General features: G+C 41.9%; 1 protein-coding gene across 3 annotated transcripts; it reads right to left on the reverse strand.

Moving 5' to 3' along the window:
• Positions 1 to 28,286: 28,286 nt before the first annotated feature.
• On the reverse strand, positions 28,287 to 92,980 carry LOC148038104 (appr-1-p processing enzyme family protein). Of its 3 annotated transcripts, XM_087669006.1 has the most exons (15): positions 92,432 to 92,661; positions 71,784 to 71,853; positions 32,829 to 32,906; positions 32,686 to 32,741; positions 32,471 to 32,590; positions 32,325 to 32,395; positions 32,152 to 32,245; positions 31,847 to 32,071; positions 31,523 to 31,771; positions 30,471 to 30,579; positions 29,846 to 29,913; positions 29,595 to 29,664; positions 28,986 to 29,060; positions 28,799 to 28,890; positions 28,287 to 28,715 (listed from the first exon to the last, which is right to left on the reverse strand). In XM_087669006.1, the coding sequence occupies exons 1-15, from the start codon at positions 92,512 to 92,514 to the stop codon at positions 28,625 to 28,627; spliced, it is 1,551 nt and encodes a 516-aa protein (XP_087525132.1). In that variant the 5' UTR covers positions 92,515 to 92,661; the 3' UTR covers positions 28,287 to 28,624. The 3 variants fall into 3 exon arrangements, with proteins under 3 accessions (XP_087525132.1, XP_087525115.1, XP_087525124.1); XM_087668989.1 differs by lacking the exon at positions 71,784 to 71,853 and having other exon boundaries at positions 92,432 to 92,980; XM_087668998.1 differs by lacking the exon at positions 71,784 to 71,853 and having other exon boundaries at positions 28,795 to 28,890; positions 92,432 to 92,980.
• Positions 92,981 to 144,179: the final 51,199 nt, after the last annotated feature.

Here is a 144,179-nt window from a genome sequence, read left to right on the forward strand (position 1 = left end):
GAAGATTGGTAGAAACTGCTAGGCGGGCGGGAGTGAGGTCGAGTCCCATCTGGAAATCTAGGTAACAGATGGTCTGCCCTCTGCTCACCCATCTAAATCCCAGGTCGACACCCCACTCCGTGCTAGAGTCCAGGTCTGTGAGGAAACCAACTGACTTTTGCTAGTTGATTTTTGCACCTACTCAGAATAAAACACCTCAAGAGCTAGCCTCACTCTCTCCAACATCAACTCATCATCCTCTATGTAGAGTGTTGTATCATCTGTATACTTTGAGTCTAATAACTCACTCTTCTCTCTCACTGGAAGTCGGAGGCCGTGTAATCTGCTCACATCTGACACCTGAGGAAGTGAGACATCACCTCTACAAAGAGTAGGAATAGGTACGAGGCCAGGGAGCAGCCCTGCCATACCAATCTCTCCAGCCAAAACTCCTCCCCTTGCCTACCACCTATAAGAACCCTGTTGGTGGCTGATCTATAAAGTGTGGAGACCCCGTGAATCCAAGCCTAGGGGAAACCCAACCTCACCATGGTGCCTTCTAGGAAATCCCAGTCCACCCTATCATAAGCCTTCTCGAAAATCCAAGAGTAGTATGGCCAATCTCTGCCCGCTATGCTGAGCCCACTCTGTTGCCTCAAAGAAGGTGAATACATTGTCTAGGATGCTCCTATCCTAGACAAAGCCTATCTATGTGTCACATGAATGATGTCAGGAATCATGGGGCATAGTCGCTTACCAATCATCTTTTCTAGTGCCTTATAGGCTATTGACAATAAGGTGATCGGTCTCCACTGGGAAAGCTCCAACTGGTCTTCCTCTTTGGGGAGAAGACTGATAAGGCCTGCAGAAAGACTCCCTAGCATCTATCCTAAAGTGAAAATCTCCTGGAAGGCCATCAGTAGTAAGCGGTCCTTCACCACCTCCCAGTAGGTAGTGAATAAGGCCTTAGAGAGGCCATCCTCTCCCAAGCATTTCTATCCATCATGTGTATGAAAAGCCTCCTCTAGTTCCTTCTCTCTGAAAGGGGCTAGGAGGGAGCGTCCCATCTCCTCTATGATGAGGGATGGGATGTGATCCCAGATCTGTTTTCTACATCGTTGTTCTCTAGCTGAGGCTGTCTCTCCTGCTGGAAAAGGCGTCTGTAGTAGTCATTGCAATCTCCATCACCTCATCTGGGCTAGAACGAGTCCTCCCATACTGATCTCGAAGGCTGCATATCTTCTCTCTTGAGGTGCGAGGCTGGTGCACCTGGAAAAACTCATCGCACATTGTGTCCCCCTTCTGCACCCAAAAGGATGCTAAAGTGTGGAAAGAGAACTCCGAGCACCTGTCCTCTATAGGCTAGCGATGGCTGCTCACACACCTCCTCAGCGTGGAGGGTGGGATCCCCTGGTGCCTCTTGTAATAATCTATGCATGGCTACAAGGTCCCGCCGGAGTGCTCTCTCCTCCTCCTAGCTCCACTACTGCTTGGCTTGTATGGCTATCTCTTAACAGATAGTGCTTGACTCAACTAGGACCTCAGCAACCTCCTTTGCGATCCGGTCCCTCCTGCCCCACTCCCTGGTCCAAATCTACTCAATCTGTCTTGTCACCTCCTCCCTCTTATAGATTGAGCCAGGGATCCAACAGGATCATGTGTCTAGGGTAGATGCTAGGGGATCGTGTCAGGAGAACCCATCAATGATCAGAAAACATAGTGCCCACCAACCTGGCCTCCACGAGAGCCTCCCCACTCTCCCACATAGAACCTTTCCAACTGCTCTAGCAGGACTCCACCTAGCTGCCTGTATCCCCAAGAGAAGTCTAGCAACCTCTCCCATGCCTCCTACTCCTCCCTATCCATGCCCTCATAGTTTCTACCTCTGCCTTGCTGGTCCTCTAAAGCCTCCAGGTTGTTGAAGTCTCCTCCAACAATCCAGGAGTCCACCTCTCTGGGAGTCCATCTGTGATCTCCAATGAGAACCTGTTGCATGCCCTAATCTCCGTGGGGGCATAGACATTGAGAACTCCAAGACATGAGTTCCCAATATTGAATCTAATCCATAGAACCCTCTTGCCACTATTGTCCCATCGTCTCACACACAGGCAGTGAGACTCGGGTGAATAGAGGTACATACATCTCCACTCCTACCATGGGCACCTATGGCGTGCTCCCAGTAAGTGTGTGAGCTGCCAGGGAGTACCTTCCCTACCCGTCGGGCATGGGTGGGAGTGAGCTTATGCTCCTGTAGAAGTAAGATGTCAATCCGCCCGGGCTGCAGCTTCTACCGAACAATCAACTTCCTGGAACCACATGCCCCACTATAGTGGAGGCTATTCACATTCCATAATGCAAGGTGTAAACTCATAGGGAGACCTATGGCTAACCGAACAAGCATCTGTTCGGTGTGAAAGCTACTGTGACGAAGAAGAGGAACTATGAGGTATACATATATGCTTTGTTGTTGGCCTAGAGGGTGAATTCCATTCCCCCATGGTAGCTCGGGTGGACCATGGGGGTGATGGATGCTCCAGGTGGTACCACCAAAGCATCAATCAACCAGCCTGAGAGGCAAGACTCCGTACACTAGTAGAAATGGGTTGCATGTGCTAGGGGCCACTCAATCACATCCATCAGTGGTCTCCACTGCAAAGGGGCTTGAAAGATAATGCTCAGATGAGGGACATCGGCCCCAGCACACCAATTGATGTCCATCATGCAACCCGGCCACTACTGGGAGAAAAGTGTCAATCCACCTTCTCCCATCCACTGGGAGTTGTGGTCTGCCACCTGGCTCTTCACCTCCTCCTCTATCTGAGTCATCATCCAGTCTCCTATGTGAGAGGTCTAAAGAAAGAAGGCATAGTTTGGTCCATCTTGTGGTGCTAGTAGATGGACCTTGCCACTCCTAGACTTGCGTACCACGAAGATTCCCACCTCCAAGGGTAGTGGGAACACATTGCGCTCCGCAACTCTCAAGTAAGACAACATCCCACTATGAAAGAACTCTTGTGGTAGCAACTGTGCCTGTCTTGGGAGAGTGTGATGGGCAGCATGGACGGAGGAACTGGTGGTTGTGTGAGGGGGGAGGGGGGCTAGAATTCCGGTGGGTGGAGGATGTCGGTGTCTGGGGGTCCTCAACTCCTATGGAAGGGGGGATGGGTGGAGAAATGGTCACCTGTACTGGGTGGGGATCAAGGAGGGGAGGGCTAATCAACGGGGCTGATGGTGGGGAGGGGGAGGATCGAGGGACGATAGGGTGGTCGGAGGCACCAAGCGGGTGTCGAGGGGTCAGTAGCTCTGGGTGAAGGGGGTGTAGACTGGGGTCGGGGGGGAGGATGGGGGTGGGGGTGGGGGTGGGGGTGGGGGTGGGGGCGGGGGCTGTGGGCCCTCAAGTGATACGGCCTATGACACCTCTGTGGGGGGTGGATGTGTAGACATGTGGGCCTGTCGAGTAGGACAAGGAGGGGGGGCCGCATGGTGCTCTATCGGGGGGAACACTTACCCTCCTACTCCCTGCCCTGGTTGTGTCTGAGGAGCTGCCTGCTCCCCCTTGTCATCTCCCTATCTGTCATCTCTGTACTCATGTGAAACCATCTGTATCCACTTGTGGGCCTGTCAGCGAAGCCGCCCTAGCTCCAAAGTACATGCACTCTGCTACCTAGTGCCCAAAGTCATGGTATCACAGGCACTACCTTGGCTACCCAGTCACAATGACCCGCTGCTTGAAGGAGTGTCCACCTGCCTCAATCTTTAGGAATTGTGGAATACTCTTGGTCTCTTTCACTGCCACCTGTACCTTTGGGACTCCTGCTGCTATCATTGCATCCGCGAAAGAGGCGGGAAGGATAGTGCCGAAGAGCCATCCAAAACCTTCCACCAACTAGCGATACTCTATCGCCAGTCCAGGGAAGAGAAGGGTAACTAGGTGTCTAAGGAACTTCTTGTAGAGCGCAAATGCCTCTATTGTGAAGCCACTGTACCAAGGGACCATGTGGATGACCCCCTTCGTGGAAGCATAGGGAGAACTGGCCAATAACTCATGGACTGTGTCAGTCGAGGTGAGTCAAACCATGAAGATCCCTTGACCCATTAGAACTGCCTCCACCATCTACGCTGTGCCGATGCGCAATGTGGAGTGAAGTCAATCCTAAAGCTGGGCCCTAGATGGGGAGTGACCAACTACTTGACCAAAGATTATTATTTCCTTTAGCTCCAACTCCTTGACACGAACGGCTAAGAGTTGTTCCTCAGATAGGATAACGCGCAAGGTATTTGACTGGCGGGCACTCATAGAATGCACCAACATCTAACCAGAGGTTTCCATTGCGCAACCTTGCTGAGAACCTACCAAACACTCTGCTATGATGCTGGCAGGGGGTGTTGCTAGAGATGGAGGGCGCAACAAAAAGGGAGGGGTTTTTTTTTTTGCGGTGGAGGGGTGTTGAACTCCACATATGGAAGGCTCCCTACCGGGACACGCGAGTGGCCTATCAAGCAAAGCTGCCATGCGAGGAAGGCTGGGATAGCGTGGCGGAGGAGCTGTGCGGGACGTCATGCTGGAGGAGCACAAGGGAGGAGCTGTGGTGGGATGTCAAGTTGGAGGAGCGTGGCGAAGGAGCTATTATGGAGGAGCGCGATGTATGGCAAGTTGGAGGTGGAGGACGTGACGTCAGACGGCTTGAGGAAGGGCCGTGAAAGCAGACAGGCAGGGGGGAGGGGGGAGACGTTAAGATGGATGGGGTAGGATGTGTGATGGCGTATCGGGCGGGGGAGAGTATGGCGTGAAAGGCAGGCAGGAACGCTGGGGGAGGGGGTGCGACTGGCAGACAGAGGCGTTGAGGGAAGGGGCATGATGGTCTAGGTGGGTAGCAGTGTGTTGGTAGGGAGCATTACTTTTCTTGCTGTGCACGGCACTATAAGGCTCCCTGGCCTTCCTTCTTACACCGTATGTCAACACATAGGGAGATGCACAGTGCACCATCAATTGTGCACAAGGCATACACCCTCTACACAAGTGACGGTGAGGATTACATCAAGGGGTTTCAAGAATGGGCTGCCCTCTATATTCATCAATAGAGCATGAGACAAAGGGGGGTTGAGTGTGATTGATGTTTCCTCAAATACTTATTGAGAGGTGTGGCTTGAGGAATGTTACAACACTTGGAATCAGGTACATTCCAATTTCCCTATACACACACAGGATGTGTCCTTGCCATCACCACAGGACACGACACCCTATTTGATCCACTGCACTATAAGGCTCCCTGGTCTTTTTGCTTGCACTTATGCCTAACAAGGTTGGACGCACTAATGCATCATCAATTGTACACCTCAGCATACTCTCCTTCTGCACCATCTCCCTTGTTGATTTCTAAATCGGATGTGAGACGAGGTTTCCATCATTATTCACATCGAGTGATGTCCGTAATGGGGCGAGTGACTGTTCTTTCATTTCATTTGGATGACTATGAGCTCAATGCAATATCCTTCGCCATCGATGATTTTGCGTGATTCCCTCAGCAAATTTGCCTCCTTGGGTGCTTCCGTGCGGTCCTTGCCCCGTTGGACGTGTGCTGTGAAGACAACTTGGTACCTCCTGCAATCGATAATGCCACAGGACGCGACATCAACAATCGACTTCACTTCTCGGCAAGATGGGACAAGTTTTTCTAGCCCTAGACCTTCTCTTTATTCATGATGGTCATGTTTTAAGTGTGGGGATGTCAGCAGTTGGTCTAATGTGGGGTCCTAGGTCCCTATTGCTCGGTTCACCCTTCCCATTAAGGTCTTAAGTGTGGAGATGTGTCCCTGCATGTCGACGAGGCATACCCTCATGCATATCCTGATTCTGATCATGCATCTATGCCATGACATGATTTTACCTTGATGGGGTCCCTTCCCCACCTACCTGTCCTCTTTTCTCCTATTCCCGCGGACATTCATTCTCTGTTTCTCTTTATCCCTTCATTTGATATTTTTTTCATGTGAACATACCCTACATTTACCAAAATCCACATCCAGTCTTATAAGCTTGTTCATCCCTTTGAATAGTACACTTTTTCTTTTTATAGTCCCCTATTCCGATCAATGGTTCCAAAGTTATTAATTTTTGAAGAATTTTATGTAACCTTGCTCTGTTCCCATGTGAACGTGCCTTTTTTGCTTCGGAACAACCAATGGATGTGATAGCCCTGACCTATACCTTCCACTTGACATTTTTCCTTTTTACACCAATCATTCCACAATACAATTTGTCCATTATTAATTTTTGTGGGTTTTCGTGTCTTTTTCATGCATATTTTCATCCTTTTTCCATACGAACATGCCCTAATCTCCTCGCCCCTTTATTATAATTTGATTGACTTGTCTGACCCACCTTCCTGCCCATTATTCCTTTTTACTCTACCCTATTTTGACCTCCATATTTTTCGTTATTAATTTTTATATGTGTTTTCGGGCTCCGTTTTATTGTTTTTCCATATGAACGCCTCCTCATGTCCCTAGAAATGTGTTCTAACTTGATCACCCTATCATGCACACTTGTCCTGACATTTTTTCTTTTTATTGTCTTCTAGTCCGATGCAGGGATCTTCCACAATTAATTTCTGTGTCATGTTGTGTGTGTGTTTTTATCGTTTTTTCCATACGAAAATGCTTTACCTCCCCTGAAACCATGTTTTCCCTTATCCAACCAATTTGACACCTCAATGTGAACCTTTTTCCTTTTCATCTCATCGGGTTTTAGCCTACATTCATATTAATTTTTTTGTCGTGTTTCAGGTACATTTTGGTGGTTTTTATTCCATGTGCATAGATTCTATCCCTGTTGGAACCATGCTTTGATGTGATAGGCAGGTCTAACACGTCATCTCGCACAATTTTTCTTTTTTTTTTACACTTTGTTTCGATGGACAGATTTTTTGGATTTAATTTTTGTTTAATATTGTGTGTCCCGATGTCACGCGGGTTCGTGCGCAAACGCCCCCTTTTTTGTTTTTCAACGCGCATGCACCGTCCGTTCTACTGTCCTCCATCCCTACGCATGACTGCACCCTCTTCTATTCTCGGCTTTGCAAAAGTTTTTTACCCCCCGTCAGCACCAACGCACGGGACGAGGGGCACTTGTCTTTTCTTCTTTGGTTGAAAAACAAAAACAATAATACTAATAGTACAAAATCAAAACCAAACTAATTTTTTAAAAAAACTTTTCATCCTTTAAATTAATAAATATTTTTTAAAAAATAAAAATACCCCCTAACCACTTGTGTCCCCCCACCCCCCATTTCCCTCTTCTCTCTCCTCTCTCTTCTTCTTTTCTTTCTTTCTCTCTCTCTTTCTTCTCCCTCCCTGCTTCTTCTCTCTCCCTCTCTCTCTCCTCCTCCTCCGCCTCCTCCTCCTCTTTCTTCTTCTTCTTCGCATGCGTCTTCTTCTTCTCGTCCCACCACCCAGCGTACTCCCGTCGCCACCCTGGTGTTGTAGCCCACCACTGCCCAACATGTCCATATCCCCCCAGGTTGGACACTCGTTGCCCACTTGCATTTGCTGTCGACATGCCTCTTACTCTTGCCACCGCCACTAGGCTATTGCCGCTCATCCCCCGTCGCCCTGGTGCCGTCTTTCGCCGCCCCCGCCATTCCACCGCTACCCCACAACTCCCCCCACCAACCCCCCTTACCTGCGTGCCTGCAAAGCCCTCCCAACACCCCCCCCCCCCCCCCCCATAGCCCCCGTTCTTGCATAACCCTCCTAGCCCCCCACATTACCCCCTTTCCCACCCAACACCCCCCCCCCCCCCCCACATTACCCCACCCCCCCCCCCCCCCCCCATAGCCCCCGTTCGTGCAGAACCCTCCTAGCCCCCCACATTACCCCTCCTAAACCCCCTTTCCCACCCAACACCCCCCCCCCCCACCTGTGGAAAAACAAAATAAAATAATATCCAAAAACCCACCCCTTGCCAGCCTCCACTCCTTCTTGTGGTCCCACCCTCGCCTCGAGCCCCATGGTTGGCCCTTGTTCACACACAGGGCATCCGCTCATCAAGAAAACTCGACATTTGCTAAGAGTTGCAGACCCTAGCCTCGGAGAGAAGTGGTATCAGTAAGTTGCTACCTCTTTGTACCTACTATCTATATATGCTCATACTACATTGGTCCAAAGTAACAATGTTTTTGTCAATGTAGAACTGTCTCATGCCTGGAGTGGGGCTCCAAGAGGGTGTATTGAACGAGGAGAGAGTATACACATTAGCATCCTCAAGGCTAAACGAGGCAGATCGTGCAAGGATATTAAAGGCCATGGAGAGTTCTGGCAAGAAAATTCGAATGTTGATGGGCATGCTCGAACATAGGTTATTCTTGTTCATCTAAATTATGTGCATCATCGGTTTAATGAATTGGTATTAAATGGCATATCTTTAATTCGAGCAGATGGAAATGCCCCATTTTGAAGTTGGATAAGACAAGAGACCTTTTGGACCATGTTGCAAAATGGTGGAAAGAGATTGCTTTTGAGTTGGGAGGACTACTATAACATTCAAGTGGAATGCTATTTGTTCTTCCAATACACCCAGGAGATAAAGAGAAAACATAGAGAGCAAATGTTTCGCACTATCTTCCATGATTTCAAGCTAGACAAAGATATAGAGTCACAAAAGTCAACGAATTTGGCAGCATGGAGGCTTCTCTGTATAGGTAGTTGTCTTGGATTTGAGGTCACATCAGGCTTGGCGCATGCACAGAGAGGTAAAGAAACGATACTCATGAATTCCACACATGTCATGATTGGATGATGTCAGAGCTTTAAAATATTCTATCATTATATGATGTTAATAGTGGTATGTGTCCTTGTGTAGGGAAGGAAAGAATATCATGCAGAGGGCCATACTAAAAGTCACGTGCAAGTCCACTTGCAAGACATCGTTTCCCACGAAGCCACAATGGTGCAAGATGTTCCAACCACACATGTAGGTAAACAAATATGTAAGAAGAATATTATCTATCATTAAATTCAGTAAGAAGAATATGTTACTAATCGAGGAGTCAATGTATAGAGGTCCAAAAAATTGAAAGCCCCATGGAAGTCCCCTTGCAAGTTGTTGTCTCCCATGTCGCTATGATGGCGAAGGTGAAGTGGCATACTGTTCTCTGCGACCCATTCGGACATGCATTGCGAAATGATCAACCAAGTGAGGCATTCTCTCGATTGGTAGAGGCATTGGAGGAGATCAACCAAAACAAGATGATCGAGATTGGCGAAGAAACCACACACACACAACATGCAATATCATGGTGGTTTGTCTCCCTAAAGATAATGTCGTGCATGGATTAGGGGATGGAAAACTGTCATGGAACTCCCATACTGAGGCAGAGTCAGACGATGCCATGTATCTAATTGTTCATGTTCTCAAGGACACATGGATGTTACTTTTCCTTGCCACAACACACTCCATGGGAGAGCTTGTCGAGCAAGTTGTAGAGGATGGACATTGACAGATGGAGTCAGGGCAGAAGTGTTGGGCCTTATGCATGGCACAAGTTATTCATTGCGATACGCATGTATGTGTCATTGGAGGTAGAGAGGTGAGAGTTTTAAAGTCATGATATGCTCATGTTGGATATTGTTTATGTATCACAATTGTTGGCTCCATTTAGTGAGTATAATTACTAAAATTAGTATTTCAATCTTTAAATGTAGGTACATGTGCTATATATTCTAGCATACATACGTTCAGATATCACTTACAATGGAATCATCCCTTCGGAGTTCACAAAAGATGACATTACTACGAATGAGTGGGTGCGTCGGGATCCCCAATGAGAGGTCAATATGAGATGCAATGTTATTAAACTATTGTAGATATTTTTTGTAAACATTCAGTAGATTTCTAATCCATTATATGACTACCAAATATTGTAGGTGGCATACAATGTGATAGGGCTTTTTGGAGCTTGTTCTTCCAAACGTACACAAAAGAAGGGGACATCATTTTAGATTGCAATGCGGGATGTGGTGACTTTGCATTGGTAGTGCTAAATTCCAATAGACTGATTGCATGTATGTATCGCTTCACTGAAGATGGAAGATATCTAAGAGCAAAGGTAACATGTTTACATAAACTTGTACAATATCTGATTCTAATGTAGTGTTCTTTTTTGTCATACCAATACATGGTGCTCACCCTTCCACGTGTGCATGTACAACTACCTCCCACAATCCAAAAATTAATTGTGTTCGATATGAATGGGGTGCTTCTACATAAGCTGCCAAAGCAAAAGGGATCATTACCAATGAAGCCCTTAGAAGTGGGCAGGTATTGGGTGATTTTGTGGCTAGGGCTTGCCATGTTTTTGAAGAAATATCTACATTATTTGACATTGCCATCTAGAGCTCCATGAAGGAAGACAACTTAAGTGAACTGTTTCAATTGGTTAGAAGTGAATGTGTGAATTCATCAAAGCAAGCACCAAGCTTTGTATTCCAATATGGACAAGGAAAGTGCAGAGCAACTCCCACAACAACTTCTTCTGGAAGGAGTTACACAAAGCCCCTTTTCATGAAATGTTTTAACGACATTGATTGGCCGCCGCACTTCAACCCAACAACAACACTATTTGTGGATGATAGCATGGAGAAGATGCAGATGAGTCCACCCAACACCTTTATATGTCCATCCCCATTTGAGAGAAACCCCATGGACACTATCCTTCTAGAGCACATGCTTCCCTACTTGACCAAGCTAGCATGCTTCCGTGGTTCAATCCTAGACTTTGTTAGGGATCACCAATTCCACCCCCCAGCAATGGAACTCGATTGATATTTGATGTGCATGATGAATATGTACTTTCAAAATTATTAGATTCTTTTTATTTACAAGTGCAATAAAATGAGTATGAGAGGGAAGAGGAGAAAGAGAGAGAAATGTGCAAGTGAAGGAGATTCTGTATAATTGCAATACTACAAGATATGTAAACACGGCACGTGCAAAATATCTAAGGAAGGTTGGAGTGTAGAAACATTCATGTATGTGAATGTTTATGTCACAGTGGATTGAGTAATAATGAGGTAATATTGTTGTCTCGATATTAACTATTTGAACAAAGTGAAAAACAATAGATATCGCACGTTACTTCAGTGAGTGTAACAAACTATTTGATACCCTATCCTCTTGTAGTAAGTCCACACAATAATGCTTGATTGAAAGTAGCAAAAACATGTGCAATGTAGTTTTGCTTATGTGTGCACAACAATGGAAGTGATATATCAAGATATAATATCAAATCATGCACATAAAAGTGAGAGGTACGTGAATGTATATATGCATGTGGGATAACAATGTGATATTCTTTTCATCCTATTAATAGCTAAAAGTGTTTAAGATATTTTACCTCATGCAAACCCTTAACCCTTGTAATACTAAAAGGGTTGTGAAAAATGGATGGATGACCTTGCAAAATTAAGAGGGGGAGAGAGAGAGAAGTTGCTAATTTAGAGAGAGAGAGAGAGAGAGAGAGAGAGAGAGAGTGTGTGTGTGTGTGTGTGTGTGTGTGTGTGTGTGTGTGTGTGTAAGAGAGTGAGAGATGGGAAGGAGAGAAAATAGAGAGAGAATAATTGGTGGAAGATGGGAGATAGAGAGAGAGAGAGAGAGAGAGAGATTAGTTAACATGGGGGGAGAAACATGGGAGGGGACGGTAGTGATGGAAGCAATGGACGTGGTAATGTCAACGACAGTGGAGGCGGTGGTAGAGGTGGTGGTGGTGGTGGCAATGGTGGTGATGGTGGTGGTAGTGGTGGAGATGGTGGTGGTAGTAGGGGTGGTAGTGGTGCTTGATACTCTCTCTTTTTTCTAATCTAATGTTCTTATGGTGGTGGTAGTAGGGGTGGTAGTGGTGCTTGATACTCTCTCTTTTTTCTAATCTAATGTTCTTATGTCTTTGAGTTTTCCTAATATTCCTCTCTTGTTAACACTTCTTTTTACCTCCACACTTATAAACCCTTATTACTAATGGATGTTTTAGAGCGTGTAAGCAGTGAATGTAAATGGTTGATCCTGTGACTAATTCAATCCACCCCCCAACATCAAGCATCCTAGTCTCTCTCATGACAAGAGAGTGAGAGCCTTGGTAGTTTCATCATTTATGCATCGTTTATATCCCAACATAACGAAACCAAAATGTTGGGATAAATGCATACCAACTTGGACACTGGATGGACTTCTATTATTTCAAAAGCTTCAACTCACCTTGGCTAACTATCTCTCACATAGTCATCTCAACATTGCACTCTAACTAACAATTCATCTTTTCTGCCCTAGAAAGCAAGAATACAAGACTAGCTTTGACATATAGTGAACTAACTAACTTACCTTCTCGCATTGTAGTCCAAAATCTTGAAGGCTAATTGCCACATACAATTGAATTTTAAGTATAATGGATCCTCAAATGACAATAAAGTATCTAAATAGAATGATTTGCAAGTGAAGCTTTGGAGAAGCAATGATTCAATTTGTGAGTTAAATGTGTTAACATTTACTTTGTTAATATAAACTTGAGAGATAGGTAAGGACAAGTGCTTGATCCATATGCATGTTTTCCCTCATTACAACTTTATTATACACTAGCTACTTAGTTCATTGCTAACTAAAAATAAATGCATTTTTTAAATTATGTTTCTACTAAAAGAAGGTTACAAAGACCAATGCTACTTGAATCAATAACGATGTTATTTCATACAAAAAACATGAGATAGCATCTCCAATAAACATGATCATTAATGCACCCATGATAAAGTGCATGTCCATGACTTCAACTTGCTTTTCCATTATAGATCTTTAGTTTTAACATTTCACCACTAATGATTACAATATAATCATCTCTCTTAAAGTTACATCATGAATCCTTGGAAGGTATGTTCCTTTGCTATGAATTCAACTTTCTAAAAGTAAAGCTATTTGGTACTTGTAGTTGTTAGGGTTTTGCATATCATTATATATGAATCATGTTGTTTGTTATGTGTGAAACACACCATCCATTGTGTTTGTTTTCCTTTTCTCAAAAAAATACAAAGTGAGCGAGGTAAATCATGGGTTAGCTACTCTACATTACAATGTTTTTGTTCTATCATTTAACTTTAAATCATTGCAACTCATTTACGGTATACAATTCTTTAATATTATTCGCATGTGATTCATTGAAAGGTGTGCAATTGTTGCATCAAAAACGGATTATCTTTTAATCATCAATTTGATTATTGAAATGCAAGGTTGATCACCTTTTATGATGTCTGGTGTTGTACACATCTTTGCATGTGTGTCATATGTATATTTCCTTATATTTCATTGTGAATCCTAAGAAGATGAGGTCAAAAACAACATGGTTGATGCATTCAATAACATAATTTTGAAGCAAAGAAGCTACTAAGGTGGAATCAAGCTCATAATCATGCATTTCCACACAAAGCATGATTAACAATGAGTGGTTAGTACTATAACACTAAGGAATGCATTGTATAAAGCCTTATGATATTGAAGATAAAATGTGCATTCAATATGTAAGATTTTGTATTGTACTTTCAAATAGCTTAAAAAGATACATCATTAACTACAAGGCATGCTGTTTGTTGCATGTGAAGTGTGTTTTTTATTGGTTTTTTGTGAGCAAAGGAAAGCACATGGTTGCTTCCCTTTGCTCACAAATATTCAAGGCAAAATGTAGCCTCACAAGCTTCACAATAATACCAACCATGCAAAGTGCAATCAAAGCTAGCTTCAACCCTACATGGCAAGAGCTTGGCACTCTCATACTTGAAACTTGTTTTTGTCTTCCTCTCTCCCCTGTTTTTTTGTAATCAAGTGGCTACACTTGTTTGTGATTGAGCTATTAATCCCTTTTAAGACACAACAAACCGTTGCTTAGTTAATCATACTTTTCTAGTTTTTTTCTGGCACTCAAATTAGTATTAAAAAGGACCAAGAATAAACCAACTACTTTCTTTCATGTTTTGTGCTTCAAGCATTTGCCATAACTTATCCTTTCTAGACCTGCCACATAGGATATTCCTATTCACCTACATTACTACCAAAGTGGTCTTCATTAGTTTTTTGCATTGACATTAATGGTTTGCTAAACTCAAATCCATTCAAAAAGGACAACATGACAACATTACTCTCATGTGAGATAATGGATGTTGAACGGCCTCTACTCCTTGAGCACATAGTATCTTTAACTCATTCATTCATTATGCATTCAACATTCAAAAGTATTTCATCTTCTTCTTCTTTCTTAGCATTCTTGCATCTATTCCTTGCGTTAGTCATGTTTATACACTCCCTACGTTGTCAACATAGTGTAGGGATGTAGTTATGTGATGGTCCCCAATATTGGCACACACCCTCAATACAATTGAGAGTGCTCTTGTCTACATTGTTATCTAATAGTGAAACATTATGTGGGAGCTAATGTAACAACTTTTCCTTTTGCATAATGATGTTCCATTATACTATTACTTCCATTGGAGCTCATGTAGCAACTTTCCTATTTTCCTAATGGTGTATTTGCCTATACTATGACATTTTCATACTTTTGCATATGTGAAGCTTTTGACCCCCATTTTTTAAAACACTTGGCTACTTTATGGCCTTAATCTCTATCAACAAGGAGGCATAAGCTCCATATGAGGTTTCTTGCCTTACCATTTTCAACGCAAAGAAATTTATGTCCTTTAGTCAAAATCAAATATCACCATTTAAGAATCCCAAATGTATGTTGTTATTTGTTCCTCTACTAGGCCTCCTACCCTAGTGTATCCTCACACCTGCATACTAGGGTTCAAACCTTCATTTTTGAAATATTGTTTCTAGAGACCATTCAAACATAGAAATTTAACTCAAGTCCTCTTAGTCACTATTGTACTCAAAGATCTCAATCAAATTGTAGCTGCTAACACAGTAGGCATACTATAGTCTAGAGTTGCTTCACCAACTCTTGCAATCAATTGGAAAATAACACTTTGTACACCTTAGGAACCATCTAACACTATTTTGGCTGTTGAGTGATCACTATCTTGTGAAAGATTGAAAAGAAAACTAAGGGGTTAAAATTTCTTGGTTGATTGAAAGAAAAAAATGAGGACTGAAGTTGCTTAATAAATCATCACAAATTATTTTGGAAAAAAAAAAGTGTATTTGAGAATAAACATACATTGATTCACATTAATAGTCTTAAACTCACATTGTTTGGAAGAGAGAAATCTTGCTTGAGCAAGAAGCATAGATAAGTATTAACCTAAGATACTGATTTAATTTTGATTGAGATTGTTGCTAGTAAAAGAAACCCACCATTCAAAGACCAAAAACCCAAAACCATTAAGGGCAGACCTCAAAAACTTAAAAGAAACAACAAACTAACTATTAGATAGATCAACTTCACCTAAATTTGAGGGCCATGCTTTCATAATTTCAAACTCATATCAAACCACTATGTTAGCGTATGCAACTACTTGTATAAGTTGAGGGCCACACTTGTGTAAGTTCAACTCTTATCAAACCACTACATTAGAGTATGCAACAATGGAGAAAGAATTACTATTGAGGGATGTGCTAGATGACTCGAGCACATTACTAAATAGCTTCTAAGCTATTATTGAAAAAGGCATTAGTGAGCTATCATTGATAGGGATAAAGGATCGGTATCATATTTTGGTTGGGAAAAGAAAGGAAACACTAGATAAATTGATGAACTTGACCATAGCTATTCAACATGAGAAGGAGAACATGCAACAAGAGATTGACAATATTAGGATGGTGCTACATAATGCAGGTATTGTAGAATCTTGAAGTGACTCAATCATTGATTTGATATAATAGAGATTACTAGACAACTCATATGCCTTACACATTGGAACATACGTAGCCCATTCTTTGCTAACAAGACTTGGTGTTGTGCATGGTGCCAAGGACTCAAGTGAAGATTCCCTTAGTCATGCCAAGTAAATAGAAATGTACAAAGAAGGAGATGACCCATGCAACTTTGTAGAGCAAGTTGAGAAGATATGTGAGGCACAGAACCTCGCCATCAATGCAAAGAAGGCTCAAGCCTTCAAAATTTGCTTAAGCAACATAGGAAGAATGTGGTTCATAGGCCTATATGCTAATGAAAAAGCTCTCTTCTCTACCCTTAAGGGTTTGTTCATCATGCGGTTCATTGAAATTGGATATGGGGACAACCTCATTGTATAATTCATGAATCTACCACTACAAGAGGGAGAGAATATGCAAGATTAGATCTCTAAGGTCTGGAGCCTATACAAGTAAATCCCTCTTGCAAAGCATCCCAATGCCAAAGCCATCACAAAAGCATTTTTAAAAGGAATTTAAGATGAGTGCATTTATGAAGTCATGGCTAGCAAGTCAATGCTAGATACGCCTAATTTGAACACAATCTTAAACAAGGCCACATGCAGTGATGACTTACACAGAGAAAGAAATCGAGATAGGAAGGATAGGTCGAGAAGCAATGTTGCATCCACAAGAAGCGGTTTGGAGCTTAGCATAGTGCAAGACCTCCTCATCGCATACAAACACCATCAAGCTGAATTAGCTAAAATCACTAATACCTTGAAACAACCCCAACCATATTGGCAAAGCATTCAACGTGTGCACTATGTGGGTGATTGCCTCTTGTCAAAGTGTTCGAGATCTCCTTGAGTTTGTTCAAAGTGTGGATGACTTGGAAATTAAGCAACATAGGGTGTGATACTATCCTCAACCTCTACAGTTTGTCCTAGTAGCTCCCATAAAATAAAAACTAGCCACACAAAGAGCAAAGATTAATCCTTCAAACATACCTTAACCCCTAGCCCTCATTATTACTCATCCTCTGAGTGATGCTTTAGTCCATTGTATGGAAGAGCTAATCCATGTTTAGGAGTATACCAGTCCACACGTTGCATATGACAAGGATGATACTAAAATCCTTATGGATCATAGACCCACACCCATGATCACTATATGATTATCTAGCATCGTACCATTTTCTTATCCAGGACATGAGCGTGATATAGAGAAGATAGATTCAAACCTAGCTGATTATAGAACGATCCAAAGCTTAAAAACAGTAGCCAAATGAATCATTCGTTCCAATGCAATGAAGTGGAGCTTGGCTTTGTTACTGCACTCACCTCCACCAATGTAATAATACCACTAAGATGTGTTTAAACAATGGATAAAGGAGGGGTAGAACCACAGGAATCACCACTTTACATAGTGTAAAGAAACAACACAAGTGTCAAAGTGACCACCCCTTCTCCAAGAGCTCTTCCAGTCAACACATTCTAGGGGGGAGCCAATGATTATGTTGTCCTTCCTATGAGGCTCTAGGTGACTTGCTAAGAAGAGGCATCATTAACACAAGCACAAGAGTCAGTATATTTAATCAATTGGTGCTAGAAGCATGTGAAAATCTACCCATTAAGAGTTTGCACTCCAACCTTACATTTGCCAACGGCTACAAGGTAACCACTATGAGCATTAAAGGATTGTTCCATCAAAATCATAGAGATTAACTTCATCGCAAATTTTGTGGTCATGAAGGAAGTGGATTACAACCTATTGTTAGGCCACCCCTAGATGCAAAATGCCCAACTCGTAGAGGATTAGGGTAATAGATACGTGGGAGGCAGTTAGGGTGGAAATGGAAAGTTGGAAAATCACATTGATAGACCTAGCACCATATCTAGTATGCTTTAAGGAACACAAATTGTGCAACCATTACTAACTCCCTAAATAAATGCATTCCCTACCTAGATGGTGAATAAGACTAGATGCACATCCTTGCTACACTTGACTTACGATTTGCAAAAGAGAAAGAATACAAAAAGGGCGTGTGAATTGATGAATCAATTCCACTCCTTCACAAGTTGCTCTCTCTAAAGATGAACTCCACATCGCTTGTTGCTTCAATGGATCATCACTCCTGGATGACCTTATCTCATACCTTCGCGAGCTTCTTGTTTGACCAACTGACCTGGACTCTCTTGTTGAATTCGAGTACAACCCAGATTTCTACAACTAGTGAATTTTGGAACCCTCTCCTTTTGTACAAAAATAAATTGAACCATTATTTTGTAAATACCACTAATGTGATAATACCATAAAACTTAATTAAGAAAATTTACAGCACTCACTTGACTCCTTCTCCCAAGCTGGGAAGCTTGACTCACTTTTGTAGGAGGGAGGGAGAACAATAATTGCTCATGACCATCGCTAAAGATCGATGCCAATGACCATGATGAGAAATGGACAACAAGAAACTGACAATGATCAACCGATCAAGGTTGTCAAAATAAGTAACACTTATTATAATAAGATGGTAAGAGCTTGGTTGGTTGCCAAAACAAGTAACAATTATTATAATAGGATGGTAAGAGGGGGTAAGTTGTGAATATTTTTGCATAATAATGTCCACATGCCAAAGCATAGGTACAAATTTCTTTGGCATATAAATTAGAGAGCACGCATTGAAACTTAATGAGAAAAAAAAAAACTCATGAACACTTGTGTGTGGCTTTACAAGGAACAAAACAAGCTAGCAAAGGGAACAAGCCTATCCTTGTCAAGAACACCCTAAATGAAGATAAAACCATCTTCATAGCTCAAGAGCAAGCTGATTTTGTCATAATAGTAAGCATGTACGAAGTGGGATACCTCCACTTCCACACACCCAACAGCATCGAGAATCTAGTGGCTCATTATCCCCTACTCCAATAGTTAATAAACAGAGTGCAGACTAATAGGCTGCCTGAGAACCACTCCCTACCCATTATGTTATGTAGCATGTGAGTCTGATAACTACTATTATCAACTAGAAAGGAAAGCTCTCTCAATTAAGTATGATCTCAAAGATAGGGACTAATGGGTAAGGAAGAAGGCTCTCATCGAGCTCACCCCCAGCATCTAATCGCAACCATGATGTCTCGCGTGTCGAATTCTACTCCCCTAGACAGCCTCTCCCACGGGAATAGCAACAAGGGCTTGCCTTCGAGCAGCACTGCAAGCAGGTGAATCCAGAAGGTTATCTCAGGGAATCTGGGTATTGGTTGCGTAGGGCTTTCTCTCTCTGACACAGCACGGAGAGAGAGCTCAACGAGCCATTTCTGAGAGCATCGCGATCGCCAGGAGGAAGAGAGAGAGAGAGGAGATAAGATCGCGCAGGCAGGAAAGTATCAGGATTGGGGCGACGGGCAATGTGTGTGTGTGTGTGTGTGTGTGTGTGTGTGTGTGTGTGTGAGAGAGAGAGAGAGAGAGAGAGAGAGAGCATACCACATGGAGGTTTGGGGAGATTTACCTGTGAGCCATGTGGCCTCTCCCTAAAACCTTTCATTTTAATAATAGTAAAAGATTCACATACCCAAACTCATGGACATGGGATGAAGAGCTTTACTTCATGTCCCTCACACTCTCACTCAGTAGTCGGTAGAGTAGCAAGAGCATATAATACACGCTTAAGCGTACACATGAATAGCTTGCTCTATTCTTTTTTATCATTTTTACACATGGTTTTTAGGACTTTCAACCTTTTTGGGCATCCAAACCCACTTTTGTGGCCTTTTGAGCGGTCATTATAATGCATATATGCATTTTAGAGACTTAATTTGCGCTCTACTTTGGCTAAAATAATTATAATTTATTTGATAGTGAGCCCAACTCTTGATTTTACAATTGAATATAATATCTTTGAGAAAATGATTACAAGTATTTTTATTGGATGAAATTCCTACACTTGTATATCTGAAAATTTTATTTATTATTTTATTGTGCTTATATTGTTCTTTTGTTTTGCTCCAAAGTGGGGTTAATGTACTCTACCATAATACCCTTATCCTTCATTTATATGTGACTATACATGTATACTTTAGGGTGCCTACATGGGCTTTGGCTATTGGCCTTTACCCCAACATGCTTTGGCTTGAGCAATGAAGCCTACAATGTCCGTGAGGAATTAGGCCACTTAAGTTGTAGTTACTTGGTATGTCGTAGCTAGCTAAGGCATTATTTTCTCATAAGTATATAGATTTTACATAGATACTGTTAGATATTATATAAACTGTATTTGGTGTGCCTACAAGAATCCTCCATGCTTATCTTAAAAGCTGGAGATTTTATTATGTGATGGAATGATAATGTCTTCTATATGCGAATTAGTGGAATGTTATCATACCTTCTTTGTTACTTTTATATTTTGAAAAAGGCGAGGATCAAGTCGAGATAACACTAAAACTATCAGAAAGGAGGATGAAATTCAAGATACAATGGAAGAGATAGACTTAGTAGGCAGAAAGCAAGGAGGCAATGTAATTAGACATTGAAAGACTGTAAAAAAGGAGTATTGAAATTATTACCGATCAAGAGAATGAAAATGTAACAAAGGAGGAGGTGATGTCCCGAGCTTTGTTCTTTTTATGTTTGCCATCAATTACTATGACCACATCCTCTTCTCTACTATCCACACAATCTACAACCTAAGGGAGGACTACCTATCATTGCATAGAATATTGATGTGGACGATAATTTTGTAGAAGAGGATGAAGCAGATATGTATTCATTGCTAGATTCTCATGTAAAAGAAATGGAACTCATTGCACCAACACAAACACTGATGCCATGCACTATGAACACAACCTTTCAACAAAAAAATAGCTTGAGGATACATAATAAAGTTGTGTGTTGATGGCTATGAAAAGATTCGACAAAGGGCCATCCCTTGTTCAAATTGATAACAAAACTATCAACTTTTTGCAAAAAGATTTCAAGCCTAGCATGAAGAGCATTTGGTAAGGATCTTAATGCTCAACTGGCTCTCTTTTACACGCAATACAAACCCTTAGAGGCATATTGACTTTCCTTCCTCCTTGCTCTTTGAAGACCATAAGATTCTCATGCTAGTGTGCCAAATGAAAAGGTGAAAGAACCATGACAAGATAAATAGCCCTTGATGAGAATATATAAGTTCTTTATTTTAACATATCCTATCATTGAGATGACTAATTGGGATTCACAAGCAATCATACAATCAATGGAGTTGTCCTAATTCAAGTGTGTGTTGAAGCTCTTACACCATGGCTTCTTGTTCAAAGCTCTCTTCCCCCATGGTTTGTTACTCAAGGCCCTTTTCCTTATGACTACCATATTCTCTCTGTGTTTGTGTATGCATGTGCACATGTGCACATGTGTGTATCTATGTGTGTGTGTGTGTGTGTGTGTGTAGGGGTCCTCTTGATGTATAGTCTTTGTTTTTCTTGTGCCTCTAGGACAAAGATGGAATTACTATTTGACCCTCACCTACTATTGCAACCCTATGAGTCTTTCAACATGGCAAACTAAGGTTGTGCCTCTTTTTCCTACATGCCTTTGAGACATCTAAAAGGAAATTAATGCCTCTCTCTCTCTCTCTCTCTCTCTCTCTCTCTCTCTCTCTCTCTCTCTCTCTCTCTCTCTCTCTCTCTCTCTCTCTCTCTCTCTCTCTCTCTCTCTCTCTCTCTCTCTCTACACACACACACACACACACACACACACACAAAAGCATTTATTGGTCCTATGTTTCTACTTGTATTCATTACACCTCTTCATCTACTATCAGTGATAGCAAGCTCCTTGTTTACCACCAATAGCAACACCAATGTGCACCTTTTCTATCTTCAATGGTAGTACTAGCCCCTCTTTCTCTCCACAGATTGTGTATCACCTAATTTAGTTTTCCCCACTAGTCTTGATGAAGTATTACATTTCCTTTTGTTAGCATCTCAAACATCAAATGTAAAGGGATAGACAAAGTAAATTGTAAGGCTAATGGTATACTTGAATGAGGCTAGGCTGTTATGTAATATGCACAGACTTATGCTTTAGACTATAATGAGACATTTAGCCTATTCACTAAGATGACTATCATTAGAACCATGATTGCGTTGGTAGTCATTTATGGATGGAAATTATGGCAAATGGATATTAATAGTTCTATCTTTGAATGGATGAGGAAGTATACATGGAGCAACTACAGGGTTATATGCATTTGAAGTACCCATATTATGTGTGTAGGTTGAAGAAACCTTTATATGCACTACAACAAGCACCAAAAGTGTTGTGTGAAAGGATTACCAATTTTTTGACATATACAATATTTATGTGGAGTAAGGTTGATTACTCCCTCTATGTTAATCACACAAAGGAAGGGGTGTTTGTGGTGGGTAATCTATGTGCATAATTGCATAATAGTAAGAAGTATTAATCAAGGAGGTTATAGTCATGAAGAATAGTTTATTCAAGGAATTTGACATCAAGGATTTGTATTTTTGACTACTGAAATAATGTACACTCTAGAGTCTGACATCAAGTATTTGAGACTGCCAATGTATTTTTCACTATTGAAATAATAGACACTCTAGATGATATATGGACTTTGAGATAACCAAGGTGTTTTTAGCTATTGAAATGATACATGGTATATGGATTTTGTAAAGACAATATGCTCTAGAGATACTTGAGAAGCATGGAATGACAAGTTGCACACTCTTCGTGATAGCACGAGTATAGGCCAAGAGTCTACTCTATCATGATAGGACAAAACACATCACAAAATTCATTATCACTTCCATCACAAAATTGTAGTTCAAAGGAGAAATAGACTTGGTCCACATAAAATTAAATGACCATTCCAAATATCTTTATCGAGGTGTTAGGTAGATATAAGTTTTATGACTTCAAAAGTCTTTTGGCATTCTTCATGCCTATGCAAGCTCATACTAAGCTTGAAGATGAGTATAGATATGTTTGTAAGTGTATTAGTCTCCCACTATATGTATGTTTGTGGAATAATAAAAGAGGAGAAGTTGTGGAGGTACTTTAGGAAAAGTTGACAATAAGCATACATGAGATAGACAATGAAGAGAATGAAGAAGATGATGAAGACTATTGAGCCCTCAATCTTCCCCCCTCATCTCTATCCATTTCTCTTTCAATCGTTTGGTCATTTCCTTGTTTTCATCTTCAATCTTCTAATTAGCTATAGCCACCTCCATTGCCAACTTTTCCTCTAGCTCTACCAAGCATGTAAGCTATTTAACAAGTGATTAGGACCCAAGTTCAAAATGTTTTGGCATGTATATCCCTACCATGCACTTGCCTCTTGGGTTATCTTGGGAGATGTTTCCATTGAAAAAGACTCTAGGTGTGTCATTAGAATAAGAGCTTACATTTACATGCACCCTTAGTTGTTACCCTTGCAAGGATTGTTGATGAGAAAGATTAGAAAGGAACTCTTGCCCATCCATGAGCAAACTTTTGGCCTCTCTCTCTCTCTCTCTCTCTCTCTCTCTCTCTCTCTCTCTCTCTCTCTCTCTCTCTCTCTCTCTCTCTCTCTCTCTCTCTCTCTCTCTCTCTCTCTCTCTCTCTCTCTCTCTCTCTCTCTCTCTCTCTCTCTCTCTCTCTCTCTGTGTGTGTGCAAACTAAAATAGATAAGCTAAAGACACACATGACAAAGGAGATTAATACATGGGCAACCATAGTGAAACAAGCACAAGTGGAAGTGTCTAAAACTCCAAATGGATCAAAGTGGCAAAGAATATGCCAACAAAGAAGGAAGAGGTCGTGAATGTGGCACTAGAAGAGGAGAAGACAAGGAAACTTAGAGCCTTGCACGTCTGGGTGGTCGGGTGTAAAGAGAGAGACAACCCTTCAGAAGATGCCAAGAGCATATGTAGAAAAATGGGAGTGGAAGATGACTCCATTGTGGAAAATGCTTGGGGTGTAGGGAAGGATCTAGAAAAGGGCCAACCCCTTTTCATCAAATTTGGTATTTTGGAGTCACAACAAGCCTTCCTCTCCAAAATGAATCTTCTTCTCCAACAAGGTGAAGCACGAGGGACCTACACACAGCTAGAGACACTCAAATCTTTCATTACCTAGTGCGATAGAAGAAGAGGGCATTTCTATGGAGATTGGAGCATGAGCTTTACAAGCTATTCTTGGGACATGATAGCAAGGGGGTGGGGACGACATTCTAAGAGCCTCGAGCCCATGCACCCATCACCTTTCCAAACACATGGCATGCATGTGCTACCTCACTATATCACGTACATGGGCAACCCCCATTGCCCCACTGACCACTAGAGGATAGACCCACGTCATCTACCTTGTTCAGCACAACGAGGGTTCACAATGCCATCAATAGACTCCAAAATGGTGAGGCCCATGATGATGACGATGAACTATAACAAAGCACCTTCAGATACTAAAGATATCCTATCAATCCTTCTAGCCCACCTATTCAATAGAGCTTGTGTGAAGACTCCCGGTACCAATCCTAAGAGTTGAAGACCCCATGGTTCCTATGAACTATAGGACGGTCATGGTTGGCCACGTGCTAGCCAAGCTTTACGAATCGATACTAGAGCATGAGCTAAGAAAATTGACAAAGAAGCACCAACATCGAACATGTGGACAAGCCAGGTTTAGGAGGGCCTACTCCACTCTTGATCATATTCTCACACTTCAAGCCATCATCGAGGAGAGTAGGGCACAAGGCTGCTTTGTGAATTTTCGTAAGGCCTCTCACACAATACCACGTGTGAGGCTCGTGCAAAGACTACAGGAGCTAGAAGTCATGATGGAGATGAGATGGGGGGTACTAGCACTATATGCATCCGTTACAGGACCAATACAAGCACTCGGAGGGCTATCAAAGGAGATCAATAGCGCCATTGGAGTGAAAGGATGCCCACTCTCACCTACTCAATTCAACATTTATATTGATGAGATATCAAACTACATTGATGAAATTGAAGGGGAGGAAGCTAGCTTGGGGGAGGGGGGAAGGGGAGGGGCAATTTTTACCCATACTATTATATACCGATGACATAGTTCTCATCTCTAGCACACCGCAGGGATTACAACACCACCTAGATATACTACATGCCTTCTATCAAGACAAGGATCTCACATTGAACCTTGGGAAAACCAAGGTTATGGTGTTTCACACTTCCTCCTAGTGAATTCAATGATTAGTACCCATTTCGCATATGGAGAGGAGACAGTGAAGGTGGTCCAAAGTTATGTTTACTTGGGAATTACAATTTCAAGTTCAAGATTCACTTTGAGGAGAGCAAAAAAGAATAGATTAACACGAGGCTATGTGGCTCTAGGGTTAATGGAGAGCCAATATGCATGCATACAATTTTAGGAGCATCTGACAACTCTGGCTCTTCAATACTTTGGCCACACGAGCACTTTTGTATGGGGCCCCCATATGGGGATCAAGCCTCTACTACACAAGGAGAGCCACATAGGGCCCAACCATCACCCAAGGGGGAGAAGATATATGAGGGGTGGGAGTAGATGGAGAGACCCCTTGTAATGATGATTTTACAAATGATTGAAAGTAGGCCATCTGCGCCACATGAGATTATCAAAGCAAAGATCAGAGCACTACCCATAGTGGCAAAGACCCTAGTCTAAATAGTGACTTTTATGCATAGACACCAACCTTGTCGAGGCATAGATACTCCTAGCTCGCACAAGGGTCGTCTAGACAACTAGCAATAAAGGAGGATACTAAATGCTTGTATGCTCAGACAAAGATATGGTTATGACTACGGATTACACATGGATCACCTCCTAACACTATAGTACAACTTGGATTGCCCTCACTTGGAGCTTAGCCGAGAAGAGCTGAACCACATCATCAAGATGAACATTATTCGGATACACATAACCAGTACATGGGTGATACCTACTAAGGATTTGGGTACAAAGATGGCCTTCTACCAAAAGCATCTTGTGCACATATCCCCCAGTGGCATCCTCACACCAACTACAGATCGAGACATGTAGATATGGCGTAGACTTCCTCCCCCCAAAGGACAAGATTTGGCAACTCTGCCAACTCAACAAGCCACAGACAGAGGAGCACTACTTATGCACATGCCTAGTGTACTATGAAAGTTGAGGACACTTCCATTGGCCATTCAGAGATTGATTTAGGCCACTATCCAAGATGATAGATTTCCCAAATGGGGGATGACTTAAGCTCTTCTTACTGGAGCTATTCTGCCACAAAGAGCACATCTTACAAACAATGCACACAAAGTTCTACAAAGCATCAAATCCTCCCTTCACTACAAAGCCCTTATCAAACCGATAAACAACCTCACCATAGTGAACCACCCTAGACACAGCCACAAAGATGAGCTTGACCCCTGCATACCTGATTAGTCCACACCTTCACAAGTGGCATCATTTGCAAATATAGATACTACACCATCATTGAGAGATACCTCGGCACTTCTACCTTGCCATGGTAGATAAACCCATGAGAGTTTTCTTAGGATGAGAGTGCCTTCTGAACAATTCCACATTGTTTCTAGCTTAAATATCATTTTATACTCATCAACCATGTATAGTTTACTACTTATTTTCCATTTAGTTAGTCATAGCATAAAATGACTACATTGGGACTTGGAAAATTCCCCAACTTTTCAAATGTGACACGTTGGGCTCATAGGCTTTTTGGCATTTTGTAGACATTAATATAACTTTCTTTCTTTCTCACCTCTCTTGCTTCCTTTCCCTTTATTTTTATAGCATTCTATATCAATTGCTTAGATTGTGATGGATGCCACATGGGCATTGGTGCAAGGAGCATTTCCCAACAATAGGAGATGGTTGTAGTAATATCAAAGGCATGGTCAAATATAATTACTACGCATGAGTTAGACCCACTCCAATATAATTACTATGTACATAAGTCTCAAATACACACAACTTGTTCTGTCCATGGTGAGATGTTGGAGGGATGCATAAGGAAACAAGGATCCTCATGGACCCTATAGGATAATGGAGTATCTAGCTTCGTACCTTTGATCAAGGCTACTTGTAAGATTCAATAAGATGAGACTACTTACAAACTCCATGCATGTTGTTGAAATATTTGCTTACCCACCCAAACTCCACCACAAAAAAAAACAGGCAATGCTTTTGTACACGCACGCACACCTTGTTTAATCCAACTAGGTGTTACATAAGAAATTGGTTGAAATTGTTCAACCCAACCACTCGATGTTGATAAACAGAGAATGCACAAATGATGTACAGGCACTTCGTTTGCATAATTCAATGAATACTTTGTGCTAATTGGTAAAAGACAAATGCATACAAAACTAGTTTTGTCGAATAGGGGGTAATATCCCTTCCAAACATTCGTTGCAAGTTGTGCTAGAATCCAATTAGCCTACAATACAAAAAAGGTAGTAGCAACACAAATAAACTTAGCAAGGCAAGGACCATTGCATTGGAATGCCCTTACAAGGCCAATAACTAAAGTCCTGACTAGTACAATACCAGTAAATTGGGCTCTATAGAGGATGTAAAACCATCTAACAAGGATTACATTCTTGGGGTCACATGATTTTCAGCCTTGTTTGATATATATTTATGTGTGGCATTTCTTGGCTGTGTAATGTATATTTACAAGTCAAATACAAGATGTGCTCTTTATTCATCAAAATGTCGCATATAGGTTTTTCTTTGTTTAATTGTTATCAAACCTTAACATTGGTAATTATTGAAGTGCACACGAAAAGGAAGGTGACACTTACTAACAGAATACAAGACTTGGTCAAGTATCATGGTGTTCAAAAATAAGACTTTCCTAAGTATCATGGTGCTACTATTGGCATCTCATGCTTGGGATTTCAATTGGTGGCAATTTCAAAACCTGGCTTGGAAAAATGTGTCGTATTTATGAAGCCCAGTTTTGTTCTCTCAAAAGTAACAAACTTGGTAAGGCCCCTTCTGAAAAGAAAGAACCAGTTTCATTATCTCCATGACGTTATGTAACTTGTTACGACATTGTGCCCTATAACCTAAGGTCATTGTGCCTATAACATATCCATCCCCATGAACAAGTCCTTGTGAGAATGTACTTTTCACATACACACTGAAACCATGCTATACTAATATATATAATAGAGATTTTGGTCAGAGTCTGTGAAGCCATGTAACATGTCGATATTTAAGTATGTTGACCGACTCTGATGGTTTACCTGGTGGGTACCAATTCGACACTGGAAACTTTCTTACTAGCAAAGCTTAATAATGAACTATTTAAGGACCACAAGAGATTTTGTAATGACTAAAACCTGTTTATCGAAGGCAAAAAACAGACCCACAGAAAAGGGAAGACAGGAACATTAGTCCTACAAGGATTTTTATAACAGCCAAGGCTTTGCTTGAGCTCTTTGTGGTTTCTTGATGGATGTAAGAAGAGAAGAATATTTTCATTAGTTGGCACTCTTGACATTCAGAGCATGGGCTGAGGTTGAACAAGGATAGAGACACAGAAAAGCCTTAATGGACAGTTTATTCGGAAAAACAATATTGCACCCATAGTCAACAGAGGGCTCATGGAAGCAATTTGACATGATTCACCAAGAAGCTAAAGATAATGTTATTATTGACACTACCTACAGAGACGGAAATAGCAGGACCTGGCATACACTCCCTGTAACCAAAGAATAACTGATATCTACATAACACGATCATGCCAATTCCCTTGTTGCTGGGTACAGAAGGGCAAGGACAAAAATTAATGGAATGCTAGTGTGAGCTTGCAAAAGGCCTGTTAGTGATGTATCTCGTTCTGGGGTCCATAACAATGCCCTTTCCACCATTCACCTCAAGATCATGCCTGCAACAATGGCAACTTCAGATTCAGTAAATCCAATAAAAACCCCAGCTTGCATTTGAAATCGAGTTAGAGACCATACATACTGGAAAACGAAGTCTGGGATTGTAAGCTGCTCCCTGGGCACATACTTGAACAACTGAAGGAGTCTTTCCACATAAACCACCTTTCTCCAAACCTTTTTGAGCACAGAAAACAGAACCAGAGAAGTGAACGTCCAAGCAAGTAAGAGACAGCACAACCTGCTGACAATAAATGCAGCAAGATTGATACCTCTGGCTCTACAAACAGCTGTAATCCCAGAATTGTGGCCTTCAAACCCGCTGTAGGATGGAGAACATAAATTGCCTGAAAGGGAAAGGAAAAGGAAAACTCACAAGTCTAATCTGTGTTTCACCACCACCTTTGACTTAATCAAATGGAGCATTAAATGTTTCACATAAGTTTCATCCTTCATTGAAGCCCACTTGCCTTACTGAAAGGACCTTAAGAGATGCTTGCTCGTGGTCAAATGCTACATCCATCTAAAATGTAATATGCTCCAACATAGAAGCACATTTAAGCACAGGATTACAAATATGGCATGCTTTGGAAGACAGGTACACAAATTTTGAACTACACCAGATCTTTACATCAGTATCTAATTTTTAGACGTCCAAAATTGCATCAGGACAAAAGGAGGCATACAAGACATCCGGGAATCACCTTGCAAAATTTCCTCCAAATTTGCGACAATAACCATGATGCATAGCACCATTACAAATCACATGAATTAATATCACAGATCATATCATGTCTATGTTTTAATATATCCTCTCCAGTGTTTAAAGAGTCAAAAGGTTTACTAGAGAGCTTAAAAAGATGGGATGAAATTAGCCATACATGCAAATTCTTTCTATGTTTACGGCCCAATATTTGCTGAAGTCGCTTCATCCAGCCTAGATCTGGCTGCCTGTCCTAGTCTCAAAACAAACATAGGTGTTATCTCAAATGCTGTAAATGAGAACAGTACACCTAATAGCTCATACAAGAACAAGCCTCGGTAAACATATCAGAAACTTCACTAAATCAGTTATAACATTGCACACAAACTATGTATACAAGCAAATTAGAGATCAAGATTCCAATCTCACATTTGCAATGCTGCCGCAGAGTGGAAATATACAATTGTGTAAGGTCTTTGCATCAACGGCTCAAACTCCTGCAAGAGGGAAAACAAATGTGTTGTTCAAAGCATCTGAAGGCCGGAATTTTCTACTCGAAGAAACTTCAAAAGGTGCATCATGTTCCTTCAAAATATTGTTTAACTTCGGAAGTTCAAATACACTCAAACAGTAACTATATTTCTTTGGGATTTCAAATAGGAGAGTCTCATGATAGTCTTACTTTCAGGAGAGAAGCTTCCTAATGGTCCATGCAGCTTGAGAGCTAATTGATGGCAGTGAGTAGTACTCAAAACCTAAAAAACCTACAAAGGCTTTGTCGCATCCAACAATGTAGATTTCAATCATATTTGACACTTTCCCCCCTTGAGCTTTGTACTTACTAGATGCTTTCTACATGCCGAGCGCAAAATTAGTGTTACACATAGGTTGTAGCAAAATTTCAAACTCTTCCAAATTTGAGGTTCTCTCTTTTGCAAATCTATCTTTAAAAAGCTCCCTCCCCTGGTTCTCTTACAGTCTTACATGTGCATCAAGCAAGTGAAGTTTGGGCACAAGATAATAAACTGAAAGAGAAAAGGAAATGGAAGCTTGCCTTTACAACATAGAGCACAAACCGTTCCAAGTCAAGACACCGCAATAAAAAATGTGCTCCTACAATAACCATTACTGGCCGGCCTTCAACATCCAACCCACCACGATACCTATCAAATTTATTGCTCTTTGTTAGGCCCAAAAACCATCAGTGCGAAAATAAGAGAGAGTGAATGTCGTAGATATGAAGCTGTCAGAAATCAAATACTTCAGAGCATTCAACAAAGATTGTAATCAAACAATTACTATCATGTCTGATCTCCTTGTATAAATGACACTACGACCAAGATACTATACAATCCTTGAAATCAAGAGGTCAAATATAAGGGACGAGAGATGTACAACTCCTGGAAAGTTTACTCCCCATCTTTCTTGGATTATAACTGATGTATTTCTGCAGTCGTAAAGCTCCTTCCTTGCATTTATGTGTTCTTATGGTGCTTATAAAAACCACTAATTATGGTTGTCCTGGTGTCTTTTCTGTCTTATTTCTCTTGCTCTTCCTCCCTTTTCCTCTTTACAGTTGCTTGTGTGCCCCTCCTGCCCCTTCTTTCCTCATCACCCTCTCTACACCTTTTTTTCCTCTTTATATCTGTATTTTGTGTCATGTCATAACCATGACACTGTTGAGGGGTACCTTAACCACTCTACAGGACCACTGTGTCCAGTCACAGAAAGATTTGGGGGTATCTTTCTGAAGTGTGGAAAGAGATAATTCATAAAAAATTAATGATTGGAGCTTTAGCCACATGGCAATTGGAAGAAAGACATATATCTGGACAACAACAAACAGTTTCATTTTATTCTCCTTTGGGCATCTAGGCTCAAGTTCGTAGAATATAAGAGTTGCAATGATGGGGCTAAGGATCATCTTGAATAAGGTGATCAAAGATATCAGATGTTTAGCTGACTTTCACCTATGATCTATAAGACTTTCTGACTGGAATCTACATGGGGCTTACATGTGTCAATTGTACATTCGATTCTTTGATATAACTACTTGAGAGAGAGACAGAGAGAGAGAGAGAGAGAGGAGGGGACGAGGAAACCAACAAGATCTTCATCTCCGCAACTTCTGTAAGATTGACAGCATTGGCTCGCGCAAGATAGCGTGCATGAAGTGAGTCTTCCTCTGCCACAGTTAAAGGGGGGCCTCCAATGCTTCCTAAGCCAAGCCACTTAGCCCATGTCCAGCCTGCCTGTGCTTGTGCAACCCGCTCCCACTGCTCTTGTCGTCTCTGATCTGGATCCTTTGTCATTGTCATGAATAAAGGATCGATAAATGAATCAAATGATAAAGATCTGCATGCAACAACAGAGAACAATTCAGATACTCTTTCAGACATGATAGCCAGAAACAGACCCTACCAGACTGACCTGGTAGAAGTAACCTCCAGATTCTCTGCACTGCCTTCACTATCACTAGCAGCAGACATCTGCTTCTCAGAAACTGGTGAACAAAGTGTTGCAGGAAGGGCCGTAATTCTTATTTTGCGCTCTGAAATGCTGGTCTCTCCATTTTCATCTCCAACATCTTGAGGAAGCTTCGAACGAGCCATCTCTTCTTCTGACTTATTTCTGGGAAAATACAATGGGAGCAATCTGCACAACATAAAGGAAGTTGACAAAACAATTCCCTTGTCACAATCTTCTTTCAGTTTTTCTCGAACAAATATACTAACCTCTTGTAGATTTCAGTATCAGATGCTGTAGTAGTGCAAAAAACCACTGCAGTAATTCTACCTTTGTGTTTTTCCAAAAGGCGGCGTACAGTCCCTGCATAACTCCAAAATGTTTAGAATTACATAAATTTAAACCATTCTGAATCACAGCTGTCATATTTGACACTGCTTACTTATTGCAACATGAGCAGCTGGTTCTCGAGGATAGCCTTTTGACTCCGTATATATACAACCCAGTGCAATACTGGAAAAATAACACAAACCTACATTATGACAAGTACAACCAGGCACACACAAGCCAAAGTCACATCATACATACCTTTGGAAGCCCAAATCAATCAAAACCTCGAGACAAGAACGATAACAATGACTCAAGGCATTTTCTGCAGCAGTGTGGTACTTCACTGCATATCTAGGACCCACTGTATGTATGACTTTCCTGATAAAAAGTAGCCAGGATTAGACTAGGCTGTGACTTATACAGAACCAGATAAAGCTCTCATTAAGAATGAAGACATTCGATAACTTTTTCACCTTGCTGGTAAGTCATAAGCACTGGTTACTTTGGCCATACCAGTCCGGCAACCCCCCTGTAATTTGAGGAGTCTTAAAAAACTCAATAGAGGTTATTTATAAGATGTATGATTTCCTGATTATCAAAAGAATTACATGCCTACCAGTGTAGCACACTCTTCAGCAAGCCCGGGTCCTGCCGCAGCATGTAAGCCCGGACTACTGTGCATCTCGTCAAGGTTCTGTAAAACCAAAGACATGCAAGCAATTCAAAACAAGACCATATATGCATTCCATCCATTGTCCTAGTTTATAGAAAGAGCAAGAGCCAGCACAGTGAACACACTTAGAGAGCCCACAAGTAAGCACAGCTGTTCAGTTTGTACTTTAATAAGTAGCAACAATGCAACAATGTAGTAGCAAGATTGGCAATGCAAGTAAGCCTCTCCAGAGCACAAGAGACTCTTGTAGATCTTCTAAGGGATGGTTGTGCTGAATTTTTACCTCCATTCTTTGATTCATCTTCTGATGACCAGATATCAATATTTCATGAACTGATGTACAGGTTGTACTTCCTAAAATATGGTTGCCATGTGGATCATCTTTACGTTAGGAACTGGGTGGGGCTTAATATTCTCTATCATCTTTATCGAAAGCAACATCTTTTGAGATAAAAAGGTTCTCAAAGTTAGGATCATACAATTCGTAACCTTTGGACTGAATTGAGTAACCAGTAAAACTGCATCTATGAGATTAGGGATCAAGTTTCTTTCTCAACTCATGATCAGTATGCATATATGCAACACAACCAAACACTCTAACATGAGATAGCCAGAAACCCAAAGTCCCGCAGCCATGTGAACTGATGCAGCAGATTGGTCTTCAATTTCCATTCTTGAAATCTAGAGGATCCTTGCCATCTTTGAAGAGCTACACGAGAAAGAAGAGGACTGGGCTTCAAAAGCTTCAGCTTCAAATGACAAAGCATAAAAGCAGAATTCACATATTTTTCCTGAACATTTCAGATCAATTTCTACTTATGCTTCTTTGGCACACACAACTGTAAAGAGAGCCCAGCCATCACAACCTTGAGGAAGCTTAACATTATGGGCTGTGATTTTATGGGAAAGATCAAAACCAGTTCTGCTCTTGGCTTTCATGGGAAAACGATATTAGGGGGTCATTTTACATGCTGTATGACTCAAGACTTTGAGCCACTAAAATTAGGATTTGCATTAATCAAAAACTATTGTGCATCAATCCATAGTTACGTCTCCTTAAAACAGCCCTAAAAAGCATTATTGCTTATTAATCAACAAAGGCTTTGTTCTTTAAGAGCTGGAAAAATACACCAAAATCCTCTATAAATACAGTTAATTGTGGGCATCCCTTTATCCAATTCTGATACAACCATCATTACTCTCATCCATCTCTCCTCACACTACTGCCCACTATCATGAGGACATGTATTTTTGAAACCTTACTTAACATGTGGATTAATTTTTAATCATATGGTTAAGTAAATGTTGCAAATGTGAGGTGTAGCTGGGATTAGAGTAAATTTACGAGCCTGGGACCCGAGGAAATCACTGGAAGTCAAAGGCAAAAGTTGCTATAAGTTATGCCACACAGGTACTTGGTGGTATCTGGTACCAGTTCTTGGACTAGGTCATTCATTTGGCTATAACTGTTAGTTGGTGACACTAGGGAAGTGGCGTTTAATGGTACCTAATAATAGTCAAAGATGGCGCAGAAACACTCGAAAATGGAAGTCGCCCGGCCAATTTAATTATTGGCCAATCGTATTATTTTTCACATCACCGAAATAATTATTAGATTAATTTTTAGTATTTAAAGATTGAAAATTAATATTTAATTATGGATAATACTGGAAAAACCATTTGGGAAGGGTGCCACTTGATAAAAATGCCCATGCAAGACTGAAAAACGTCTTTAGAGGCTAGAGAGAGGCATTTTGTGTATTCAACCTGCAAGAGATAGGGGAGGAGATGTTGCTGGTCTGATTTGCAGCCATTGGAGGACCTTCTGAGGCAGCCAAGGACAGAAGAAGACCAATCAATAGCAGGTGACAACATCTACAAGCTGTTGAGACAAGGCAACAACAATAAATGACAGATTTTCTTCAATTTTTCCCAAAGAAACTCTGAATTTTCACTCTCTACAACTTTCTCTCTCATCTCCCAACCATTTCATAGCCTTGCTTCGAAGATCTCGGCATTTGGACCCTTGGAGGCTGAAAATTTGCAAAATTCTCTGCTGTAAACCCTAATTTACAGCAGAAATTAAGGTTTACCAGCAGCCTTGAGAAGCGTGCCAAAAATTGGAAGCTCCAAGACTAGGATTTTTTAAGGCTGAATATGAATTTCTGTTAAATTCAGGTGGAAGACTAGCCAACCATTCACTTTGGAGCATTTCCATCGTCTATGAAGTGGGTGAAGGCCAATTAAGGACCCGAATCAAGGGGCAAATCAAATAGAAGACTTACTGGTCGGTTTGGACAAAAAGGGGAATTTTGATTATGAACCGGATCGGGAAAAGCCCATTGTAAATCAACTTCGACTTCAATAAAGCTAAAGAAATACCAAAAGGGGTAACAATTTTAGGGCCAACTGGGTGTCCATTCTCCAAAGATTAGGAAGTAAATTTGTATTTTCCGTTTTGCAATAAATGCTTGGTGTTGTAATTAAGTTGTAATCAGGGAATTACTACCCATCCACTGAAGGAAGGCTAGTTTCACGGTTCCATTGTTGGAATACCATTAAATCCTTTGAATTAGTGTGCCCCTGGCACTCAATTGCAACTTGGGATCATTGCATTATTGCTGAAATTTGCTCTCAGCAGTGAATTACAACAAGCATGTCTACACATAGCGATACAAGATCAAGTGCAGAGGATGCATCACTCCTTGGTCATTCACGTGGTGAAGGGGGAAATGCAATGATTGATGTTGGGCATGGTTTTCCATGCATGGATAGCATGCTGAAAATGTGGGAAATGACCCAAATGCTGGCACTTCAATGCATAAAGAGGCTAATGACCAACAAGGGGCTGAAGAATTTGATGATAGCTTCAAGGATCGAATGTGTACAGCAGCAAATCTTTTTTCTGAAAAAACAAAGGATCCCCAATTTACTCAATTCTTGAATGCCCCAAAGAAGGACAGCAAAGGCAAAGAGAAGAAGACACCTTCTACAGCTTCGGGACAGCCACAAGAACCAAAGGAAATGCCTAAGCCTTCTTTAAGAGAGCCCAAAATGCCTGATGAGCAAAAACAATTGGTATCCGTGGGGCAGCAAGTGCAAATGCATGGCCAACTTGGTAGTGCCAATTCATGGGAACATGGGCAACAAGGCAATTATGCACATGCAAGCATGGGACAGCAAGGATACTTTGGTGGTGGTACCAATTTTCATGCTATGATTGGACAGACACTCCATATGGGAATGTATGGCACAAATCCCTATGGTATGCAGCAGCCAATGCATGGCTCACAACACCCAATGTATTCGGGTAATGCAGGTGGAATGCCTAACCCCATGTATGGCAACATAGACATGATGCTTGGGGCACAAAGCAGGCCGTATGGATATGTATCGGCACCCCTAGGGACTGTCGAAGCACAAGGATTTGGTGCTGGTCATGTAGGTGCTTCTAATAGTGTTGGTTTTTACGCAAATACAACCAACACACCCTTTTTCCAGCGGCCCATTTATGATAACTTGACTCCCATAGGTCCGCCGAAGGACTATGATGAAGGTGGCAACAGCGTGAAGTTTGAGCCTTTTAGTGGTGCACAAGATAGGCTGAAAGCACTTCTTTTTATTCAACAGTTTGATGCAGCCTATTCTGAAGGTAACTTCACAGAGGCATCTAAGATACGCAAGGCAGCCACATTTTTAAAGGGAAATGCATTGCAATGGTGGACTACACTTCTTATTCAAGGGAAGTCACCTACCACTTGGGTCCAGATCAAGCGAATGTTTGCTTGAAATCGGTTGACAAGTATCTTTGAAGTAGACATTATGACAGCTTGGAATCAATTGAATTCCAAAGATTGCACGAACTTGGATTAATATAATAAGAAGTTTTGGGATGCATTGCTGCCAGCTACTTCTTATCGCATAGTACCCCTCCATGAGTAGGTAGAGAAGTATATTTGTGGTTTGCTAAAGGGTATTCGGGATTTTTGCATTAAGTCCACTGCTTCCAGCATGTCTTAGCTTATAGAAACTACTACTACAGCCAACACATTGCTGCGTGGAAAGGATGCAGGATTCCACAATGATGATGCCAAGTCACATATCAAAAAGGCAAAGGCTGAGAAAAAGGATAAATGTGAAAATAAAGCTGAAAATCAGGGCAGAGCTGAAAAATAGGGCTAGAAAGAGAAACAAATCACAAAGAAAGAGTGGGAAAAGTGATGCACTGTCACGTAAACCTCATTTGTCAGCTATCAATATGGTTTATCACACTGAGTTGGATGCCATGAAAGAGCAATATGTTGACGATTCGGACTTTGCAAATGTTTATGATTAGCTTTGCAATGGCCAAAGGCATGGACACTTTGTGTAAGAGATGGATTTCTGATGATGCATGGACGACTGTGTGTCACAAAGTAGTTAAGGCCTAGAGTTATCACTGAAAGTCGTGCTCCTCCGTATGCAGGACATAGAGGTATTGATGCCACAGTCAAGGCAGTGGAGCATTTCTTTTATTGGCTAGCTTTGAGGTATGATGTAGAACAGTTTGTTAAGACATGCATCGTATGCCAGAAGGTAAAGCATGATAGGCAAAAGATGTCGGGTTTGTTGCAACCCTTGCCTATTCTAGATAGGCCTTGGCAGAGCATTGCAATGGAGTTTATTTTTTAGTTTCCTAAGACACCTACAAGGAATGATGGGATATAGACTATCATTTATAGGTTTAGCAAACAAGCCCATTTCATTCCGGTAAGGAAGAAAATTGAGATTGATCATATGGTACCATTGTATTTGCAGCACATCTTTAAGTATCATGGTATGCCAGAGTCAATCATTAGTGATCCAGACCCCCAGATGACCAATATATTTTGGAAGGGCTTGTTTGAGAATATGGGTACCACGCTGAAATTCTCATCATCCTTCCATCTGCACATAGATAGTCAATCTGAGGAAGCAAATTCCACAGTGTTAGATCTTTTGAGGTGCTATATTTCAAACCACAAGAAACAATGGAAGCAGTATTTGCCCTTGGTTGAGTTTGCTTACAATAACACAGTGTATAGTTCTACGGGCAAAGCTCCATTTGAGGTAGTAGAGGGTGGTAAGAAAGTACCCCCTATTTTGTACACAAAAGATAATATCTTTGAGCTTAATCGCTATGTGGAAAGCATGGATGCAACTTATCAGAAGGTTAAGTATGCACTTCAAAGATCACAGGATAAGCAAAAGAGAGCAGGTGATCGTCATAGGTGTGCTTTGCACTTTGCAAAGGGCGATTATGTATTGCTACGATTTGAAAAGGCACGGCTGAAAAAGATAAAGGGCAAAGAGCGATTGTATCCAAAAGTTGTCTATGAGATACTATGGGCCATTTCAAGTATTGGAGAGGATCGGTGATGTGGCATATCGACTGAAATTACCTTCACATTGGCAGATACACAATGCCTTTCATGTCACTTTGTTGAGGCCTTTTCATGGTGATGTGCCAGAGGATATGTCTGCTGAAATTCAGTCTGAGGTTGAGAAGCTAGATGAGATTTTGGTAATTGAGCAGATTTTGGCACATAAAGAAAGAAAGGTCAAAGGTAAAGTTTCCAGCAGATACTTGGTAAAATTTCAAAATTATTCACCAATGGATGCGAAATGGATGGAGGAGGAATTACCTGACGCTTGTGAGGGAGCTAGCACCTCCACTCTTCAGTAATAGATAGCTCTCGTATATAGTGAAACTCGAATGTATTCAGCATACATTCAAGGTACTGTAGCTGAACAATATGTTTGCTAGGAGATCACTATTCAGATTACTAGTCACTATGTTTGGTACGTAGATCAGTATGGTTTTCACTACAGCTCTGAAACTGTACATTTGCATCCGTTATGCTCGGTGTGTAATCGGTTATGCTTGGTATGGCATTGGTCATGCTTAGTGTAGCATCACTTAATGATAATCAGGGGCTGATTATCGAATGTTGGTTTTCAGCATATGATCATTGATATTTAGTGGTATTCAGCTCAATTTTTTATCAGCTTGAGAACCATTTATGGTCACTTTTTGGATCAGTTTTTGCATTGACTGCTGGTCAATTTTTGCAATGAGTTTGTGATTAGTTTGGGATCACATTTGCAACAGTTTGTGATCAGTTCTCAGATCAGCCAGTGATCAGTTTATAATCAGATTATGCTCGGTTTTCAATGGTTTACATCTAGTTCCATGGACAACATCATATGTTATGATGCCATTGATGTTTTAGCCATGATTTATGCTTGGTCATGCTATGCTATGGTTTGTTTTTGCCAGATGAGTTGAGCTCATGAGAAATGGACATATCACATGATCATCTGGCAATGTTTTTGAGATTCTTTGTGAGTCTTATGTTATACTATGTTGGCTGGTAATTTTCAACATATGATGGGCATATGGAATGGTTGAACAACAGTGCGCAATGTTGTGTTGACTATGATGCCCTATGGAAATTCGAGTATAGTACTTTGTTTTTTATGCATTTGGCAGTGCAATCGAGAACAAATACAAGGATTTCAAGGGGGAACACTGCCATGAGGACATGTATTTTTAAAACCTCACTTAACATGTGGATTAATTTTTAATCACATGGTTAAGTAAATGTTGCACATGTGAGTTGTAACTAGGGTTAAAGTAAATTTACGAGCCCGCGACCCGAGGAAATCACCGGATGTCAAAGGCAAAAGTTGCTATAAGTTATGCCGCACAAGTACTTGGTGGTATCTGGTGCCAGTTGTTGGCCCACGTCATTCATTTGGCCATAAGTGTCAATCGGTGATACTAGAGAAGTGGCGTTTAATGGTATCTAACGCAAATCTAATAGTCAAAGATGGCACAAAGACGCTCGAAAGTGAAAGATGCCCAGCCAATTTGATTATTGGCCAGTCAGATTATTCTTTAGGACACCGAAATAATTATTAGATTAATTTTCAGTATTTAAAGGCTGAAAATTAATATTTAATTATGAATAATTTTGGAAAAATCATTTGGAAAGGGTGCCACTTGTCAAAAATACCCATGCAAGACTGAAAAACGTCTTTAGAGGCTGGAGAGAGGCATTTTCAGGGCATTCATCCTACAAGAGAGAGGGAGGAGATGCTGCTAGTCCAATTTTGCAGCCATTGGAGGACCTTCTAAGGCAGCCAAGGGCAGAAGAAGACCAATTAATAGCAGGTGACAGCATCTACAAGCAGTTGAGACAGGGCAGTGGCCGTAAATGATAGATTTTCTTCGGTTCCTCCCGAAAAAACTCTGAATTTTCTCTCTCTACAGCTTTCTCTCTCATCTCCCAACCATTTCACAACCTTGCTCCGAAGATCTCAGCATTTGGACCCTTGGAGGCTGAGAATTTGCAACTTTCTCTACTATAAACCCTAATTTACAATAGAAATTAGGGTTTAGCAGCAGCCTCGAGAAGCATGCTAGAAATTGGAAGCTCCAAGACTTGGATTTTTCAACGCTGAAGGTGAATTAGTCCTCCACCCATTGAATTTGGGGCATTTCCATCGTCTATGAAGTGGGTGAAGGCCAATTAAGTGTTTCAAATCAACAGGCAAATCAGATTGAAGACTTGCTGGTCACTTTGGACAGCAAGGGGAGTTTGGATCGCGAAGGGGATCGGGAGAATCCCATTGTAAGAGGCAGCAGACACTAGACTGACTCGCGGATACACAGCACTAGGTGGTTTGGAGAGGATGTACTCACAGGTGCAATTCCAAGAACCCTACACCAAGCTATGGCTCTTCGATACACTGGTCACATCCATACTACTTTATTATGGAGTACAGATATGGGGGCGCAGTCTTGACCACCGTAGCAGATTAGGGCGCACTTATGACGAATGGAGGTCGATGGAGAAACCCCTACTGTCCATGATCAAATGTAAGGCCTTAGTGCCACATGAGATCATCAGAGCTGAGCTAGCAACTACATCAATTGTGATAGAGGCCCTCACCCGATCGGTCGCATACATTCATAGCCTATGGGACTTACCCAGACACAAATATGCACGGTTGGCCCTTGAGTCCTCCATGCAGCCTGCCAGAGAGGGTGACACTTCGTGTTGGTATGCACAGATGTCCATCTGGTTTGAGTTGCATGGCTTTAGCATGGACAAGTTACCTCCCTTCCAGTACTCCCTTGATGCACCATCTCTTGATCTAAGCAGGTTAGAGATTCGCAAGATCATCAAGATGGATCTTATCCAGTTGGATATCAGGAAGACATGGTTGATGCCAAGGCAAGAGCTAGGGACAAAGATGGCTTTCTACTGCAAGTATTTCCTTCATACTACAAATGATGGATTTATTGTTCGCCCAAGATACATGGACACCCACCTCTTCCATGGGATCAGATGTACTATTGGCTAGTTACGCACCTCCTCACATCAGCTAGAGATTGAGACTGGCATATATAGATCCATCCCACCAGAGGAGCGCATATGCCAGATGTGTCAATTAGAGCCAGAGACAGAGAAGTATTATATCTGCCACTGCCCAACGTATTATGAGGTCCGTGGTCATTTCCACTATCTCTTTAGAGACAGATTTGGACCACTCTCCAGAGTCATGGATTTTACCAATCAGCAATGCCTTGGCCTCTTTCTTCTTGAGATACGACGGCTTCATGACATGCGCCTCATAAGTACACCTACTCCAGGACACCGAGGCCCTTCACAGAGGCAGCTCACAAACTTCTTTGCAAAGGAGACTCAGAAGACTTCAATACAGTTACAGACACAGTCCACACGAGAGCCTCTCTCACCGCCACAGTCCACACACAGACGTCCTAGGTCTCAACACAGACACCGATGACACCTTCAGAGGCGGATACAGGGGATTATTGCTCAGGCTAGAGCTAGGCCCTCCATACCCACATGGGATTGTACCATCTGGAGCTCATTGTTACTAGATAGAGCTCTATGTTTTACACATAGCCATAGTTGGTTCCTGTTCTTATTTTGCTTTGTGCTACATATTTTGCCCAAACAGATTGTACCATCATACACATGATTGTAACTCATGGTCTCGTAGGTCATTTGGGCATTTTGTAGACGTTAATATATCATTTCATCTCTCTCTCTCTCTCTCTCTCTCTCTCTCTCATAATGGGTGATTATATTATTAATCACATGAGAAGTACAAGAGTCACAGCATATACTAGAAGAGACTGCCATATGCCAAAGGACTAAATCCTCCTTGGGGAGAAGACCAACGTGCTGAACAAGATCCAGCTGCCAATGACAAAGTCCATTCAACCTGGCAAGATGACTTTGAACCCCGGAGGCAGAATCAAATATGATAGCATCCCGGTTGACTCAATTGTGTCAAAGCCCCAAAATCTAAGGAAATAGAATAATATTTTCATATGCAGCTGTGCTGCAGTAGAATATTCTGCCTTGCCAAAGACCCAATCTGATGGATGGAGGAAAAGACCCACCAAAGCCCTCCAAATGTCAAGCAGCATGGACCAAATCTTCTTGGCCGATGGGTAGGAGATGAATCTATGGTAGGAAGATTCCACACTAGTAGTACAAAAGAAGCAATTACCATTTGAAATGCAGTGCTGCGAGAGGGAAAAGACAAGGGGTAGGCCATCTATCAGCATTCTCCAAAGAAAGACTTTGCAGCCACCCTTCCATAACCGTTGATTTCCACTAAGCCCTACCTTTGTGCAAGCCCCAAATAGCATTGGCCTTAGCCACCAACCAATAATGGTCTCTAATCGAGAGATAATAGATCTGATTGACCGAAGCATGATCTAGATGCAACCAACCCACAAGTCTCCAATCCCGTCAAGGATGATCTGAATCAAAAGTGGGGAAGGTGCGACGATCTAGCAAATGCATAGAGATCATGTCCCATAGATCACCGTGTCCACAAGGGATCCGAAAATCCTGTCTGATTGTGTGGAAAGACATGAGCCCATTATGAGTTGATAGGGTTGCATCTGCAAGAGAAACTAGGCCACAACGCACCATTTGATTGAACTTGAAACATTCATCCTATTTTGCTTCCCATGAGAGTAAGCAAGACATAGCCAATAATTCCACTTGCAAGGAATTAGTATGCAATCTATCCTCTAGTGGATGCCAAGCCACCTTCTAAAGGAGTCTTCCATGAGCATATCAAATGGGTCCATAGAACTAAAGACCAAATTGAGAGTAGAGAATCATAGTTGAGTGCATGCCACCCTGAACTAGAAGAGGACATACCAATTTCAAAACTGTTAACAATGAAATGTTACTCTTTAAATTCCATGCAAGGTACGTATGAATACATTTTGCTAGGCCTCTCATTTCTCCTCTTGAAGTATTGTAATGTACCTGCCTTTTTAATGCTTAGCTCATCCAATTAATCTTCAAAAGGTTTATGAGCACAAGAGTCCTAATATCATATGCATCATATACCAGGAAGAATGCCAAGCATGCATGAAACCCCCTTTGAATGTCTGCACAAGACACCTTATTGCTACATGACAACCAAAAAGGACAGCACAAGTTGAGTCGTGGATGCACATCAAAAATCCCCTTTCAACAACCTCATAATCAACTCCACACAAGATACACAAAAACACCCCCCTTAGAGAGGATTTGTTCCCCTTAAGTTATTAATTTTAAAAATAAGGAAAAAAAAAGTACATGGATAATTTGCTCCCCCGCCCCTCACAGTTCATCACCCTCCCCTTAGCCCCATTCCCATAGTCTTTTCCCTTTCTTTAAAATTACCCTCTTAGCCCCCATTCTCACCACCAAATATGCATTAATTTCCTACTAGGACATCCTAATGCCTGTTCATCCAAGCCTCATTGAACACCTATCCTCATCTTTCTATGTTCGCAAAGGATCTATACAAAATTCAATGCCCATGAGAAGCCAAAGAAGGAGCTAGCTGCAAGAGCCACCTATAACACGAAACCCTCAAGTTCATCCAAGTTCGAGATGGCCTTGAAACAATGTGTGGATGTTGCCAACTTGTCATTGACTACTAAGGAAACTTTGGTCGATCCCCACATGATCCAAAATTTCCAAGTTGAATCATTTATGAATATTCACCTTATCAAATTTAAATTATAAAACAATGTTAATAAATCTCAAAGTCATCTTTAATCAGTAGCATCATGGTTTGCAAATTCAAATCTTGCTATGCGACAATAGCCTATTAACTTAAAGTCTCAATGCCAATTAGAAGCCATAGAATCCTTATCGATGTAAATTAAAATATCAAGGATAATCAATGTCACGTAGTTTAAAAGTCGCAAGTGTCGAGAAAAAACAATTAACCTAGATCCCTAACTATTGATAGGACTCTAAGCAATAAATTTAACCCTTGGTCAAATTGATTAGAAGGACTCTTGTTGAACCTAAAAAGTAGAATACTTAACTTACCAGCCAAGGTAGCCTACTTCTTTAAGGAGTAAAAAAATCGACTCTAACTGGCAATGCATAAGGACCCTTGTTGACTATAATGAACAATTAAGGAGTTGGAAAAACAAGAGATGAAAATAAGGACTTGAACTACCAAAGGATATTGAGAAATCATAAACTAGCTAGATTAAGGGAAACATTAGCAAATTGTACAGCAATCAAATCAATAGCAATAGGCCTAAAGTTAGTGCCACACCTAAATTCTAATGCTAGGAATTAAAATTTAGCAAATTGTATAGCAATCAAATCAATAGCAATAGGCCTAAAGTTAGTGCCACACCTAAATTCTAATGCTAGGAATTAAAATCTAGGTGGGCCTTGTGATGTTCAAAGGAGCCATTACTTAAGTAGAGTAACTTATTCGGCGGAATCCACACAAGAGAAGAGACCTAGATCCCCTAGTTATGCTCACCTAGGCAAGACCAACCCATTCAAAAAATCCCAATCCCAAGTGGCTCTAATGGAACCACAACCAACCATCAGAGAAGCATATAAGATTGGCCAACTTCTTATCCATACTCTACTTTCATATTGTCTACATGGATGATGTTGGAAAATGATAGCCAACTATGGAGGAGAGAAAAGAGTCAATGAGAGTGTCCTGAAGCAAAAGAGTAGAGTGTACTTGCTAAACTGAAAGAATGAGAATGAAAGGTACAAGATAAGTCTAAGATAGACCTAGCTCTAACTAAACTAGCTCTAAGAGTGGTGACACAACTTATAACTTTAGTTGTGCTCACACTAATAACTGAAAAAGAAATAAAGACTAAAACATTGGGCATTGCCCATAGAATTGGGAAGTTCTAACACTTCCCAGTGCCAAAGTGGTAAAGTACAGGAATGATCAATTACCAAAGGGTAGCAAGTTTAAGAATTTGCAAAAAGCCTCAAACTTCTCACGAAGTGGTGCCTTGGTGAAAATGTCTACAACATTTTCTTGTGTAGGAACATACATCAAGCTGATCTCTCTTGCATAGCATCTCTCTCTAACATAATGGTGATGCACCTCAATATGTATCGTGCAAGCATAAAACATAGGATTTCATACCATTGCAATAGCACTCTCATTGTCAGAAAGAATGGGTGTAGGACCCTCCAATGGTAAATATAGATCAGCCAATAATCTGTGCAACCATACACATTCCACTGTTGGCATCAAGGCTGCCCTGTACTCAGCCTCACAAGACGAGGTAGCCAATGTAGGTTGTTTCTTGCTTAGCCATGAAATGCATAAATGGCCCAGAAAGAAACAATGTCCACTAATAGACTGCCTAGTGCATCACCAGCCCAATCTAAATCACCGTAAGCTTGTAATTGCAAATCTCCCCTCTTGGGAAATAATAATGCATGTGACTAAGTACCTTGCAAGTATCTGAAGATCCGCTTAACAACTTGCTAGTATATAGTCCCTGGGCAATGCATATACCTGCTCACCTGAGATACTACATACTAAATGTCAGGGCGTGCGTTGCAAAGATAAATAAGACAGCCAACAACTTGGCTGTAAATTGCAACATCAAACATTTCTTCACCATCATGCATAGAGAGCTTTAACCCTAGCTTCCATAGGAGTGCACATAGGTTTCCAATCTTGCATGTTAAACCTATGTAACAACTTATCCACATACTGTGAGTGTGACATGATGATACCATGCTGATTTTGGGTGAACTGAATCCCCAAATAATAGCCCATATCTGACATAGCAAATGCATCTTTTAATTCACCCTTGAAATCTACAATTTTTGCTTCTGAAGGTCCAATGAGCAGCATGTCATCTACATAAAGAATGATAATCAGCAAGTCCCTCCCCCTTTCATTCTTAATGTATAGAGTGGGAGCAATTGGACTATTTTTGAACCCTTTGCTGGCCAAATATGCATCAATTTTAGAGTACCATGCACGAGCAATCTATTTAAGACCATAAAGAGCTTTGTTTAGCTTGCATACCATGTGCTCTTTTTGCTTAACCACAAACCTTGGAGGTTGTGACACATAAAAATTCTCATGCAAATCCCCATTCAAGAATATTGTCTTAATGTCCAACTAATGTACCTTCCAACCATAATTTTCAACCATAGCAATTACGCATCTCACTTTACTCATACGCAATGTAGAAGTAAAAGTCTCTTCATAATCTATGCCCTTCTTCTATGCATAGCCTTTTGCTACCAACCGTGCTTTGTACTTGTCAATGGTACCATCAGCCTTGCGTTTAAGTTTAAAAACCCATTTTGTGCTAATGGCCCTCTTGCCAAATGGTAAATCCCCAAGATCCCATGTAGAGTTCATGGCAATAGAGTCTAACTCATCTTGCATGGCCTGCGTCCAATGTACATCTTACTGAGCTTCGTCCAAGGAAGTAGGCTCATCACCATCCAACATTGAGCTCATAAATATATGCTCATCACAATCATCTACTTTTGTAAAATCAGCCAAATGGACTCCCCCTACATCATGTGCCGCATGTCTAGCAACCTTTCTAGTGCATTGAGCTAAAGGAGCATCCATTTTACACCTCTCAAGGGTCATCAAACTCCCAAAACTCATATGTCCATAGCAAGCATACCATAGCTCGGCATTCTGCATAGCGGGCGATAGAGTAGTAACTGCTAGAGCATCATGAGACTATGCATCATAGGTATCCAACAAAAAAAACCCTTATACAAGGTCCCTGACAACCTGAGTACATAATCCATCTCCCTGTCTGTGACAATGCATTTGTCATCCTCAAAGATAACCTGAAAGCCATGCTTGTTAAAATCAGAAATAGACAACAAGTTCTTTGTAATGCCAGGCACAAACAAGACATCTAGAAGCATGAAATCAGAACCATCTGCACCAGTAATAGTGATTGTCCCAATGCCAGAAACATCATAACTGTTGTTGTTTGCACATGTAGCGTGCTTCCCAGCAAGAGCTAAATGCAAAGAGGAAAACAAACACTTCCTAGAAGTGATGTGCTTTGAAGCTCCACTATCAAAATACCATGTTTTCTGTGTTTCACCAACATTAAATACTGTTGAAACGCATTAAATACTGAATTATCCATTTAAGAATCATAATTGCATTAAATGTTGAATCAACCATTGAAGAATCATAATTGCAAGTCAGAAATGCGTAGTCCTCCTCCACAAAGTTCGTTGAAGTATCACCATTAGTAGATTTGCTAGCTGATGTCTCTTGGACAGCCAAACCGAAGTTCTTTTTCTTCTCTTTGGCTAATCTCTTACGGCATTCATCAAGATAGTGACTTGGCTTCTTGCAATTCACATTTACCCTTTTTTTTAGACTTTTCTATATCTTGGACAGCCTTATTTGATGGCTGTCCAACATCACCCTTTGGTTGATTTTTTGCATTATGCTTGACTTTTCATTTGCCTTTGAACTTGGCCACATCTCCTAAACGCAATGTAACATTCTTCCGAGTTTGTTCCTCTTTCAACAAAAGGCCTTCCAACTCCACAAATGTAAAGATCTACTCCCCCCCCCCCCCCCCTCCCAATGACAACACCAAAGAGGTGTAGATACGACTCTAAAAGAGAGTTCAGTGTGATGTTTACCAATTCAACATCTTGAATGATTTCATCCACATTGAGCAACTGCTCGCACAAATCCTACATGTGAGTAAGGTGATCTGTCATGCTATCACCCTCATCCATGTTCAAATTGGCCAACTCTCTATGGAGATAAGATATTTTGGCCTTATTACATGCTACAAACATACACTCAAGTACATCCCATGCTGATTTTGAGGTCTTACAAGACCAGATATGTGGAATGATCGATCTTTTCACTAACAAGAAAATCAAAGAAAGTGCATGCGCATCTTTTGAGTCCCATCTCCTCTGATCCTCGATAGAAGGGGGAGGAGGGGCAACAACACCAACAACCTGTCCTTTAGCATTACGTTTAGGTGTTTGAGGTGCAAGACCTCCTGGTCATTGCAAATTGATTGTAACATAGTCCCGCAAGTCCTCCGCTACAAGGAGGTTACAGACCATAAAACTCCATGCCGGGTAGTTAATATATCAAGTTTGTCCTCCTAAGTGAGGACACCAAGGATGTTGGTCTGACCATTAGTCCCTCGTGTGCCATGCTCTCAGTGATGAACCAAAATCTACAGCCAAATACTTCTTTGCTGAAGTATAGATTGTACTTCTCAGAGTATCAAAAATCCCCTCAAGATTATGCAACAAGTACCAAATTGTCACACAAATGCCAAAGTGTCCCCAATTTGACCCAAATCAGCACTCAGCCATGAAATAATAACAATGCACTGTTGTACCACATGCCTCATAATGTGTGCCCTCGAAAGTACAAATTACAACCTAATGCCGATTATTACCAAAATTTACTAAATTACCCCAAATTTTTTTGCTCAATCTCACTGTAACAGCAATTAAACGCTACTATACCATTTGTTTGTATCTTGGAATGTGTGTCGGGCAAAAGCTCTAAATTTCTTCTTAAAATTTTAGAGAAATTGAAAATTTTTGTACCTTAGAACTTGAATTTCTATAGTAATGTCATCTCAGGGTAAGTACCAACAATGAACAACAACTGGGATTTGTCTCGTGATGCACGTTGGAGCCTCTAGGACAAGAAGGCCTAAATTTCTTATACAAATGTCAATGAAATTATGCAATGTCAGCATTTCTAATGAAGATTCACACATGGAATTGCAAATCGAGCAAAAGCCCCAAAATTTTTTGCGAGAATGTTAAAGAAATTGTGAGATTTCTTCGAATTGGTTGTCAATTTGAACTCTGGGAGTGAAAATTGACAAAAGCCCCAAATTTTGGACAACACAAATTGAGATTCAAAAAGAGATGGCCAAAATGGATGGGAAATTGCAAAAATTTCGAAAAAAAAACCCCAAGTCTAAAAATTAGGGCTTGTACATATTTTAGGATTTGCAAAAAATCAAAGGCAAGGCTGAGAATATAGCAAGCAAAGGTGAGAAAATAAGGGGTAAAGCTGAAAACAGCAGCAGCTCCTCCAAAACAGTAGCTCCTCAGGCTGCGTACAGGACTACATGTAGTGTTGCACGCAAGCTGAAAACAGCAGGAGCTCATCCTTCTCTTCCTCGGGCAAAAGAGCTAGCTGCCAGCAATAGGACCTTAGGCATGGACTGGCTAGCGGTGGCTAAACTAAATTTGCAAGTAGAACCTGCTCTAATACCAAATTTTGGAAAATGACAACCAACTATGGAGGAGAGAAAAGAGAGACAATGAGAGTGTGCTAAAGTAAAAGAGTAAAGCATACTTGCTGAACTGAAGAATGAGAATGAAAGGTACAAGATAGATCTAAAATAGACCTAGCTCTAACTCAACTAGAGTCAACTGACTCTAACTCTAGCTCTAAGAGTGGTGACACAACTTATAACTTTAGTTGTGTTCACACTAAGAACTGAAAAAAAAAACTAAAGACTAAAACATTGGGCACAACCCATAGAATTGGCAAATTCTAACAAATGAAATAAGAATCTTCTGACAATGCTTTATAAAAGAAACCACAAGTTCCACTTGTATCTATTACTTATCATTAAGAATTGCATAGGATGAAGATGCAATATGCACAGCATGAAGACTTTGAAAGGATTATGATCATATCATAATAAAAGAAAAAAAGAACTAGTAGTCCTTTTAGTTAATTCGCATGGCCAATTACTAATTGAATTAGTTTCCTTCATAGTCAATATGTATCTACAAATGTGCATTAGTAGCTAGCCACTAACGAGTGGTCAAAGTTATGTTGAACCCACGCAAAGGATCATAAGAAAGATAGTGTACACTTTCACCTATTTTACCCGATTGGACCAAAACTTATAAACATATCAAGGTCAAGCGTGCACACAAAAAGGATTCTTACCTTGAAGTGTAGGCTAGATCCACCACACTAGAAAATTAAAATCCACACAATGACTAATCATGAAAAGTTTGTATGATATGCATGTGTAGATAAAAAGTTTAACACACACATATATTGCATTTAGAAAACTCAATATAAGGATTTTTGAAGTATTTTTGTAGCATACTTGGAAGAGCTTTCACACGATATTGATTTTCAAATTGATCTAAAATACTAATCTTGAAAAAAAATGGATAATGTTCTAAAAGTAATTTGTATTTTGGCAATTCTTATTGAGTTCGGTTGTTTTTGGCAAATCTCAACCAAAAGAGAACGGCATAAAGAAGAGAAAAGTCTCAAGGCACTTGTCATTTAAGCGTATAATCTTCACCACCAAAAGCAACATCAAATTGCCTAGTAAAAGACAGCTTTTTGAGAATCTACCTTGCCATAGAAAACGTAAAACTTTACGCTCTTCTCTCCAAGCTTAAAGTCTCTTTTAGAATCTTTTTCCTTTGCTAAAAGCATCTTTGGAGATTCAACTATCATGGAAATAGCCGGTATTTTTCCTTTCTCCTCGCCCTTCTACATGGGGGGATTCTTGGGACAATAGGAAGCAGCTTGTGTATGATGAGACTTTGAAGTCACCGCTTGTATGGATCCTTGAATGATAGGTGATGTATTAGTTTTCATAGACTTAGTTGCATCAATAAAATTGATATCTTTCATACTAAGGTGAGCCTACACAACCATAATATCATTTGTCTCAAGAGCCTTCTTAATAAGGAAATCTTCAAAGACCTTCGCTTCAACCCGTGCTTTAACCATTCTCTCCATCAAAGCTTGAATTTCTGGATCTGCTTCCAACTCCTTGTGTCTTTGTATCTTCTCATAAACAGAGAAGCATACAGATACACAGTGTCAAGAGCCTTCTGTCAACAAATGACGTGCCAGTAAGACAGTAGGGTTTGCGGGTCAGACTGAGCAATAAGTGGGCAACAATCACTGCTTCTCAATGGAGCGGACAGGGAAGCTGAAGAAGAGGAAGGAGTCGAGCAGCCACTGTCTCTCGAAGAAGCGGACTGACAGGGAGACGGTATCAAACAATCACTATCTCTCGATGGAGTGGACCGCATAACCTTGGGCCGTGGTATGGCACCACTATACCCGAAAATAGATGGGAGAAGACTACCGTTGGCATTGCAATGATCTCTAAGAGGTCGTAGCACCAGTCGATCCTCCATGTGCTCGAAAGGACTTAGTGCGCATCAGATGCACCTTATTGCCTTAAGCATAGTAATCTCATAGCCGATGAAGAACGATCTCTGTGGCCCAGAAAGGAGAGGTGGCACAACGAGTGGTTGGTGGAAGTCGCATATACTACGGAGGGGATGGGGAGCAAAGGTCGAAGTCGACAAGCATCGATGGTGTGTCCGGTGATGCCACAATAGGAGCACCCAGTAGTTTGGTCATCTGTTGGTAGAGAAGCAGTAGTTTGGTCATCTGTTGGTACCAATGTGTCTTGCTGAAGAAGGAAGAGGTGGAAAAGGTCAGCCACGAACCACGAACCGCAATGTCCGTCTCAAGGGGTGTAAGGGTAGTGTGAAGCACGAACCGCAATGTCTGCCGCAAGGGATGGGAGGGTAGTGGAAGGGTTGAAAGTGAGCTGCCAGTGGAAGGAAAATATGACCAGCAGTAAGAGGTTTCAACCAGTAGAAAAACGCAGGTGAGGAGAGAGAAATACTAAAAACGCAGGTGAGGAGAAAGAAAGACTAAAAACACAAGAAAACCAGCAGTAGCAATTAGCATGCTAAAATCAGCTCCGAACAGTGTATGGTAGGCTGGAAACAGGCGCCAAACTATTGTAGACAGCAACGGCCAAGATCATGAGAATCTCGCTGAACGCTCCCGCCATCGCGTTGCTCGCTGTCCCCCCTCATCTCCGACTGAATGGCTACCTGCCAGTCCTCTCCTCCCCCCACCTGCGCCAGTCCCCCCCGCCCTATGCCAGTCCTCCCTTTCCCTCCCCCCCCCCCGGCCCTCCACCCTCTCATCTATCCTCCCCCCTCCTGCTCAGCAATCCTCCCCCAGGCACCAGTCCTCCTCTCCCCCTGCCTGCGCCAATCCCCCCCCCCACCTTGTGCCAATCCTCCTCCCCCCCTCCCTGCGCCCTCTCGTCTGTCCTCCCCCCTCCCGCTCGACAATCCTCCCCCCCCGGCCCTGCGGCCGCCTACGCACCACCTACTCTACAACCACCTGCCCTGCACCCCCCCCCGGCCCACCTCCAACCGTGCCCACCCTACGCAATTGAAACCTCTGGTCAGACGTCGGCACATTCTGCGAGTGCCACCCAGTCAAACACCTTGCACATCATCCTCTTTGAGGAACAACTCTTAGCCGTCCGTGACACAGAGCTGGAGTTGAAAGAAACAGCGATCTTCGGTCAGGCCGTTGGACACTCTCCATCAAGGGCCCAGCTGCAAGATTGGCTCCACTCCACACTGCGCATTGGCACAGTGCACATTGTGGAGGCAGTCCTCGTGCACTCCGCAGTCCCCCCTTGCCCGCCCCACCCGGTAGGAACGTAGTCCCCCACAACCACCACCCGCACCTCACACTACCTCACCTGAGATCCCACAACCCCCACACCCACCTCCCAGGCTCCCCCCACTGACCCTGGCTCAGAGTCCCCCCCCCTTCCAGGGCCACCAGCCCCCCCCCCCGCCCCCCACCTGCCACGTACCTCCAACCATCCCATCATCCCTTAATCCTCTTCCCCCCCATCACCTCCCCTGCCGAGCACCCCCATTGATCCACACCCGGTACAGGTGATCCCCATCAAACCCACCCCCCCTCCTCCCACAGGAGGTGATGAGCCACACACGCCTATATCCTCCTTGCACCAACAGTTTTTCCCCTCCCATACAGCCACCAGCTCGTCTGTCCCTGCCGCCCATCACACTTTCCTAAAACAAGCACAGTTGTTGCCACAGGAGTTTTTCTACAATGGCCCATGGTTCTACCTGAGAGTTGCGGAGCACAAAGAGTTTCCACTACCTCTAGAGGTGGGGATCTTCATGGTTCGTAAGTCAAGGAGGTGTCAGAAGTGGTGCAGCAATGGAAACATAAACATGTGCTGAAATAAACTACTGAACACAAGACAAAAGAAAAGAAAGAGAGAACACAATACAGATGAGAACTCAGATGTAGGCTCGTGAAATGGAATCCATATACCAAGACATGGGACAGTACAGATATAATGTGAGTCACCGACTGTGGAGGCACTGGCACCTGCTCCCTCTCCCCAGAAACTATCAAGTGATGAATGAATGGTGGAGGAGGGAGCAAGACAATATATAGAACAAATAAATGCCTAAAATATGACTAGTCGGCCAGCATTAAATGCTAGCCGACTAGCTGCAAATAATGCCTAAACCTCAATAAACATTGACAAATAAAATGTCTAAAATGTCTCTATGCCCAGCCTGCTGAACCACAAGTCCAGACTCAACCATGAGCTGACCAATCTGCCAAGAGAAGGGGCAAGGTCCATCTACTAACACCACAGGATGGACCAAATTACGCTTTTTTCCTTCAGTCCTCTCATTTAGGGGATTGGACAATGACACAGATAGAGGAGTTGAAGAGTCAGGTGGCAGACCACATCTCCGAATGGTGGGAAGAAAAAGGACTAGCATTGTTTGCACAGCAGTGGCCTGGTTGCATGATGGGCATTAACTGGTGGGCTAGCATCGAGCTCCCAAACTTGAGCAATATCTTTCGAGCCCCTCCACAATGGAGAGCTCTGAGAGATGTGATCGAGTGGCCCCTGGTACAGGCGACCCATTTCTACCAGTGTACAAAGTCATGACTCTCAGCATGGCTAACAAATGCCTTGATAGTACCACCTGGAGCATCTAACACCCCTATGGTCTGTAATGATGGGATAGGCACGGAGATCGGGATAGACAATCGTTATGCGCACTGAGAGACAAAGAGAGAGAGAGAGAGAGAGAGAGAGAGAGAGAGAGAGAGAGAGAAAGCAAAGTCAAGAGCACCTTTTTAGGTACAATGACGAGAGTGTATCTTTAGGTTTTTAGATAGATATATATGTGTAAGTACAAGTGCTAAGGGTGTGTTTACACCCGAGCACATTTAAAGGCATGAGGCATTTATTCCCAACAACCTCCCACCTAAGGCAATGTGCTTGAAGTGGAGAAAAGAATCAGCTAAGTCTAGGTATGTACAAAGCTAAAATACATATATCTATCCAACTCCCATCATCTATCGACAATGAGCAAACCACTTTGCTTGAAGACCCTTCGTGAGAAGGTCTGCAAGGTTATCATCTGTATGCACTTTGACAAGCTCAATGCTCTTGCTGTCAAGTACATCTCTAATCAAGTGGTACTTCACCTGTATGTGCTTTGTCTTTGCATGAAAGACAGGATTCTGTGCTAGCATGATAGCACTCTGACTATCACAATGGACAACAGGTCACTTTAAGATGCCAAGCTCTCCCACCATACGTGAAAGCTATAAAGCCTCCTTGCATGCCTCAGTGGCAGCCACATACTCTGTCTCTGTAGTAGACAATGCAACACACTTCTGTACCCGAGAGATCTAAGAGACTGCTCCTCTTATGAAAGTAAACACATACCCAGAAGTGGACTTCCTACAGTCCGCATGACCAACAAAGTTTGCATCTGTAAAGTGAACAACACATGCCTTCTGCTTTCCAAAGCAAATGCACAACTCCTTTGTACCTTTGAGGTATCTCATAATACGTTTCACTGCATCCCAATGCTTCTTGCCAGGGGTTGCCATGTATCTGCTAACCACTCCCACTGCAAAGGCGATGTCAAGACGTGTAGAAACCATAGCATACATCAAACTGCTAATAGCTGAAGCATATGGTATCTTGGCCATTTTAGCCTTCTCATCATCACATGTAGGGCTGTCCTCTACACTAAGTTTCACATATGGAGGCAATGGAACCCCAATTGTTTTCCCCCCCTCCATATTGAAATGCTGCAAAAATTTGGAGATATACTCTTGCTGAGATAGATAGAGTAAGCCTTTTGATCTTTCTCTGAGTATTCGCATGCCAAGAATGTGATTTGCATCACCAAGATCCTTCATGTCAAAGCTACCATGAAGACTTTGCTTCAATGAGTCCAAGGCATGAGTATCCCTGACAGCAATCAGCATGTCATCAACATACAAAACCAAGATAATCAAATTGCCATCTACTACCTTCTTGGTGTACAAGTAGTGATCCACTTGACTTCTATGAAAGCCTTGGGAGTGCATGAATGTATCAAACTTATGATACCGTCCCCTTGGTGATTGTTTCAGCCCATACAAACTCCTTTTGAGTTTACATACCATTTTTTATTTCCCTTGTTCAACAAACCCTTCAGCCTACTGCATATATATGTCTTCATGCAGATCACCATGTAAAAATGCAGTCTTTATATCCATCTATATGAGCTCCATATCCTCAACTGCAACCAAGCCCAAAATGGTTCTCAACGTAGTCATCTTGACTACAGGAAAGAAAATCTCATCAAAGTCAATTCCATGCTCTTGCTTGTATGCCTTTGCAACCAATCTTGCTTTGTACTTTGGTGAGGAACCAGAAGTGACCTTCATCTTGTAAACCCATTTGCATGGAAGGGTTTTTTGCCCTTTAGGCAACTACACCAAGTCCCAAGTGTTATTCTTTTCAAGAGATTCCATCTTTGATAGCATGGCTTTATACTATTTCTTGTTGTCCTCTCTGTCCATTGCTTCCTTGAAGCAAGACAATTCACCACAGTCTGTCAACGTGACATAACCAGCCACATTATTTGCACCTGGAACAAATCTGTCACGTTGTCTAGTACCCCTAGACGATCTCCTAACCCAATGGTCATTGTTTGCTGGCTGTTCTTGCAAATTTCCATTTTCATCATGCTGTCCTGGCATTTCAGCCTGCAAATCAGCATTAACAACTTGCTGTCATGGCTGTACTTGCACATGTAATGGCTCATTTTCATGGGCAATAGCTGGCTGATCATTTCTTGCATTTACAGGTTTATTTACAGCAGACCTCCTCAATCTTTTCGGGTTGTTTGTGCATGCGATCTTCCTGAAAGATAACGTCATTGCTGCATACTACTTTTCTTTTCTCAGGATCCCATAATCTATACCCCATTTCACCCTCGTTACCATATCCTAGGAAAATGCATTTACAGGACTTTGGCTCAAGTTTGCTGCGTTTTTCTTTACGAATGTGCACAAAAGCCTCGCAACCAAACACTTTCACATGAGCATATGAAGGTGGCTTACCCGACCACGCTTCTTGAGGAACTTCCCCTCCCCCAAAGACCTATTTGGTGACCGATTAATTAAGTGAGCAACTGTCATAACAGCCTCTGCCCAAAAACCATAGGGTAATGCAGCATGAGACAACATCGTACGGACCTTATCCTGTATGGTCCGATTCATACGCTCTGCAACTCCATTTTGGGGCGGATTATGAGGGACAGTAAGCTCCCTGTTTATCCCTTTGCAGTCACAAAATACCTGAAAGACCTTGGACACATATTCCCCACCATTGTCAGAGCGAAGACATTTAAGTGTCTTATCTGTCTTATTTTCAGCCAAGGCCAAGAATTTTTTAAGCTTGTCAAGCACTTCATCCTTGCTACGAATAGGATAAGCCCATAGCTTCCGTATAGCATCATCGACAAAGGTGACAAAATATTTCTTTGCCCCTAAAGATAATCCTGGCAATTGACATACATCCCAATGTACTAACTCTAGAGGAGAAGATTTCAAAGAAAGAGACTTTTTGTGAGACGTTTGTGCATGTTTATCATAAATACAATGATCACAATGCTCAAAATCAGCATAACAAAGACACAGCAAGTAACCCAAATGAGAAAGCACTTTCATTCCTAGATTCCTTACAGATCTTCCATTTTCCATCACCAAAGTTGGTATGAAAACCATCATCATCTAGCTACCCTGTGCTAATCAAGCTCTTCTTGAGCTGAGGTACATGCCGTACATGTTAAAGTGTAAAGACAGAGCCATGCTGAAATTGTACATGCACACTGCCAATGCCTAAAATGTCACATGCATAATTGTCCCCAAGATAAACAACACCATGTCGACCCCCTATATAGGCGGAGAATCACTCACGATGAGGGGTGACATGAAAGAAAGCACCTGAATCGAGAATCCAGGTATGCATGTCATCATCTGTATCTGCAAGTAAAGCATGTGCACCAAATGTCAAGAGACAAAGAGTACATCACTCCCACTGTCACTGTCATGAGTGACTACATTCACCTCTTCAATTTTTACACTGCTCTTCTTAGGCTGACTGTCCTTCTTCGCTTCCTTGCTATCATCTGTCTTCTTGCCTTTTCCTTTCTCTTTCTTCCATTTGTAGCAATCACGTTTAAAGTGACCATGCTTGCCACAGTGATGACATTCAATATCTTTGCCACATGATTTACTGCCTCCGTTGCTATTATATTTGCCCTTTTGTTGTGATTTGCCCCTAGTATGCAAAGCACTAGAGGACTTACTAGATGCATTGTTCCGCTGATTCATCTCTTCCATAAGTGGAGTACTCTCTACATCAACATACAAAAGGATCACATTAGAATTGCTCATAGCAGTCCTAAATGTATCCCAACTCTCTGGTAGAGTGCAAAGAAAGAAAGTAGCCTTAAATTACTCATATGAACTTCAAGGCAACCAACTAGTTGAAAATGGAGTTAAACTCACTCAAGTGAGTAGATATTGTTGTACCCTCTTTCATACGCAAATCCATAAGATTTTTCAGCCAATACACTTTGCTTGCAGCACTCTTCTGTGCATACAATTCTTCCAGTCTAGTCCATATAGCATATGCGGAATCCAAACCTTCAATGTTGAAGAGCAAGGCATCAGAAATCAATAGCTCTATGGTTGAGCGTGCACGCTCATTTAATTCATCCCAATCGTCTTGTTCCATGTCCGCGGGCTTTGCAAATTTGGCTTTGCCTGCTTCTTTTGCAACAGGATATTGTAGCACTACTTTTGCCAAACTGCAAAGTTATATGCACCTTCAAGCTTCTTTATGTGCATCAGATTACTGCTGTCATTGCTGCCAGCCATGTTTTTTAGCCCAAATGTGACCAAAAAACAGCAAATGCAGGCCCAAAACTGTCACCCAAGTGACCAAGGTACAAACAAGTACCAATCAGCAATAAATGACCACGCAGAAGCACAAATTTCAGATCTGTAAATAAATTTTCAGAAGCACCAAACCATGTGCTACAGCATTATCCAACTGATTACAGCTATTCCAAGGGCATATGGATCACATTACATGAAAACCCCCAAAATTTCAGCTGCAATTTCTGTTGTACATGTACCCACACGCATGAAATTTGACACAAACGGTCAAAAGCCCCAAAATTTTTGTGCTCAAATCATCAACCGCATATTTGCACTTTCTTTCTTATGCATAGAACTTGCCAATTTTGCCAAAATAGAGCAATTTCAATAAAACCACCAAATTTTACCAAGTGTTGATGTCCAAATTGCGTGGAATTCAACCTGCATGTACATAAAATGACCAAATGCTGCACAGATTTTGCCCAAACTGCAAAAGGCCCAAATTGCACAGGGTCCAATGTGCATCGATGTCGAGAAATTGGGTAAATTTCAGCCCAATTTGTGCATGTACATGAAAAGTCCCAAATGTTGGGGACAAAATGTCACAAATTCCTGCAATTTCTGAGACAGATATCATTGTTGCATCTTGCTCGCATCAAATCTGGACAAATCCCCAAATTTTCCAAGTCTTGCATGCACTAATTTCAGTGAAATTAAAAAAAATTCACTAAAATGTGAAAAGCCCCAAAATTCCCGGGCAAATGAGCACTGACTTTGCAATTTCTGAGTCAGATTGTCCAATTCTGCGTTGAGATCCCCAAATTCGGGAAAAGCCCCAAATTTCTAGGCCAAGAATGCAAGAAAATTGGAAGCTGTGCCTCCACGCGTGAATGCTCGGTAGGGAAACTTCAAAAAAAAAAAAATGAAGAAGAAAAAATGTTGAACGGCGAGTCAACGGACCCGCCGTGCAGGTCGCCGCCTGATACCTGTGTTGCGTCGCGTGTGCAGCTCGCCAGCTGCTACTCAATACCCTGTCCCATCCTCTGGAGTCGCCCGTCATACTGTTGCCATCAGCTGCTGGTTGACAATCAGCTGGTCGCCCGTCAGTTGCTGCACCACTGCTCCCTGGTTTGTCTGTCGACCTGTCGCACGCCTTGCAACATTTCTGCTCACCTGCGACTTGCCGCCTGATTCAGGCTACAGCTCCCGTCAGTCGCCTGTTGACTGGCACACGACTGCTTCTCCTGCACACAAGCTTGCCTTCAACTTGTCTCGCCTACTTGCTCACGAACTCCGAGAGGCACGAACGCCTCAACCGCAACTCTGATACCAGTTTGTAGCGACGGGTTAGACACGAAGATCGGGACATACAACCGTTATTGGCGGTGAGAGACAGAGAGAGTGAGAGAGAGCAAAGTCAAGAATGAGCACGTTTTTAGGTACAATGACGAGTGTATCTTTAGGTTTTTAGATAGATATATATATGTAAGTACAAGTGCTAAGGGTGTGTTCACACCCAAGCACATTTAAAGGCACGAACCTTTATTCCCAACATGGTCCGGCCGAGGCCCACAATGGGGGACTAGAGTTCGCCGTCTAAGCCCGCGGCAAAGCAGACTTGCATGCCCCATAGCTTTTCCTCCTCATCAGCAGCCTCCACACGAAACAAACGCCTGTTCGGTCAGTCGCAGGTTCCCCCATGAGCTTAAACCATACTCTCCACATAGTGGGGCACGTGGTTCCAAGAAGTTGATTGTTCGGCAAGAGCTGCAACCTGCCCTTGCCGGACGGATCGACATCTTACTTCTACAGGAGCACAAGCTCACTCCCACCCAAGCCCAGTGGGTAGGAAAGGTACTGGGAGCACGCCATAGGTGCCCACGACAAGAGTGGAGGCATATGCATCTCTATTGGCCCGAGTCTCACCGCCTGTGTATGAGACCATACGACGATAGTGGCAAGGAGGATTCTATGGATCAAATTGGATATTGGGGACTCGTGCCTTGGAATCCTAAATGTCTATGCCCCTACGGAGGTTAGGGCGCGCAGCAAGTTCTAGGTGGAGATTGTTGATGGACGCCCAGAGGTGGACTCCTAGATCATTGGAGGAGACTTCAACAACCTGGAAACATTGGAGGACCAACAGGGCAGAGGCAAAAACTACGAGGGCATGGCTGGGGAGAAGTAGGAGGCATGGGAGGTCTTTCAATTGGCAGTAGGAGCACGCGATGCCTTGAGAGACCCTACCTTCCACAAGAGGGAGAGGTCACTGGACTTCTCTTAGGGATACAGGCAACTAGGTGAAGCCCTGCTGGAGCGGTTGAACAGGTTTTATGTGGGAGAGTGGGGAGGCTCTCGTGGAGGCCAGATTGGGCAGTTGGCGGGCACCACGTTGTCCGATCATTGCCCGGTTCTCCTGACACTAGATCCCCCGGCATCTGCCCTAGACACACGATCCTATCGGATCCTTGACTCAATCTATAGGAGGGAGGAGGTGACGAGACAAATAGAGCAGATTTGGACCAGGGAGTGGGACAGGAGGGACCAGGGAGTGGGACAGGAGGGACCGAATCGCAAAGGAGGTTGCAGAGATCCTAGTCGAGTCGAGCAAAATCTGCCAAGAGGCAACCATACAGGCCGGGCAGTAGAGCTGGGAGGAGGAGAGAGCACTCCGGCGGGACCTTGCAACCACGTAGAGATTATTACAGGAGGCACCAGGGGAACCCACCCTCCACGCACAAGAGGTGCGCGCACGAGCACCCATTGCTAGCCTAGAGGATAAGCGCTCCAAGTTCTTCCGCACCTCAGCAGCTTTTTGGGCGCGGAAGGGTGACATGATGTGCAAGGAGTTTTTCCAGGTGCACCAGGCTCGCACTTCAAGAGAGCAGATACGCAGTCTTCGAGATCAATATGGGAGGACTCGTTCTAGCCTAGACGAGGTGATAGAGATTGCCACCGACTACTACAGACGCCTCTTCTAGCAGGAGACAGCCTCAGCTAGAGGGCAGCCATGTAGACAGCAAGTCTGGGATCACATCCCGTCCCTCGTCACACTGAGGAGATGGGACGCTCCCTCCTAGCCCCCTTCATAGAGAAGGAACTAAATGAGGCTTTCCATAAATAGGACAAGCAGAAATGCCCGGGAGAGGATGGCCTCTCTAAGGCATTCTTCACTACCTACTAGGAAGTGGTGAAGGACCCCCTACTGATGGCCTTCTAGGAGATTTTCACTTCAAGACAGATGCCAGGGAGTCTTTCGACAGTCCTTATCAATCTTCTCCCCAAAGGAGAAGACCGGTTGGAGCTTTCCTAGTGGAGACCGATCACCTTATTGTCAATGGCCTATAAGGCACTGGCAAACATGATTGGTAGGCGACTACGTCCCGTACTTCCAGACATCATCCATGGCACACAGACTGGCTTTGTCCAAGATAGGAGCATCCTAGATAATGTATTCACCTTCTTTGAGGTAACAGAGTGGGCTCAGTATAGTGGGCAGAGACTAGCCGTACTACTCTTGGATTTCGAGAAAGCTTATGACAGGGTGGACTGGGATTTCCTAAAGGGCACCATGGCGAGGTTGGATTTCCCCCAAGCTTGGATTCACGAGGTCTCCGCACTTTACAAATCGGCCACCAATAGGGTTCTCATAGGTGGTAGGCAAAGGGAGGAGTTTCGACTGGAGAGATCAGTCCGGCTGGGTTGCCCCCTGGCCCCATACCCGTTCCTACTCTTTGCAGAGACGATGTCTCACTTCCTCACGTCACGTGTAAGCGGATTACGCGGCCTCCAACTTCGAGTGAGAGAGGAGAGTGAGTTATTAGACTCAAAGTATACAGATGATACAACACTCTACATAAAGGATGATGAGTTGATGCTGGAGAGAGTGAGGTTGGCTCTTGAGGTTATCTGTTTTGCAACGGGCATGAAAATCAATTGGCGAAAGTCGGTTAGTTTTCTCACAGACCCGGACTCTAGCACGGAATGGGGCATCCACTTGGGATTTAGATGGGTGAGAAATTTTTTCCAGTCCTTGATTCTATTCGGAGGAAGCTAACCTACTGGAGCACGGCTCACCTCTCACTAGCCAGCCGAGCCCTAGTGGTTAACCAGGTCCTCCTAGCGACGGCCTGGTACATCGCCTCGTGTTGGTGCTTCTCCTCATCTAGCGTAATGCAGCTTCGCCACCTAGTGCGGAACTTCCTTTGGTCCAGGTCAAACGGCTCCAGGGATTCCAAGGCCAAGGTAGCGTGGGCGACCATCATACGACATCGGTCAAAGGGAGGGCTTGGGATCATAGACCCAGAGTATCAGAGTATGGCCCTCTTGGGCAAGCTAGTTGTCCGCAACCTCACACCAGGAGGGCAAACCTGGAAGGTCCTGTTGCAATAGGGTCTTCAGGATTGTAGACCGAGACTTGGCAGTGAGTGGATGCCGTCCCTGAGATGGATCTTCACGTCAGCCTAGATCACCCCTCCCAAATCACCTTTCCTACGCAGCTTACTCCGCGTGTGGCAGGGCCTCCATAAGGCCCTAATCCATAGCCCCCCAGGCTGCCAAGAGGAGATAGACTGTCAACTGATGATTTGGAAACCCCCGAGTCAAGGATCGGGAAGGGGCACAAATTGGCGAGCGCCCCCACATCTAGTGCGTTGGTTGGGAGACTGGCCCGGCTCATACCACCAGGACATGCGGAAGGTGTACAGGATGGTGGACAAGGAGGTGCTGCAGCAAGTATCAAGCTGCCAAAGAGAAGTGGAGCTAAGGAGAAGGGAGATAGACGCAGCAATACCTCAAGAGTGGCTTGCTTCCCTGATACGAGAACCGATAAAGCCAGGGGAGGTATGGGCCGCTAGGTTTCACCAATATATTGAGCTAAAATATGCAATACTTACTGATTAGCCTCTTAAACAGCCCCAAAACACACTAAAAATGCTATTTTAGAGTAAAACCCTAAAACAGGGAGCACTTCGAGAGAGTTCATGGAAACCCTAAAACGGGGAGCGGTACGAGAAAGTTTAGTGGAAACCCTAATTTTTGGGGCGCCCTTCCACATCTATAAATAGACAGGCTGCCCCCATTCAGCCAATCATCCTTGTTTGCAGGTTACACCAGCCCACACACCCTCTGCTGCTGTTGACGCCCAGTTTCCAGCCTGCAGCCCGCCTCCATCTGCTGTCCATCCATCATCGACTGCAGCCACATCATCTTCAACCTGTCCATTGCTGTAGGCGACAGCTCTCAACTGCTGGCGACTGCTCCAAACTGTCCCAGACTGCTGTTCAGCCTGCTGTCCATCATCTCCAGGGTCAGCCAACCTGCGTTTTCAGCATTGCAGGCCTTGACACTCTTAGACACTGTTTCAGCCTGCTGTTTACAGCAGACTGTGCACAGTTTCCAGCCCCCGATCGGTGGTACACTGCTACGTTTACTAGTTTCCAGCCTCCAGACTGCTGCGTTTTGGTGACCAACCTGCTGCCATTCACTATTCAGCACTCCTACACTCCAACTGGTGGTCACACACTTGGGATCCGTCTTCGGTGGAAGTCACACTCCGACATTGCTCTGCCCTTGAGCACATTGTACACTCTTACATTCATTTATAGCATTCATTCACTTCAGATTTGTGTTCTCTCTCCCCCTTCTTCTGTTTGTGTTTGAGTTTTGAGTTTTGCGTTTAGGGTTTGAGTTTTGAGTTTTGCGTTTAGAGTTTGGATTTTGCCCTCTATGTCTATGTCTATGTCTTTGTGTTTCTGTCGTGGTCGTACACTATGTGTGTCCTTAGTGCAAACCCTAGCAGTCTTCTTAACACAATAGACATTCCCCTGCAAGTGGCAAGTAGAGTGGGTGGCGCTCCACCTGAGACCTTCTTCACTGTACAGGAGGGGGGGCGTCTGGCTCTTGACAGAGGACGACAGGATGAGGGGATAGTTGTCCTTTCATGGAAGAGGATCCGGGTGATTGGCCTTTAGGGGAAGACATGGCAGCTGGACCCTTTTGTCTTCTGGCAAGAGCTCAAAGAGTGGCGCGCTCTAGATCTGGGAGGGCAGGCCACTTGATGCGCTAGAGTGGGATTCGGGAGAGTGGCTATGGCTGGCCACTACGGTCACCAAGAATCCATCGAGGTTCCTGGAGTACATCGCCAAGTTTAAGAGACACATACTAATACAAGAGGATATGGATTGGGCACCGTCACGTGGCAAACGCTTAGCGGAGCACAACATCACGGAACCTTTCCGACGGACCTTCTAGCATCGCCTATGGGATAGCTGGAGGCTGAGGAGGGTATCGTATTTTTTATGGCTAGTGACACATGGAGGCTTGGTGGTGGGAAGCTGGCTTACCCAGATGCAAGAGGGAGGTTGTAAGCGCTTCACACAGCAGCCTCTAGAAACCCCAAAGCACTGCCTTTGGTCATGTGAGACAGCACAACTCGTGTGGAGAGGAGCATGCCGCATCCTTCGCCGTATAGCACCCAACCTTGGATGTATCTCATGGGGAGCTTTCTGCCGGCAGGCGGACAGCCAGGGCCGTCACCTTTTGTATGAGACCGGGATGCATAACACAATATTCATTATCGAGGCAGGATCGTGCGCAATGATCGGTTTAGAGAATCTATCCATCCGCCAGGTGCTGGAGCTCACAGCAGACCACTCTGAGGTATGGGAGATCATAGGGAGTCTTACTGGTTGATATTCTAGAAGGCACAATGTCAGGAGGCTTTCGGCGAAGAGAGACTTTTAGTACAGGTGACCTTAGCAGAGCTTTGGACCTCCATCATCCACTCCCTCTGCGGCCAATGGAACCAGGTGCAGGGCAAGTCCAAGGCTCATCAAGAGCTCCGATGTCATTTCATGCGCACTTGGGGCGGCCAAGACCTGTTTTTCGTAATGCAGACAAGCAACCCCAAATGGCGATACACCCCCCCTCCATAGCTTTTTACCCCCATCCCCCCCAGACCACCTTGAGAGTCTTGTATACATGATGTATTTGTGACTTTCATCAGCTCTAGCTAGTCTGTTGAGCATGAGCAGTCCATTGTAATCGGTTTTTTTTAGTAATATAATCAGCCACATTTTACTTGCAAAAAAAGACAGCAATGGCCAGGATGGACCGCGATGTCCTCCACATCCGGGGTGTGGGCAGCAAGCTGAAATACCTGAAATCTGCAAAAACGAGATCATTTTCTTTTCGGAATGGAGAGTGATCAACAACAGTCACTCTGCTGCAAACTACGGGTGGAAGGCTGGAAACAAGTGTCAAACTATAGATGACAGCAAGAGACAGTTATGGCCAGCAAGCTGAAAACACCTCAAACCTGCAAAAACGAGATTTTGATACAATGGAAGAGGAAGAGAAGTGGATGCGGAAACCGCCACCAGTCTTTGCCGTCACTGGAGTGGAGGATCTTTGTCGTTGTTTGAGCAAATCCAGCTTTGATACCATGTCAAAAGAAGACATACCAGCGAGACAGTAGGGTTTGCAAGGAGAAACACGGAGTGAACTTGGCAAACATGGAGAAGAGAAGAGAGCGGAGAAGAAACACTACTGAATGGAATGATGTTCTAAATCATGGAGTGAATCTGATACAAGGGAACAAGGGTGCCATAGCACAAGGAAGATGATGAAGACATCCACGAACCATTGTCTAGGGTGGCGCTCAGAGGGAGGGCGTCAGCTGTCTAGGGTGGTGCCCCACTGTGGGCGCCCAGCCCCTTTTTGAAGCTGTGCACTGTGAAACCCTAAACGCAAAACGCGAAACCCTAAATGCAAAACGCAAAATTGCATGTGAAGGGTTTCTCAACACCTTCCGGTTGTTCATCAAAATTCCCCTCTTTGCCTCTTGATATGGTGAGAAAGGGCCCAAAGATCTTATCACCCTAGAAAAGTTCTTGCAAAGAAAAAGTCCTTACTCTGATAAAAATGTATGTTGGGAATAAAGGGCCATCGTGCCTTTTATGCATGCACGGATGTGAACACACCCTTAGCACATTGTACTTTCATATATATAACTATCTAAAACCTAAAGTGGTACACTCCTCATTGTACCAAAAATGTGCTCACACTCTACACTGCTCGCTCTCGCACTCTCTCTCTATCTCTCACTATGCATACGACAGTCTGCCTCAATCTCAGTGCCTAATCAATTCCTACAAACTGGTATCAGAGCTACGGTTGAGGCATTTGTACTTCTCGAAGTTAGTGCAGGTCAACAGGCCACGTCTCTGCTAGGCGACAGTTCCAGTGTGCAGGCGCAGGACAAAAAACGTCATCTCTAGACAGACAACAGCTCGTTTCGTGATCTGGCAAGCAGACATGAACCAGGCGACAGCTTTCAAGCTCATGGCAGGCCAACGACTGACTGGCAGCAACTTCCGACTACAAGCGACTGGCAAGCGACAGCTCCCATGGTGACTGGCAGGCGACAGCTCCCATGGCATTAGGTGGCACTTTTCTCTTCTGCAACGCGACTGCAAGGCGATAGGTCACAACGACTGCAGCTGGTCAACAAGAGCAGATTTGTCATTTCCTTTGCAATTTTTTCTTTAATTTTTTCAAAGATTTCCTGCAAACAAGCCTTTGCCCACCCACTGACGGCCATCCATGCGTGTAGGCACAGTCCTACTTTTGGGCAAGTTTAGGCCTAGAAATTTGGGGCTTTTCCCAAATTTGGGAAATTTGATGCAGGACAAGCAAATCTGTTTCGGAAATTGCAGGAATTTGTGACATTGTGTCCCTGAGATTTGGGGCTTTTCATGTACATGCACAAATTGAGCTGAAATTAACCCAATTTCTCGACATTGAGGCACATTGAACCCCCTGCAATTTGGGGCTTTTGTAATTTGGGCAAAATTTATGCAACATTTGGTCATTTTATGTACATGCAGGTTGAGTTCCGTGCAATTTGGACATCAACACTTGGTAAAATTTGGGGATTTTGCTGAAATTGCTTTATTTTGGCAAAATTGGACAATCGAAAACTTAATTATAGAACTGAAATTTGTATTTCTGCGTGGTCATTTATTGCTGATTGGTACTTGTTTGTACCATGGTCACTTGGGTGACAGTTTGGGCCTGCATTTGCTAGTTTTTTTGTCACATTTGGGCTGAAAATCATGGCCAGCAACAATGACAGCAGTAATTTGATGCACATAAAGAAGCATGAAGGCACACATAATTTTGCACTGTGCCAAAAACAGTGCTACAATATCCTGTTAAAAAAGAAGCAGGCAAAGCCGATCAAAACCAAAGGGGCAAAGCCTGCAGACATGGATCAGGACGATTGGGATGAGTTGAATGAGCTTGCACGCTCAACCATAGAGCTATCGATTTCTGATGCCTTGCTCTTCAACATTCAAGGTTTGGATTTTGCATATGCTATATGGACTAGACTAGAAGAACTGTATGCACAGAAGAGTGCTGCAAGCAAAGTGTATTGGCTGGAAAAACTTATGGATTTGCGTATGAAAGAAGGTACAGCAATGTCTACTCACTTGAGTGACTTTAACTCCATTTTCAACCACCTGGTGGTTGCCTTGAAGCTCATGATTGATGAGGAATTTAAGGCTACTTTCTTGCTTTGCACTCTACCAGAGAATTGGGATACATTTAGGACTGCTATAAGCAATTCTAATGTGATCCTTTTGTATGCTGATGTAGAGAGTGCTCTACTTACGGAAGAGATGAATCGGCAAAACAATGTATCTAGTAAGTCTTCCAGTGCTTTGCATACTAGGGGCAGATCACAGCAAAAGGGAAAATATGATGGCAAGATATGCAGTAAATCACGTGGCAAAGATGTTGAATGCCATCATTGTGGCAAGAAGGGTCACTTTAAACGTGACTGCTACAAATGGAAGAAAGAGAAAGGAAAAGGCAAGAAGACAAATGATAGCAAGAAAGAGAAGAAGGACAATTAACCTAAGAAGAGCAGTGTAAAAATTGAAGAGGTGAATGTAGTCACTCATGACAATGACATCCGAAGTGACGTACTCTTTGTCTCTTCACACTTTGGTGCACATGCTTTACTTGCAGATACAGATGATGACATGCAGACCTGGATTCTCGATTCAAGTGCTTCCTTTCATGTCACCCCTCATTGCAAGTGGTTCTCCGCCTATACAGGGGGTCGACATGGTGTTGTCCATCTTGGGGACAACTATGCATGTGAGATTGCAGGTATTGGCAATGTGCAGTTGCAGTTTCAGCATGGCTCTGTCTTTACACTTCAACATGTACGGCATGTACCTCAACTCAAGAAGAGCTTGATTAGCACAGGGTAGCTAGATGATGATGGTTTTCATACCACCTTTGGCGATGGAAAATGGAAGACCTGTAAGGGATCTAGGGTTATTGCCAGAGGTTGCAAGAGTGATACCTTGTATCCACTTCATGTATCTAGTGTGCGTGACCATGTTGTTGCCGTGACCGAGCAGCCAAGCGTTTCTTTGTGGCATGGTCGACTGGGACACATGAGTCAAACAGGAATGAACGTGCTTTCTCGTTTGGGTTACCTCCCTTGTCTTCGTTATGCTGATTTTGAGCATTGTGATCATTGCATTTATGGCAAACATGCACAGACGTCACATAAAAAGTCTCTTTCTTTGAAATCTTCTCCTCTAGAGTTAGTACATTCGGATGTATGTCAAATGCCAAGATTATCTTTAGGGGGAAAGAAATATTTTGTCACCTTTGTCAATGATGCTACACGGAAAGTATGGGTTTACCCTATTCGTAGCAAGGATGAAGTGCTTGATAAGTTTAAAAAATTCTTGGCATTGGCTGAAAATCAGACAGATAAGACACTTAAGTGTCTTCGCTCTGACAATGGTGGGGAATATGTGTCCAAGGCCTTTCAGGCATTTTGTGACAGCAAAGGGATAAAGAGGGAGCTCACTGCCCCTCATAATCCACCCCAAAATGGAGTTGCAGAGCATATGAATTGGACCATACAGGATAAAGTCCATATGATGCTGTCTCATGCTACATTACCCCATGGTTTTTGGACAGAGGCTGTTATGACAGTCGTTCACTTAATTAATCGGTCACCAAACAGGTCTTTGGAGGGGGGGGGGGAGAGGGGGGGATTCCCCAAGAAGCGTGGTCGAGCAAGCCACCTTCATATGCTCATGTGAAAGCGTTTGGTTGTGAGGCTTTTGTGCACATTCGTAAAGAAAAACGCAACAAACTTGAGCCAAAGTCCTGTAAATGCATTTTCCTAGGATATGGTGACGAGGGTGAAATGGGGTATAAATTGTGGGATTTCGAGAAAAGGAAAGTAGTACGCAGCAATGAAGTTATCTTCCGGGAAGATCGCATGCACAAACAGCCTGAAAAGACTGAGGAGGTCCGTAGGGTTGTATTCCGGAAAAAAATACCTTTTGGATAGCAAAATGTGCCCGCTGTACAGTAGCAAATACCTGCTGTAAATGAACCTGTAAATGCAAGAAATGATGGTGGAAATGATCAGCCAGCTATTACCCATGAAAATGAGCCATTACATATGCGGGAACAGCCAGGATAGCAAGCTGTTAATGCTGATTTGCAGGCTAAAATGCCAGGACAGCATGTTGAAAATGAAAATTTGCAAGAACAGCCAGCAAACAATGACCATTGGGTTAGGAGATCGTCTAGGGCTACTAGGCAACCTGACAGGTTTGTTCCTGGTGCAATTAATGTGGCTAATTATGTCATGTTGGCAGACTGTGGTAAACCGTCTTGCTTCAAGGAAGCAATGAACAAACAGGACAGCAAGAAATGGTATAAAGCCATGCTGTCAGAGATGGAATCTCTTGAAAAAAATGGCACTTGGGACTTGGTGCAGTTGTCTAAAGGGCAAAATACCCTTCCATGCAAATGGGTTTACAATATGAAGGTCACTTCTGGTTCTTCACCAAAGTACAGAGCAAGATTGGTTGCAAAGGGGTACAAGCAGAAACATAAAATTTACTTTGATGAGATTTTCTCTCCTATAGTCAAGATGACTACATTGAGAACCATTTTGGGCTTGGTTGCAGTTGAGGATATGGAGCTCATATAGATGGATGTAAAGACTGCGTTTTTGCATGATTATCTTGGTTTTGTATGTTGATGACATGCTGATTGCTGTCAGGGATACTCATGCCTTGGACTCACTCAAGCAAAGTCTTCATGGCAGCTTTGATATGAAGGATCTTGGTGATGCAAATCACATTCTTGACATGCGAATACTCAGAGAAAGATCGAAAGGCTTACTCTATCTATCTCAGCAAGAGTATATCTCCAAAGTTTGCAGCATTTCAATATGGAGAGGGGGAAAACAATTGGGTTCCATTGCCTCCATATGTGAAACTTAGTGCAGAGGTAGCCTGAATGTGATGATGAGAAGGCTGAAATGGCCCAAGATACCATATGCTTCAGTTGTTGGCAATTTGATATATGCCATGGTTGCTACATGTCCTGACATTGCCTTTGCAGTGGGAATGGTTAGCAGATACATAGCAACCCCTGGCAAGAGGCATTGGGATGCAGTGAAAGGTATTATGAGATATCTCAAAGGCACAAAGGAGTTGTGCATCTACTTTGGAAAGCAGAAAGCATCTGTTGTTGGCTTTACGGATGCTGACTATGCTGGTCATGCGGACTGTAGAAAGTCCACTTCTGGGTATGTGTTTACTTTCACAGGAGGAGCAGTCTCTTGGATCTCCAGGCTACAAAAGATGTTGCATGTGGCTGCCACTGAGGCATGCAAGTAGGCTTTATGGCTTTCACGTCTAGTGGGAGAGCTTGGCATCACACAGTTACATGTTTTCCATTGTGATAGTCAAAGTGCTATCATGCTAGCACGGAATCCTATTTTTCATGCAAAGACAAAGCACATACAGGTGAAGTACCACTTCATTAGAGATGTACTTGATAGCAAGAGCATTGAGTTTGTCAAAGTGCATACAGATGATAATCCTGCAGACCTTCTCACAAAGGGTCTTTCAGCAGAGCGGTTTGCTCATTGCCGACAGATGATGGGAGTTGGATAGATATATTTATTTCAGCTTTGTACATAGCTAGACTTAGCTGATTACTTTCTCCTCTTAAGGCACATTGCCTTTAGCTAGAAGGTTGTTGGAAATAAAGGGCTATCGTGCCTTTTGTATGTGCACGGGTGTCAACACATCCTTAGCACATTGTACTTTCATATATATATCTATTTAAGATCTAAAGTGGTACACTCCTCATTGTACCAAAAACGTGCTCACACTCTACACTACTTGCTCTCGCTCTCTCTCTCTGTCTCTCACTGCGCATACGACAGTCTGCCTCGATCTCCGTGCCTAATCAATTCCTACAATGTAAACATAGGAAAAGACATGAGAGTGACAATTCTTTAAACTTAACCAACTCAAACAATTATCACCATGAAAATTAAAAGAGAGAGAGAGAGAGAGAGAGAGAGAGAGTCAATACCATGTCGAGAGGGAAATGGGACCCTCTTCCTTTACACGAATTTATTGAAACAAACCACGAGACCAAGTGCCTGAACCATATACAAAATGATTGATTTATTGCAATTCTGAAAATTAGGATTTTGAAACCCTAATTTTTGCAAACTATGGGCAACACACTAATTTTCTTCTTTAATGTTTGGATTAGATCAAGTTAAGTAGAAAGTGCTTCTTGGATGAGAGATAGATAGCAAAGTACAAAGCATGTGACTGAAATTTCAGCATGAGAACTTATTCCAAATGAAGAGAGAGACCTCCAATATATATATATATATATATATATATATGGGGCTAGGGTACTCAAAAGTGGAAAGTAGAGGTTACGAATGATAAGTGTTTGCTAGAAATGACAAGTGTAGACAAGTGTAGAAACAAATTCTCTTCAAAATGACAAGTCCTATTCTAGATGCCACATGTCACTTTTCTAAAGAAAAAAACTTCCAAACCTTCTACTCTAAAAATATCTCAAATATTTAAGAATTTAAGATAGATGTTGAAGACAAAATTATTATCAATAAGATTAAAGCATCTCAAAATTTCACATCCTCGTGACAAACCTCCCCCTTGAAATCCCTACAACCATTCTCGATTGCACTATATTGTGCCAAAGGAAAAAAATACTGCACTGGAATATCCATAAGGCATCACAGTCACAGCATTGGCCACTGTTTTGTAAGCATGCCACATGCCCCAAACCTGCTGAAATTTTCCAACCAGCATAAACATAATATAAATCTAAAAAATGGTCCAAACTGTTGCTAGAAACCCATTGGATGCATCCCTAACTCATGTTTCTCGACTATTTTAACTTCACAACCATAGTAAAGCATATTTCAGTATAAACCATGGCTCAAACTGTCAATGGCATTTACTAACATGCTGCTCTCTATGGAACCAGCTATACACCATTGAAAATTGAGCATAATCTGATCATAGACTAATCATTTATTGATCTGAGAATTGATCACAAACTATTACAAATGTGATTCCAAACTGTTCCCAAACTCATTGCAAAAACTGATTAGCAATAGATGCAAAACTAATCCCAAAGTGACCATAAATCGCTCTCAAACTAATCAAAAACTGATCTAAAACTGATCAAAATTTAATCTCAAAACTAAGGCAAAAGCTCATACCCAACTGATCATAAACTGATCCCAAACTGATGCAAAAGTATAATCTTAGAGCCGCAATAACAACCATACTAATCTATATATATCTCACAATAACTAGTACACTGAGTAGTGACCCCATGGCAGACATACTATTAACACAGTACCTTGGACGTATGCCGAATACATCCAAGATCCACTACATACGAGAGCTGTCCAAAACTGGTGGAGTGGAAGTACTACCTCCTCCTTGAGCATCAAGCAATGCTCTAGACCCCTGCTCTGTTGAACCTGACTGAGCCCATAAAGTCAACTCTAACTGAAAGGCATCTAGGTAAAGTTGCAACAACAAAGGATGGCCTGTCAAGTCATCCTCTTCCATCCATTTTGCATCCACTGATAAATAGTTCTAAAACTTCAGCAAATATCTCCTGGGAACTTTACCCCTGACCTTTCTTTTCTTATATGCCAAAATCTTCTTGGGTACCAAGATCTCATCCACCTTCTCATTAGCAAAGTTTGAATGAGTAGCATATTGCTCTTTCATGGCATCCAACTCAATGTGATAAACCATGTTGAAGGCCGAATTTTGTGGCTTACATGACAGTGCATAAGCCACAAAATTCTTTTTACCATCAATGTACAATTTGAAAATGAAACAGAGGGAAAATTTGTCCATCTCATATGTTTCTCTGACAACTTTGTCTACATCAAAAAGTACCTCAAACTTTGATGATCTGTCTACATTGTAAAATTAGCCCCCAACAATAAATGTTTCCACGTATACAGTGCATGAATTACTGCCACGAGCTCTTTCGCATAGACCTGCAAATTCTTCTCTGCACCGTGGAGAAATCAGCTCTCATAAGCCACAACTTGGCCATCCTGCATAAGAACAACCCCAATACCGATTCCACATGTATCACACTGAACCCAAATGACTTCCTTAGATCGGGCAAGACAAGCACAATATCTAAAGTCATCTTTTGACTCAACTTTTCAAATGCTGAAATTTCCACTATTGTCCATCTAAATAGCATATCCTTTTTCTACAAAGCATGGAATGAAGATGCGATTTCAGTAAAACCATATACATACTTCCTATAGTAAGAACATAAACTCAAGAAGCTGCGGATCTCATGTGCATTTCTCAAAGGTAGCCATGATCGTGTGACCTAAAACTTTGCAAGATCCATGCGAATACCATCAGCTGATAAAATCTGCCCAAAAAAATGGATCTCATGCAAAAATACAATGTCCAAGTATTTTCTATGCTCTGTCTCATTATTTGAATAGACAATCATGCCACCAAAGAAAGTGCTCACAAATACTCTCTCTGGCTTGAAAATGGGATCCATCATCTAATTGAAAGTGACGAGCATTCATACATCCAAAAAGCATGACAAGAAACTCATATAACCCAAAAGATGACTTGAAAGTTGTCTTAGGCACATCCTTCGGGCTAATGCGCATCTGATGATATCCACTTTTTAAATTTATACGGCTGAATATGGTTGCCTCCTGCAACCTATCCATAACATCACTAATTTGAGGGATTTAAAACCGATTCTTTATCGTGATCTTGTTCATACCATGATACTAAATGCACATATGCCATGAGCCATCCTTTTTCTACACCAAAAGTGCTAAAGAACAAAAAGAAGATGAACTAGGCTAAATCAGCCCTTTTGCTAAAAGCTCATTCACCTGACTTATAATCTCCTCTTGTTGGGCTGCACCGACTCTATCAGGTGACTTATTAGGTGGGCTACTTCCAGGGATAAAATCTATGTTATGATCTTCAAGCCATTCACGTAATAGTTGCCGTAAAAGTGACTGAGAGAAGCAATCAACATACATTTTCAAAAATGGCCTACGATCCTTCTCTAACTTATATATATTCTCAACATTCTCACTATCATCCTTATTCTTAGTAAAAACCAAGTATATTGAAATATGATTTTTCATTACTTTAGAAATGGCATCTACAAATACAACAGGAACTGATTCTCTTTTTAACTTTACATCAAGTATGAGTGTCTTTCCCTTATGTTGAATATAATCTCTTTTGCACCAGAATCAATCACTGCATACATATGGTGACACCATGGCATTCCAAGCAATACATCACAACCCTCAAGTGGAGTAATCAAGAACTTTTTGCTATCCACATATCCTTGTATATGCAACCAACACTTTCAATGAGCAATGTGACATGCTTTGCATGGTCTTTACATGCCATTCCAACTTCCTTCTGTCAGAGTGCTGCGGTGCGGAAGCGTAGGACTGAGAGAGAGAGAACACAGAGAGAGAAGAGAGAGAAAGAGACAGTGGAAGATGAAGATCTGCTGTATAAAGTGTGCTGTATACAAAGATATGCAGATATGTGCGCAGTGCGCTGGACTGTGTGTCTCCACCTCGACGATGCAACCTGCTGTTCACCTCGAAGTCCGCTGCAGACTGCACTGTCTTCTGTCTGAAATCTGCGAACAGAGACGGAATCTACGCGAGCCACCAGTCTGTAATCTGCAAGCAGAAAAGTGTGGGAGACTGCTGAAAAACTCGGCTATAAATAGCCAAGATCTGGGCGCCAGAAAAAGACCTGTCGGCTGCATTTTAATGCAGCCGACTGACAGGAACAGGTCGGACTGCCACGTGGCAGTCCGACTGTGCACTCCGACTACACCTGGACAGAATCTGTCCGACTGCACCTGGACAGGATCTGACTGCTAACACCCCCTCTCAGAGCCTAGGCAGGGCAGAAGCCTGAGGGGTCTGGAATGTCTCCGAAGTAGAGCCTGGGGAAGTGCCTTTGTAAACAAATCTGCAAGATTGTCCTCCGTCTTGCAGTACTCCACAGTGATGGTCTCATCCAGAAGCTTCTCTCAGATGAAGTGGTACTGGATCTCTATGTGCTTTGTCCGGGCATGAAAAATACAATTCCGTGCCAAGGCAATGCAACTCTCATTGTCGCATTGCAGCAAAGTAGGACGAGTCTGCGGGCAGCCAAGCTCCTCCAGCAATCGCCGAAGCCACACAGCCTCACATGTGGTGGAAGACGCGGCCCGATACTCCGCCTCAGTAGACAAAAGGGCTACCGTGGGCTGCTTCTTGCTACTCCATGAGATAACACCTGCACCCAATGTAAAACAGTAACCTGTAGTAGACCGCATGTGGTCCACATCACCGGCCCAATCCAAGTCGCTCCAACCTGCAAGAACAAGATCTGAACCACCTGTGTGCCTGCGAGGTAATGAATCCCTAAATCAGACGTCCCCCTCAAATACCGAAGGATCCTCTGAGCAACCTGCCAATGCACCGTCTGAGGTTCACTCATAAACCCTGCCAAGAGCCCAACAGCAAAACAAAGATCAACACGAGTGTTGAGGAGCCAAATCAATGATCCAATCAACTGACGATAGCGGGAAGCATCCGCCATGGGAAAAGCTGAGTGGGAAGTGGCCTTCCAGTTCAGATCCATAGGAGTAGAAAGGGTCCGACAATCCTCCATCCCAAAAGAAACCAAGAGCTCCTATACATATCTCTGCTGAGAGATGAAGATCCCCCTCTGAGACTGATAAATCTCATGGCCCAAAAAGAAATGGAGTAGACCCAAGTCCGTCTCGAACGTCCGATGTAAAGCTGCCTTCGTCTCTTGGACCTTCTGTGCATGATCACCTATGACAATCAAATCATCAACATACAACACAAAAAGCACACAACCAGCCTCGGAAGTGTGTACATAAATCTGCGGATCGGCCTTAGAACGCCGATATCCCAACTCTGACTGAAGGAACAAATCAATCTTCTCGTTCTATGCACGCGGAGCTTGCTTGAGGCCATACAAGGCCTGCTTCAACCTGTAGACTTTCCCATCTGAAGATCCAAAGCCAGGAGGCTGCGCGACATAGATCTCCTCCTTCAAATCACCATTAAGGAAGACCGACTTCACATCCAACTGGTAGACAGGCCATCTCCTATGGCCAGCCAAGGCAAGAACAGCTCAAATAGTCGCCATACGAGCAGTGGGGGCAAAAGTAGGCGCTATGCAAAACCTTTAGCAACAAGGCGAGCCTTGTGCTTGTCCAAAGAACCATCGCTAAGGTACTTGGTCTTTAAAACCCATTTGACGCCAATCACCTTCTTATTCGGGGGGGGTGGCACAAGTGACCAAGTGCCATTCCTCTCAATAGCCTCCAACTCGGCTTCCATAGCTTTCTTCCATGGTGTGGACTGTAAAGCCTCCTTCACGGAGGTGGGCTCTCGATCCTGCATAACACGGGTCATCAAACAATAGTTAGAGCAAACAAGCTCCGTAGAATGTGTCTGGTGCTGCCGTGACCGCCGCGGACCATCCTGCGGTCCCCACTCCTCAGGAACCCCCTCGATCCCTGAATCACGAAGTGTGTCACGGGCCCAACGAGGAGGAGGCTGGACCTCCCCTCGTCTCTCTCCATCAGCTGAAGACTCTAGAATATCCACCGGTGGTAACTCCTCAGGGGTGGCTGGTGGAACAGTAGACTTTGTGTCAGAAACAGAATTAGAATCAAAAGGCACGGGCTCCAAAGGAACTGTAGCAGGAGCCCAGCTCTCCCCTGGATCTCCAAGAACGGGATGCTCCTCACCCGCTGGTATGGCCGGAACCTCCACAAACCGCACATCTCGACTGGTGTACACATCCCGCTTGACGGGATTATACAAACGATAGCCTTGGGACTGGGAGCTGTAGCCAACAAATACCTGTCTTCGGGAAGCTACTTCAAATTTATCACGAGGAGCCTTGGGAATGTGAACATAGGCATCACACCCAAAGACCCTAAAATAAGAAACATCGGGCTTAGTCCCAAAGTAAGCCTCAAAAGGTGTCATCCCATCAACGGCCGAAGTAGGGGATCGATTAAGGATGTGGACTGCAGTAGCCACAGCCTCGGCCCACAGAAACTGAGGTGTCTGTCGGTGCTCCATCATGGTGCGCGCCATCTCGATCACACTGCGGTTTTTCCGCTCAAGAATGCCATTTTCTTGAGGAGTTTTGGTATTAGCAAACTCCTGGTGAATACCTTTATCTGCACAAAAACGAGCAAACTCATTAGAAACAAATTCACCACCCTTGTCGGATCGCAAGGTCTTCAATCTCCGGCCTGATCGGTTCTCCTCAAAGAGAAGCCAATCCTTGAAGTGGGAGAAAGCTGCCGACTTCAATGCCAAAAAATAGGCCCATGTCATCCTGCTGTAGTCATCTACGATCAACATGAAGTACGAGCTCCCTCGCAAGGACTCGTTCCTCATAGAGCCACAAAGATCCGTAGGTACAAGCTCCATCGGTGAAGTAGACCGCCGCGAAGCTTTGTGGGGAATGGCATCCCTATGCTGCTTCCCACGAATGCAGGAGACGCATGGCTGCTGGCTCACCACTATATCCGGCAACCCTCGAACAAGCTGTCCACGTGACGCCCTCCGAAGATAATCATAGTTGAGGTGACCAAACCGAGCATGCCATAGCTCTGACTGTGTCTAAGAAGTAAGAAGAAGAGTAGAGAGGGCGGTGGAAGACTTCAATTTATAGATGCCGTTCTCCTCATATCCGGATGAGAGAACCTTCCTTGACCCACGATCAAGGACTCGCACCGAATCACTGTCAAACTCCACCAAAAGTCCAAGGGAGCAAATCTTATGAACTGACAGAAGATGATATCCTAAACCTGGTACATGCAAGACCTCTGAGGTATGGGTACCACCACGTCCATCTGGAATAAGCTGCATCTCGCCCCGTCCTGCAATAGACACTGAAGAGCTATCTCCAATGAGAATTTGCCCACGCGAGGGTCGCAACTAGGCAACACCATCTGATGAAGGAGTCATGTGCCGGGAGGCACCACTGTCAACGATCCACTCTCGAGCCTGGGGAGCCGCCATCGCAACATCAGAAGCATTCGGTGAAGAGTCCTCAATGACAGCTAGATGAAGAAATGCAGCTGATGAGGATGCAGCCACCGCTCCAGAATCCTTCGTGTCCTTCTTGTTGGTGTCCTTCTTGTCTTTGTCAGGGCAATCCTTCTTCCAATGGCCAGTCTTTCCACAAATATGGCATGTGGATTCTTTGTCCTTGTCCTTGTCCTTCTTTGACTTGTTATCCCCCTTCTTCTTCTTTTGGTCCTTCCCCTTCTTCTGAGAGGCTTGACCTGTCAGTGCCTCCGACTTGGAAGCATTCTATCCCTTTAGTTGTTCCTCTTGGTCCAAGACCATAGGAACCAACTCTTCCCACCGAAGAGTGGACTCTCGCCCCGAATCAATAAGAGCGGAGTAGAAAGTACCGAATCGTGGCGGCAACTGGGATAAGAGTGTGATCGCCATGTCTTCGGAGGAAATCGGCTTCCCCGCATTTTGAACTTGCATCTGAAGCTGTCTAAGCTTGTTGATGTGCTCCCGCAACGAAGAAGACTTGTTCACGGACAAGATCCGCATCTGAACCTCCAAAGAAACCCGCTTCATTAGGGTCATCCGGTTATACATCTGATCAAGCTCCAGCCATATCTCCCGAGCCACCGTCAAGTGCTCGATGTGAGCTATCACGGCTGTAGTACAAGACAGAAAAAGAAAGGAACGAATCCTGGCATTCAGTTTGTCCCAGTGAGACTCTGCCTTGGCCAACTCTGCACAAGCATCGGAAGAGAGTTTGGACTCATCTCTCACCGAGGGCCGATCAATTTCCTCCTGTACGAGCTCCGCCAAATCATAGGACTCAAGGATGGCCAACATCATGACGCACCAGATGTGGTAGTTGTCGCCATCGAGCTTCTGATCTGCGGGAAGAGCCGGTAAGACAAGCACCTTCCGGTCCATAATCGTCTGGAACTCCAAGTCAATCTCTGTAGACATCTTCACCTGTAATGCCTTTACAAACGCAAAAGCAGCCCCCTTTGACTGTGAAAACTCAGCCTGCTAGGGCTCTTCCGCGTCCTGAAACTTCTTCACCCGCCGGAGGCGATGAAAAAGCAAAACCTGCACTTGAAAGCTGAAAACTCAAACTTCCTCCTCGTCAAACAGCAGTAAACAGCAGCAAATCCACCACCTGGACTCCTTTCCTGCGCGCCCACGCTTGCTTCAATCTTGTTCCGAGGCACAGCCCTCCTGCCTGCCCTCAAACGCTGAAAACGCAGCCTTGTGTCGCGATAGAAACTCCTCTTCAGGTTGGTTCTGCACTCAGTCAGCCCTTCAACACTGCTCTGATACCATGTCAGAGTGCTACGGTGCGGAAGCGTAGGACTAAGAGAGAGAGAACGCAGAGAGAGAAGAGAGAGAAAGAGACAGTGGAAGATGAAGATCTGCTGTATAAACTGTGCTGTATACAAAGATATGCAGATATGTACACGGGCGCAGTGCGCTGGACTGTGTGTTTCCACCTCGACGATGCAACCTGCTGTTCACCTCGAAGTCCGCTGCAGTCTGCACTGTCTCCTGTCTGAAATCTGCGAACAGAGACGGAATCTGCGCGAGCCACCAGTCTGTAATCCGCGAGCAGAAAAATGTGGGAGACTGCTGAAAAAACTCGGCTATAAATAGCCAGGATCTGGGCGCCAGAAAAAGACCTATCGGCTGCATTAATTTAATGCAGCCGACTGACAGGAACAGGACAGACTGCCACGTGGCAGTCCGACTGTGCAGTCTGACTGCACCTGGACAGAATCTGTCCGACTGCACCTGGACAGGATCCGACTGCTAACACCTTCATGGGTCCTCAAAATTCTTGGACAATAGACATCCTATTGGCCCCAAAATTGATGCCTCTTTCGATAATTTTTTATCTTCAATTGCCAATGGATTTAATAAAAGCCGAGATTCCATGATCTCCTCTAGGGACTAGCATTGATTAATTAATTAATACATGTCCAAGGATCAAGAGAGGTTGGAGACCACTCCAAGTTGCGAATGGCCTAGCCAATTTAATTATGGATAGACACATTTAATTTTTATTAATCCTGAAAATTGATTTCAACCCTTTTGACCCTGCCCAAAATTAAATGTGCCCATCCATAATTAAATTAGCTAGGTCATTTGCAATCTAGAGTGGGCCCCAATCTCTGTTGACCCTTAGATTGGCATAAATTAATCAATGCTAGTCCCTAGAGTCATCACTTACACTTTTTGGCCAAACAACTGTCCTAGGGTCAAACAGACACCAACCGACCACCAAAACCCAATTGGCATAACTGAAACCAGTCTTCCTCATCAGATAGAATAGTAATTCCTTGATTACAACTTAGTTACAACAACAACAACATTTATTAAAAAACTAAGAAACGCAAATTAACTCACAAACTTGGACAATGCACACCTCGTTGGCCCCAAAACTAGTGCCCCTTTCGATATTTCTTTAACTTAATTGAAGAACAACTTGATGTACAATGGGATTTTCCCAATCCCTTTCGGTATTCCAACTCTCCTTACTGTCCAAAATGACCAGCAAGTCTTCAATCTGATTTGCCCCTTGAATCGAGCAATTAATTGGCCTTCACTCGCTTTGATGGAGATGGAAAAATGCCCCAAAATCATTAATTTCCTAGTCTCTCTACTTGAATTTGACTGAAAACAGCTTCAGCCCTCTTGAATCCAAGTTTTGGAGCTTCCAATCTCTAGAACACTTCTCGAGACTGCCACTAAACCCTAATTTCTAGTGCAGATTGGGATTTACAGCAAAGAAATCTGAAATTTCTCAACCTCTGGTGATCTCGATGTTGTGATCTTCAAAGCAAGGCTATAGAAAGGCTGGGAGATGAGAGAGAATGCTAAGAAGAGAGAAAATTCAAACTTTCTTTGCAAAGAACTAAAGAAAATCAATCATTTACTGCTATTGCTCTATCTCAACAACCTCTAAATGTTGTCACCCGCTGTTGATTGGTCTTCTCCTGCTGTTGCAGTCTCACAAGGTTCTCCAATGATTGCAGATCAAACCAATAGCATTTCCTCTCTCTCTCTGGCAAGCTGAATGTACTAAATGCCTCTCTCTAACCTCTAAAGATGTTTTCAATCTTCCACGGGCATTTTTGCCATGTGGCAACCTTCCCAAATGGTTTTTCAAGCATTATCCATGATTAAATATCAATTTTCAGTCTTTAAATACTAAAAATTAATCTAATAATTATTTCGGTACTTAGAAAAATAATCCAACTTAATCTAACTTGCCAATAATTAAATTGGCTAGGCAACTTCCATTCCTGAGTATCTTTGTGCCATCTTTGACAATTAGATTGGCGTTAGGTACCATTAAACACCACTTCTCTAGTATCACCAACTGACACTTATGGCCAAACGAATGACCTAGACCAACTACCGGCACCAGATATCACCAAGTACATGTGCACCATAACTTATAGCAACTTTTTCCTTTGACATCCCATGATTTCCTCACGTCTCAGGTTCATAAATTTACTCTAACCCAATTACACCTCACATGTGCAACATTTACGTAACCATGTGATGAAAAGTAATCCACATATTAAGTGAGGTTTCAAAAATACAACTCATGACAGCCCCTCCCCTTAAAATCCTTGCAATAATCCTCGATTGCACAACCAGATGCATCAAAAGCAAAATAGTGGATTGGAATTTCCACAAGGTATCATAATTAACACAATATTGCGCACTGTTGCTCCACCATTTCATATGCCCAACACATGCTGAAAATTACCAACCAACATAATATAACATAATATTCTCAAAGAATCTCAAAAACATTGTCAGATTATCATGTGACATCTCTATTTCTCATGAGCTCAACTCATTTAGCAAAACCAAACCATAGCATAGCATTAACCAAGCATAAATCATGGCAAAAACATCAATGGCATCATAACATATACTATTGTCCACAAAACTAGGTGAATACCATTGAATATTAATGATCATATACTTAAAACCAGCATTCATTAATTAATCTCCGATGATCATTAATCAAAGACAAATGTACAGTTTCAAAGCTGCAATGAAAACCATACCCATCTACATACCAAACATAGTAACTAGTACACTGAATAGTGATCTAGCAAATATACTGTCAACTACTATACCCTGAATGTATATTAAATACATTCGAGATCCACTACATCTAGAGCTATCCATCACTAAGTAGCGGAGATGCTAACTCACTCACGAGCATCAGGTAATACTTTGGATCTTGCTCTGCCAAACCTGATAGAGCCCGAACTAAAATTGACTCTAATTGAAACGTATCAAGGTAAAGCTGCAACAATTGAGGATGGTCTACCAAGTCATCCTCCTCTATCCATTTGGCATCCATTGGTGAATAATTGTGAAACTTCACCAAGTACCTTCTGAAAATCTTATCCTTGATCTTTTGCTCTGTGTGCCAAAATTTGCTCTTGTACCAATATTTCATCAAGCTCTTCAACCTCAAGCCGAATTTCAACAAATACATCCTCTCGCGCATCACCATGAAAAGGCCTAAGCAAGCTTACATGAAAGGCATTGTGTCTCTGCCAAAATGGAGGCAATTTTAGCCTATGGCATGCATCAATGATCCTCTCCAACACTTAAAATGGTCCATAGTATCGCATAGACAGCTTTGGATACAATCGCTCTTTGCCCTTCATCTTTTTCAAACATGCCTTTTCAAAATGCAGCAATACATAATCGCCCTCTGCAAAGTACAAAGTACGCCTATGAGGATCAGCTGCCCTAATTTTCAACTTTATTTTCTAATTTACCCTTTTTCTCAACCTTGGCCTCAATGACATGTGGCTTGGCATCACTACCTTGGAATCATGCATCCTTTCCATGCAGCAATGCATTGGCTGTAGTAGCAATTTCTATAAGCTGAGACATGCTGAAAACAGTGGACTTAATGCAAAAATCCCAAATACACTTTGGCAAACCACAAATATACTTTACCTGCTCATGGAGGGATACTATGCAATAAGAAGTAACTGGCAGCAATGCATCCCAAAACTTCTTATTATACTGATCCAAGTTCTTGCAATCTTTGGAATTCAGCTGATTTCAAGCTGTCATAATGTCTACTTCAAAGATACTTCTCAACCAATTTGAAGCAAACATTTGCTTGAACTAGATCCAAGTGGTAGGTGACTTCCCTTGAATAAGAAATGTAAATCCCTTCAAAAATGTGGCTGCCTTTCCTATCTTAGATGCCTCTATGAAGTTGCCTCCAGAGCAAGCTGCATCAAATTGCTAAATAAAAACAATTTCTTTCAGCCTATCTTGTGCACCACTGAAAGGCTCAAACTTCACACTTTTGCCACCTTCATCATAGTCCTTCAATAGACCTATGGGAGTCAAGTTATCATAAATAGGCTGCTGTAAATAGGATGCATTTGCTGTATTTACATGATAACCAGCACTACCAGATGCTCCTACATGAAACCGGCACTAAATCCTTGTGCTCCAACAGTCCTTGGGGGTGCAAATACATATCCATATGGCCTGCTTTGTGCCCCATGCATCATGCCTATGCAGCCATACATGGGATTAGGCATTCCACTTGCATTACTTGGATATGTTGGGTGTTGTGAGCCGTGCATTGGTTGCTGCATACCATAGGGATTTGAGCCATACATTCCCATATCCGGTGCCTGTCCAACCATAGCATGAAAAATGGTTTCACCACCAAAGCATCTTTGATGTCCCATGCTTGCATGTGCATAATTACCTTGCTGCCCATGTTCCCATGGATTGGCACTACCAAGTTGGCCATGCATTTGCACTTACAACCCCACGGGTACCAACTATTTGCATTCATCATGCATTTTGGACTTTTCCAAAGAAGGCTTAGGCATTTCCTTCGCTTCTTATGGTTGTCCCGAAGCTATAGAAGGTCTTCCTCTTTGCCTTTGCTATCCTTCCTTAGGTCATTCACAAATTGAGAAAACTCAGAATCCTTTGCCAATTCAGTAAAAAGATTTGTTGTTGTACGCATTAGATCCTTAAAGCTATCATCTAATTCTTCAGCCCCTTGCTGGTTATCAACCTCTTTATGCATTGAACTACCAACATTTAGGTCATTTCCTACATTTTCAGCTTGTTGTCCATGCTGAGAACCATGCCCAACATCGGTCATTGCATTTTCCCCTTCACCACGTGACTGACCAAGGAGTGATGCATCCTCTCCACTCAATCCCATATCACCATGTGAAGACATACTTGCTGTAATTCACTACTAAGAGCAATTTCAGCACTAATGCAATAGTCCCAAGCTGCAATCAAGTACCGCGAGCCTATCAATTCCCGGCAATAGAACCATGAAACCAGCCTTTCTTCCCTAGATGGGTGATAATTCCCTGACTACAACTTAGTTACAGCAACAACATTTATTACGAAATTGGGAAATGCAAATTAACTCACAATCTTGGACAATGGACACCCTACTGGCCCCAAAACTAGTGCCCTTTGCGGTATTTCTTTAACTTAATTGAAGAAGAACTTGATGTACAATGGGATTTTCCCAATCCCCTTTGGTATTCGAACTCCCCTTGCTGTCTAAAATGGCCAGCAACTCTTTAATCTGAATTTCCCTTTGATTCAAGCAATCAATTGGCTTTCACCCACTTTGATGGAGATGGAAAGATGCCCCAAATTCATTGATTTGCTGGTCCCTCCACTTGAATTTGATTGAAAACTGCTTCAACCTTGTTAAATCCAAGTCTTGGAGCTTCCAATTTCTAGCACGCTTCCCGAGGCTCCAACTAAACCCTAACTTCTGCTGCAAATTAGGATTTACAATAGAGAAATCTGAAATTTCTCAGTCTCTAGTGATCTATGTGATCTTCAGAGCAAGATATAGAAAGGCTAGGAGATGAGAGAGAATGCTGAGGAGAGAGAAAATTCAAACTTTCTTCGCAAAGAACTGAAGAAAATCAATCATTTACTGTTGTTATCCTGCCTCAATAGCCTGTAGATGTTGTCACCTATTGTTGATTGGTCTTCTCCTGCCCCTAGCTGCCTTAGAAGATCCTCCAATGGTTGCAGATCAGATCAGTAGCACCTCCTCCCTCTCTCTTGCAAGCTGAATGCACTAAATGTATCTCTCTAGCCTCTAAAGACGTTTTCTAGCCTTGCATGGGCATTTTTGCCAAGTGGCAACCTTCCCAAATGGTTTTTCCAGCATTATCCATGATTAAATATTAATTTTTAATATTTAAATACTAAAAATTAATCTAATAATAATTTCAATGCCCAAAAAAATAATCTAACTAGTCAATAATTAAATTGGCCAAGCAAGTTCCATTCCCGAGTTTCTCTATGCCATCTTTAACCATCAGATTGGCGCTAGGTACCATTAAATGTCACTTCTCTAGTGTCACCACAACTAACACTTATTGCCAAATGAATAATGGCCTAGGCTAACAATTGGCACCAGATACCACCAAGTACTTGTGCAACATAACTTATAGCAACTTTTTTCTTTGATATCCCATGATTTCCTTGGATCTCGGGCTCGTAAATTTACTCTAACCCCAGTTACACCTCACATATGTAACATTTACTTAACCATGTGATTAAAAATTAATCCACGCGCTAAGTGAGGTTTTAAAAATACATGTCCTCATGGCAATAACTTATCACAACTTTTGCCTTTGATACCCACTATATCCTCGAGGTCCTTGGCTTGCTACCATGAAATAATTGCCTTATCCGTCACATGCTAAACAACCTTGCACATTTAATTAATAGCTTAATCAAATGTTATCGGCAAGATTAAAGCATCTTAAATTTTCACATCCTTGTGATATGGTAACATTCATATTTCAGTTTATGACTCTATTTGCTTGCTTTAATTAGAGTTAAATTAGGTCATTACCACCCTTTTCCCAAAGAAAGATTCATTTCACATGCACCCTTGCGTAACACGAGTTGATATTCAAACTCATAGAACATCGACAATCAAGGCAACAAAACAATGCGATGCATAAAGTGAAAGCAATTAGAAGAGAGTTTGTTTAAGATGCAATTTGATCGTCTTTTAATTTTGGTGAGCGAGTAGTAGCAAACTCAACGAGTAGCCGCCTATAATTGGTCAACTTGACTTTCAAATCATCCCCTTCCGTAACAGAAAACTCCTGCAACTCATAATCAAGATCGATGCCTTGAGTCCAATCTCTCATGGCATAGTAGTTAAGGAGATGACTCCAACGAGTCAAGGCCAAGCGCTTCCTGGCAAGGTAGACCCCGAGATGCCTAGTCAAACCAAAATCTGCCGATTATTCCTGTGGAGTACAGACAACGACAGCTTGGATAGACCCTAGATGACTACCAAGTGTTACCTTCCACAAGAGACTAAATGGCAATGCTACAAGTCTATTGGATTGCCAATAGATTGAGTCCTTAAAATTGATCTTGGAAAGAATATATAGGATCAAGGGACAGAATAAAGTAATAACAATGTAAAATGCTTGTCGATTACTAAAAATATTGCCAAGGAGAAAAAGAAGAAGTTTGGGATGTCAGTTTCACATGCACCTTCTACTTCTACTGCCACAGAGTCTGTGTCTTTTGTCATTAACCATGACTATTGTTTTTATACTTGCAGTTACAATTCTTCTTGGGCACATAGAGCATTTAGCTCTACCAAGGATACTAGCACTTGGTTTTTTTACAGTGGTGTTTCTAAGCACATTACATCCCACAAGGATTTGTTTACTTCTATTGTTGCAGCTAATGTTAGCAAATCAGTACAATGTGCCAACAATACATCTTATCTTGTTAGAGGCGTTGAAGAGATTGTTTTGAAAGCCATTGATGGCTCTACTCTTCATTTGCACAATGCTTTATATGTGTCATGGATAAAGAAGAATTTATTGTCCATTTCTTCTTTAGCAAAAAGTGAAATGCAGGTCACTTTTGATGATGACAAATGCATTGCCAAGGATAAGGAATTCTTGACTTTGGTGCTCACCAACACATTACGTCATGGACTTTATGAGTTAGATGCTCACTTCATTAATGAGTCAATTAATTTAGTATCTACTCTTACTCCTCCTATGTCATAGACAGAGTTATGGCATGCTCGTATGGGACATGTAAATTATGGCAATCTAATGCTTATGCAACATACTCAAATGATGGAAGGCTTACCTCTCTTAGAGAGACCTTCTCAACACATTTATGAGGAATGCGTTTTGAGAATAATGCATCAGTTTTCTTTTCCTCATGATGTTGCTTTCAAAGCTAAAGCCAGGTTGCAAATTGTGCATTCAAATATATGTGGACCCGTGTAAAAAAGTCATTGGGTGGATGCTTTTATTTCGTTACCCTCACAGATGACTTAACACATTTTTGTTGGGTTTTTTCATTGATTAAAATGTCAAAAGTGTATGATGCATTTTTGGCTTTCACTACACTTGTGGAAAATCAATATGGTTGTAAGATTAAGATTCTTCATTCGGACCAAGGGGGGGAATATATCTTCATTGTTGAATTCCTTTCTAAAGCAAAAAGATATTGGGCATCAGTTTACTAGTACATATACTCCACAGCAAAATGGGATTACAAAAAGGAAGAATCAATCACTCATGGAGATGGCCAAATGTATACTGAAATCTAAGAAATTGCCACATGTTTTTTGGATGGAAGCAGTTATTTGAACTTGTCACCTTTTGAATAGGTGCCCTACTGAAGCATTGAAAAATATTCCGCCTTTTGAGGCTTGGAACAACCGTAAACCTTCAGTTGGTCACTTTTGTACCTTTGGTTGTCTCGCATATGCTTATATTCCCAAAGGGTTGAGAAAAAAGTTGGACAATAAGGCTGTCAAATGTATATTTGTGGGGTACAATAGTGAAAGCAAAGGGTACAGATTGTACGATCCTGTTTCCAAGAAAGTTTTAAGTTTTTGTCAATAGAGGTGTGATTTTTAATGAAAAATCAAAATTATTTCTTGCTGGTTATGACACATATCAGGTTGCAAAAGATATGTTTGAAGGGCTGCTGCCCATTTCTTTTGATGATACAACTGTAGCTCCATTAAATGAACAAAATGTTCAGCCAACTGCTCCATTAAATAATGCAGAAATTCAGCCTATGGCTGATCAGAATATTCAGCAAGATGTTAAACAACAGATTCAACAAGAGCATATACATAATCAAGAAGCTGGGCACATACCTAGATGGTATTTGCAAACTATACAAGATAGTCATTTGAATGCTCCTCTTGCTGGTTATACTCAAAGACAAAGATGTCTCCATGATTATGCTAATGCTATGGAGTTTGTTATGGCAACAAGCACACATGATGATGATGATGAGCCTAATTCTTTTGAGGATGCACAACAAAGTGTGCATTGGATGGCAGCAATGCAAGCTGAATATGATTCTATCATGAAGAATCAAACATGGGATTTACTTACATTGCCTATCGGAAAGAAAGCCATTGGTACTAAATGGGTTTATAAGCTGAAACAAAAAGCGGATGAATCCATTGATAAGTACAAAGCCAGGTTTGTGGCAAAAGGCTATGTGCAAAAGACAGGCATTGATTATGAGGACACATTTGCTCCTACATCCCATATGACCACTATCAAGTGTATGGTTGCATTGGCTGCCCATTATGGTTGGATTGTGCACCAGCTTGACATTAAGACTGCATTTTTACATGGGGAACTTTAAGAAGAAGTGTATCGACAACAGCCCACTGGTTATGTAGATAAAGGATTTGAACACTTGGTATGCAAGCTGAAAAAGGCCTTATAAGGTTTGAAACAAGCTCCACAAGCTTGGTACGCAAAAATTGATGCCTTTTTTCTCAGCCAAGGGTTCATAAACAGCCCATCAGAGTCTACTCTTTACGTATGCAAAGAGGGGGGATCCTTGCTGATCATCTATCTTTAAGTGGATGATCTACTATTCACAAAAACACATGCTGATCAAATTTCAGCATTTAAGAAAAATTTGAGGCAAACTTTTGATATGTCAGATTTGGGGCCTTTGCATTACTATTTGGACATGCATTGGATTATCACAATCCAGATATATTGGTAAACTCCTTAAGAGATTTGGCTTTCAAAAATTGCAAGCTAGTAAGCACACAGATGGAGACTGGACTTAAGCTGTCTCTGCATGATAACAATGATATATTTGATATCCATAGATATGCTCCAATTGGCTGCCTCATTTATTTATGCAACACAAGGCCGGATATTCAGTTTGCAATTTCAGCCTTGAGCAAACAGATATATGCACAATCCACGCATGTCACATTGGTAAGTTGTGAAGCATGGTTTCCATTATTTGCAAGGCACCAAGACTCTTGGATTGCTTTATGCCAAGGGGAGGGGCTACTACAATTACATACTTACAGTGATTCAGATTGGGCTGGTAATTTTGATTCTTGTCACTCTACCAGTGGCAATTGTTTCTTTCTTGGCTCTTCTTGCATTTCTTGGCTTAGCAAGAAACAATCCACTACTGTCACATTGTCTTGTGAAGCTAATTACAAGGCAACTTCACTACTACAATTGAATGTGTATGGCTTGAGACGTTTGTTGGCTGATCTTGATGTATTTGTCACGGAGCCCGAAGCCTACTCCTTTGTTTTTACTGATAGTCAAATGCCATTGCAATGGCACGAAACCCTGTGTTTCATGCACACACAAAATACATTGAGATACAATATCACTTTGTCAAAGAGAGGCTACATGCAGGGGATATCAGCCTTGTCTGCTATCCTACCAACAAGAATGTGGCAAACATCTTCACCGAAACTCTTCCTCGCGACAAATTTGAAGCATTCCACAATGCTTTAAATTTTAATCTCCTTTGGTGGATGACCCTTGTATGCTGATCACCTATCACTTTGGGGGGGGGGGGGGGGTTGTTGGGTTTTTTTCACGCTTACGCTCACACAAGAGTGTCAATGATCCACACATAGGACATTGGGGCACTTTTTACTCTCCATAAGAGAGGTTCTTTCTCCTCATCACTTTTATTTTCATCTATGTATTTATGTTACACATTTTGGTCACTTATAGCACAATACACACATTCGTGTGTGAACGCTCTTTAAGTCACTTTCACATCCATAAAGTCTAAGGGTTATACTTTGTACTTTACATGTCACATTCTATTAAGAAAAACTATCGTGCTATGACCACTTCCTCTCTCTCTATCAATCGTGTTCACTTCTTTCTGCTCCATTGATGTACTTTGATCTTACACCTTGCTGAACTCAAACTTGAAATTTTGGAAACTCTTCCACTAACCATTCCACCCTTATAAAGGAAATAAAATGGTAGTGGAAAGTCTCCTCTTGTTTAGACTTTCTCTTTTTTTTTTTTAATGGAACTCTAGTGAACTCAAACTTCAAAATTTGGAAACTTTTCCATTGACACTTCAAACTCCATAGAGGGGATAAAATGGTTACTAGAAAGTCTCAACTTCTTCAGAAACCTCACCAGGGGGAGAGAGAGAGAGAGAGAGAGAGAGAGAGAGAGAGAGAGAGAGAGAGTTTCATGTGTGTACATTTAGTACTCCAAAATGAATATAAAGTACAAAACTATAAGGTTTACAATCTATTTAAAAATTGGATGTTCACACTGGAAAAAAGCCCCTCCTACACAAGGGGGTAAAAACTGCTCCGTGATAGAGTGTCCACATCAAAATGACCATGAGAAATACAACCTATATCCCATATTTATGGCATACTTGACAAGTAATTTGATGGATGAGCTGTCCATGAATTGTGGATGTGAAATTCATAATTAACAATTAAGATGTTGCAGGAAACTTTTCTCGTATGTACAAGATTAGGGTTTCTAAGGATGACTAGCAAGAGCTCGAGTCCTAAATGATGCAAGTACTTGGATTTGTGCCAAAGCTACTCCATCTGGTTTTTGCAGCTGTGCTCAGTATCAGCTCATGTCTTTTCCTTTCTATATGGAAGTCTCAATTTGAGATTCTAATTCTGTTGGTTTGTTCCACCTTTAAAAGGCTTTTCACTTGAGGCCATGTTGTGTGAAAAGTATCAACAAAGTCTGTATGAATTCACAGTCTGGACACAAAATCCTTAGCCAACAATAAATTATAAGGTTGAAAACAACATTTAAACACCCAAAACGCTCAAAGTCAAAGTGCAACCAGTGGGATCACGGGTTCCCTATGATGCCATTGCTCCCCGGACCAGGCCCTCCTGCATTGTTTCCCTACTCCTTCTGGTGAAGATAGCCCATACTTCATTTGTAAGAATGAAATCATCTATGTGAGGGAATAGCACTGTATAAAAATTGGAGGTGTGTGCGTCAAGGTACATTTATTCTAGTATAAATCACTGACTTATAATGTTTCACAATTGTACAATGGCTCAATGTGAGAGTTACACACCGTATATTGCAAACAGAAAACAAACGAATAAGAGTGTATATTATGATATAACATGCATACAGGACTCCGTGCGTGCGTGTGTGTGTGTGTGTGCGTGTGTGTGTGTGTTTGTGAGAGAGAGAGAGAGAGAGAAGAGGTTGAGCAGCATGCACACCTCATTCGAAGAGTTGACCACGGCATCCACTTCGAGGTTCCAGGGGTGACCACGCCAAAGGTAGAGCTTGGAGTTGATTTCATGGTCGACAGGAAACCTGGACCCGGTTACTTCGGGGAGGCCGTTGGCAGTTGCAGAGGAGAGAGGGTCGCCAGATTGAGAGAGGAAGAGGTCGTCGGGGGACCTGTAATCAGCATCACTCCAGCGAGGCACCTGATCGAGCTTCACGACTGAATCAATGGAAGCTCCTGTGCTCGTACGCGAATACATTTCTTGTGGCCTTCGACCATCCCTCTGTCCCTCTCTCTGGCCCCGTTTTTCCGTGCATGGATCAGAAGAAGAAAAGCTCGCAGCTTACATGAAGGCTTCTCATGGCCGTCTCTGGGGTCCTCTGGATCTTCGACTGCGGATGTGGATCGATTAGCAATAATTAGCGAGGCCAATACTGATATTGCTTTGGTGGCATGGATTGGGGCTTTTGTTCTGCGCTCCCCCTGCACTCCGACTCGGCGAGAAGCTGCCTCCCCTATTCTTATTTTCATATTGCTGCCTGGTATAGGAATACCATAAGTATTATCTTTTTGGCCTGCCCCCACAAAGGCGGAGCACTATAGAATTTCGCGACAAATATTGGGCTGCCGAAATTTTTGTAAGTTCGAAGCGTTTTAATATTGTGTGCGTATGGGCTACGGCCTATGTGCATGTGTATAAAGCTTAGGTTACCAACTAGGACGAATATAAGAAGGTGCCTACATGAGGCACGATACCTCAATCTTATAGGCATCACATCTTGGTGGAGATGTGGGGTAGCTACTTTTTTCTTTTCTTGGTCTTTCCCAATCCCTCATGATGTGTCCTCTCGAGCCAAAATCCATTTAGAGGAGGACAAGAGGAGGTGGCAATATGTGAGCAAGTGGATGGAGCAACAGCCCTCAAACATACCATCTCCATTCTATCCCATCCCGTGCCGGCTACAGCCATTGCCTGACTAGTTTTTTGGCTAAGGCCCATGTGAACCTATGTAAAGTTACCTTAGGTAACCAATTAGCTAGGAGTTATATAACAAGGTGCCTAGATGGGGCACAATAGACTCATTTTCCCTTGATCTTGGGTGTCATCATATTATTCAATTGTAATTGGTCCTATTGCTTTCTAATGTCCACTTTGAGCAGGGTAAGTAGGGTCATGTCATTTTTTGTTGCTATTGCTCTTCTTCTTCTTCTTCTTCTTCTTCTTCTTCTTCTTCTTCTTCTTTAAAAAGCTAATCCGGAAAAGAACTAAGCAAAACATTATTTCAAAGTCCATGAAACACGTGTTTAAATTTGAAGAAAAGACAAATCTTGATTTTTGGCTGCAGCAAAGGTTATACCCCAAAGATCTTATCAAAGACAATACTCCTCATTTTTATAATGACTCTTTATTGATGAGGTTTATCGGTGATGATTACAATGGATTTTTTGGATATACGCTTGATCTTATTGTTGAGAAGGATATTCTTAGTTTGGAGAATCACTTATTTACAAAACATAAAGATGAGTTATTGCAAAAACTACAGGATTATCAACAGAAGATATGTTCACTGGAAAAATGTATCAAAGCATATCAACAAAAACAAACAATTTTAGGCCTTTAAAGTTTACAAACAACTCTCAAGGATATTAAGAATCCCAAACGGGGAGGAGATGGCTATAATAAAAGAATCCAAGTAGCAAGGTAAACCTTTTTATGTTAAACATGACTTCATTCATAGTTGTATTTGATTTGTGATATTAATATTGATTAGGTCTCTTCTTCAGCCAAATGCAAGTGAAAGGGATGCTTCAAAGGCATCTCAGCTTTACTATCACCTTTTGCCTTCAACAATCTTGAATGATATTCTTGAGAATAAAAAATTCAAAAAAGTAAAGAGATAATACTCGGATTTTTTTATTAAGCAGTTTGGGTGAGCCTTTTTAGTAAGAAGACAACGATTATTTTTAATAAATTTAACAACATTTTTATTGGCTTGCCTAGCTTGCAACATTTGATGTTCTGATTCCATGATTTATCTCTAAAAGAGGTGCAAGGACTAGTCATATTTATGATTAAAAGTGATGAATGTGAGATTCTAAAGTGTACAAAATTAGAGAGGGTCTCTATTACCTCCATGAATAAAGCACTTTTATCAAGTCATTGCAATGACTCAATGTTATATAATGTTCAATTTGAACACAATATCTAGTGCTTAGTAGCTTCTAAAGTAGATATAGAGGATTTTGATATGCCATATTGATTTTTCATCAAACTTCAATTACCTTATATGATTAAGAGTCAATAAGTAGGAAAATAGTTATTTGTTGAGGGATTTGGGAATTATAAGGTTGGATGGCACATAGCCGGTGACTTAAAGACACTCAAATGCATGTGTAATGTGTTAAAAGAAACCAACTAAAGATGTCCTTGCTTATATTCCATATCTTCTACTGTGCAACTAAGCTCAAGAAACTACAATAGAGCCCTCTCTAGGCACATCAAAGACCCATACTTCAAGCTAGATTTAGATATTCATTTGGCCAATTCTCCTATATGCACACTTAATGTGTAAAATAATTGAAAAGCTTGTTCATCTTTACATAGGTTTGCTTGGAAGCTAAAGTCCTTATTAGCTAAAGAATATGCTATAACAAAGACCGTGCAAGTTTTATTTACAATTGGTTTGCATGGAGGTGATGTTCTTATTGAACCAGATCCTCGAAAGCTCAAGGATTAAAATTGTGTTTCTAAAATCCATCTCTGAAAGCCTTCTATTAGTGGGGTGAAGGCTAAAAGGTTCCTAAGTTTTTATAAAAAACTTAGCAAGATAAACTCCAAAAATGGGGCTCAATCATTAAATATAATCAATGGAAATCCTTACATAATGTAGTTAAGTATTATGTTGAATATGGAATGGCTTGAAATAGAAAAGCTAAAGTTTGGAAAAAACTAGTTTTCTTTTGGGCAATAAAACCAAGTGGAATGATGGTAATCTCAAAGACTTCAAAAGACCAATTGAATCTTTTCAAAAAGATAATGACAACACATTGGGATAATTGACACTTCACTCATTACATAGCAAGAAGTTTCCATTGCCATATTTCTTCATTATTTAACTCATAATTTAATTAACTTTTTGTATTTTTAACTATGTAGCAAATTTTATACAACCATGCTCTATATTTCATCGAGCAATATAGAAGTCTATCTAGTCAACCCAAGGCATGGAAAAGTCACATTATCAAGCAATAACAAAAATACTTTGGACACCTATGACATGGAGATGGATGAGTCAAAGCAAAGAGCTTATTAGAGGTCTTTTAATGGCTCTATAGATAAATTTGGCACAAACTTAAGCTTAAAAACACAATTACATCATATAATACATCATCATTGGAAAAAACTATACAAATGGTCACCCAAAAAAAAAAAAAGAGAGATATCCAAACTCTTGTGCAAAGCATATATTTTCAAAATGATTACAAACTAAACAATGAGAAGACAAAAGACAGGTTTCACAAAATCCTTGACTCTTTGATATATTTTAGTCTCGTTCCGTTGTTGTAGAGGAGTCCTTGGTATTGTCCCATTCAACAAGACCTATATATTGAAAGAACTCTTCTTTTCTATAGCCTGGGAGGAGCTTCAAGTCTTTTGCATCTCCTACATGGGAGAGTAAATAAAAGCTAAGAACTCCAAAGTACCATTAAAACAAGGCATGTAGCCAAAAACTCTTATAGCTTCATCATTCTTCACTAAAATTATCTTCTCCACTCCATTGTTGAAAACTTGAGGTCCAATGACTTTGGAAAAAAGCTTTTAAAGCCATCATTAGTAAGCTTGGAGAGCTTAACAATTTGTTGTGATAAATTACAATAGTTTAATTATTCAAGCTTCCAATCATGTAAACAAGGCCTTGACTCTTCCCATGCTTCAATGGCTTGGAGCCCTTGGCTCTTCCAAGAAAGCCATCAGGGTCTTCAATTTCAATCTACATAATGGTAATAATAAAAAAGGTTTTATTTGTCAACAAATGAGAATCTTGAAGTTACTTGTCCATTAAGCATAAGAAAACTCTAGTATTAAGCCTAACGAGAATCTTAGAAATATCTTTTAAACCTTGGGATTTTCATCATCTTCAAGAAGAACCTCCTTGTAAATATTTATTGAGTTCTTTGGCTTTTTTCCTAATGGAGGCTTTAGTTTGTTTTCATATCCCATGTCTGAGATGCCAAGTCTTTTCTAGACCTCTAAGAACTCTTTTTCTTTGGGTAGCCCCTTCTTTTCATGCTCTACAATTGGATCAATACATGAATATAAAGCTACGGAGCTATCTTGAAAATTCTACCCCTCAACATCAAGTACTACTAGTTGGCATGGTTCATAACTTATGAAATCCTTGTCAATCTGGCCCTACCCCACATGGATAGCTAAGTAGTAATTTTCTCTAAGATAAAAAAATCCATTGAATATCATTCAAATATATGTATATATATATATATATATATATATATATATATATATATATATATATATATAATTTGTTAATGAGGTAACTAGGAAATTTAGGGATATAATCAAGAGGACATTCTTTAGACTCTTGTTGGGACCTAAAATAGGTGCAATAACAACTCTCACATACTTTAAGCTCATTGGTGAACATCAAACAACCAGTCCCCACGGCCATGTGGGTCATGAGCACCAAGTTGGAGTATCCAACATAATGTGTCTAGTACATCACATATACATAACACATGCTCCTCCTCGACTTATTGCTATGGCCTCTAATCATGATTGTATTGACTTGGTTAGGGATTGGCCCATTGATCCTCATCTTATATCACTAATTAATATACTAAGTCCACTATTTCTCACCACTTAATCTTTGTGGACTTTGTCCCTAGTCAACTTAAGTAAATCCCACACACTCGATCAATGTAAAACAAGTGCCATGCATCAGTATATGCAAAAGAACGCTTGCATGCATAATGTATATGATGAGTGCACAAGCATTTTTAATGAGTAAAACAAAGTGTGAATGTGTAGAAAATAATCTTTAATATTTTTTTATTAATATGGTCTAGCGATATGAGATGTTGCTACATAAACTTATAGGCATTGAGTATCCCAACTCATGCTACCCTTGAGTAAACAAATGATACATGAACACCCTATCTATGATATGCATCAAAATCTGATCAATTTGATACACTTAAAATACTCTTAACCACTTTGATACACTTAAAATACAACAGATGGCACCGCGGTCAACCATGTGCTACGAAACCACCATATATGAACAAAAAAACCCTTGTTTTTGTAATTTCTCAAATCTTTAATGCAATATATTTGTGTTTTTTGAAAGCTTATCTTATTCTTGATATTCTCTTATTTATTTATATTTTTAATGTTATAAAAATATAACTATTTATTTAATAATAAATAAATAAATTAGTAAACACAAGTTTAAGGTACTAAAAATTTCTCTCTCAAACAATTTTTTGATTTACTTTTGTTTGCTATAAAGAGTAATATATTTATCTGACAATTGATTTACCACCATGGCACACATGCTGCCTTTTGTGAGAGCTAAGGTTGTAAACACTCTTAAAATCTACTAACACACTTGGAAACCCTTCTACATGCTCCAACAATGCATCATGATCATTCTTTATCACGATCGGTCCTTATCATGATCCATTTATCTCTCCCTCTTTCACACCCATTCCCCCTTCTCTCATGGGAATTGACATTATATTCATAGGAAGGGAGTAGAGAGAAAGACTAAAAAACCAACATTCTTATTTCTTTGATTCATCTTGCAAGAGTAGTGTCATCGCGTAGAGGACAAAGAGTAGGCTCTAAATATGTGATCAAAAGTTCCGGATGACGAAGATAAAAAAAGGAGCTGATCAAATCAAGTGTCATCATCTCATTTTTTGTCTTTGTGCATCCTTTTTTTCATTTTTCTACTCTTCAAAATGACTATGTATATAAAAAATTGCACCCCTTTGAAGGTAGCCTGAGTGCCCCTTAGACCATGCCCACTTGATTTTTGGACATATTTTGGCCTCCTTGACTACCCACTTCGCGTTTCCACATAAATTAAGGTAATTTGACATGGAATTGGGCCTCAAACGCATGGAAATGATGAGCAATTGATTGGCTGGTGCTTCTTCACTCCTTATAGACTCAACTTCACGCTCTACAAACATCTCTAGCTTTAAAATGAACTGCATCCTATGCCTTGAACACTTTGCATGAGCGGCCACTTTGAAGCTTTAAATCTTCATTTTTCACTGAAAATGCCTTGTGGGTCCTATAATAATGCTCTAAGAATCCCACAAAGTAAATCTTAAAATCCACCTCTCATTGGCAACCATGGGATAAAGCGATCCAACTCATCAAATCCATGAACCAAGCCTACCAATACAACACAAAACATGAAAGCACATTTGACAAGGAAAAAAACAACTAAAGAACAAAGAGAAGATCAAACATTCATCCCCATAAACCGTGGATCCAAATGGCAAGACTAGAACCAAGAAATGAGGGTCCCCCAAGGGAATAAAACTTAATAACTATCCATGCTATCAAACTCTCAAGAGATAACCTAAATGATATCCTAGCCCAGCTTGATAGTCACATAAGGGACAACCCACCCTCACATAAGACTCGTGAGCACTAACAAAAGCCCAAGATGACTCCCTATCATTCAGAACCCTCTATTGCCGAAAAATAACTACTAAACCCATCATCCCTTTATAAATTTGCTTTTAGTCCATCACACACACACACACACACACGCACACACACACACACACACACCCACACACACACGCACGCACGCACGCACACACGTTCCTTTTCTTAGTGGGGATGGCTTGTCAGCCATTTCATCCATTGTATTGCCTTTGCGAAGCCAAGAACCTACTAGAAACTCGCAAGGTGGCACACAAGTTTTTTTTTATTTTTTAGTTTTCCTTTTAATCCCATGGCTAGGTCTCATCCCAAGGAGAATAGGGCATCGACGTCGGGGCCTGACTCAAACCTAAGAACCTACCAAGCCCTCACAAGGTGACAAGCATATTCCAGTTGTTCTTTTTTTTCCTTCTTTATGATGGGACTTGTAATAAATTTGAGCATGTAGGTTGCATTGGAAACCTAGCCCCTTACACATAGGAGACTTTATCATGACTAGAAATCAACCAAGGAACCCCCATCTAGGCTAGCTACCTCACAAAAGAAAGGTTGCTACCTATTGACCATCAAGCTAACACGAACGATACCCAAGATCAATCAATTAGGATCATTCAAGGCAATTCCACTCAACAAGGATACTCAAACCCTAGCCCAAGTCTTCGTATCAAATCCATGGAAAAGAATACACAGATTATCCCTACCCCTTCCTCTCAAAATAAAAAGGAAAGTTCAATGAGAGACAAGGTGATAGAGACACATGGTATTAAGAATGTCAGTGTTGTTGCACAAAACACCTTTTGTGAAAGAACTAACCTACACAACAAAACTCAAACAATAGCCCATAGGTCAAAAGCACCCATACCAAGGAAATAAATTTGGCCCTCTTGGCCTAATGAACTATTTCAAAAAAACACCAAGCTCAATAAAATAATGCTGATTTAATCCATGGATCCCCCCAAAACATCTCCTAAAGCACAAAATATAAATCGAGGGATGGGTCACTTAGACCCTACACTAGATGCATCAAGTTGCAAGCTAATCCCCCTACAATAACAGCAAGTGACATCTGATAAATATAACATTGAAGGACTCAATGCGTCCATGAAAGAATCGAAACATGATCTATTGCTACCTGACTCTTCACTCATACTAACCATCAACGACCAAAGTAGGACATGCCAACAAGTAATCCCTAAAGTAGCCCTAGACTAATATCATTGAATAATCATAGAAGGCCCTGGGGGCCACAATCAAGAAATACATCTTCAATAAAAGCATAATTGGCCAAGGAGTCTGCAAAGTAGTTCCATTGATGGGGAATCAACTAACAAGTCACTCACTCAAAGATCTCTAACACGTCCATGTGGTTGCACGATGATACATCCATAGAATTGGGTCCCTCACATTGTAGGTTCCATCCAACTGGTCAATCACTAATTGCTACTCGCCTTCCACTAATAAATGGCGAATACCACCAAGTCTAGCTAAATTTAGCCCCATGAGTAAGGCCTTGTATTTTGCCATATTATTAGTAAAAGCAACAACTAAGTAAACTATCATTTTTGTAATCACTAGATGGTGAGGGCCTTTAACGACAACCCCTATACGTGCATGCTTGGTGGACCCTTAGGAAGCTCCGTTAGAATATAATATATAGACCACTGATTCATTGATGTGCCATGCCATATAGATCAACCTACTTGTATTTATGATAATCAAAGTCTAACTTAGAGAGGGGATCTATGACCTGTACTAGAAAGAAGTCTATGACAATGGTGATAATAAATCTTAATAATGTCCCACATAAAGGGTTCGTCTAGCCACTTAGTAATGCGATAATCCTTACTCCACAAATGACTCTGCCCTAGTGATAATGTTGCTCTAAGTATGGATGCTTAAGATAATAAATGAGCTTTCACATCCAATAGCCTTATTACACTCTACAAGAGACCTCAAAAGGCACCAAACCCTATGTTAGTCCCCTACACATAATAGGGCTTCAACTTATTGGAGTTCAGTTTAGTCTTAAACTCTACCCCTTGCAAAACTGCTAAAAGAGCTATAGAGCCATTTTTTCCTATGTGAACAAAATTCCAAGCGTCATCTCACTTAGATTCTAACTTCCTTGGGAATAGCCCTCGACGTGCATCGTAATATAGGATCAATTAACCCTTTATAAATTTATATTTCTTGGCATTAAATTCATGGAGCGCTTTCATTTGTTTCTTCTTTACCTCCTGATGCAACAAAGTTTGCAATCAGATGTCATCAAAACGTGTAAGGGAAGTTAACCATTCTTGCAACACGTTCTCTTCACCTAGAAAATGATTTACAGTGAACCTTCCTAGATGTAGCTCAATCTCCAAGGGCAAAACACACTATTTTCCATATAGTAACTTAAATGAGGTGTGGCCTAGTACTCATTTTAAAAGTCATATTGTAAGCCCAAACAACCACATAAAGGTTTTTATCCTAGTCACACTTGCCTTTAGATAAAGTCTTGGATAAAATGCTCACAAGCTACTTGTTTGTACTACCTATTTGTCCATTCTGGGGGTTATGAGGTGTAGCCTTATTGTGCTTGATTTAAGAACTTCAACCAAAGCTTCAATGAACTTAGTCAAGAAATGTGTCCCACAATCGGACACTGGTGGTCCAAAATAGCAAACAATCTATTCAAGAATGAAAATATTGTCTCCTTAGTAGCGTTATCCTTCATTGTAACATGAGCTTGAGACCACTTTGTAAAGTAGTCTATTGCCACAATAATATATCTCTTTTGTGTTGTAGACAAAGGATGCATAGGTTCAGCAAAATCAATACCCCGCTTTTCAAAGGGCAAAGTCACTAGAATGGGGTTTAGCGGCTGCTTACAATTATCCCTAGCATTTATCTCTAACCAACATCACAAAACTTTACATAGTCAAAAGCATCTTGGAAAACCATTGGCCACCAATATCTAGCACATAAAGCCTTACCGCCCAACAAAATGACCCCCACATGCTGAATCATGGCATTCCTCTAAAATGAATGGTACCTCATCAGCACCCAATGTCGATAAGCCTCATCCACACCCTTTTTGTACAAGACACCAATTATTAATGAAAAGTGAAATGCTCATTACTTAATCCCTCTTTTAAGATTTAATAATAGTTTTTTTTGGGTTGCTCGTGGATAAATAATGCATAATAGATGTATACTACAATGGAATTGAGGCTACATCAATCTTGCATAAATCTTTGTAGTCCCTAATATCAACCTACTCTTCCTTAGGCTCACCAAAATCTACTAAACATACAACAATTCCTTGCACTTTTGGTGGCTTGCTCCTAATCTCATGGTCAAACTCTTGCAAATAAATCAACCATGTTGGTAGACAGTCAAGGGTTTAAACCTTATTCAATAGTAGGCATAATCCTCAGTCTTGGTGAAAAACACCACCTTCTTGTAAAGAATATAATGTCTAAACTTCTTTTTGGAAAATGCCGTAGCAAAGTAAACCTTCTTTAAATAGTTGTAATGAAGCTCTAAAATACCCAACTTTTGGCTTGCAAAAGCAATTGGATGAAAAAGCTGCACCTCCCAAATCTGTGATAGGCAATAATTGATACTATGCATTGTTGAAGTCATAAAGATATAGAAAATTTCACCCCTTTTTGGAGCTTTTAATACTGGTGTTTTAGATAATTCCATCTTAACATCTTCGAACACCACCACTTTGCATGGTTTCACCCATTCAAAGACATGGCTATGTGACAAGAGATTCATCAAAGGTAATGAATGCTCAGTTGATGTGTTAATGACCTAACAACAATAATAGCCCACAGATGACACAAAGCTACAAACATCCCTAGGGCTAGTGGATGGTCTCATAGCCACAATGACAACTACCTTTTCAAGATTAGTAATAATGTCACCCACACTTACAACATGACCCAATAATAAACCATATGGCACCCCAAATACACACTTCCAAGGATTTAGCAGGATACAATAAATGCAACAATGCTCAAAGTACTTGTGCAAAACAATGAGCTATTAGTTTTTGGAATAATGGTAGTTCCCAAATCATCTATAAAGACCTTAAGCTTTTCAAGGGAGATATCAACAAACATCTTATTAGCCATCCTTTGCCAAGACCCATGAGCATTACATAGACCAAAAGCCATGATATGGTATGCAAAAGTACCAAAGACTATGATAAACATAATTTTTTGCTTATCTTCTTTAGTTATGGCCATTTGGTTATAACCTACAAAACAGTCCATGAAAGGATACATATTACACCTTGCCAATTGATCTAGAATCTAATTGATAAAGGGCAAAGGGTAGTAGCCCTTCATCGTTTGCTTGTTTAGCTCCTTAAAATCCACACTCGAGAGGATTTGATTGTTCTTCTTCTTTCTTAACATAATTGGTGAGCACCATTCAGTGTGTTCAATGGGAAAGATCAAAATTGCATTCCTTAAACACATTATTTATTTAAAAAGAGGTTCTGTCAACTCAAAAGGCATTTACTTGACCTTTTGCCTTATAAGCTTGATGCCTTCTTTCAATGGGATTGTTTTCATGACAACAGTAGGGAGAATCCCCTTTAATTCATCATAGCTACATGCAAATATATCCCTAAATTCTTCCATGAGTGCCACATAGTTTGTGAGTTCATCATTAGGTAATATAGTGTCAAGTTTAATTGGGTGGGGATCATTAGGAGTCCCAAGATCCAACCCTATCACATCAGCATTTTGGATACAATCTTTTGCCCCTATCAACTCATTCAAACACACTTGATAGACATCTTTTGTGGTGGAACCCTCCTTTAGAGCCACTAGAGCTATGAGGGATATCTAAGTAGTAGTTGATAACTTGGCCTCCTAGCAAATTGAATAACACAGATGTCAATAATGCACTTGATATGAGCTACTATCGCATGAACTTGAGACAAAATTTCTTCCAGTTGTCTTAGACTATCATTAGCCATTTTGAGAAAAGTCATGATATCCTTTTAGATGGGTAGGCCTAGCCTCCCCAATAAATCCATATTATGTTTACGGATGAGCCCAGGTCTACCACTATGCTTTTTATCAAAATGTTGTCAATATAGGCCTACACCCTAGGGTAGTGTTTCTACACATGCTTCCACCATTTGCTACCCATTGGATAAATGCTCATAGGTTTTACCACATAACCTATTCCTATGATTTTCTTGAACTCCTTGTGAATGTTAGGTGACAATTGTTTTAGTTTTAGTTGATTAACATCCAGTTGAACTTCACATAAAGTATTCGCTAGGTCAAACTCACATAAGTTTGCAACAACGTTCTTTTAGTACCACACCATCCTCCCTTTTGGTTTTATGATAGCCTTATCAGCTTCCTTTGCTTTTGATTTGCATTTGATTTTGACCATGGGCTCCTCTAAGGCAACATCGTATTTAAGGGGACCTGCATGGGTATTGGTATCTGCATCCTTCTTATCAATCACACTAGGCTTAGGGTTGGCTTTACTTGTACTAGGGTCATCCTTCAAATCCTCTATCATTTTTTGACACCTAGTAATTGATTTAAAAGTTGCATTCTCATTAACTGGAAGTGTCTCAATCAAGCTAAACCCATTGGGCATTTCCTCTAGGGTGCCTTTTCCCCTTTGCAAAATCTACTTAGGGCCCTCCCACTGAGTATTCACATTATTTGCACAATGATTCATAGGCCCAAGTTGTTGACTACCTTGTTGGAGAGAGCTAATCCTACTCCAACATGCATTGGCCATGTGTCTTGACTTCCCACATATATCACACTTCACATAAGGACAATTCCACGGGAGGTGTTAACCACCACACCACTTACTGCTAAATCTTGATGGACCACATCATCGGGTTTCCTAGTGTCCATTAGATTTTGCTAACGTTCAAGAAATCAAAATCTGTAGCAATTTGATGATATTGTTTCATAATCATGTCAATGTAATGTTTCATTATATTCTTGACTTTCTCTATGACATTGGATGTAGAGGATTCATAACTAGCAGCCTTAGGAGCCACCCCCACACTAGATTTTAAAAACTTGCAAAGGGACTGGTGACTACACAAACCCTTAGTTTATGATAAGGGCCTACCCATTAATGGCTCATAAATATCATAAGCCTTGGTTGGGCAACATTTGCCCCTCCTCCCCCCCCCCCCCCCCCCCCCCCCCCGCCCCCATGAATGGGTAATTGAGGCAAACCTTGATTTACCGCCCCTTGATTTTGACCCAAACCATTCCTAGGTAATGTGAGTAACAAATTATAACCTATTAACACCATGTTTGGCACCATCCCATTAATTGAGACGCTTATCAATATGCAAAGGAATGTATTATTTGTATGAGGGAAGTTCAATCTCAGCCTAAAGACAAAATGCAGGATCATCCGGTTTTGCCTCTAGATCCTTTTCAAAAATGGGGTATTGATTTTGTGGGACCCATTAAACCAATAGCCCATCGGAGTAAAATTTAGAATATTTTGGTATGTATGGATTACTAGTTAAGTGGGTTGAAGCTAAAGCCTTGTGTGATAATAAGGCAATAAGTGTAGCAGAGTTTCTATATTCCAATATAATGATTCGGTTTGGCTGCCCTATAGAGTTGGTAAGTGACTGTGTAAGTATTTCCTGAATGAAGTGATTAAGGAGCTGACTTCTAAACATATGATTTTGCATAAGAAATCACACCTTACCACCCTCAAGCAAATGGGTAGGCCGAGAGCTCTAACAATATCTTGTTGTGGATTCTTAAGAAGATAGTTATTGATAACCGTAAGGATTGGGACACTAAATTAGATTTAGCACTATGGTCTTTCCACACAGCATATAAGGTGTCAATAGGTTTAACTCTATTTAGGTTAGTTTATGGACTTAAAGCAGTGGTCCCAATGGAATTCTTAGTTCCTAGATCGAGAGTGGCAGTAAATCATAGGTTATCTCTGGAAGATTCAGTACATGATAGGTTACAGCAATTAATGCAACTTAAAGAGGATCTAATTATACCTCATTACCTTTCAACAGTGGTACAATCGAGAAGACAAGCATGGGCCAATTAGCACATTAAGAAGAATATATTTAAGGAAGGAGACCTTGTCATGGTATATAATTTGAAGCTATGTAAGCGCCCAGGAAAGTTGAACTTGGGGTATATAGGTTTGTATGAAATGCTTAAGGATGTGAGCCAAGGAACTTTTGTTTTAGCTACATTGTAGGGTGAGATAATTAAGCTAGCAATTAATGGATTCAGATTGCAAAGATTAGTACAATTGGATTATAATGACTCATCTCAAGGGGCACAAGGAAAGCCGATAGTTGCAATCAATTTGGTTCAACCTTCAAGAACTTTGCTTGATATGTGACAATCTATGATTTTTTTACTCTTATGGTTGTTTGTAGGCTTGCATGGAATGATTCTCTAAATAGAGTACCACTCTATTACTATGAAATTGTGGTTGATGTCATTATCTAATTAGAGTACCACTCTATTATTGTGAAATTGTGGCTGATGTCATTATCTTGTAGATTATTTTTGGTTCTTATGTGGAAGATACTCAAGCCTTGACTTTGTTATATGAGGTGTGGGATATTTTGGAATTGTTCGCATTTATGTTGCAAGCCTTATGGGACCTCATGAAGTGTTAGCATTATTTGCAACTAAGGCTTGGGCATAAAACTTAGGTGTTGGTGGATATATATTTAAAGGTTTTTTAGAACTATCATGACATGGAAGAATATAATCATGGCATTGATCAAGTATTTTTTGAAAGGACTTTTAACCTCTAATCATGACTTTGTGGAGGATGGGACATTCAAACAACTGTTTCTAATTGAAGCTATTTTACTATTGAAATTGTATGAGGTCTTGAAATGTCTGTTGGATGAAGGCCAATTGAAAGGCCACAAGACAAGTGCCAAATTCATTGAGAGTACTTGGTGTAATCAGTATGTAGCACACCTCCTCTTTTTTGGGAGTTTCACGTAGTGTAATTGGCGAAAAGAGGGAAATATGGAAATGATAGCAAGAAGGGTACAATGCCTTGTGCATTCATTTGGCAAAGGCATCAACCACTAGTGCCATATCTCACTTCATCGTCTTCATCCTTCTTCTTATTCTCAATCTCTTCTACAACCTTATTCTCAACAGGTTGTTGTTGAAGCAAACATGGTGAAAACTAGAGGGAAGAAGGTGTAGAAATTGCCCGTGAAGAGGAGGTGACAACAGTCAAAAGAAGTGCACAAGGAAGAGGAGGAATGGAGTGATAGCGCTCCTGAGATTACTCCCTCCAGGGCAAAGGAGATGACCCAAAACCATCATCAGTCATGTTTAGTGTTGAAGATAGTGAGTTGACAACCCGCTCTATTTACATGGATACATCAAAGTCTACTAGCACTAGAGGCTGGCTAATGCAAATTGGCTTATTGTCTTTTGTTGAATTACGATGGGAAAAATGGAGTAATACTATGCATGCTAAGAAGTAGCTTGCTATACTTCAGCATAGTCGTAAAATTGGGGGGAAGTTGGAGATTATGCCCTCTATTTTGTCTCAAGTTTTTTCTCTTGATCATAATGACCGTCCTAAACATTGGCGATGCATGGATGAGGCAATGGAGTAGGAGTTTGGGAATGCCATAGGTGCAAGGAATTGGTATGTCCTTTGGCATGCCAATCCTAAGCGAAGGTATTTCATCAAGTGGTTTATGGAACGGTTTCTTCTTTTTATCAAAACATACACAATCAGTAAGGATACCTTTGGAATCCTTTGGTATGCCAAAAATGTAGCTATTCCTAATTGGCTTGGCACTCTTCATGACAATCTTATGTAGGAAGTACATGTGCCCATTTTTAGGAAATAGCGGTAGAAGAGCCAAATTGGATTGATGTTAGTAGCTTTATATGTGCATTTACAAGTGGTATGTCCGACTATTCATTCATCTTTATGGGGTTCATAGAAGAATGAAAGGCTTGATGCATTCAAGAAGAAAATTTTAGTGGATGGTATCCTTGTGGATATCTACGATAGGGATTTGAGTCACTCTAATGTTTTATTATATGGTGAAAATGATCAAGGCAACAAGCTGGCTATTCCATTGACTATGGGCTATTCTTTACATGATGTATTACATGCTGATGCTATGGGAAACATCGTGCCTATGGATTTTGTTGAGTGGTTGAATGAGGATGCTAAGCATGATGTGGCTCATGAGGATGTTGTCATAACAAGTATGCAAAAGAAAGTCAGATTCTCTAAGGTGAAGATGGAGACTATGTCCAAGCAATCCAATTGCATGCAACAGGGAGATGCTATGTGGCAGAGCATTTATGTTCCTCATAACCTTGAGGAAACATTTTTACTTATGTTTGGATAGGTTTTTTGTGGATATGAATGCATGTGGTGCTGTCAAATTTGATGTTGTTCAATCATTATAGGAGTAGTTGTCTTGTATAAAGTCAAAGAAGGATACTATGCTCATTGAGATGGATAAAATGAAAGAGTTACATGCCAGTGAAGTGGATGCTTTGAGAAGATAGATTGATGAATATGGTGATATGTTGTCAATGTGTAAGATATCCTCGGTTGCTTTAAAGGAATGGGTAGTCATTATGCAAGACAAGTTTCAGAGTGAAATTGATTTAGTGGCTCAAAAGAATGCTAAACTCAAGGCTAAGCGGATTCTTTTAGATGCATGGTTGGAACCTTTGCTCAAGGTTGAGAAGTAGCTTTTGAATAATATGGAAGTTGATTTAGGTGGTTTTGTTTTTATGCAGAAAGATTTGGTTGTTATGAAGAATACATTGCTTAGGGTTATGCATGACCAATGGGTTTCTATTGTTGGGAGGATGCCTTAGGTTATTTCTTGGGCCTATGAAGTGTTGCATCAATCATTTCTTTTTGAAAATGTGAAAGAATTGATTCATGAAAAGGATGTGCTCAAAGAGAACCTTGAAGGGATGCAGGCTGAGTATGATAAACTTTCGGGCATGATTACTAGGTTGCAAAGTGTTAAGCAAATTGACAATGTTGAAAATCAGTCTTCAAATGTTGATGTTACGAAGGCTAATGTCAATGATGTATTGCATGATATCAATAAACATGTGAAGATCAAGGAGCTCACAATTGACAAGATTCATGAAGTTCATGTTTTGTCTTTTGTATCACATGAGTAGTATGCACAGTCTATCATTGACTTTCATTATGCTCATGAGTTGCATAGCTCATGAGACTCTTTTGTGCCCCAATGTCAGACTTTTATTATTTTCCATCATACTATGATATGTATGCCTTTATTTTGTCTTGACTATCTCTTGATACTATGATATGTATGCCTTTATTTTGTCTTGACTATCTCTTGAGTGGATTATGCAACTACAGTAGAGGGCTGTAAGTATCCTGCTAGAGAGGATCTACTTATCGTTTTTCTTTTTGGCTTACTTCATGGTGCAAGTTATGAGTAAGGCATAATTTTTCTCATTTGGTATGCCAATTTTGGATAAGGCATTTGACACTATGATATGACATGTAAGGGTGTGGGTCATGGATGTACCATCCGTCCATCAGGTTGTGCCAAGTGTTAGCCATTGGCTTGACGCACTATGTTTGCTCTTAGCATGGTTTAGAATCTTGGTCATAGTAGTTTTATGAGTGAAGAAGTCTTAAAATGCCTCATGAAGTGCAATTTTTAGACAATTTTGATTGTGGCTTGAAGGCTATGCCATGTGTTAGACACACTATGTTTGCTCTTAGTGTGGTTTAGGATCTTATAGTAGTAGTTCTATGAGTAAAGCACTCTTAAAATGCCTCATGAAGTGCAGTTTGTAGATAGTTTTCATTGTGGCATAAAGAGGCAAATAGGGTGTCATTCTTGTTTTTGATCATTCCTAAAGTTCATGATCTATTGTATGATGGATTTCCATGATGATATGTGAGATCTGACAGTTGGCGCCATTCTCTTTCTGTGTTTTTGTCTATTTCTAGGATATACTTTCTTATTTATGTCTCAGATTCCATGAGTATTAGTGTTGTAATATGTATTCTTAGATTTTTATGTTACTATATTTGGGTTTTCTATGAAACGCCCGATATAGGATTGTGTGTTCTTTGCATTGCTTACAGTAGTGAGATGTGTTTTTCGTATGAGGCACCGTAGTCCTGTTATGCATTCCACATAGATTAGGGGCTGCAACAATCAATGTGCATAAAGCTCTCATTTCAACCATTAACATTCTATGACTATAATGAAGCCTCATAGGCAAGAGGTAGAACTACTTATGTAGATCTAATTGAGCCCCTATCAAAGAGCTAACCCTAAGTTTCTAGACCTTCCTAAACAATAATCCATCATACAAGCTTGCTTCTTATCAATGATATTTACTCCATCTAAAAGTTCATATAGAGATATTGGTGCTAATTTGGTAAAATGCGATGTAAAAAGGAACTTTTCCTATCATTGAAAAACTTTTGATTGTCAAAATCTTTGGGTTCATGAATTGATATAGATTCTTGTACATAGACAACTTGAGAGTAAATAGCTCCATATACCATAACAATTTGGAAGGAAATTTGGGAGGAAACAGATCCATATTCAAGATTGTAACAAATTTGAGTATGAGAAAAATTTGGGCCATAACATAAATTTATCACAAGAATAGAGAATGCATGTAATGGGAAAGAGACCCATGATCTTGCCAAATGTATTGACATCTGAAAGGTGTTCTAGTTGGAGATTGTAAGGGTCGAAAGTTTTATACAAGTGAGCGCTAATAGACTCCCTCCACCCTACTAAAAGTTTTTTTTCTAATGTCTTTCCATTAATCCAACCATTTCTAGGGTTTCTACTGGACCAAAGGGAAATTGTTTCATCACCATGCATTGCATGTTCATCACATACCCATAGGATCTTGGCCTTCCAAAGCCTCACGCAAATACTTCTTTACAAGGTTTAATGTGTTTGGTCAAGCTAGAGGTCCTCTTTAATGATATACTCTATTCCTTTCACTAACCTTTCCAAAGCCTCGAGCAAGTACTTCTTTGCAAGGGCTAATGTGTTTAGTTAGAGGGTTTGGAACAATCCTTGATCAGTGATTAGGATGAGATGTTCAATCTTTGGCACATATAGGCTGGTTGCAATCCTCGTATTTCAATAGAGTAGCCTTAGTGCATGAACTAGCACAAGGGCTACCTTCCACAGCCACTCCAACCAAGCACTTCCATATAAGCTCTATGCCTTTCTACTCCTACAACACATGTAGGACTGTGTTAGAGACCTTGCACAATAAATGAAAGTGAGCCCTTACCCCTAGATTCACAAAACACTTCAACACCCATATCACCACCTTCTTAGATGTACCACCCACATTACCTACTTATGTGGGCATGGCCTCCTCCTCAACCATGAGGTGTGGAAAGCATGGCAGGGAGCCTTCCAAAAGTTGCAACATTAAATGTGTTGTAGCAGTGGATGCATGTGTTAGAAAATTGCATATGAAATCCCTCACACATAAGGTGTTATAGTCATAAAAATGTCACCATAGTTGGTAGTTTATGCTGTGCATGCAATTTCTAGTAGAACCAAGGTCTCTCTCCCATAACCATGGGACAAAGTTTTGTTCATAAAAAATTAACTTGATAAACCAACAAGATTGACCACATGGAGCCTCTTCATTATAGTTTTCAAAAAACCATGCTACAATAGCTATTTTGAGATATAGTAACTTGGAAAGACCAATTCTTCATGTGAGTTGATTTGAGTAGGTAAAGTACCATAGTTAACAATTGCTTTAACAAATTTGATCCACTGTGGTTTGTCATCTATGCAACTTATGACAAGAGGAGGAAGACGAGGGGTCCCACCTAAACTTTCTTTTGCCCACCATCTCTATTTACAAAACCAAAAGTTAGAAAACAAGAGAGAGAAAAGCTAGGCAAAAAGTGAATGTGATCTCAAGTGAATAACTTCTTACTTGAACAAGTCTAAAAAGAGTGCCACTTAAACTCAAGTTAATGGAGGGTAATCTTCAAGAGATACACCACCTTGTCAGTACACAATTGTATTAGCATATGCCCTAATTAGCAATGCTAACAAAATGATTCAACTAAATTTTTGTGTAATGCCATTGGATAAGTTGTGAACTTTCAGGTCGACAACTTTTAATTCTTTGGACCTTGTTTCTTGTCTTTGCTGACATCAGTTTTGTGTATCTTCATTTGATGCTACTTGGAAGTTCTTTCTTAAACTTAAAAAATGATTTGTTTCTTATACATTTTTTCTCCATGATTTTTAGATAAGTAATTTACACCTTGAAATCTAGATAGAGGGATGGGACTATGTGAAAAAGGATCTTAAATGACATTAGCTTCCATATTGGAACCATGGATTGGCAACTTGAAGTTAAAGAGTTTGGATTATTTGGTTTTAGAGCTATGGTCCCCTTTTTTGCTTCTATACATCTTATAATATAGAACATTCTCTTCAACTTCTTGCAACGAGTAATGTATTTGGTGTTTTTAAAATACAACAAGTAGGCTCCACATGAGATGGAGGTTCCAAAATCTACACCTAGAATAGGCATAGATGATGATATGATAATAGATGCTAGAAGCATAGAGACGGTTGATGGGAAATCTACAAGCTTGACCGAAAATAAAAAAGATTGGCAATCTATAGTAGGTGCCAACATTGTTGACAAGCTTCTAGTTTCAATGGAAATGAGAATTTTGCATTTTCCTAGGAGAGAGTGTGGAGGTCCTCCACGAGGATTAATGATTGTGTTTGTTAGCACAAACTCTGATTGTTTGATCTAAATCTATGCCTCATAGGTTAGGATATCAAAATCTACTCCTTCATCAATGAGAGGATTAGCAACGTGCTCTCTCTTTGCAATAAGTTTGATCCTAAAATTACATTGGTGATAGTAGTGCTTAATCTTTGGGATTGATATTTATAGCCTTGACCTTTCAAGTGCTACTAGACTCCTAATGTGTAGGACAATCATGATACACATGAGTCATGCAACACTTAATGCATAGGTCTGTCTCATTATATCTATTTATTACTATCCTATTTGTTAGTCCTAGGCCTATATCTTGGTTGGCTAGCTCAATAGCCTTGTTGATGGGTTCTTGGATGGGAATTGCATTCCTCTCTACACGACGATATGAGCATTGGAGGCTAGTACATTTGGGAGACATTTGGGAGTCAAAATTTCTAGTCCACTTCATAAGCACATCAACTACTAGGATCTAGATGGCCGAATGAGTCTCCTTCAATCCTTCTCCAAGATCATATTTTCGGTATATACTCTAAGGCATCTATTTGTTTTAGTTATTGCACATATGTTTAGCTAATGGAGAGTGCTAGGTTGTGTGTGTCTAGCTTTTTGACTTCTAGGTGTTTCTTCTCGGGTCTCTTTGCAGGGCCACCTATAGTCTACAACCTTGTGACTTTTCCCTCTTTGAATTTATGTTTGATGTTTCATTAGAATACCATGTATTGTGATCCTAAGAACATGTGTTTCTCCCAACTTCTATGGCTTTCCTATACTTGGTTCATGATTAGCTCGTCGACTTTGGCAACTCTTGCATTTATACTAGTGGTCTCTACTTTGTTTGCTTTCCCAAATTATGAGCAACTAGTGCAAGTTTTTGCTAGACGAGACTCTTGGACTTGGCTAGGTTGGAGTCACGAGTGTTGTCAGAATCCACACCTTATAAACCTTGTCTCACTTGGCCGTACTTCGTAGACTTGTTGGTTTAGGTATATGTTTTTAGTGTAGCCCAGAGCCTTAATGCTCCCTTGGATGTAGTTAAATTGGCACAATGTTTTTGTAGCTATTAGCACAATGTTTTTGGTTAATCAATCAACCATAGCTAATGGAGTTGGCATGTGTCTAGTGCCTAGATAGTGGTGTGAATTGTGATCTTAGGTGAACTAAGTCATGTACATTGTGCCTATGTGTGGGATACTCAAGATGTGGGAATGAGATGTCTAGAGCTAATGGATTATCTAAGGAATATTGTAAGTGTATTGAACCCTTGCTTAAGAGTAGGGGGTGTATGGGCAAACCTAGAAGAGGTTGACTCCAACCCTAAGCATCGATGCAAATGGACCAAAGGAAGTGCCTAAGGTTTATGGGCATGATTAAGGTTGGGTGAATGACTAGCATGGGCCTAAATGCCAAAGTTTATGTGTGTGACCAAAAGCCTAGGGCTCACCTTATACAAAGGGTGTGTCTATAAGGCCAAATTCCACAAATAGTATCATTGTAGGGCTATAGTGTGGTTGATCAATATCATCAAAACATTTTAGAAATTACGGCTTCACCTTGACTCCTTACCGAATAATGAGTTACGAGAACAAATGCATTGGAGGTATCACTTTCCTACAATCAACCATATTCTCTTTAGAAGAAGACATAAAAGTGTGGCATATTCTAATGAACACATGTGGAATTACTTACCAAGAATCTAGATCCTTATGTCTCTTGCACCTTTTTTTATTTGAATATTTTTTGTGTAATGTATTCTTATTAGATGGGGATTCACCTTTAGGTAGTCAAGGAAGATAGAACATCTTCGGTACACTTCCTTGTTCCACTACTACTCAATCTAGTGATCCTTATAGATGAGCTACTCCTCCTTCAAGTGCACCTAAACTATGGATTTCCATGGCAAAGTTTGCAACATCCTCTTCTCCAATTGCCCACACATGAACCTACCATTCGTAGTTCTATTACATATAGAGAACACATGAATAAAATACCATTGGAAATATACTTCTATAGAAGGATACCAAGTTATGCCTATAGAGAAGTCTCCATGTTGCTAACTTGTATGACTTTTGAGACTTAATATCATCATCTAGTTTGAAATTCTCTTTATCTCCTATGCGAACTAGAAGAACAAATCTTTGTTCACTTGAACGTTGTAGTAGTTTCCTCATTGAGAGAGAGACATAGAGAGATTATGTGACTTTATAATCATCTCTCTAAGGGGACATGAATTCTTTTTACCGAATAGGTTTGCTGACAACCCCTTCTTGGAGAGAGAGAGAGAGAGAGAGAGAGAGAGAGAGAGAGAGAGAGAGAGAGAGAGAGAGAGAGAGAGAGAGAGAGAGAGAGTTTAGGTGACTTTATAATCATCTCTCTAAGGGGATGTGATTTTTTTTTTTGCCAAATTGGGGTTTCTGACAACCCCTTCTTGGCATATATAATATATAGAGTGAGCGCTTTGGATCACAACTCCCCTCCATCATCTCTTTAAAGGGACGTGATATTTTTTGTCGGCTAGATAAGGGTTGTCGACAACCCCCACTTGACGAAAAAAGTTCACAAGTTGTCTCCATCTCTTTAAGGGGAATTATTAAATTTTTTAAATTAGAAAGGGATTGCTAACAACTCCATGTTTAGTATTAAAAAAATTAGAGAGGACGTGAAAAAAAAAATCACTAAGAAGGGATTGCTAGTAACCCCTTGTTCAGCAAAAAAAATTTCACAAGTCCCCTCGAAGAAATAATGAAGGAGACTTGTGAAAACTTTTTTCATCTCGAGAACGGGTTGCAAGCAACCCTCTTTTCGGCAAGTTGCTAGCAATCCCCTTCTTGACCAAAAAAAGTTAAAGCAAGTCACATAATCTCTCTCTCTCTCTCTCTCATTTATCTCTCTTTCTCCTTCTCTCATTCATCTTTGTCTCTCTCTCTCTCTCTCTCTCTCTCTTCCCTCTTCTTATATTATTATTTAGTAATTAATTAAAAATAATTAGTAATTAAATTATTAATTAAGCAATAAATTAAGTAGTGTATGTGTGTATATGTCTCTCTTTATGTGTGTATATGTATGTATTTGTGCATGGCCCTTATCTTCATTTCTCACTATGTGTATCTCTTGCAACTCTCTCTCTCTCTCTCTCTCTCTCTCTCTCTCTCTCTCTCTCTCTCTCTCTCTCTCATTATTAGGGCTCAATAGAGTCAATAGAGAAAGAGAAAAGAGAAATATATGTATGTAAATTATTTTTTGATGAGAGAAAAGATGAAAACGAAGTTTTAAAATAATATTTGATGAGAGAGAATATATAAAATAATTAATAGTTAGAAATATTAAATTATGTAAATATTTATGATATGTATTAATATGAGACATAGTAGATTGAGACTTTTTGAATGAACTATATTGAAATGTTATACCTTATGAACAAAAAATAGGAGAGAGAGAGAGAGAGAGAGAGAGAGAGAGAGAGAGAGAGAGAGAGAGAGAGAGATTTTGATGTGTGCATGTGTATTTTGATAAAAATTCAAAGCTATTAATGTGTAAGAAAGGCCCAAAGTTAATATTGTAGTATTGAGAGAGAGAGAGAGAGAGAGAGAGAGAGAGAGAGAGAGAGAGAGAGAGAGAGAGAGAGAGAGAGAGAGAGAGAGTATGTGTGAGTGAAGATCCAAGGCTATTAATGTAGGAAGGGGTCTAAGGTATTATTATAGGAGAGAGTGCTAGAAAATTTGAAGCCAAAGAAAGGGGCACTTTTAATTTTCTCCTATAATACTACAATACTATCCTTGGGCATCTCCTACATTAATTTGAAAAAGGTATCTCCCTATCCAAACTACTTTTCACATTTTTTTCTCTTATATCTTATTAATGATTTTTAAAAAGACACCTCTATCTTGTCTCTCATCAATAATTGTTTTTACCTCCCCCCCTCTCTCTCTCTCATCGAAAAGTTATTTTTATCTCTCTCTCCTCCCTCTTTTCTCCATTGAATCCTAATACCCTTCCAATTGAAATTCCTTACATTCAAAGTATCTAAAATATATTTTTAATTTTAAAGACTAGGCAAACCATTGATGAATTACTTAGTCAAGGTGGATTAAAGTTTGTATGAGTAATAATCTTTAAAGCTATATCTTTAGTTCTATATTATACACTAGACAAACCTACCTTGATTTGTCTCTCTATGTGTATGTGCACGCATATGCATGCACGCGCATGTGTGTCTCATTAACTTGTTTCTATATCTCTCTCTTATTCAAAAACTATCGTCTCTAATTTTTTTTTTCTCTCCCTCTCTCTCATTAATATATATCTTATTACTATATTATTTTTGATGTAGGTTTGGAAAGCCTCGAACCTCGAGAGGGCTTCCCGAACCTACTCCCTTTTCCAAACTTCCCTTTTTCAATTAAAACCCCCTCCCCTCCCCTCTCTCTCATGTCTCACACACATGTAATCTTTCCTTTTCTCTTTTCCCTCCCATTTTTAATTAAAAGCCCTTGCCCCTCCTTGCCTCTCCCCATTGTAGGGCCTTCTCTCTCTCTCTCTCTCTCTCTCTCTCTCTCTCTCTCTCTCTCTCTTAAATTAAAACCGTCTCCCCTCTCTTTCACTTATAATCTCTCTCTTTTTCCTCCCCTCTCCTTTTCAATTAAAAATTCCCCCCCTCCCCCCCTCTCTCTCATGTGTAGGGCCTAGGCTCTCTCTCTCTCTTTCTCTCTCTCTCTCTATATATATATATAGATTAAACTTTCTTTTTAATTAAACTTTTTTTAAAATACTTTTCAATTTAAAGTTTTTTAGATATAGTTTTTCACACACTTTGAGAGGGAGATAGAAGAAGAAGAAGAAGAAGGAGAAGGATAAGGATAAAAAGAAGAAGAAGAAGAAAGAGAAAGAGAGGGAGAGAGAGAGAGATGAAAGAGAAAATAGAATAGTCATTTTTAAATTAAACTTTTTTAAATATAGTTTTTTACTTATAGAGAGAGACAAAGAGGAAATATAAAATTGAAAGAGAGAAAATAGAGGGAGAGAAAGGGAAAGAGAGAAAAGAGAAAAATGGAGGAAAAGAAAATTAAGGAGAGAGAGAGAGAGAGAGAGAGAGAGAGAGAGAGAGAGAGAGAGAGAGAGAGAGAGAGAGAGAGAGAGAGAGAGAGAATAAAGAAGAGAGGGGGGAACAGAGAGAAAGAGAATTATAGAGAGAGGAAATATAAAATTGGAGAGAGAGAAAAAGAGAGAAAATCAAAAAAGAGGAAAGAGAGGGGAGAAGAAAAGGGGAGAGAGAGAGAGAGAGAGAGAGAGAAGAAGAAGAAGAAGAAGAAGAGAGGAAAGATAAAATTTAAAAGAAAGAGAAAATAAAAATTTTTAAAGAAAGAATGAAGATAGAGAATAACAAAAAAAAGGAGGAGAGAGAGAAAAGAAAGGGGGGAGAGAAGAAAAGCAGAGAGAGAGAGAGAGAGAGAGAGAGAGAGAGAGAGAGAGAAGAGAAGAAGAAGGAAGAAAAGAGGAAGAGAGATGGGGGAAAAGAGAAAAGAGAAAATTATTTTTTAATTTAAATATTTTTTGAGAGAGGGGGGAAGAGAAAGAGAGAGTAAGAATAAAAGGAGAGAGAGAGAGAGAGAGAGAGAGAGAGAGAGAGAGAGAGAGAGAGAGAGAGAGGAGAAAAAGAGAGAATTATATATAATAGGGAAAATATAAAATTTACATACTTTAAGAGAGACTGAGGGGGGAAGAGAAAGTAAAAGAATAAGAGAGAGAGAGAGAGAGAGAGAGAGAGAGAGAGAGAGAGAGAGAGAGAGAGAGAGAGAGAGAGAGAGCGAGCTTGGGTGAAGAGAGGTAGTCTTAGGCTAGTCAAGCTACTTGGTGGTAGGCTCCAAGTGGCCTTTAATGCAGTTATGAGTTGAGTTGCCCCTATGGTTAGCTCTGGTTGTAGACATTGCATCTCTTCTAACAATAGTATGTCGAGACTTCTTTACCATCCTAGCTATGGCCACTCTTTAGAATCAAGCTTGTCGGCTTTCCTTCTAGTACTCTAGGGCTCTATGATGGGTTGAAGGATAGGTTGATGGATTGAAGGATAGGTTGAGAGATAGGTTTTGGAGTAGTTGAGATATGCCCAAAGAGAGGAGTAAAGATAGAGATGTGTGGAGGCAAGAATTAAAACCCAAATGAAACTCAAGTAAAAGAGGGGTTCAAGAAGTACATTGTCCTGGATGGTGTGGTAGTCCTTTTGAATCATATTACAATCTCTTGGATCTCCTCTTCTATATGTAATAAATTCTTTTAACCCACAACTCTTGTGCCTTGTGTTTATCTTTCTCTCACCCTTCTCACCTTGATTTGACAAGCCCTTGTAGTAGTTACACTCTCTCTTTGTCCTCTCATTGCAAAGGAATGGAACTTCTTATGTTGTGAGCCAGTTGTTGAAACTATTTTCTCACTATTTGGAGATTGAATTGGTTATTTCAAAACTAGTTCAATTGTATTGAATTCATACTTTTGTCTTTGTATGCACTTGCTCGAGGGGCTATTTTATGCTTGAAAAATAGCCAAAAGATACCAAAAATGTTGCAAAATTTTCAAATGCATTAAGAGTGTCTAGACATAATTTTAACACTAGATTTGGGATGCTTTAATATTATATTAGTTGAGAACATCTTAGTTGCTTGTTTCTTGGCATGTACTATAGTGATTATGGCTTCTTCTTCTTCTTCTTCAATTAATCCATCATTGTTTAATATTTGAAAATTGGATGGGACAAATTTCTCATATAAAAAAGAATAGATTTACACCATATTGATGTAAAAGAAGTAGATTAAGCCAAGTAAAAAGGTTGAGGACATGGACAAAGACTTATGAGATGAGATGGATGAGTTTACACACTCTACAATTGTGCTTACTCTCTTTAAGCTAGTGTATTTAATGTAAAGGATACTAAGGGTCATGCATATGGGGTTTGGAAAAAGTTATGTAATCTCTGTGAGAAGTAAAATGGTCTGTCGTATGTCTATTGGTTGGCTAAAGAAAGTCGTTGACCTTCTTGAGGAGGGGACTTCTATGTCGAATCATTTTAATGAGTTTAACAATATCTTTAATCAAAATTCAACACAAAAGATTGCATTTGAGGACTTAGTGAAGGTTGCATTTTTGCATTGCCTAAGAGTTAGTATACTCTCATAACCACAATTAGCAACTTGACACTTGCTACTAGTGATTTGACCAATGCTAATGTGGAAAGCAACTTGCTTATGGAAGAGCCGAATAGGAAAAACTATTTCAAGTGGAAAAGCAAGAATAAAGCAAAGCAAAAGAGTGTTAATGATGGCAAGAAGGAGGAGGGGAGAATTAGAAGACAAAGATAGAGGATGTCATTACAATAAGTAGTGATGATGGTGAGGTGTTATATGTCTCTACATTGGGGGATGTATTATTGGTTGTGACAGATGATAAAATGTGTTACGACTAGATTCTTGATTTAGGAACATCATTTCATCTTAATCCCCTATGCAGAGGCTTGCTACATTTGATGTTGGAAGAAAAGTAGCTATCTATTTAGGGAATAACTTTGCTTACAACATCATTGAAGTGGGAGATATGCACTTATCACTAGCTGATGGTTCCTCTTTTGTACTTAAGAATGTATGTCATGTAGTGACATGAAGAGAAGTTTAATAAGTATTGGATAGTTAGATGATTATGGTTATCATGTGATCTTTGGTGATCATGTTTGGAAGTCATGCAAAGGGTCCCTTGTAGTTGCTAAACGGTCAAAATTTGGCACCTTGTACTCTTTGTGTGTATGTAGTATAAAAGATCACATTGTAGCTATCACACATTGAACAACCATTTGTATCACTTTGGCATTGCCATCTAGCCCATATATCTATCATTAGAATGAAAGCTCTTTCGTGTTGTAGTGTCTTCAATCTTTTAACTTTTCGGATCTTGGAATGTGTGAGCATTGCATGTATGGCAAATAAACAAAAATGTTACATAAAAAAAGTGTTGGTACTAGAAGATACAAATGTTTACAAACAATATGTAGTGATCTCTCTAGGCCTACATGTATGATTGCTTTGGGCAGAGCATCTTACTTGGTTAGTTTCGTTGACTTTGACAATAGGAAAGCATGAGCATTTCCTATTTGTAAAAAAAGTGATGTCATTAATGCATTCCAAAGGTTCTTAGCTTATGTAGAAAACTAATCAAGAAAGAACCTCAAATGCTTGAGGACTGATAGTGATAGAGAGTATATCTCTCATGCATTTTAAGTATGGCATCAAAAGAGAGTGAATTGATCTAGAAAACATAGCTCAAAATGGGGTAGCTTAAAAAAAAGGGAGACCATCCAAGAAAGGGTTCATGACATGCTATTGAATACTAGTCTTACTTATGATTTTTGGAATGAAATATGGACTCTTTGGTCAAAAATGCTACTTGGGGAGTGGTTCCTTTACTCTATTACCATGCAAATGGGTTTCTAAGGTGAAAATCTCTTCATTCAATGAGTTGCCTAAATATGAGCCAAGATTGGTGGCCAAGGGTTTTAAGCAAGAGAAGAGCATATAATTTTAATGACATATTCTCACTAGTAGTTAGGATGAAAACCCTTCATTGGCCAAGGAAGATATAGAACCTATGCAAATGGATGTTAAGACAACTTTATTGCATGGGTATTTGTATGAGGATATTTATATGCAACAACTAGAGGGTTTGTTATGGAAGGTAAGGAATGGTTGATATGCAAGCTCCACAAGAGCTTACATGGATTGAAATAGGCTCTCGAAGGAGTGATATGATAAGTTTGATACCTTCATGAGGTCTCAAGGATACACCACTCATTGTTTATACACATAGAAGGCTATGAATGAACGGTAGCCTTACGATATTGATACTTAATGTAGATGTTACACTTGCTACTGGGAAGTTACTCATGGATGTGGATGCATTTAAGAAAAGGTTGAATGAAATCTTTGATATAAAGGAGTTTCAATATGTAGTCACATTCTTGGTATGCAGAGTACAAGGGATAAAAAAGAATATTTCAGCCCCAAATCTATGATGAATGCATAATAGGACTGAACGGCCTCATATAGGAATAGAATAAACTGCATCAATAGGCAGTGTAGAAAACACCTAACGCCTCATCAAGCAACTAGTAAGAAACTCATAAATAATGACATAGGAACATAGAACTACAATCTACAACACTCATAATGGCAAATTAGAGATAGAATTCAAAATATTGCATCCTGACGATAGGCATAAGATGGCATTTGCCACTGAATGGGGAGTTTTTGCCTACATAGTCATGCCTTTTGGATTGACTAACTCACCAACCACTTTCCAATGACTCATGTGTATAATACTCAAAGACATACTAAGGAAGGAGTTAGAAGTCTTCGTGGACAACTTGTGCATTCACTTTGTTTGGCGAGAGCACTTAGGCATGCTCCGAGCAATCTTTGAACGATGCCGGCTATACCGCCTCTCATTGAACCCCTTGAAATTCCAGTTCTGGGTGAAGAATGGATGTATCCTAGGACATGTGGTGTCAAGGAATGGCATTGCCACAGATTTCTCAAAGATCAAGGTCATTGTCGATCTTCCACCCCATTAGCGGCTGTTGATTGTATTCGAATGGATCACGGAGTGCCAATGCATGTACGAGGAACTTAAAAAGGCTCTAACCACCGCTCTGATACTACGAGCCCCAGATTGGACACTCATGTTCCATGTGCACATCGATGCTTCGAAATTCACCATAGGAGCTGTGTTGTGCCAACCTGGTGAACACAACCTAGATTATCCACTGAGCTTTGCTAGTAGACCACTCACTGAGACTGTAATGAATTACTCGACAACGGAGAGAGAGGATTTGGCCATGGTATTTGCCGTGAAGAAATTTCGACAGTATCTTTTGGCTATGCCTTTTACTTTCTTTGTTGGCCATCAAGCCTTGTTGTATCTGGTTAATATACCATGCGCTACAGGACGCATTGCTAGATGGTGGCTTCTGCTTTTGGAATTTGACTTCTCCATGGTAGTGCATAAAGGGAAGCAACATTACATGGCTAACCATCTGTCTCATATCCCTGCGGGAGAAGTGGTTGGACAAGGCATTGAGGATGAACCGCCGGACGCACACTTATTCTGCTTATCTAGTGAAAAAGTTTTCTTTAAAGCTGACTTGATTATGTATTGGGTAGACGACATAGGTCAAGTGCTTTAGTATGGACTACGAGAATGACCAATAGAAAAGGCCCGCCTTAGGCAGCTTATCATGAAAATCCAATCCTATCTTGATAGCTGGCCAACTTTTCAAGTTGGGGCAAAACGGGTTGCTATGCAGATGCATGTGCGAGCATGAGATGCATGACGTACTGACAGAGGCACACGGTGGAATTGCAAGTGGACATTTCAATGGAGATGCAACAGCCCGCAAGGTGTTGTAGTCCTAGCTGTGATGGCCTACCCTCTTCCGAGATGCGACGCGATTCGTGAAGCATTGTGATAAGTGCCAACAAACTGAAGTCCCTATATGTAAATGGGGGATTGACTTTATTGGACCCATTAGTCTTAGGCACAATATTCACAGGCTAAATACATCATGGTGGCCACCAACTATCTAACCAAATGGGCAGAAGCACGAGCTACGAGAAAGAATGACGCTAGGACCACCACTAAGTTCCTATAGGAGCAAGTGATCTCATGATTCGGCTGCCCCATCGAACTATCAGCGACGACCAGGGCACACACTTCATCAACGAAGTAATAGCTCACCTCCTGTCCTTCTTCCTAATCATCCATCGAAAATCCTCACCCTATTACCCACATTCAAATGGTCAAGCTGAATCGACAAATAAAATCCAAATAGACGTCCTTACCAAGGTCGTCTCTGCTTCACGCAGTGATTGGGATAATAAATTGATGGTGGCCTTGTGGGCCTACCGCACGGCTTACAAGACAGCGATAGGATAGACCCCCTTTAGATTGACATATGGTATAGAGGCAATCATTCCCTTGGAATTCTTCATACCAAGCCTCAGGATCGCCTTTTAATAAAGATGGGATGGGAAGGGGGCATGGACTGAACGCTTGATTGAACTCGAGCGCTTAACAGAAACCCGGCTTCTAGCCACCCATGAGCTCATATGTGAGAAGGCAAGATGCAAAAGCTGGTTTAACAAGCATGCCAAGTAGTGTAACTTCGAACATGGTGACTTAGTACTACTGTACTTAGTCAAGGGACATAAGCAAAAGCTAAAGTTTAGGGGGCTAGGACCTTTTAAGATTCAAACCATCAACCGAATTGGCAACGTCGAACTGGAAACCCTAGAGGGTAAGGGCATAGGCTTCTTTAATGGCATCCGCATAAAGAAGTATTTTCCTCCCACGCACCCATTGCATGGGCCCCCAATGCTAGCACCCCCCATCCATGTACGAGTAGCCACTATCACTGAGGTGGACGGTGAGGATGAGGAAGCAGTACCACCAGCTTACCTACGCATGATGGTCATTGCTAAACACACATGCACCATCAACCATTGATCGATGAGGGAGCCAATTTTAATATCTTGACTCGTGACCATTGGATCCAAATTGATAAATTGCAGTTGTAGCCCACTATTGCTAATCTCACCCCTTATGGAGGCCAACCGTACACACTTTTGGGAAAGTGCAAGGTTGAAATTTCTATTGAGTCTGAAAGCATGCCAATAATCTTATATGTGTTGCCCAACACTAAGAATGCAACCACAAAATCATTATTAGGATGAACGTTCAAGAAGCAAGTCTCTTGCCATGTCGACTATGAGTCGCAACGTATCCACCTAGCTGTGGGTAACATTTGCATAGTTACAGTTTTCGACAAGGACGGTGTGACTATTTCCAAGTCCACAAAGCCACCGGTAGAGAAACCCACCACCAAGTCTTAGGAGGGGGGTTAGGACTTGTCACAACCTACTCAGCCTCGAGGCCAGAAACCCACTAGAACCAACACTGAAGCCATGAATCCTAGTTCAAATGGGTACCTAAACAGAGAGCACAACCTAGAAATAGAAACCCATGGCCTCGCAAGGCTAAGGATCTAAACCCGAAACCTAGGAGGCCGAGACGAAACTATAAACATCGATGTATGATCAAGCCACAATGGGTCCCCAAGGCTTTGTTGCATGCGTAAGGCTACTTTGCGGGTAACACCTAGATTTGGCTACCTAAAGCCTAAACATCCAAAGGCACTACTCAAATGCCATTTTTGAGCTTGACCACACGAAACATCCCGTTAGAACCACTCAAACCACAAGCGACTCAAGCCGCTAAATCCATGGAACCTTTAAAACCTAGCGCAATAGGGCATAAGCTAATATATCGACCAAAACCACAACCTGTTACTAACAGATCGACCACATCTAGTCCCGGTGACGTCTCCCCTCAATTCTCAAACGCAACAAGTAGTACATCACTTGTAGCCACAACCATGCCCATCAAACATAAGGCCAAGCGACAAACTCATGAGCAAACCAAGCAACAACCATTAGCTACTACAGACCTCTCTAGCGTTGTCAAACCTCAACCACTTCTACCAGGCTTAGACCCTCTAATGAGCGGCGTTCAATTCTAACCTTGGTCATGGGTTTAGCTGAAAATATGGGGGACGACTTGGTTACCTGCCTTTGACACTTGGATGCTACTTTCATGACATTGGCTAAAAGCTACGATCGACTAGATATTGACTCTTGGAAGAACCTATAGCGATGGAAGTGCGAACACTCTCTTACTATTGGGAGGAGTCAAGATTTATATTCGTTAAAGATTACAAAGTGGCTGCGGAGTTAATTGCAATCGCGGTATCCAAGGAATAAAAAACCAAACAACGTCTCATCACATCATATAGCAATAGCACAATCATGGCCACAAACCAAGAAATTGAGAAGTTGCAATGGCTTGCCGACAACAATTTCTCCTTCTTGTAGAAATGGCATGCTCTATGATTGCAATGTGAGCTAGAGGGATGCCAAATAATGACCAATGCTAAACAACATTGTACGATCAAAGGATCTAAACAACATTGTACACTTCAATTTCATATAGGGTGTTGACTATGTTAGATATGATCAATGCCCCACCCTCATAAGGTGCTACCAATGATCCATGGTGCTCAAAGTTGTAAGGCCCCCATTATGAGGAGAAGCCAAATGTGAGCCCGGATATTGGTTGAGTCCTGACTTGTATATCAGATGAGGTCTATGTGACCGGATGGCAAAAAGGTGACCATTGTGGGTCTAATCTTTGGGTTAGACATAGTGGTTAAGCTGGTAGCAACTCGAGGCGCATTGCATCAAGTTGCGGTGTAAGGGAGTTAAAAGGGGCCCCTATTGTGGGGTCGGGGGCCGACTAGTGGAGGCTCATATGGTAGGTCCGACCTAACGACCTTCGTGGGCTATAAAAGCTAAACCCCTTCGCAACCATCTCTTACTAATCTTTCACCCAGTCAGAGTTGTTGTTCCAGCTAGCCTTAAGCTCTTCACCTATCTTCTGTCTAGATCGCCATCTAAGCTTCACACAATGGAAGCGCACGGGTGGACATAGCCATCTTTGTATCAGTTGTTTGGAGTTAAAGAATTTACTGATTCTCCTCTTTTCTTTGTGTACTCTCTATCTCTTTCTCAGATTCTGTTTGCTGCGGCGTGTAATATTTTACAGACTATTCTCTGTTAATCGACCCATGGAAGACCACATTAAGGAACACCCTTATCTAGATCGCATCCTCACCGAGGAGGAGTTGCACGTTGCTAGCAGAGTGGCCTCTAGTGACTTTTTACTTGATGTCCTCACTTACATTACACAGGTGGGCATCCGCCCTTTTGATATGGACAGCTATGCTCGGTTAGAATATAATCCAAGTTTATATGCTTGGCTCATGCGAAAGTAAAACACTAAGATTGTGCGCTAAATGCCCTTCATCCTCTAACCGTTTCATCCTAGGAAGGATTCTATTGCGAAGGGGGAAGGGGTAAGGTGAATCAAACCAAACACATAAAGAAAACAATAAAGGAAAAGCACACATTGCAAGGGTGAAATGCAACAACTTGTGATTAAGCAAAAGGTCGATAAAAGTTAAAATCAATAGACTGATGGGAGGAAAAGTCTACTTCTGTACGTAAGCATTTTAGTTCAACAAGCATGTAGTCATTTCCTCTTGCTTATTCTGAAAAACCACTAATGGTGAATATGGCTTCATGACAGGCAACCATCATGGCAGTCCAAGAAAAGGCTAGCAAATTGCATTTTTCAGACAAAGAACAAGCAAAATATGGACTTTCAGTGGAAACACGAGCCTTCAACCAGTTCAAATTTTGGCATATCTTCAACCTCGATGACATGGCCATTGAAGAACAGGCGATAAGGCAGATCATTGAGCAATGCAATCTATAGAAATACGTGGAAGTAGTGAGCTGGGGAGTGGATTACTTCCACTATGCTATAGAATTCCTGAGGACTTTCCACAGAAACCGTGGCACCATAACTGTGTATGAGGGCGAGGAAACTTGCCAAGTGCAAATCCAATTGACCCCCGAGCTGGTGGAAAAGGCATTGGGCCTAGTAAACAAGATAGAAAGGAAGCCAAAAAGAGACGTATATGCCTTACTAGGGATGGACAAGGTAAAAGTCCACACCAATGACGTCATCATCTTGGTGGATATTCCTGATCCCGAAATCCAACTCCAAGCCAAGATGGTGCATGCACTATTTTCTAGCCAAAGATACAACTCCATAATGAGCCACATCAATGTCCCCTTGCTAGAGAGTGTCGCAGCAAGGTCGTCGAATGAGGTCAACCTCAACAGGTTCATGAGAAAGACCATTGAGACCTCAACAAAGGACTTGGCAATGAGAGGGCAACCTGCTAGAGGAGAATCTCCTGCCACCAAGGCTAAAAGGAAAGCTTCGTCCTCAAAGGCTACAACCATTGGATTCCGTGGAGTCTTCACTGCAATCATCAGGAAAGCTTTGGGACAGGAGTAGGAAGAAGGAGAAGAAGGGGTGGATGAAACACCAAGCAGGTTGCCACCCCACCGGGAACGGGAGGCACAATCCAGTAAAATGATGCTAAGTGAAGGAGAAGACAGCAAGGAACAAGAAGAACAAACTAGCCAGGGAGAGGCTAGGAAGACAAAGAAGAAAACTGCACATGAACAAGAGGAAGAGGAGAGGAGGAAACAAGAAAAGACGGACTTGCAAAGGGCCCTACGGACCGCTTATTGTTTCAAGCGTTCCAAGCCAAGCACTAATGGCTACCTCTCACATAGCCGACGCGCCATCCATATCTATGGGTGTAGTGAGCTTCCCTCCATGCCAATCGAGTTATCTCCTCTCCCGCACACTCCGATAGCTCCACGATCCAAGTGCAAGCTTCAAGCAAGCTCCATCCTTAAGCTCCACGCTCCAAGCTCCAAGCTCCATAGCCGCGAGCAAGAGAAGAGAAGAGAAGAGAAGAGAAGAAGAGAGGAGAAGATGGAGAGCTTCTCCTCCCCGGTCCCTCACCCTCACACACTTACTCCCTCACACTTTCACACTCCCTATCTCAAACACAAGCTCAAGCAAGCAAGAAGAAGAAGAAGAAGAAGAAGAAGAGGAGAGCCACTTTTGGCCACACACAAAATGAGCTTCTCATTCACTTTTCAACTTTATATACAAAACCCTAAATCCCTTTTGGGCGGTCATCCCCTTATCCCCTTTTTTACATGGCCGGCCGTGGCCGAGGCCCATTTTTTCATTGTCCTTCTATCTTCCTAGCTTCCTTTCCACCGCCCATTTACATTTACAAATTGCACGGGTGAGAGCTCGGCGCTCCTTAAATTAAATCATGATGCGCTTGCGCTCTTTTACAAAAGTATTGACTTGCGCTTTTCCTTGTGCACCTTTTTTCTTTATTTGGGACTTTTTTGCGCTTCTTGTGTTTCTAGATTTTTATTGGTGCGCCTTTGTCTTCCGTTTCACTTTGCCTTGGCCTTTTTCTTCTGCTTTAGCTTTTCCAGACTTTCCACCTTGTTCGTCTGATGGTTAACATTACCCCCTCCTAGATGAGTCCCATGGCACTCATCGTTGTAGGTAGTAGGCTTTGGCATGTACTAAAGACGTGGGTGAAAGGGACATCGATGGTTGCCGTGGAGGAGTATTGGTGGTGGTGTGGAGAAAGGTCGTCGGGGGCACGTTGGTGGCCTAGGTGGCTGGTGGTAGGGTTGTTGGAGTCGATGGTAGGGCTTGTTTGTTGGGGATTGCACTAATGGCCAGCACAAGTGTTGGTTTGTTGGGGATTCTGCACATGATGATTCTTGGTGGGCTTGTAGGATGATAAAGGATAAGAGTTCAGAGTTGGGTGTCGATGAAGAGCGAACGACACTTTGGTTGGAGTCTTTAGTACCTGCAATTGAAAACCTCTCATAGGTGGTCTCTCCCTAGGGGTAGTGCTAGTCTTCTCTATTGTGCACAATACATAGTTCAATTAGTTTGGGAGACATGTCGAACTCTAAGCAAGCTGAGAGTATTGTCCTACACTTAAGGATCCAAACTGTGTATATATTTTGGTGCAGATATTATGTGAGTGCTCATGCATACTTAGATATTAGGTAGTTAGAAGACCACAGGCTAGTTTCTCGTAACAATGTGTGGATGAAGCGAAGTTGTCCATGTTGAGAAGAAGTACATGTGAAGGTGTATGAGATATCCTTTGCATTGTGACTGCACGATGTAGCATAATTGAACACAGGGACACCGCACTTTCAGTAGCTGGGAGCTATTGGACTTGCTTGATGAGGACGGTGTACTTTTCATGGCCAATCATGCGGTGCTTACCACAATTGATTGCAATGGTATTAAGGCAGAGTGTATGAGGGAATTGTGCGAATGGGTTAGGGTGACAGGTCTAACCATAGGCGAGACAAGCTCCCTAGGTATGTCCTGCCCTTGATGTGCCTTGAACAATTGTGGGTGATGCTAAAGGGCTAGGGGACTAGGGACGGAGCTAGTCGACCAAGGTCACTGGAAATACCTAATTTGAGGACCCCTAGGTGCTGTGCTGTGATCGTGGGTGCTTCATATATTTTTTTTCTTTTCTTTTATTTTTTTCTTTTCTATTTTCTTTTTCCTGTGCCTTTTATTATTTATTATTATTATTTTGGACTTGCCTGAGTACAACCATTGTAATATGTTGAGGCTATTAGTCTTTCAATGGGTTGGGGAATGTCAAGCTTCAAAGGCTCATGAAATGAATATTACAATGATGATTATGCCATAGCCTCATTGTTAGAGAAGCATCGTTGAGATGGGGAGATACACTTGAGATGTTGCAACCCTCTTTGGAACGTGCGATGTTGGTACAATTGGGGTAACAGCTACCGTGATTGCTCGACGTAGAGTGTGCGATGTGGCACTCACACGGGTGATTTTTTGCTTTCGGCAATGGGCTTTGTCGCGGCTCTTTGTGGGGTCGGTGGTCTTGCGGTGACTTGGGCATTGAACAATTTCGCACAAAGACTTGGATCATCTTGCATCCACTTGTCACTTCATGAGAGTACATGCACGGCATATGCCGCAACTATAATAAACCAATGCAACGCAAGGAGACATCACTTATTTGATATCCATGGTGTTGACTTAGATATTTATCACCTGCGCTTGATTAGCTTTTTCTTTTCCTAAAGACGTGAAATATATTAAACACAGATATGAAAAGTTTGTACAATTGGAGAACATGTGAGCACTTAACCATTTTTAAGACAAAAAGTCATGGCCAGGGAGCATTTAATAAGCCTTTTATACAACATGGGCCTACTCTATTTGTACGAGGCGGGGCGAGTCTGGGTGGTCGAGCGACTAAGGCTGTGCTGGTGAGGGGCCCCTGTGAGGTTGGGCGGGGAAAATGTCGGCTGGGACCCGGATGGTATAGTCCCTGGTCGCAACTGTTTCCAAGATACTTTTAAACAATGCGTCAAATTCCTACTTGTCCCGAGCTGCCCTCTCCTCTTTTGAGCACATCGTGCCTGAGCATCTGGTGGGAGTCTGCACGGTTGGTGTTGCCACACCCCGTGTGCTCCCTTGAGTCCTCATTTTCTTGGCTTGGGGGGTTTTTGGCCTGCGTCTTGGGCGGTGTTATTTAGGGCCTCTTTTCGACGCATACCTCTTTAAAGTAGGCCCGTAGTGTTTTGGTGGGGGCGCTTGTGCTGCATGCTCCCTTCGATGGCGAATAGCGTCCTTGCAAGCTAGCTGCATTGGGTGCTCCATGTCGATGACCGTAGGGGGACCTGCAATATGTGAACCGAGGATTAGGCCTTGAGACAGGATAAAACTATTCGCATGGAAGGGATTATACAGTGGGTCATCAAGTGCACATGACGAGAAGGGGAGAGGTGAGGCATGCAGTGTTTGTTATAGAGGGATGGCCCCCATGATGATGTTCATTTGGCCTCCAGCCATTAGCAGATCTTGGCTCATACTAAGTTGCGTGGACTGGTTGTCATGGAGTGGGGCAGGGCTCATTCTCGGAAGGATAGACTGGAAAGGGGGAAAGGTGTATAAAAAGGGACGGTACCCTACCTACACCCTCAGAGATGTTGGTTAGAGCTTCCTATGGTGGTGATGAGGGTTGCATGCCCTCCACCTGGAGGCAGGAATGGTCACACAACTTCTAAATGTGTGGTGAGAAGAGGACCTGAGGAGCTTAGCTTGTTGAATCCAACTCTTCTCCCTGTGCTTGACTATCATTGCTTGTGTGTGTTGACATTGTCTATACAGGGTCACAAAATTCATTGTTTGTTTATGTACATATTTACGAATCCATGTCACTTTTCGAGGATAAAAGCCAATTGTAGAACTCTGGATTGTACTGGAGTGTGGCACACACATCTAGTACTCATGGCAGCTTACTCAATACTGATAGATATTTTGCAACATCGAGTAGCATGGAACCTTGTCCAAGTCTACTGGCAATATGTAACTTCTCCTCAGTGAGAACCTTATTAGATAGAGAGTTCTCTTGGTTAGTTTCAGCTAAGTCCGTACCCCGAATGGTAGTCAGCACTCGAAAGGAAGCTGGTGCCATATAGATTGGTGCCATATAGGTTGGGTCTCTTTGAGACCGCCATTTGGCTAATCGCTCCTCTGAGACTGCCATGATCTGGGCTCCTAGCTCGGCCATTGCAATGCGTTTTTCACACTAACATTGTTCAAATTGACTTCGACCCTCTGATTGTCGCTTTAGTTGCTCTATCTCTAAGAGGTTTGGTTGGCAAAGCACATCATTGAATGTTACAATTAAGCGTAGTTCCTCAGCTTCCTCGTCAGAGATGAGTCGCATGCATTCATACAGGAGCATGTTATAGTGCTCGTCAAAATGTTCTTGCTCTTTCCAGGATAAGGGAAATGGCAAGTATTCGTCAAGCTGCTCTTTAGGGAATGCGCCCATGTCTGCAAGGACATAGACACGTGCGAACACTTTGAGCTTAGCATCCAACTCGGTTAAGCATTCTACGACACTTCTATGTTCAATGAGGGCTTGCTCGATTGCTATCTCATGCAAGGTTCTAGGAGTTTGCCTAGGCTTTAGCATACTGGGGGCTCAGGCCTAGATGAGCAAGATTGGTCAACTCTAGGATTTCTTATGCTCTTGGGGTTTCCATGTTTCTCTTGAGGCTTCGTTATTGCATCATGGTTCTCCTTGGATGTGACTGGTATAAATTTGTCGCCCTGTTGTGACAGCATTGTATCCACTCTTGATTGGTCAATGGGAGTTCTGTTGTCGGTGGATTGAGTGTTGAAAGTAACCATTGATGGTAACGACTACTTTGATTTTTCAGAGTACATGGATGTGTCTGAGGTTTCACCGCTATTAGGAGAGGCATCAATGGGCTCATTGGTTGATGGACTCGATGCTTTATTCCTCAGCTCTCCAGCGCTCTTGGTCTCAATGTTCTTGGGGTCCACAAACCACCTGTAACTGCTGTTGTTTTGGTTGTTTTCTCCTCTTTTTCTTGGTCAGTGAAGGTGCATCTCTCAACGACTCAAGACCTTGGACCAGGTCAACCATTGATGTGCTTGGTTGGGCCTCAACATTCTCTTTCTCTTGTGTGTCCTTATGGGACATAGCCGTGGCCTTACTAGGTTGTGAGGGTACAATTGCCTCCCTTTTTGGAGAGTCTAGCTTTTCCATTCTGTTTAACTCCTCCAGCCTAGACTTTAGGCGCTTTGAAAATGTTGGAGTTGTCAATGAAGTTGGTTGTGACACCTCCTCCACAGGTAAACTACTAAGGACAAGTTCCGCGAGGGGCATTGTCATGGCCAAGGGCTGTGATTGCTGTGATCTCAGATTGGAAGTAGTAGCAGCTAGTTCAGTGGACTTGCTACTATTGGTGGCTTGCGGTTTCAAGTCCTTAGTTCGATTGGAAGTGGTCATGTCTTTTGTTGCCCTTAGAGCATTCACTTGCATAGATCAAGTATCAGTTGAGCTAGCCACAGTGGAGTGCATAGGCATATCCTTAGGTTGAGAGCTAAGGATGTTGTCGTGTCCTGCCTCTTGGACATTTGGAAGCTCTGATGTAGGTAGAGATTGGGATTGAGTAGCCGCACTTGATGACTATTGTGCTTCCTGTGTCCGTTTAGGGGAAGAGGGTGTAGGAGAATTGGGACTCCTAAGTGGCTTTGACACTGGCTGGGAGATTTGCTTGTGGTTGCTAGATGATTTTGCTATTTACTTTGTTGAGCATTTAACCTTGCCATGAGCAATGTTGAGCCTATGATGCTTGCTATCCTCTTGGGGAATCAAAGGCTCCTTGGGCACTAATGCCTTTTGCGTATCCTCAACGATTACATCTGATATCTGCTTGTCAAGCACACTAGGCTGAGGATTTACCCTTCAATTGGTCTTGTTTGGTTTCTTGATTTCGACCATGAGGGGCTTGATCACTCTACTGTTGTTGACTCAAGAATTGGTTTTTTGTTTAGATCTCCTCTTACGCTTCTTTGCTCTTGATACGATATGGCCTTCAGTTGGACAAGGGAGGTTTAGTAAGGGGTTTTGTCACCCAAATCCATCAGTTGCCTGCGTAATACCCTTGAGCACGTAGCAATGCTTTGGATATCCATCGTGGCGTTGTGCTGACCCTCCATCGATGCCTTCGTCTATAAGGCTTGGGCTTCTTTTGGGGTCCTCTACGATATTTGTAAGTCCAAAGCCCGTCCTTGGCATTGTCTCTTGACCTTCTTGTTTCAGGCATGGCTTCACTCACTGGTTCTCATTGTTCGACTTGTGCTTGTATCAACTCTTCCAACAAGTCCTTGCTCTCGTTAGCAGGCTTGACCGTTATGTCAGCACCCTCTTTGCCTTTCCCTCGAGGTTCGATGAGGTCACCCTTGCTAAAGGTTGTGACTATCCTCACACCTAGTAGTGTCAGGTGTATCCTCTGTGCTACATAGTCTCCCTCACACTTGGTTACCCTTTTGAAGGGTCTTCCTAGGAGGGTTTCCTTCCCGTAATTAGCACTATTTGGAGAAACATGAAATAGGATAGGCAGGCTTTCAGTTTCAATTGTCGCAAGGATTTTGCACTTCTCTATGAGTGATTGTGGGTGTCCCCCATAAGAACTAAGAGTTGCATTAATCGGTGTGGCTCTAGTTGGCCTAGTAGGGTCCATGGTTCATAGGTCAAGATATTAAAATCTGATCCTTCATCAACCAAAGCATCGATAGTGTGCTCTCTTTTTGCAGTGAGTTTGACCCTAAGATAAGCAGGTGGTACTATGTCTTCATCTTTTGGATTTTGGCTTGTAAATTTAAGCCTTCTGACAAATGCCCTTGAGTCCCCAACTGCACGACCAGATGTGGATTCCCCACTGATGTCTTGGAACATCAATGTAGTGCTATTCAAGAAGCATCTATCCTTAGAACTATCATATCTAGTCATTCTTGCTATTGTAGCTTGATGTTGTTGCTTTCTGCTTTGACTAGATGTAGTCCGAATGCAACACGTATGCGTTTTTGCAGTCTAGCCTTTTTGCCCTTGTTGGCTAGATTGGCCCATTGATGTTCTAGGGTCTCTGTTTCTCTCTGTTTGGGTATGGGCTTTTGGTTGCTCTTTTGCAAAGTGGCAATCCATGCTCGTGTAGAGCCATTACTACACTAGGGTCTAATTTGGAGGACCTGTCACGGCATGTTTTTTCTCTCTAACCTACTTGGGGGAGGTGCGGAGGGGGCAGAGCCCTCTACAGGCGTCCAGGGGGGTAATCCCCCCAGCCCATAGGGCTGTTACGATAAACGCCATGCACAATTTGGAGGACCATTTATAGCCAAATTTTGAACTACTTGCATTAAGTTTCAGCCCAGTGATGGATCTGTGATGTGCCTTTGGGGTCAATTTCGGGGTTTAGATGCATCAAAATTTGTGTTTTAGATACATGTCTGATTTTGACAATTTTTTGTTTGATTCTTAGATGTCCGATTATCAGAATTGGACGTCCGATTTCGGGTTGGTTTGATCGGTCCAATGGTAGGATTTTGGTCACGTTCCGATTCCATCGGATGTTCGATTTTGACAGGCATCCGATTCTGAACTCATTCGATTTTCATGTGTCTGATTTTGAAGTTTGATTTTCAATGTGTCCAATTTTCAGGGTCCGAGTATAGCAGTCGGACGAAGTGGTCCGATTTTCGGAGTTGGATGGTCCGACTCTAGAAATTGAGAGGTCCTATTCTAGGACTCGGACAGCCTGGTCAATACCTACTCCATGGAATTGTGCCGTGCCTTCCAAATAGGGGCAAAATAATAGAAGGAACTGCCAGGCATACCTGGAAGCAATGCGGTGCTTGAATCGATCGGTGCTTCAACGATCTCGTCGCAGCTCTTACTTTCTCTCGCTCTCTCCTTGGCTCTCAGCTTACTCTCTTCTCACAAGGTAGAATGTCAAATGTGGTCTTTCTTGGTTCCCTGTGCCTCTTATTGCCCCATCCCAACCTGCTGTAACCTCAAAAATTAATCCCTTATACTCTTCCAGCCATAAATCTAAATCTGTGCCCCTATTTTCCTATTTCAGCTTGTTATACAACAATAGAAAAGCCTACTGTTTGCTCCAAAACACTCCAATGTTTTGCTCCTATCCTTCCTAAATGCAAGAAAGAATTATAAGAAAAATACCTACACTACTCCATCATGCTTTCCCAAGTCCAAAACAACAAAAATCTACTTGCTAAGGAGATCGGATACCTCTTCAAACTCCCTCCCTTCCTACCTATCTACCTCAAGCACCGATTCGGGGAAAACCCTACTTCAATGCTCAACCGCCAAGACCCACGGACCGCTTATTGTTTCAAGCATTCCAAGCCGAGCACTAATGGCTACCTCTCACATAGCCGACGTGCCATCCATATCTATGGGTGTAGTGAGCTTACCTCCATGCCGATCGAGTTACCTCCTCTCTCGCACACTCCGGTAGCTCCAGATCCAAGTGCAAGCTTCAAGCAAGCTCCATCCTCAAGCTCCACGCTCCAAGCTCCATAGCCGCGAGCAAGACAAGACAAGAGAAGAGAAGAGAAGAAGAGAGGAGAAGATGGAGAGCTTCTCCTCCCCGGTCCCTCACCCTCACACACTCACTCCCTCACACTTTCACACTCCCTCTCTCAAGCACAAGCTCAAGCAAGCAAGCAAGCAAGAAGAAGAAGAAGAAGAAGAAGAAGAAGAAGAAGAAGAAGAAGAAGAGGAGAGCCACTTTTGGCCACACACAAGAATGAGCTTCTCATTCACTTTTCAACTTTATATACAAAACCCTAAATCCCTTTTGGGCGGTCATCCCCTTATCCACTTTTTTACATGGCCGGCCCTGGCCTAGGCCCTTTTTCCCATTTTTCTTCTATCTTCCTAGCTTCCTTTCCACCCCCCATCTACATTTACAAATTGCACGGGTGAGAGCCCGGTGCTCCTTAAATCAAATCATGATGCGCTTGCGCTCTTTTACAAAAGTATTGACTTGCGCTTTTCCTTGTGCACCTTTTTCCTTTATTTGGGACTTTTCTGTGCTTCTTGTGTTTCTAGATTTTTATTGGCGCGCCTTTGTCTTCCTTTTCACTTTGCCTTGGCCTTTTTCTTTTGCTTTAGCTTTTCCAAACTTTCCACCTTGTTCGTCTATCGGTTAACAAGTCCAAATGGGCCGAGGAGGAGAGAAAGAAAAAACAGAAAGAGGAGAAGGAGCTGAGAAAAAAATAGGAGGAAGACTTGACCCTTACCACGCGTAGGTCCATTGAGCAGTAGTCCAAGTATGATGAGCCAGAACCCGCAAGCCCCATCAAAAAAATGAAGGGCCAAGCTCAAGTGTCTATGTGCTTGAGTTCGTGCTACCTGTAGTGCAAGAGGGCAAGGGCAAGGCTTTGATCACCCCCATCCCTACCCTCCTGATGCCCGCTACCACCACCACCATCTTCCCTCCCAGTTATATGACCTAAGTGAATGCCAGCAACCTAATGGCTTGGGTCCAATACTTTGTAAATAAGGAAATGGGCCAAGGAGCAGGAGAAGGAACCCCCCTGGTAGGGATCAAAAGACTTGGCTGCGGCAGACGCTGAGTCGAGGTGAGGCCCTAAGAAGCAAAAGGTGGCATGCTCTACAACCTTCGTCTCCGCAACAAAGAGGCCGCCCGAAGAATACGATGACTATGTCACAGACCTCCTCTCTCAACTAGAAAGAGCCAGGGAGGAGAAGAGAACTACGATAGTAGAGCTAGAAGCGAAAAAGGAGGCCATGGCCATGTTCCAGTTGGAGAGAACACACCAAATGGCCATGGCCCAAAGGGAAGTAAATGAGCTGAAAGAGAAGCTATAAACTAAGGAGGAGGCAAAAGATGAATGGCAGGTGTGCCTAAACAAAGAAACCAAGGCCACAAAACGCCTATGACAACACAATGAAGAGATTGTGGCACTCTGCGAAGATCTACAAGCTCAAATGGAGAAAATTACTAAAGCCATAGAGGAGTTGAGGGAGGAAAAAGCTCATAGATATGAAAGTGAGGTGGAGAGACTAATCCAAGAGGCTACCTTGGCACAGGAAGAGCAACAAAAGCTAAGGGCAAAAATGGAAGATAAAAAACGAAGATTGACAGTACTAGCCCAAAGATAGGGGGAAAGCCTCGAGGACATGAACATGAGGGTAGAAGAATGGGCCACTCAAAATGAAAAAAGGGTCAAAGCCTTGACATGTTGCCTCGCTCAAGCCGAAAAAGAAAAGATACTCATCGAAAGTAGAGTATAGGCCACCCAAGTGAGCTTCCACACCCAACAATGCACCTTCTTAGAAACCCTATTGAATGTCATGCATGCAAAGGAGGGAGAGTCCATGGAAGTGATGAAAAAGAAACTAGGAATGGCTTGTAGGGCACTGAAGGCCGAACTCCAGATGCCACCACAACCTAGTGGAGTTCGCACAAGCCTGGATGAACAATGCCATTATCTCCTATTGGCAGGCCTAACCTCACAGGAAGTGGACTCACTCGGGTTCCTCGAAGACAAGCAGCAAGAGCCAAGCCGAAAAGGGGAGGTGGACATGAACTTTAAAATGGGACGACCTAAAGATGAGCTTGTCCCACCACATCCTTCCCCAAGGCCTGAAGAGCAACAACATGCAAACACCTCCGTAGAAAGAAAGGAGGCACTAAGAGAAAGAAGGAAGCAAATGGTGAAGGAGACAAGGAGAAAATGGAATGCCAAGGGAGTGAGGGCACCCAAGGCACCTATCCTACCATGTGCAAATGACACCCCAGTAAGCTTCCACACCGACCTCATTATTTGGGAGAGGCAAGAAATAGCCAGGAGCCCCTTCGACCTCAACTTCCGATTCCCCTCCACCCTGTGTAGAGTGTTACATATCAAGGTGGTGGAGGAGTTGATTAACATCGGAAGCATGCTTGCTCGGACAAAGATTGCTGGAGGAGAGAGAGCAAAACCCCACATTATGGGCCATAGAAGATGCCGAATTTTGGCAAAATAAAGTTTTTGAAGTACCACGGTCTGTGCTCGGCTATGAATGCCAACCTACATGGAGAAGAGGGTCTACAACACCAACCTGGACACTTGGATGGCCTTTTGCAACACTCAACAACCCTTTGACCGGAACGACCCAAACTTTATGCCCTACCCTCGAAGGGTGGGAGTGGATTTTGACTCCAGTGTCCACAATCGCTATGACTTCCTTGTAATTTATAATCTTCATTGTACTACATATGAAGATGCCCTCGTCTTCATGTCATAAAACTTGTATGATATTCTAATCCAATTCACTAACCAATTCTCTTCATGCCATGACCCCGCCTTTATTACCACTTGTAATTACCTTAGATTGCTTAGGATAGTCCTTAGGCAAGACCCCACCCCGCAGGAGCGCAATCTCCTAGTGCTCCATTTTGATCCTAATGCTATAGATAGTTGTGCGATGGCTCGACTAATGATGCGAGCCACTCTATTGCCTTCATTTTGCTTACCTCTACTAGAGGACATGAATGATAGCCGCTTCACCTACTACAATCATCCATTCCTCTCCACCACCACCCTTCAAGTCCGCCTAAACCTCAAGGGGTATCTCCAAAGCCATCGATTCCTTAGTAAATCTATTAAGTCCCCCTTCTCCACCTTACTCTGATGATGAAGATTAAACTTCTATCACAACTATGTAACTTTATTATTATTATTATAAAAAAAGAGAAAAAAAGTAAAGGAAAAGAAAACAGGAAATATATCACATATCGCCACTACAAGTTGCACATCCACCACAGCCACTGCATTTAGGGGTCCTCAAGTTAGGTGCGTCCAGTGGCCCCAATCAGCCTAGCCTCATTTTGATCCCACACTTCCCGCTTAGGGCACATCAAGGGCAGGACACACCCAAGGAGGTAACACTCGCCTCTAGTTAGACCTGTCGCCCTAAGCTCCATCCCACTAGCATGCGCACAATGCATCACACGAAAATGGCACACACCCACACGTAATGCACATTTCTTTTCTTTCCAGGTACAATCGAAAGCCCCACCACCAGTGTTTACCGCAGCACAGAGGAGCAGGAAAATGGAGCAGAGGAGTGGGAAAATGGAAAAAAGGAAATAGCAAAAAAAGGTGCAGGATAAAAGAAGGAAAATGCGCCTTAATCGGTAACCAGACCTTGAAAAATTTAAATATGCGGGCACGACCCTCAAAAAGTCTCAGTGTCGCCCCGAGACAACAAAAGAGTAAAAGGTGCACCATTAAATGTGGAAGCGCTCCCGAATCCTTGTAAAAGAGTGCCAGGCTCGCTCCTGTGCAAATTGTACGCATTAGTTGGGAATAGGATAAACTAGAATGGTGGGAAATGAGAAATGGGCTTAGGCCAATGGCCGGCCTTGTAAAAAAGGGGATGACCGCCCAAAAGGGATTTAGGGTTTTGTATATAAAGTTGAAAAGTGAATGAGAAGCTCATTCTTTGGTGTGTGGAAAAAGGAGTCTTCTTCTTCCTCTCTTCTTCTCTCCTTCTTGCTTGTGTGTGCTCTTGAGAGAGGGAGTGTGAGAGTGTGAGGGAGTGAGTGTGTGGGAGTGAGGGATCAAGAGGGTGAAGCTCTTCACTGTTAACCCCAACACGAAGAAAGCAAAAGGAAACGGAAAAGATGCAGGGCAAAGGTGGAAAAAAAAGGTAGCCCGACTGAAGGAAGAAGAGGAAAAAAGACCAAATGCGCAAGGGCAACCTTAAAAGTCCAAGGCAAATGCCGAAGGGGAAAGGTGCATTTTAAAATGGAAAAGGCAAACCCTGGAATATTGTAAAAGAGTGCCGGGCTCTCACCCGTGCAATTTGTAAATGCAGACATGCGGTGGAAAGGAAGCTAGGAGGATAGACGGACAATGAAAAAAGGGGCCTACGGCCATGTAAAAAAAAGGGGGATGACCGCCCATGGGAATTAGGGCATGTATATAAAGTTAAAAAATGAATGAGAAGAGCATGCTTGTGTATGGTAGACAACGTCTTCTTCTTCTCCTCCTGTTTCTCATCTTCTTGCCTCCTTGCTTGTACTTGTGGGAGGGACTGAGAGCGTGTGAGGGAGTGATCGTGGGAGGGCAAGGGATCTTGGAGAAGGAGCTCTCCATCCTCTCTCTTCATCTCCTCCTCCTCTCTTCTCTCCTCTGGTCTTGAACGTGGCTATGGGGGATGAAGCTCATAGGAGAGGGATTGAGGTTGCTTGAGCTCGCCTCAAGGATTATGGAGCTACAGGGGTGCAAGAGAGAGGAAGGTACTCGATCGAGCATCAAGGTAAGCTCACTACACCCACAAGGTAGGAGTTGCACAATGGCTATGTGAGAGGTAGCCATGGCTGCTCAATTCGAAACACTTGAGTAATAAGTGGTCCATAGGTCTCGGGGTAGAGCTTGAAGAGCTCCCACATTTTGGTTTCATTGCCGGGACTGCATAATCGAGCTTTGAGCGCCGCGCACATGAGATCAAGCATGGAAGTAGGGTTTGCAGCCTGAACCAGTGCTTGAGATAACTTGGAGACTTAGGAGGTTTTAATCTGAGGAATAGGTAAGTATTTGGGTTTGTTGGAAGCATTAGATTAGGACTATTGTTCTGCATTTCTGTTTTCATATTAGCTGCACTAGATTGAGGTTAGATTAGGGTAAAACCAGAGAAAATAGAGGTTTTGGCTGCTGCTGGAAGCAGGAAAGCAGGGGACCAGACTCAAGCTTTTGTGTGAAACAGGGACAAGGAATCGGCTGTAAGGTTTTGCAATGCTGGGAAAGAACCTTAAGAGGCCTGGGAGGCCAGGACAGATCTCATTTCCTTAGTTGGCTTTGTTTGTGTGTGTGGGAGCTTTCACTCAACCACCAAGACCCTCGGACCGCTTAATGTTTCAAGCGTTCCAAGCCGAGCACTAATGGCTACCTCTCACATAGCCGACGCGCCATCCATATCTACGGGTGTAGTGAGCTTACCTTGATGCGGTTCGAGTTACCTCCTCTCCCGCGCACTCCGGTAGCTCCACGATCCAAGTGAAAGTTTCAAGCAAGCTCGATCCTCCCGCTCCAAGCTCCAAGCTCCATTGCCGCGAGCAAGAGAAGAGAAGAGAAGAGAAGAGAAGAAGAGAGGAGACGATAGAGAGCTTCTCCTCCTCGGTCCCTCATCCTCACACACTCACTTCCTCACACTCTCACACTCCCTCTCTCAAGCACAAGCTCAAGCAAGCAAGAAGAAGAAGAAGAAGAAGAAGAAGAAGAAGAGGAGAGCTACTTTTGGCCACACACAAGAATGAGCTTCTCATTCACTTTGCAACTTTATATACAAAACCCTAAATCCCTTTTGGGCGGTCATCCCCTTTTTCCCTTTTTACATGGCCGGCCGTAGCCTTGGCCCTTTTTCCCATTGTCCTTCTATCTTCCTAGCTTCCTTTCCACCGCCCATCTACATTTACAAATTGCACGGGAGAGAGCCCGGCGCTCTTTTACAAGATTTCAGGGTGCGCCTTTTTATTTTGAAATGCGTCTTTCCCCTTTTGCCTTTGCCTTGGACTTTTAAGGTTGCCCTTGCGCTTTTGGTCTTTTCTCCTTTTCTTTCTTCAGTCGGGCTACCTTTTTTCCGCCTTTGCCCTGCGTCTTTTCCACTTCCTTTTGCTTTCTTCGTGTTTTTCCACTTCCTTTTGCTTTCTTCGTGTTGGTGTTAACATTACCCCCCTCCTAGACGAGTGCCAATCCCATGGCACTCGCCGTCGTAGGTAGCAGGCTTTAGCATGCACCGAAGACGTGGGTAACAAGGATGCATGTGGTTTCCATGGAGGAGTGTTGGTGGTGGTGTGGCAGAAGGTCCTGGGGCCTGTTGGTGGCTCAGGTGGCTGGTGGAAGGTTGTTGGAGTTGGTGGTAGGGCTATGCTGTGTTGGGGATTGCATTGATGGCCAGCACAAGTGTTGGTTTGTTGGGGATTCTGCACATGACGATTCTTTGCGGGCTTGTTGGATGGTAAGGGGTAAGCATTCAGAGTTGAGTGTTGATGAAGAGCATACAACACCTTATACCTGCAATTGGAAAACATCACATGTGGTCTCTCCTTAAGGGGTAGTGCTAGTCTTCTTATCGTGCACAAGACATATTTGATTAGTTTGGGAGACAGGCCGAACTCTAAGCAAGCTGAGAGTATTGCCCTGCACTTGAGGATCCAAACTGTGCATATACTTTGGTGCAGATATTATGTAAGTGCTTGTGCATAGTTAGATATTACGTAGTTAGAAGACCGTGGGCTAGTTTCTCATAACAATGTGTGGATGAAGCAAAGTTGTCTGTGTTGAGAAGAAGTACACATGAAGGTATATGAGACATCCTTTGCATTGTGACTGCACGATGGAGCATAATTGAATACAGGGACACTGCACTTTCAGTAGAGCTGGAAACTATTGGACTTGCTTGATGAGTACGGTGTACTTTTCATGGCTAATCATGCGGTGCTTATCACCACTGATTGCAATGGTACTAAGGCAGAGTGCAAAAGAAAATTGTGCAAGTGGGTCAGGGTGACAGGTCTAACCCTAGGTGAGACAAGCTCCCCAGGTATGTCCTGCCCTTGATGTGCCCTGAACAATTGTGGGTGATTGTAGGGGGCTAGGGGACTAGGGACGAAGCCGGGCGACCAAGGTCACCAGACGTACCTAATTTGAGGACCCCTAGGTGCTGTGCTGTGATCATGGGTGCTTCTTATTTTTCCATTCATTTCTTTTTTTCTTTTTATCTTTTTTTTTTCCTTTTTTTTCTTTTTTTTTTCTTTTTTTTCTTTTTTTTCTTTTTTTCTTTTTTTTTTCTTTTTTTTTTTTGCCTGAGTACAACCATTACAATATGTTGAGGCTATCAGCCTTTCCATGGCTTGGAAAATGTTAAGCTTCGAAGGCTTCGAAAATGAATAGTACTATGATGATGGTGCCCTAGCCTCGTTGTTAGAGAAGCAGTTGGCAAAAGGGGGAGATATACTTGAGATATTGCAACCCTCCTTGCGGCACATGCGATGTGGGTACAATTGAGGTGACGACTGCCATGAGCCAACTATAGAGCTTGTCCCAGAAAGGGGGCGTGGCCCAGGAATGTTTTGTGGGCCATGCAATGTGGGCGATTGGCAAGGGTGCTTTCGGCAGCGTGGCTTTGCCGCGGCTCGCTGTGGGGTTGTGGGTGTTGCAGTGATTGGGCATTGAGCATTTTCACATAGGGACCTGTATTATCCTGCATTCACTTG

Source organism: Lygodium microphyllum, chromosome 3, assembly GCF_053477565.2.
Source record: "Lygodium microphyllum isolate KBCC chromosome 3, Lygodium_microphyllum_v1.1.10, whole genome shotgun sequence".
Lineage (NCBI taxonomy): Eukaryota > Viridiplantae > Streptophyta > Polypodiopsida > Schizaeales > Lygodiaceae > Lygodium > Lygodium microphyllum.

Coding starts and splice junctions, on each gene's coding strand:
- LOC148038104 (XM_087668989.1), bottom strand. CDS start 92,701: ATGTATTCGCGTACGAGCACAGGAGCTTCCATTGATTCAGTCGTGAAG. Junction 31,772..31,846: donor CTGGAGGTTACTTCTACCAG/GTCAGTCTGGTA, acceptor TGTTGCATGCAG/ATCTTTATCATTTGATTCAT. Junction 28,716..28,798: donor ATCCCAGACTTCGTTTTCCA/GTATGTATGGTC, acceptor CCATTGTTGCAG/GCATGATCTTGAGGTGAATG.